Source organism: Larimichthys crocea, chromosome X (assembly GCF_000972845.2).
Source record: "Larimichthys crocea isolate SSNF chromosome X, L_crocea_2.0, whole genome shotgun sequence".
Taxonomy (NCBI): domain Eukaryota; kingdom Metazoa; phylum Chordata; class Actinopteri; family Sciaenidae; genus Larimichthys; species Larimichthys crocea.
The window spans coordinates 21974098-22118276 of record NC_040020.1 but is presented as its reverse complement, the minus strand read 5'-3'; the positions used below and the strand labels follow the sequence as shown (position 1 = coordinate 22118276).

The window sequence follows — 144179 nt, the reverse complement described above, 5'->3', positions numbered from 1 at the left end:
GGATGGATAATGACTACATGATTATAATGGCTTGGCTCTAAAAGGCAGACACTCTTTTTTAGTCACAATTGTTCCTGAATTTGTCAGGATAACTATCATTATGCAGCGCGTTTCCTGAAATGTCATATTTGCAGATGCAGGGCTGTGAGCTGTGAAGTGATGGTGAGTCACAGTATTTTAAGTATATTGTGCGTAAGTGTGTGAGCCACCAGAGTTTCTTGCGCCCTGGTAAAACAATGAAAACTATTTGTTTGAAGTGAAAGTTAAAACTTTATTACTTTCTGACATTCACTGCATTTTCCCACAGACTGCTCTAGACAATAACAAACCATAAAAATAACTATGTGCAAACACTCTCAAGCCCAGGTTCGTAGCCGACTCATTTGGTATCTTTCACATTCCTCCCACAAGGCCATAACTGCTTTCCTGAAAGCCCCCTTTTGATAGGAAACATCACAGGAAGCCACTGCCCATGAGTGCACAGGAGCGACTGGAAAGAGACCCCAGCCCACCAGGCCAGGCCCTGCTCTGTCATACATCCAGAGGAATGCAGCTCTTTGTGTCAGAGTCAACACAACTTCGATCTCTGCTGTAAATCCAATGCAGCCTGCCCGCCTGTCAGGATAAAGAGACAGAAAAAAAGAGAAAGTATGCAAAACAAAACCGTGTCTGGACTTGACTGTTTATTTGAAACTAAAATGAATTCAAGCACATCTCATTACTGTGAAATTCATTTCGGAAAATATTGCATTTTTATTGTAAACAGGACTATATTAAACAAAAAAAAACAACTTTTATTTTAACAGCGGTCAGCTTGCAGAAACTCTGGCTACACTGGATGTAACATGAATAAAGGTTGCTGAGCTTTGTCCAGGGGGACATTTGCTCTTTTAAAAAAATCCATGGATGGGGTCAACTGCCAATGAGCTGAGTGTGCTTGCAGTTACCATGGCAATGAGCAGTGAAACACACAGAGGCTGTGGGTGGGTTGTAAAAAGGGGTGTGTGTAATTTTCTGTTTGTGTGTTTGCTTTTTCATGTAACAGACACACAAACACGAGCAGTCTGTGTACAGTATGTATGTGCAGGTTTGTTGCGACAATAACAGGACCCCACTCAGGAAATTAGCCCCAAATCACATTAATCTCACAAACAGACTGGGGGTCTTCAAAGTGCCAACTCTGGAGGGGAAGTGCGTCTAGATTAGTGTTGTCATCTAGTCCCAACATGGCACAGGAAACAAGAGAGCCTCTTGCCCACCATCAAAGGCACTGCAGATCTAACACAGCGTATGTCGGCCTTCAGTAGTCTGCCACTTGAATCCTTCTGAGCTTTCTTTTTTTTTCCCAACGTCCCCTTTCAAAATCCTGAGAGAAACGTCTGTATACGCTCCAGACAAACAATGCTCGCAGTATTAGTATAGCCAAGTTACTCTTAAGATGAATCTTATTTGCTATTTGCTGCATCTTTTTCCCAGAATACGAAGAGTGTGTGAATACTCGTGTTGTTGTAGAAACATTGAAGAAACGCAGGACAAACATTTTATAATTCGCAACAGTGCTGAAATTTAAAGAAACATGATAAATCCATGACTGTTCTGAACAATGTCTCCAATTTGTCCTCCACAAAACTTCACATGTAGGATGGACATTTTCCAAACTAGTTTCAAGAATGTCTTTATCTTGCTTTGAGAAATGTGAACTTGTTCTATAGATCCCTTTTTTTATTTAAAGCAACATTATGTAAGAATTGGTATTTTTGTGGTACAGTGCCCACAGTTTCAGAGCACCACTGTGGTAAATATAGACAGTTATACATGTGTGTTTGTTATGATTACATTCTTTATGATCAAAAACTAGCAAGTCGACAACTTTGCTAAAGCAAGGTCTACAACACAAGTCACAGCAACCAGCCGATATTACTTGAGTCCAACAGCAGTCAGTCCAGCTCGGGGTCTGTCTTTCAGACTTTTATTTCACCACGCTCTCACCAACGACTAAAAGTCAGTCCCAGATTTACACTTCTTGCTCGGTCACTCTTCTTTTCTCTGTTATCCTCTTGTTGAATGTGACTTTTTTTAAAAAAAAATACATTGCACACTTCATATAAAATATATTTTGTAGACAGTCGACAGATTTTTTTTGGGCCCAAAATTTTTACTAAGGTTTGATGCTCACAAATGCGGACCAAAGGACACCCATGTATAATACGTAACCCCAACATCAGATCATTAAAACCAGTCAGTGATTCAGTTTGTAGTAAGAAGTCAAGAAATAAATGAAGCTCCAACTCCCTTTGTTAAAACTTTGGTAGTAAAAAATACATTAGCTAGATTAACCTGATTGCACACTCTTCAAATTCAAATTATGAAATGATGCTATAATATAAAAGCGACACTAATTAGATGGTACCTAGAGTAGACTTGTCACAGCAGCCTTTGTATGAGAAGAAGAAAAGGACATGCTGCTCTTGTAGAATTTACACGTAAGATAATAAAATTTAATTTCCAGAGTGCAGAATGTCATGGAGATGCATACAAGAAACAAACACACAACAGGTTTCATGTGTCATCTATATGCATGCAGCAGTTTTTCACTCTTACAGGTGGTAGATTGTGACCCCCCCGGTGAATTTATCCATTCACAGCTCACCAGCTGATTACACGCCTTGGAAAGCTGTAAACCACATGACAACAAACCTAATCAGGAATCTTACGCTGGAGAATGAAGGTGAGGATGGAGAGAACCACAAAGGAGATGTTGAGGAGTGTAGAGGTCATGCCGCAGGTTTGTGAAGAGGTGAAGCAACATAAACGAATTCCATGTTTACTTAAGTAGCTAATCAGAGCTTCAGTCAGGCAATCAGAGAGATGGGAGGCAACGGTCAGGTCCTCGTCCTCCCCAGGTACAGCACCGCTCAAATACCATCTTCATGTAGCCTGCTGTGTATGAAATGGACTTGAAGAAAGTACCCGTGTGCTTCATGGGAATGTAAAACAGGTCAGATAATGTGGACTGCTGTGAATCATTTCCTCCATGGTTTAGGAGTTATTTTCTTGGTATATCTGACAAGACTTTGCTTTCTAAATTCCTTCTTCTTCTTAGTGATACTACCTTTTGTGATGAATGTCATTTTTTTATGTGATGAGACATGCAATTAAGAGTACTGATCACTGAATAAAGCTGAAAGACTCACAAGAGACAGAGAGGAGACAATTCACATTTAGCCTCACGTGACTCCAATGACAGTCGTTCACACCAGGCCTCAGGTGACTCTAATGACCCGGATGACAATCGTCACAACAATGAAGAGCACTAACAGAACAATTGGCCAAAAAAAAAAAAGGCCCGGCTAACAATCCAAAAGAGGCTGATTACGTGGATCTCCCACCAGTCAGTCAGAACCATGGCCAGTTTAAATACTGTTGTGAAACTCATTTTGGAGTCGCTGTTAATAAAATACTTTTTCTTATACTTCCTTTTGCCATTGGAAAATGGCAAAAGGAAGTGGACAATTATGTGATGCATGAAGGCTCATGTTGATTTTTATAATACATGTGGGCTAAAGAATTTATATAACTGTATAATAGCAAGGGTGACCTTTTTTTAAAAGTCAAGGCCAAATGGTTAACCCATAAACTTGAAGAGGATGTTGCCATCAAACCTGATTATCTGCGACTTTGTTTTATGATACGTGAACTGATAACATGAATGTTTATATATGTGAGCACATGGAAATGGCTTGTGTCTGCTAATGTTTTGTTGGTCAGTGTGATTTAAAGTCCAGAAAACACAAGAACAATCATTTGTGCTGTCAGTCCAGCAGTCTCACAAGATCAGAACAACTGAGTGCCAAACATAACATGCACCTGATTGGTCAATATGAAAAAGAAACTCTTGTAAGTTTTACTTGAAAGTTTGAAATGAATTGAATTTCATTTTAGCAATTTTAAGAAATGATTTCTATATATAATTATTATAGACTCCTGCTGTTGATATCTTTCCATGCTTTGTTTCTGCCTCTCTGTCTGAGCAGGCTGAGATCATCTCCTGTCTGTCTCTCTGATGCTCCACACTCCACACTGTCTCACAACCTCTCATTATCAAGGTGGAGACGTGTTGCTGCTCAGACAGACAGACAGAGAACACCTGTAGAAAAGCAAACAGCCTCAGTCAGGAAAAGAAGCGTTAATAAAGAGGAAAATTAGCATCCATGCCAAAATCAAACGTGTTTACTGAAGCAGAGTGGGAGGTGACAGCTTTAAAGAGCAAGCATTTGAAGTGTGGGTGTGTGTGTTTGCGCAGAAAGCATTAATGCTAATACTGAATTTGATCTGAATTGGTGAACACATTATGTACAGTAAGGTTATAAAAAAAAAAAAACACGACTTGGATCACATTTCTAAAATTTCCCGTCTTTTAAACAGCAGCCAGCAGGTTTACCCAGCTACACCTACACACACCTATACACACACACTCTCTCACACCTTTCTGTGCTCTCTCTTGTTGCTGCCTGGCAGCAGGGACAGTTTATTGCTCCTTGGGCTCTTTTGATCAAGTGATTCATGCCTCTTGGAAGGGATGGCACTCCAAATGTGCTTTGATTGAGGCAATTAAGCCAGAGGCCCTTGAACTACTTTGACAAGTCCAAACTTGTACAGCATGAATGCAAATGTGACTACGATTGGTTGATGGGACCGCTGCATGGCCACTGCTTGTCATTTATTGTCATTTCTGTCCCATTTTGTCCAATTCTTGTCAATTGCTGCCAACAAATGTAGTGCTGCATTCTGAGTTTAGGACATAAAGAAGGATGAAAGTTCAGTGATGAATCGATGTAACAAGGAGCAGAAAGACTGGCTTTTGCTCTTGGCGTAATCATAATCACAAACTGTAGTGATGGGTGTGTTGCGGGAACACCTCACACAGACACGGAGCAGGATTCTGGCACATGCACAAGTTGGTGTTCAACTTCTTCAGAACCATCTGACTCCAACTCAGGGTACTAAATACAGTGACAGGTTGGAAATGGTATTTTTTCAATAATTAGTTACTCAGACTAAAGAAAATCAAGGCCACAAGACAACATGAGTTTTCTCGCAGTCATCCATAGACCTTAAACACTTCTATCAGACAGTGGTCAGTGGATTTTCAAATGTCACTCAGCTTCTATGTATTTCTAAATGTGTTTCATTTACAGTATTACCGTAGACTGACAAAACAGTCAGTACAGTTTGTACTGAGAGCGGTAAATGAAAAGTCGAGGGGCTTGCTGTTCTAGTTAACAGCAGATGGTGTAATCTCGGTCACATCACAACCAAAGAACAGCTCTGTAGCCCGGATGTTGAACTGCTTGCCGTTGGACTCCGTCCATACCATCTACTGAGAGAGATCCCGCATGTCTTCATCGTTGTCCTGTCCATCCCTCCCTCTGCAAACTAACATCTGCCTGCAGCACCATACACACCATCATCTTTGTTATGTGCTATTGTGTGTAACTTTGTATCTTGTATTATGTGTCCTGTGTGTTTTTTGCTTTGTACTGTTTATTATTGTGCTGTAATATGTTTTAATTGTCGAAGGGACTGTAGATAAAAAATAGCTGTAAGCTAACTCTGGTGCAGTACATCAAATGTAATTGTTTATGTTTATGTTTATGTTTAATACTGTACATGGTCCCATTAAATAAATTAAAATAATAATAATAGTTTGTATCAAATAATGAATCCTCTTTTCACTTATCAGAGCTTGCAAATTGCTTTCCAGCTCTTTCAAATGTGATTGGTTGGCCACATAATATTAAATTATTTTAGTTAAATGCTTGTTGGAAATTTAATATCAGGTGTTAAAGCCCCATTGTGTAAATTTTCCATCATAAAGTAACAGATTTTTCATCATTTTGATGATACACTGACTTGTAATCAGGTGCCTGTCACTCCCACTCTGTACCCTGTACATCTGTTCTTGCACTGTGTAACTCTGGGTACAATGGTAAATGGACTGTACTCATATAGTGCTTACTAGTCTAGCACTTTTACACTACGGATCACATTCACCCATTCATACATGCTACAATGCAAGGTGCCAGCTGCTCATCAGAGAGGGGATAATCATTTATATGCACAGTCTTCAGGAGCAATTTGGGGTTCAGTACATTGAAGAAGATGGCTAATAAGGGAAAATGAGAGTGAGCGAGCAAGAAGCCGCTTGGCAAGAGTAAATCTGGGACTGACTTTTAGTCATTAGTGAGAGCTTGGTGAAATAACAGGCTGAAAGACGAGCTGGACTTCTTGCTGTTAGACTGGTAAGTAATATTAGTTGTCTGCTATGTCTTGGTATGTTGTATTGTTGCACTTAGAGTCAACAGCTTGATCATAACTAATGTGATCTTAACGAATACACATGTACAGCTGTCCACATTTACAACAGTGGTATGGCACTGTGAAAGTGGGGGCGCTAAATCAAGAATATCACTTCACATTAAATATGATTTTATTTCCCCTGCATGGAGGAAATAAAAGCATATTTCATTTTTCCCTCCCAAGACCTTTTTGAGAAATATATTCATAAACAAGGACGTAACATGACATAGATTTGTAGCTTTTTGTAGCAATTATAGGCTGGTTAATGATCTTTAAACCAACTTGTGTGTTCTAAAACATTCACAGGACAAAATATTCTCTTTAATGCTGATAAGCTGATTAAAAAAATGTGTCTGGCAATTCTAAGTAGACCTAATCTGATAATAAGGTTGAAAAGAAGAAAGCTGGCCAGCCAGATAAAACACACTTACATAGTAGCCTTCCTGTCATGCCTTCCTGACTCTTATCACTTCCTACAAAGGTCTGTGTGAAAAGATAGAGGTACAGTAAAAGCTGAGAAAACAACATGGCTTGAGATAAATTTAACTTTCGGAATATGTTACAGATATCTGTCTGTAACATATTTTAAACATTTTTCTGGGTAAATACATATACTGCTTTTCATCTTCAGCATTGGATCCACAGCTGATGACAAATTATGGTTTACTGCCCTGGCCAGTCATCTTAACTGGGAGGGCTGAACAGGTTTGCAGTCAGCCTAATTGTCATTTTGGTCAGTGTAATTATTGTTGTCGGCAAACACACTTGCATGCTGGCAAGCCTTTGAATTGCTGATCTGCTGCCGCGAAAAGAGGTAAACATTACCTGAGCCTGCAGCCTTCTTGAAACTAGGAAGTGAAGTCACATTGAAGAGAGGAAGAACTAGTTTCTCTGTTTCTCTTTTTGTCCTAAGAGTATAGAAAACATAATGATTTTCCTGGCTTTGTAAATCGTATATAATAATTTGGGGACAAGGTTTTCATTTAAAGATCCAGAGTGTTCCAAGCAGTGCACGGTTGAGAATGGTATTGTGTTTTTCTGAGGCTTTTACAATCTGCCAAGGATTGTAAATATACACCCTGTGCTTTGTTCACCTTCTTTTGGTGCCTCAGCTGTCTTTAACAGCAGCTAATGTGAGAAAGCACAGAAAGGTCCTAAGTAAAAAACATAGCCAAAATCAGTTCATTTCATTATTTACTGCCACTTGAGAACGGCAGGTGCCTCAACACGTCTGCCAATAAAATAATGAGGTGAACTGTGTTTGTCTGGTTTATAAGGCCTCCCTGTGCTTCCCCCTCCCCTCCCTCCCCTATCTGTCAGAATAAATCTCTGAATCACTAATACTCTATTAACAATGTAGAGAATATTGTTGTTCTACAGCTTTTCTATGCAGTGTGGCGTGCAGTGAATCTAAGGGGGGTCACAAAAAATGGATGACATACAATAGAAATATTCAGGCACTATTAGACAAAGCTGATATTAAAAATCTTTATTTAATTGAAAATATGGGTTTAAAGCTCTGACAGTTTTTGACCCCTCGGAGTCTTCATCAGGGCATAAATAATAACAAACAGCTTGATGGCGCCTGCTTTCAAATATTGGTGAAATAATTATTTTTGCTGCACCAGATGTCCCCAGTTGGTCTGAACTTTAAATAGACTAAAGTGGAAATAGAAAACTTCTTCTAGCATTTGCAGGTAATACTATTATTTGTGCTGCTGTCACAAAGACTGGTAAACTTTCCTCAGAGTCTTCTCTGTGAAGAAATGCAATGTAAAACATGACAGTCTTGTAGCTACTATAAAGGAAATAAAAGAAAGAAACGTAATCACTGAAGAGGTAAATTAAAATTGCCACATTTTTTTATTGAATTTGGGAACCGGCAAAATAACCATAGGTATTACAGCAATAACATAGTTACATGTTATTGCTTCCAAAAACTACAGCAGGGGTTGGTGTCGGTTGTTAACATTAGGAGAAAAGACGTGATTTTGTTGTTCATGTTCATGAGAAAATGAGAAATATCATGTCCGATGGTAGACTGATCCACATAGTGACAGCGAGGCTTATATAGAACCAATCTAAAATTGGTCTGTGTTATTACACTGTACAATCATGTACAAACATTTACTTCATAAGGAAAGTTGTCCATTTCCACTTAAACTTTAAACAAAGCTCTGCATTCACCTGCCTTCTGGTTGAACACCATACTCAATTATTCAACATTCCTCCAATTTTCAACTTAAAACAGGTCTGATTTGCATTTCAATATAAATTCCGCCAAATGTCTTTTTATCCCAGCTTTGGTGTGTGCCCTTTGGTAAAACGGAACATGCTATAAGTACGCTAATAAAGCCCTGTTCCATCAACAAGTGTGAGGCACCGATGCAAGATTGTTCACAAGATCTCCGGCCTTTCATGCTTGGTGGAGTTCCTTAGAGGCTTGAAGCGGTGAAGGAGGAAAGGGGGGTTAAGCAATTAGTGTGTGAAATAGATATCCTCTGCTTTTCCAGCAGCCTGCCCCCACTCTGCCCAGAGTACAAAGTGTTAGTCTGTCAGCAGTACCTTGACAAGAGGAGAGTGCTCGCTGTTGTTTGTGCTTGCCTGGCGACCATCTTGTCTGATTATATACTGCAGTGACTGGAAGGGGGCTCTGTACTCTCTGTGTCATTTCTCTCTGGTGACTCAGAAGTTTGAGGAACCTATAAAAGTCAATTCTGTGTTGTTGCCACCTAGAAGTCGTTTCTTCTTTGTGGTTTTAACATTAACACCTTCTGTTGCTAAGCTGTATTTAACCACTTCGAAGACATAATTAAATCCTCAGTGCCTGGCACCAACAAACTCAACAGCAGAGTCATAATTCTTTGTGACATTAACAGTATTAGTGTTTATTATGAAAGCTGAAATGTACATTTTACTTTATCATAGCTTTTGTTTTAAGTATGGTTTACACAAATATAAATAGGTGTTTGATCAGATCAGCAGATGGGCCCCAGAGGGGAAACATCTCAACAACAATTATATGATAAATAAATCTTTTTTTTCCTCAAATTGTCTTTACAAATTGTGCTTGAGTCAGAAGAACAATCATTTACAGTGGTTACAGCAGTATATTTACAGTGTAGTCCAGAGGAGTGTTAAATTCATAACAAATCTTAAATTCTACATCCAAAACAGTGAGCTATTTGTTTTAATATAAAACATTGTTAATAGACTTATGTGTGTACAAAGAAGTGCAGCTTCATAAATAGCTTGAGAACTTTAAAATTGGAACTGGAAGACTGTACATTCAAAACTTGAAGTAACTAAGCCGGGTCGACATGGTTATGCTAAGATAAATCTTTGCTTCTTTGTGGGCAGAAATGTACACTTACAAGACAGGAAACCCAGCCGTCATAAACAGTGATGGACTGCAGTTGGTGCATACATGGCTCCAGTTTTGTGCCAAGCATATATAATCCTTATGTCACAGACCTAAGCATCTGTTTGTCTTTAGAAATGCAAAATGTTATTTAAAAACACTTGCAGCTACTTTTTAAGGTATTTTTAGAACCCTCAAAGATTCCTGTCCATGTGGATTAAAATAATCTTGTTCAGTGAGCAAAAAACATCAGGTTATAATTTTAGTTAACACAGTTTGAGACAGATATCAAGCTTCCATTTCTTTTTGTTGTTGAGAAAAAAACCTTTAAAAGCTGCAATTACAGTCATTATTGATCAATGTGTTGGACATTCTAAAGTTTTATAGGAAAAAAACATTACAGTATGAGTACAGTGTAACATCCTCACATCCTCCTTGTTTTTTTTTTTTTTGCTGACCAACAGTCTAACACACAACGATGTTCATACTGTCATATGACAATTGCAGAACCTTAATTTTGAGAAGATGAAACCAAATAATGCTGAGCAGATTGCCATGGATTGATCCTTCAGAAAAAAAAACTGATGCTTTGTGACTCAAATAACACACATGACAGACACAAACTGGGACTAGTGCATATAGAACATTAAATTGCAGGGTGAGCCGGGTTGTTCAAACGTCTGTGTCTAGTGGGGGAGGGAAGTCGAGACACGGTGACAGTGAGTCCTGACTGTGTGTGGAGCTAATCCCAGTGTCGGAGTCTGTGTCTGTAACGTCTAGAGGGGACAGGTTGTGTTTGAGTTTCACTGTCTGTGAGACACTGCACTGAGTCTCACTTTTCAAAGGGACTGGGCTGGCCTGCTCCTCTTCTCCTCCGTCCCCAATTCGCAGTGTGCTCAGGTGGGCAGCCAGCTGCCAGTACTCCTGATCCTTGGAGACCAGTGCAGCGTCACAGTGCTTCAGCTGCTTGTCTATTTCTGCAGCTTGGTTGTGAAGGGACACACCGGTGAAGAGGCTGTGCTTCAGTTCATCCTGTAGCCTCTCGAGTTCAGCTGTGTCAAACGATTCGTCTGTCTCCACGGGCATCCAGGAAGCAGCAGCAGCTCCTTCCTGTTCACTGATCTCATATTGGCTCAGAGAGAAGTCGGCCCTCCTCAACTCAGTGTCAATGTCCCGGGACAGCTGGAGGATGAGCTCCTGGTGTCTCTGAACCTGCATCTCAAGCTGTTTGACTCCATCGCTGGTGTAAAGGTACTCCTGCAGCTGCTCATCGATGTGCTCCTCCAAACTCTGACCACAAGCCTGAGCCAGTGGACTCTCAGATTCAGGTTCCTCCTGCTCTTTCAGATCAAACCGCTCAATCTCCAAATCCACCTCCCTCATGCGTTGGATTTGCTCTCGGATGGTGTGATCCTGGTTCAGAATAAGCTGCACCATCCGGTCTATCTCGTCAGCACCTGGGCAGCTCTTGCTTTCCTTGTGCAGCTTTTCCAGCTTTCGGAAAGCTTTCTTCACCATGCGCTTTTGCCTCTCAACCGGCAGAGACTGATTGTATTGGGCACGACTGTTCTCCCATCGCTTTGGCTTGGCCCCCTTGGCCCTCCCTGCCTTTTTGGCAGGCTGAGGCACAAAATCACTGGTTTTGACTAGAATAAACTGGATGAAGGGTCTCTGGTCACCCCAAGCATACCAGAGTCTGAGAATTCTGGTGAGAGGAGGCAAGGCCCTCTCAAAACCCTTCCACCGCTCAACAAGACAGAAGTCCTTGGCTTCCCCGTGCAGGACCTGCTTCTTCTCTGGGACTGATTTATGATCTTCCAGTAATGCCTGAATCAAATCTGTACATGTTGTGTGCTTCGTTACTCCACAGACGACTTTCTCTTCATTGCAGACAGTAACCTGAATCTCTTTTCCAACCACAGGCTCTGCATCTTTTGTCCTAGGAAAGAGAAGGGAAAAAAATAAGCTTATACAATAATTTTGACTTTGGACTAAAACATATGGAATGCTTAACCTCTTACCATGTCGGTTTTTGTTGTACATTTTAAATACTTTTTATGCCAAACTGTTTGAAAGAACCCAAGACTGGTTTTAATGCTTTCAACATTCCTTAAAATGTTAAAATAATTCAGATGTTTGTTGCATCATTTTACACACTATAACCAAAATGCATCACATGCTTCCATATTTTGTATTTTTGGAAACATTTAGATCTCAACAAGAATTTCAAAAAGTTCTATGGGTTTTAACATTTTTTCTGCACAGCAGTATTTACTGCTTGTTAAATGTTAGAAGAAAGGATACTCAGATATCAACAACACACAGAAATCATCAATCTTGAATGCAGACAAATTATCACAAATTTCTATATAGCTTTTTAAAAAATGATTTCTTTGGGCATTTTTAGGAAAGTTGCAATTCCTGGGAAAATTTGAACTGACATTTATGGTCCACAGAGGATTAGTGTACTGACTTTGGCAAAGCCCTGACTTTATCCAAGCACAAGCGGAACTGGTTCTTGTTGAGAACCGGTTTCTGCACGAACGTGCAGAAGCATTCGCACACACAACATGCAACATGCAATATTTTTAAATGAATGTCGTGTTTTTGACACGCTTCGGACTGGAGATTAATCTCAACCTAGCAGCAGCGGCAGCAGCCAGGCTATGACCACCTCTGCAGTTACTACGGAAGGTAACTCTGGTAAATAACACACTGCCTACCATGTTAGCGCGATGTGCTTCTTTGTAAAACATGCTATAACAGTTAACATTAAACGTGTGTATTTGCCACAGTTACACATCGTTACTAGGCTGTGGGTCTCTTTTGACTTTGCTGTTGGTTTTATAAGGTCGTGATACTTCTAACTAAACAAAGTTGATGCTGATCAAACTGTTTGCTCTCCTTTTTTTCCCAAATGAGAATCGATAAGCGAATAAAAAAAAAATCGAATCGTTAATCAGACTGGATAGTGGAATCGGAATTAGGGATGTAAATAGTTAATCGATTAATCGGTTAATCGTCAAAAAGAATGTAATCGATTAAATTAATTTAATCGGGTTAACTGAATCTAGGGCCATTTTCCACAGGAGTTTTTTTCAGTGAGATTTCATGGTGTCGTCCAGTTGAGGGTACCATTGCTTAATCTAGGCCACAGCGAATGTACCTGAACGTAACGCGGCGACAGACCCGGAGTGGAGTATGGAGCATTTCAAACTAAGTAATGATGACAAAGACGCTCAGTGTAAACTCTGCGGTGCTACGTTTAAGTTCAGCAGCTCTACGAGTTCACTAAGATACCACCTTCAAAACCTGCAGCCGTGCTGACGTGCTAGCAGTTAGCATTAGCCACTAAGAATTAAATACATGCTAATGCTAACATGCTAATTGCTAGCGCGTCCTCGCTGTCTGCTCCTGTGTGTAAATAAACACGCTCAGCTCACTCGTCACTCTCAACATTTCTGCGGGAAATTGTTTAATAGAGGCCCTCTAATTTTATTGTCACCTTCCTCAGGGATGATTGAAGCTGTGTTCAGTCCTACATGTTACTGTAAGTTTCCAGGGCTAGTAATCTTACTGTGACCTTTCTCAGAACAAGGGAGATTATAAGTGGTGCTGCTAATGTTTCAAGTTTTTAATCTAAGTACTTTACCAGATAATGATATGTAGGCTTAATATTATGTAGGCTAAGCCCATATTGTATAGCTTTAAAAAATATTTTATGTTGCTTAATGTTTCACATCAGCCAGTGCAAAATTATTTTTTTTATGTATTTCAATTTTCTGTGCAGAATTTATTTTGGTTAAATGCCATATCTGTACCGTATCCCCACTGGTACAATAAAACATTAGTTGAGGAATATAACATGCATTTTTTATTCAGTATATAAGCAATATTTTCCTTTCTGTTAAAGACACCATGAGAAATGTATGTTCTCAGGAAAAAAGCTGCTTATCAGTTAATCGTTAATCGATCGATAAGGTCAATCAACTAACGGTTAATGAATTCATCGATAATTTGCATCCCTAATCGGAATCGTAAAAATCTTATCAATTCCCATCCCTAGTGCTGATTAGCAAATGTTAGCACACCAATGAGCTAAACTAAGCTAACCTCACTATGGTGAACATGGTAGACCTCTGCATTCACGGTATTAGCATGCTGATGTTAGCATTTAGCTGCAAGCACAACTGTGCATTAGTAAAATCTCAGTGACCTAGGCCTGTTTGTTGCCTTATTGGGTCAGTATTTTTTATGTTTTCTTGTTTACAAAAAGTTAGATTCAAATCCTTTACAAGTTTCTTTACATCAACAGTTACAGAGCTGCAATTTGAAATGCACCAAACACACATTCTCCCACTCATGCTGTTGACGTCCTTCCACTATTCTCAGTACTATATTTTCTTAAATAGATCCTACTTTGATGGTTTTCCATTAGGTCAGTGAGCAGAAAACTACGTTCAGTCATTTTGTGCTCCCTGGCATGATTCTATTAGAGTGTTAGTCATCGACTTAGTCATCACAGATGATCACTTAATGGTTCAGTTCTGAGCTATTTAACCCCAAGGCCCTCATTACCTTTTTGTCTGGACCGTAAAACTTGCTCAAAAATTGACCTCTGATGGGCCAATGATATCCATTTTTTATGTGCTTAATGGACCACCGGTAATATCCAGGACCTAATATCCAGTCATTAAATGATAGGCACCGGCAATGCAGACATCCACAACATGAACAAGTAATCAAATAAGTAGATAACATTGCCAGACATTTCAATTTGATTTCAAGATAAAGAATGATGTATCGTCTGATCATTTATATGAAAGATAAAATGTTAGGAATTATCTACAATTCATTTGATTCATTAGATTAACTCTGCATCTGACTGCCAAGTTTCTGTCTCAGTAAATTACTCATATTTAAAGTTAAATCCTTCACTGAAAGCAAAAAATAAGCGACACATAATACTCTGTAATTACATTTCAGCCTGAAAGAAAACAGAGAAAGATTATCCATATATCACCAAGAGACCAAAACTGGAGCTCCTCCTCTAACACTCACACTGAAGACTGGTTTTTGGAGTTGAAGGAATGTTGGTCTGTGGTTTTGCAACCAAGCAGGCAATGCTTCATTAAACTGTTAACAGTAATAAATCAGAACAATGTGCTTGTAATCCTGGTTAATGTCAAGGTTCATCTGCAGTCCACGAAACATTTTATGGCAAACTCTAATGCATCACCTAGGGAGTTGGCAAAAGACTTGTTAACTCGGACAGAAACCACAAGGCCAAAATGATAATTACCTAATGTGTTTTTTTTCTCTAAGCTTTTTCAGTTTGTATTTCAGTTCAAAAGAGGGAGAGAAACCTGCATTCAAGGACGACTGCCCAACCACCTTATCTACAGTGTATTTACCAACAAGCTTTGTGATTAACATCAAATACTATGGGTGTTCAACCTGGCTAGGTGTTATTCATCACCTCAGTATGTAGTAATGGTTTCAGGTCTGAACATTGCGTCATGGTGTTTTTATCTGTAGAGATAACCTTGGTTGACTGTAGCTTGCATTATCATCACGAGGGAGGATAGACAAAGAAAAAACACGTCCTCTGAAGATGATACAGACACTACCCGTCTGTATGTCAATGCAAACAAGTGAGATGTATGAAGAACTATTCAAACAGGAGAACTTAAATGCTGCATTATCTCACAGTCTGTAGATTTTACACTCCGATACCACTGTGTTTTGGTTCCCACACTGCGTGAAAACACACAACTGGTGCATTGTGTATACTGATGGTGGTGAATAAGGTCTCAGGAATGCGATACGTATGCAACAATGCAAGAGGCTGGTTAATGGTTATGGAGACCCTTGGAGACGAGCGGGGCAAAACAAATACCTGAGCTGTGCACAGGCCAAACAAATCTCCAGCACGCCCTCGGCAATCGAAGACAACAACCATGGTGACTTTGACCTCAGCCTCCAAATTCCTCCTACTCCTACAGGAAATGCTCCTGTGCAACACTACTACTGTACAGGAGAGAAAGCAGTGGGTGGACATGGTGAAGGCCACACCTGTACAGTACAATGCAATCAAATACAACAGCTGTGCAACACAAAACATCTGTACAACTTATAATATTCAATATTTGTTGATATTCTTTAAATAAAATTAATTAAGTGAAGTGCATATTGATGCATCTGTAATAATGCATGCTTCATCATAATGTTTCATTGTTGGTGGTAAGGGAACTGTAATGCATTTTTATGCATTTAAAAGAATCTATTCAGGAGGGAAAGAACATTGTGATCAGTACAGTATAGCTGTACCAAATATCTTAATAACATTCAATAATATTGTGCAGCACAGATATTTCCTACAAACACTAATACCAAGCTTCATGGTCAAATCTGAACATACAGGTGAATAAACACGCTCTACAGACAATTGGGTGTTTCAGATAGAGTGACCCAAGCCCTCAGCTGTGCAGGAAGAGGGTACAGCGAGGCAGGGAAACACCTGTATTTGTCCCAGGCCACAATCACCAACGCTACGACAACATCCTGCCACCACAGTTCAATGGACAGAGGGAGGAAGGGGAAAATGGATTCCATAGCGGTCACTGTGGTCTGTTTTCAGCTCCACTCTAATGCGAAGAAAGTGTTGACAAATCTATGATTGTGGCAGCGATAGCCATATTTCAACCTCTTGGAATAAAACTTTTAATGTCTGACAATGTTAAAAATAAACTTTGTGTCCATGTTGGAATGTGTAAATGTTTCTCAGAGGCTGAGCTGCTTTGGAAACAGATAATTTAAATGACTGAATTAGTGACTTTTTACTATTAATAAACATTTGTGGCCTTCCCTTTAATGATATTAAATCCTCAGCAGGCTAACTTGCTTACCAATATAGTTAAGGCTAATTTGGGTAGTTTGAAATTAAAATAGCAGCTATGGTAACTACATTAATGCCAGTTTAGATGATTCTAAGAATGCTAGGCTTCATTACATCGTTCTTACTTTTTGACTTTTTTAATTGGCTACTATACCTTGGAAGACGTTTTATGACAAAGAGCAGAAAAACGTGGATGTACAGCGTAGTCCCCTCTGATCACCAACTTTTCCTAAAATCCACATTTAGGCCTAGCTGTACATGTAGGACACAGTGGCAACAATAACAGACTGCAATGGCCTGAGACTGACATCCATCAAGATAACACAACCTGCAGACTTTTCTCTAAACCTTAGCACCTTCTTAATGGAACAATGATTGTCACGTCTACCAAGAAGACAAATTAAATGTAGAACTCGTGGAAAAGACTACAAAACTGTATCAGTGTAGTCTCATGATGATGAAACTGGTTGAATTCACTTCTGGGAGAACCAAAATCCCTCACAGTCTCTTGTCGACTCTGCCAGGACAAACACACAGACTGCGCGCACCATTGAGCTGATTACATCGCAGCTAATATGTTCATAAGGGCTGTCACTTTGGGTGCCATTTGATATTCATAGCTTGGGATTAAGCCGAGGTTCCAGACGCAACAAATGAGGGTACCCTCATAGCTCACAGCTTTTGGGTGATAAATGTGATAAACTCAAACAATCTAATAGGAAGCGTGCCAGTAGAATCAAGCAGTGTGATGGTTAATAGAAAAAAATGAATAAAGTTCTTGCCACAGTGAGGAAGGATGCTGTGCAGTGAATAACACAGGACGGGTTAGACCTCAACATCCCATGCTTGAGTGAACCCAAGAAACCTGAGCAGACCTGCTTGACCGCAGTTTGAACTTAAAAGCTGAGATACCCACTGAGATGTCACATTAGTGTGGGAGGAAACCACATTCAAATTATATGAAATTTCAGCACAGGTTTCTGCGTGGGTTGATTACGTTACAGCTTCACTGTGGTGGCATGGCTCGCCTCCATTCTAATACTCGTAATGACAGTCATGTAGACATTAACAACTCCCTTCTGTGTCATAAATTTGCAAGCTACAAGTTACCACAGAGGACTGCATGCTGGCGGTTTGAACAAGTCACAACAAACTTTTACAATTACAGCTCTACAGTGTCTCGGCGTGTTTCCTCAGATCAATAGTGATATGATAAGGTGATACAGAGATTTTCAACTGAAACAAAGCTGTGATATAATATCAGCAATAGGCCCGTAGCCACTGTTGTCAACAGGTTCAGATTTTCCTGCTATAGAATGAAAATATAAATTACATACTGATTAGTCGGGTGGAGATGAAATTATAGCTTTGCTCCTATGACTGAAAAGTGGCGCTGAGAGTGCAGTAAAACCTGATATGTATACGCTGTAAATCATTCCTATTAGAGGGTTGGTTCACTAAATACATAAAACATACAACAAGTATGCAGACTATCTGGGATTTATTGCCAAGATTTCCATCACACACCAAAACAATGAAAGTTATTGAAAATTTGTTTGTGCTGCTCAAAGCTAGGAAAAATTATGTTTACACAATTACACTACACAGACCAAAAATATGTGATACTGTAGCCATATGGAAAATTGTTACAGTTCACCCTGCAAGGACACATCTCACATATGTATGTTTGTAGAAGATTTTATAAGTCCCAAGTAGCCACGCACAGCAAGTTTTATATTTTGAATGAAAAGAAAAGGATTTACTCTATCTGTTTCATTTAACCACAATTACAACCACACGGTAGAGCTACAAGAGGAAAAGTCAGAGGATCGCCAAAGTTGTTATATGGAATCCATCCACTTTTAGTCCGGACCAAAATGGTAGCCTGACTTGGAACCCGTCAGCCAATGTTTGGCTATGATTTAGCCTCTCAAGAGCCAAAGTTCCGGGCCTTCTAGAGTAGCCAGCGGATATCCAGAAAACTGATATCTAGGTCAAGACTTCCTCTGCAGTCTGAATAGCAACCTGATACATGACAATGACGAGGAAGACACATGTCTACTTATCTCTATTAACAGATATCTGCAGGTAAATCCAGATACATTTCATAAAAATTTTAATCTTCTTTAAAATATCATGTAATAGCTGCTGGGTCCTGAGACTGCATTTTAGCCAGTGTGTTCCACCTCTTTTGCTCAACACACTGTTTACCTGCATGCAACCAAAGCCCGCTGGTTAATACTACTCGGACTACAAACGGAAACAAGAACAATGCCTAAAACCTTGGCCTCTTCTACGGATTCTGCATTCATACGCATGTATAGGTTTAAAGAGATTATGGATGATTCACAAACCTCATTGTGAGTTTTGCATACCTCTAAAGCTGTGGGGGCATGGCACATCCCTTTGCAGACACATGACCTTTGCATTGTTCCCCTATAGTAAATGTTAAGGCCATGGAACTTGGTTTCTGGCAAATGCTAATGCATTGTTTTCATCTAATTAAAGCAGCTCTGTTTCCAGACTAACCACCATACAACTTTACCCATCATGATCATAAAAGGTTTCATCAGGCTCAGGATGCCATCGACTCAAGTTAAAACTAATAATAGAAACAGAAATTCACCTTCCTCATAAAAACACGAGATGTGAAACACAGTGCATGTGCTCTGCCTGGTTTCAGAACAGAAGAAAAGCTACACAGAGACTGTGTGAGAGATAGTGGATGCTGGACAGGAGACGCTTCCTCTCGCTCTTATCTGATCGAGGATGAGGGATTGGTGAGGAAATAACATCACTTTTCTATATGGATGTGTTGATCTCTGGGATGACTCCCACTCTGATAGGCATCTGTGAGCAAAGACACAACACACACCCTTTCCCCTCTCTTCCCTTCCTCTGTGAAACCACCCACCCTTCTTTTTTTTCTCTCCTCCCTCCAGCAGGTCTGTGAATCACCAAATGAGCTTTTCCTCAGTGAAAATAAATGACTTATTCTCTTTCAACACAATTGAATGATTTCATTGTTTGCTGCGGCCCGCTAATTTGTGTTAACCAAGCAATTTCAGAGAGCTAATTGGCCCTGTGCACAATGCTGTCATGCTGCAATTGTGGCTAAGTGCAAGATTAAGTGGAAGTGGTCACTACATTGCTTTGGTAACATATGTCACTGGCTGGCAACCATTAAATCTGAAACCCTTTTGAGGCCTGCGTGTGCTGTTTCACCAGTTTGACACACAGGACTTTCCAATGATGCACTTTGATGGTATAGAGCTTTAAAATAAATGTTGTCAGCTGTAATTATCCTCATATATTAAGTTTTATCTGGAAAGTTTTGATGTTTCAACAGGCCGCAGCTTCATCCTGTCAATCTTTAGCAAACATCCAGCTCCCTATGTCAGCTCTGGTAAAAGCGTGTCTATGAAATCAAGCGTTTGACATATCTACAGATCTAAACACTTCAGGTAATTATAGGTGTCGCAATGGTAATTACTACACAACATGAAGAAAAAAATAAGGCATCCAATGGAAACAGCCTCAGTCAGACTGTTTGAAGTATCAAAGATAATTCATCTCAGCTCTGTGTGTACATTCATTTTGCTGCTGGTGCCACTGTCAAAGACTTTTTTTTTGTTACAGTAATTTAGTATAAAAGCCTCTTTTATTTCTGAACTTAATCAAAACCCTTTCCATCAAGTTTGGTGGTAAGCAAGAGTCTTTACCCACAAATAAAACCTTCCCGATCCTTTGCAACATGAATCCTGTCTGTACCCTGCAAGGGATTGGATCATGACCTAGATACTCCAAAAGAGAAACTTTGTTTACCAACTGTACACAACAAAAGTCTGCAGTCAACTATACAAATAGAATTTGTGCGTCAGGAACGGAGGACAGCTTGTGGTTCAGTAAATCTAATTTTCCCACCTTTTCAAAGCTTGAGGCTGGATCTCAGCTGCAACACGGGGCACATCAAAAGGCCAAAGCTAGCCACTCAAGAAAATTGCTGGAGCAAATTATACGAGTGTTGATGACAGGATCTCTCTCAACCTGAAGTAAGGAGGACTCTGGTGTCCCAGATGAAACGTATTAAAAATAACATCTTTGCAGTAATTACAGAGCAGGAGAAGATAAAATCTGTTACAAGTCAATGTACAGTACAGTCTTTCCCATAACGGCGAATAATAACTTACACCTCAAGGTAAGAAGACTTATTTGAAAATATACAATTTAGTGAGATTAAAATTATGTGGCAAAATTGTCTTAAAATAGATAGACATACCTCTTTATCAATAACATTCCAGCATACTACCAGTATAATGACACCGAGAAAACTTTAGGATTTCTAAATGCAGCTTCATGTTTGTTTAAAACAATAATGTAAGCGTGTCTGACGTTACTAATAATCCTGAAAAACAAATAACCTTATATGGAAATTTTATATATTGTGCCCCCCTTGTTCTTAATGATATATATTAATATATTTGTCTTACTCTAAGATATATTTTATGTACCACCGAATCACCTGTTGTTTTACTTTACTTGTTTTAGACAGTAGTTTGCAGTATCCTTCCTAATATTAGTGGTCAAAACAAAAAACAGAAATGCATTCATAATTTCGCCCCTTGTGCAGATTACTCATAAATCCAGTGCGCGTCGCCTTGTGCGTAACTCTCCCTCCTCACCAGTTCACCACAGAGTGCTTGAAATCGGGGGTAACAAAAACACACTGAACAGGTTTTCCTGTCAAGAAACCTCACTCTTATCAAGTTACCTGTTTTTCAGCCGAGCTTTCAGGAAGTTTTTTCCAAACGGAGCCATGACTCTGGAGCGCAAGGAAATAAGACCAGCGATCCGAAATGCGTTACAGTCCCAGCATGGCAGGACGTCGGACACTTTGTGAAGTGTTTCCGAAAAGTTGAGAGGGGTGTCCCGACTGTAACTCTGTCCGCCCCATCCGAGGAGAGAAGGGAGGTGTTCCTCAGACTGTGCTGGGATTTATTGGTGAAACTCTGCCCCCTTCCACCTGCGGGAACAACCCGAGGAACTACCACGAGCGCAAAAATTAAATGTTTGTGTCCACTTAAAAACTTAAAACACTGATTAAATGAAAAGAAAATACTGTAAAGTAAAGTCACTATTAGACTAGTGAAAGTAGAAAGTTCATATGACAATATGAGTGCAGAAATCCTATAATTATACACATATTAAACATGAGAAATTTGAAAGTAAAAACATGCTCCTTTACTATTTGCACAAATATTTAAAAAACATATTACAGAATATACAGGAAATTACACCAAACATATAATACATAAAAGATACATTTATTACATTAATATACAGAACATTACTATTAAAAAAAAAGAAAGATAGTCAGTTAGCTATACAACTTATATAAAGGGAAACAGGAATATTAAGAAAAATAACAATAAAGCCTCTGCAGATTATTTTAAAGGATTATTTATAAGTGATTAGGTGGATGTTAAGAGGTTGTTCTAGTCTGTTAGTAGCTCTGTAAATGAGTTTTTTCAATTCACTGAGCTGGGTACCAATATGATCCTTCACAGCCAATCTGGGTTGAATTAAAATATTGGCATCTTTGAGTCGATAGTACATCTGAATAATCTGGCCATGATTGAGGAAATCCTTTACAATCTTGGTGAGCCAAGAGAGGCTGGAGTGCTGGTTCTAACAGAGCAGCAAAGTCTAGTGTTACTACTGTTTTGAGCAACTTAATAATGTAAGTAGTAATTCTGCAGGGTTTGTTTTAGATGCAGATGACTGTAATATTGAACAATAGTCCAGATGGCACAAAATCAATGATTTAGAAACTTGACTCAGTGTGTGCCGCTGTACGTAGAGGGAGGGAGAACACTTTCTTCTTTTCTACTGCAGTACCTCGGTGAAGATGAAATTCATACATGAGAGGAATGCATCCTGCTTGAACTCCAGTCGGAATCTTTTTATGCATGAAATATCTTTTGCAGAACACACACACAGAACATTTCTGAAACTGTTCCAATAATGATATTTACTCTGTATTGAAATGACTCTGTGGGGACCAATTAGTGTGACTATGGCATGAAACTGGCATTGTGTACTGACATTACTATACCTAAATACTGGATTTTATGTGACAGAGTGCAACATTATACACCCAGCCCTGTTTTTGTGTCATTACAGTTCAAAGCAGCACAGATTCATTTAGGTTTTGTAATGAACAACAATTAGAAATGTTTGTAATTAGAGCAATTACATCTGGCCAATTGATTAATTATGTTTGTGTCTACAAAGAAAACAAGCAGTCATTTATAGAAACAGTGAAATGAGGAAATGACTAAATTATGTTCAGGAAAAGTTCACTGCCAGCAGGAATGCTGATAATATTTTAATTCATTTATGAGAGTCAAGTCCAAACCAGAGCATGAGCTGTGTGTTGACATAATATTCATCCTTCATTTGTTTTATGTTTAACTGTGAACACACATCAGGCTGCATGTTAGAAATATATCAGAGGAAGATAATCAAAAGTAATAACTAAAACTTTCAGAGGAGATCATCCAAAACTGATGCTTATGGGACTCTGTGGTAAAGTAACATAGTTTATTAGAATATTTGTTATAACAAAGCCATGACACTATAGCTAAACTTGAACTACAAACACACTTTACTTTTTATTAAATTAATGGCTTGAAGCAGAGAGGATAATTCTCAGTTGTAAGCATAGGCAAAAAGGATGAGGTGAAGGTGTTGCAATCAGCATCTATGCCCCTAAATCCAACACCCTGGTCCTTTTAAAGGAAGCAACAACGTTTGCTTTTTTAAACTGCTGTTTCCAAACTCAAGAATGAACTTTGAACTTCATCTTAAACCAACATGATGACACAAAGAGGTGTCCTTAAAGGAAATGTAACCTTCTATAATTTTATGAAAACTGGACAAACTCCACCTGCTGATAAAGATTATACAACAGACACAAAAGTGTTTGTGATGGTGTGATAAAGTTTAACATAGAATTCTTCTTTCGACTTTTTAAAATAAAAATACATTTCTTCATAATAACAACTGTCTACTTCCTCTAATAACCTTCATCCGTCCAATCATCACTATGAGTCATGTCTTTAAAAGATTTGTCCAGACAATCACCTGTTGATTTGAAGAGATATTTATATAAAAAAAGAAGAAAGCACAGCGTCTCCAAATAATGACACAAAGACTTAATCTTTGTCATGCATCCTCCCACCCTCACCCATCACTCACCCCCTCATCCCCTTCCCTTGGAGACAAGTGCAAAACGAACCTCTGACTGTGTGCATTCATCAGGGGAAATAACAAAATCTTCCAAACCTTGACGCAAAACGCTTACGTCTTATGATGCCAAAGTGACGTCGGATGTGAAGCAATGACACGGTGACGGCAGGGAAGAGAAAACGTAGAGAGATAGGTGGATGGATAGATGGACGAAGGGGGGTGTGTTAGTGGGTGGGAAGGTGTGGGTGGAGATGAGAGGAGAGACGGGTGAGAGACTGATCCTTGTGACATCACATTGGCTCTTATAAAGTGAGGGAATGGAGCCCACTGCACTTCACAACCAACCAGAAAACTGCAAGGAAGGGAAATCGTTTGGAGCTGGAAGAGAAGAAGAAGGAGAAGAGACAGAAGGAGAAGAAGAAGAGGAAGCAGCAGCATCACTACAGATTTCTGTGTCTGACCCTTAACCTTATGGACTAGAGTCCTCCTCAGGTGCATCTTCAGTTTGGGATCCTTTTTTCTGGTTGTTTTTCTCATAAAGATGCAGGCACAGCTGGTGTGTATCCTTCTCCTCTGTTTCACATGTGTTGGACTTTGCACAGGTAAGCACTGGGGCTCTTTTAGCAGCTTTTGTGTTTATGTATCTTGTTATAATTTATGATTTATTGTTCAGAAAAGTAAGAAAATGGGGGGTGGTGGGGTCTGGAACAAGTCCTCTTACATAACTCACTGTAAGCAACAGGTGCATCATTTTGGTGAGCTTGTTGCTGATCATTCTGAATTATGGAATTTGTACTTCTAATAGTCTTCATAACATTATGGTTGGCTGAATTTGTGTTTCCAGATGAAAAACTAAAATATCCTCGCTGCCAAAATGATTTATTCTTATTCCATTTTTCTGTTCCCACAGTTTATTCAAATGTTGTAAGACTCTGAAACCTTGGTTAATAGTAAAATATATTTTTCCATACTAAGACATTTTTTTTCTTATTTCTAAACTGCGATTTATTGCTTTAGCTTTGCTCCTCTTTTAGCTTCAACAATACAATATAATAATGACCTGTTTAATTTTTTTTTTACAAAAAGGAGCCTCAAAATAAACCAGAGCAGACTGAACTATTTTTATTATTTTTTAAATGTTTAAAATAGATTTTTATTCATTTATTTTGGATGAAATAGAGGCTCAACTCCATCCATGGGGAATCAGTTAGACTACAAAGTTACTTTGAGCAGTCCTTGACGCCTGTACAATTGATTAAACATTTTTATTTTGCAGAAAAGAAGTTTATGTCCTTTAAAAAAACAAAACTTGGATTAACAAAGCTTTATTAGGTCATTTATGTTTATTTCATGCACAGGACACTGTGAGTTCTGTAAATAGTTGGGCAACCTGTTGCTCAAAGACGTGCAACAAATTAGATTGTGTGATGAGTTCTGTCAATGCTCGAAATATCTCACAAAGAGATGAAACTAGTCTAAATGTCAGGCATTAGACAAATTGATAAAGAGCATTGTCCAAATCAAATTGTCATTTCTTCTGCAGCAATCACTCAGGTTTCACTTAAGTCTTTATTAGATTTGTTTAAAGGTTATATTTCTGTTTCTCCAATAACTGACAGACGTCAACCAGGATCAGCGAGCGCTAGAAGAGGAGCTACTCAGCGGTCTCTTCACTTCTAAGGTATGGGGTCCCTCCTTTGCACCTGTGACATCAGAGAGTGGGTGTCCAAAAAGAACCCAAAAAAACCCTATAACCCACCCGGTCAGTTAGTGACCCTTCACATCTCTCAATCTGACTCAACACTCAGGCTGTCCAGGTGTTCTTTCATGCTGCTGTCACAGCTTCACCTTTTGGCTTGTGTTCATGTTGAGTGGAAGAGAAATAATTCATGGCTTTTATGTGTGTGTCAACTTATATTTGGACCGGCCTTGTTATGGCTGGAAATTTAATTCTTTTTATTTATATATTTTTTTTAATACAGTTGGAATTGGCAGAGCCAAATAAATATAATCTACTCGGTTCAATTGCTGCAGCCATGCAGCATTTCCCTTCGAGATGACAAGGAAATAAGAGCTGAGGCTGAGGGAAGTTGTACCTTTATGATGTTTTAACACATTTATCTGGGGCTGTGAGCTCAAGGCCAGGTTATGGGATGAAATTAGTGAAAGTGGAACTTGAGGCATGGAGAGACATATTGGCCTGGGCTAATAGGATTCAGATGGACATGACAGCATCATAACGACATGTCTTCCACCTCTCTTTCTCTCTCTGATGGATAACCGTGGCGCTCGTGCGGAGACGTGACGGTGACAAATCAGCCATGTGATTCATTGCTGCTGATGCTCAGAGGTTGCTCGGGGGTGATGATTGTAATAATAACTTGTCGGATGACTGATAGAGCACTCAAAAGCCTGAATAAGTGCAGTATGATCAAAGATCTCTTTATCTAAACAACACGTATGATCTTTTTTTAAAAACTAAATTGATTACTTGTCAACTCTCTCTTCTTATGTGATTAGATACAGGAGGTAGATTTCCTCTCTGGCTCTTATTTCACTATTGAGCATAATTACATTATACCACAGCCAGGGTTCATCTGTTAGTTGAAATGTAGATTGAGGTTATGCAGCATGTTGCTCATTGCAAAGATGCTGAGGAAAAGATGTCACCAAAACATGTCAAAGAAACTGAGTAACTCTGAATTTTAATTCAGCTGTAATAGCTGAATGTCGGTAGTTTAGTTACTCAGACAGTCACTGACAGATAATTCAGTTGCCACAGAGACACTGGTTTGTTAAAAGTAAAGGGTCGACTGGGAATTGTTAGAATATTGGTGCCTCCCCGTGACCTTTCAGCACAATTAAAACCAAACCTGGCCGTTCACTTACTTAATTGAGACTAAATGAAAACCACTGGAATCGTCTATTCATTAATTATTTCTAAATGTCAGTAGCTGCTTATATTTAGTCTCTGGTGTGTTGTTCTGTTGATGTCTCTACAGCTTTTATCACATGTCTCCCCTCTGGCAAACAACAGGAACCTATACTCGACATGGCTCCTATCTTTACAACATCAGAGGAGACTGTATTCCTCTGCTGCTCATAAACGAAGTGAGCAAAGTGACTCTTGGAGGGCTTGTGGCCATTTACAGTAACTTAGAAGAGACAATTTCCCTTTGCCCTTTGAATCCTTCCATCATCCTCAGTGACACCCAGCGGTCTTTGCAGCAATGTGTGCAAGATCACCGGCCCACGCACAAGGGGGCCCTGAGGATCTCCACCATCTTAAAGCACTCAAACTAGATTATAACACAAACAGGCTGCAGGCGGATCAGGTTAGATGTGACTGAAATATGACTTTAGGTGTCTGGTGCCTCAGAATGCTTAAGAAACAGTACATAGCTGTCTCAAGATGTGGCAGTCTGCATCAGTGTAAAGTGGATGTCTGAGATGCAGCATCCTCAGAGCATCTTAAGGAGGATTTTCTAAACCTTTAACTGTAAAAGCAGTGTGTAAATTTCACTCTAGTGCAACAAATGAAATACATGCAAAGCATGATCTATTGAATCTAGTCAGAAAACCTGAGACTATTAACTTCATTTTTTTGTCCTTGTACAACCTCATTGAAATATAAAAGCGATTCAGAACTCAGAATCTGAATCAGAATCAGAAGTACTTTATTAAGTACTGTGAAAAACTGTGACCCAATATAAAACAGAGAATCTAAATAAAATAAAAAATTTAAGGATATCACACAGACTTTATCCAAAGCACTTAACAGGGTTTTTGCAGCTCATTTACTCATTCACACTCACACACCAAGGTGCTGGCCTTAATACCGGGTCTAACTAACGCTGCGCCGTGCTCTCTACCTCTTGTTGTATAGCACACAATCCATGGATACACCATGAAAGAATTGATGATCTGTTTGAAATAAGAATTATCCCCCAAATCTATACATACAGAGGGTGGGGGTAAGAACTTACAATATCAAACATGAGCATAATAACAGCAGGGCTCCTGGGTTAGATTGTATTACATGAAGTGTTCTTCCATGCAAACTATATTGAATTGTGTGCATAAACGTTGAATAGAAAAATGCAATATTAAATAGCCTATAAGATTTACTTTTTTAAGTGTCACTCTCTCTAGCCTCAGCTCAATTTTTACCTTAACTCACAACGTTACTCGAAACTTCAGTTAGGTCATCTCTCCACGACGAGGATCTCAGTTATTATGATTTATTTAACTTTTGATCACGCCCTGCATTCAATTTGAAACCTAATCCTTTTCAAAACTCAACCGCCCTTCGCCCACTCTTCCACCCCCCCTCCCCCGTCTTGTTCCCCCCCTTTTGCAGATGAAACAGAATAAGCAGAGTGCCCCCTACTGGCGTGTGTCACTGGCCAACCTGTGCAGGATGGTGGGCAGCCTGAGGCAGGAGGGGTGGAGTGGCGAGGAGCAGGAGGACGGTGAGCTGAGGGAGGGGAGCCTCCAGCTGCTGGAGGAGCTGTACAACCTGCAGCACATCTGCAGAGTGCTGCAGAGCCGGGAGGAGAGGGTGAGACGTTTGCACACAACAACTACACACACAGACATACACACACTTATAAGATGTGTTCATGCAGCTGTTCTAAAGATTTAAGTTGAATGTCAGTTGTTTCTCAAACAAATACAAATAACTTCAACTTCAAAATCAGTTTTATTGTTTACACTATGTGCTGAGTTTGTCTGACGTATATTCATATTCATGTGTATTATTTTTCAAATAAAAAAGAAGCATTGTTTAAGCAAAAGTAAAAAAATTACAATAAAATGTTCTTGACTATAATAAGTTAAATGTATTGAACTATCATAAGTTAAAGTACAGGCTTAAACTGTTGGGGATTTCCACACTCCCATTAGATGGATGATTGCATAAGTTGAGGCAATGATCTAAAACGCATTAAATATCAAACATATATAGAAATCCAGTTTAAACAAAGCAACAGCAGCAACGTTTTATGGGTTTATCTCACACTGAATGTTTGCAAAGCAACTTCCAATTTTAGCTTGAAATAAGTTTCTGATTCAAATATAGTGGACAAAGAAAATATAAAGTGGCTAAATACAGAATACCCGTACCATTAAATTGTACTTTGACAAAAAAAACAACAAAAAAAACATCAACAACATGCAACACAAACACAGTCACATGCATACAGGCTTAAATCTCACTTATATCTCAGACACGTGGACACAAGAGCCCTTCCATTCTCTCTCAGAGTAAACACACCTCATTAAACCCCCCCTCCTCCCTGTCTCTTCCTCTCTTCATCATTTCCTTTCACTCTCAGCTCCTTCACAACAACCTTTCTCTCCTTTAAAAAAAAAAAAAATTGACACAGCGACTGTAGTTTAGCACCTGTTTTGCCATGCATGGAAGCACAGAGCTGAAGCACTCGTTCACAGCTACACAAGCATTACCCTGCCACTTAGCAACAAAACATGTGTTTGTCTGCCATTTTCTGGTCGTCACGTGACTCTCATTTGCTGCCTTGTCTCTCTCGCTCTGCCCCTTAACAGCTACTCAGTGACTCTCTAGAATATTTAGAGGAGAACAGTGACAATCCACTGAAACGAAAATCACCCTACATCCTGAAGAGGCAAGCAGCTCACACCACCAAGTCCCGAAGGCCGTACATCTTAAAACGAAATATAATTTACTGACGACCATCCCAGAGGCCGAGGTGATGTTCTACGGGACCAGACCATATACTTTCTGTGAAGATGTGATCGTGTTTTTTTTTCTCTCTTCTTGTAGCTGCAATGTTTTTTTCTTTTCCCGTTGTCGTTTTTATCCAGTCAGACCCTTCGACCCCTGTGTGTCCAGCATTCAGACCTGGCTGTATTCTGCTCCTCTCAAGTGTGGGTCCTGAAAATAAAATCCTGAGCATCAAGCAAAGTGTGTATCTTTGAGAAACTATATTTATTTACTCTATTTCTTCACTGCGCACTAAGTATATTTTGTTTCAGGATACGATTAAAGGATTCATGACACAAACTGGTGTGATGTGACTGTCTCTTCTTTCATGAAGCTGCTTCTGTAAACTGGTTTACAGCCTCTCTAGGTCTTCTTTACCAACTTACCACACCACAAACACCATCCTGCTACCAAAAATGCTCACTAAAGCACCACATGTGTATCAATCTGCTCTGAAAAATTGTCCCCAAGAAATGCACTATTTATTCCTGTTTGAGTAAAGTTTTCTAAAAACTGCAGTGACCAGCTGGTTAAGAGGGGGGCTAAGGTATTTTTAAAAATAAAAGTTTATGTTTGTGAGACATTTACAAACATTTATGTCTTCAGTAAAAACTTGGGCTTGTGGCTGACAATCATAGACAGAGTGGACACGTTGTTGTCTTTTAATGACATCTGTAATCATAAGAGTAACAGCAGCTTTATTCTTATTCAAGATATTGAAATAATCAATTCTGAATTATTGTAATTATTTGTTGCTTCCATGTCGGAATCAGTGTATTTAAAAAATTATTTTTAAATGTGTCGTAAGAGGCTATGGTTGAGATGAGTATCACAAACTTTAAACACATTTCGAGTAATCCAGTAATCAGTAGGAGTTGCATCATGAGATAAGCAGTAGCTGACACAAAGAACAGGACAAGATGACGTGATTAAAAGAACACCAGTCAAACCTCAAATGGTAAAATACAAAGCAAAGAAACACATGTGACATTTCTGCTTGTGAAGAAGGTTACATCAGATCTCTGCTGAGCTATCATGGATGGATTATAGTGAGCCATGGGGAGTCTGTTGGAGCAGAAACAACTGATCAGTCATTGAGTAAAATGTTTGCTACACCACAACTTCTTTGAAAAAAAAAGTTTCCAAAAGGCAAAACTCACCTCAAACAAGTGTGAAAGTTTCCTTCAACTTCAGTTTCCATCAAACTTTTCTAATTTGACACAAACTGCATCAAAATATGTTTAAGGGAACATGGCTAATAACACTATTGTATAAGGCACATGAACTGTGGTACGACTACCACTGGTGGTACATGACCTCCCTGTAGTACTTGGAGGAATACTTTTTTTTTTTAAATGAAATTATTCAAAAATGCAGTTTGAATGCATCTATACTAAGATATCACTGGAATGCAATTTCCTGCAATATTTTGTTAATATCAGCCTGATATAGCATCAATTAAAAAAATATTATAAAAGATATGATTATCCGTTCTACACTCATTTTCTCAAGAATCATTCAATTCCCAGACATAAGCACATTGTACCTTTAACATGAACACAGTACACACTGGGTGTTCCTATTAGTATGTGTAGTGTTGAACACTCCTTGAAATGGGGGGCACAGAGGCAGTTCGACTCCAGCAGATAAAACAGACTTGACTGCAGCGACTGAGAGTCTTGGCCTTAATAAATGGCAGTTTCATCTCCAAATCAAAGTGCTTTGGTGTCCTTCTTTGAAACTTGGCTCTTAAGCCTGACAGCCAGAGAGTCCGGATTAAGTGCAGCCTGCAGAGAAACATGCTTTGAAGAGCCTCATTCTGCTTCTGCTTTCCCAGCAGTGTTCTGCTACACATGTTGTTTTACTCAATATATTCAAAATGGCACCTGTCCTGTCTACAGTGTGAGCCAGTGAACAGGTGAGAGAGTGTTGTGGTATTTTAGTTTGGAAGGAAAGGAAACACAGACACTTGTTGAATTAAATCAATGCACCCTTGTAGATAGTATCTGTGTATGTTCATCTCTCCCTGAGGCCCTCTTGAGCAAGCTGACTCGTGCGATGATTATGGCAATAACCAATAGTCATCTATAAAGCTGGAGTTACACATATCAAGATGCACACACAAACCAGATATAAAAGTAATCAAGCTCACTCCATTATCAGCGTCCAATAAGCCTCTTACAAACGTTTATGACGTGCATGATTTGTCAAATTCTGTATCAAACATTCTATACAAAATCTCAAATATCCTAATGATCTTTTAATGCATTTTAGAGCAAAATGTCTCAGGTTTTCCTCACTTTGTGAAATGTATTATATTTTAAATGAAATATGAAACACCCTAATTATAATGCAGACAGAGCAACTACACTAAATTTATATTTTAAGCATCGCTTTGCTTTTGAAGGATCAAAGTCAGCTGTACTACCCACTAAAGTCAGTAACACAGTGGTGTTATGTCTCAGAAACAATGTTCCAGTTTCTGTGAATGATTCAGACACCTCAACAGGACTATATCTTTGGAAAAATTACAATGAAAACTTCAAATGTTATTTTTCAATTCTTTGTGCACCAGAAAAGAAAATGAATCTAACTGCATTGCTGGAAAGCATTGGATTTGAGTTGAATCAATCCTTTAATATGGAAAGCTTAATGGGCTTTCTAGTTACTGTATCAAATCAATCAATCTTGTGAAAATAAAGAATAAAGAACCTCAGAGACACAGCGGTAGAGGAGAAAGTAGTTTCTGGCACACAAAGAGCATTATTCAGGTCGGCGAGTGTTGACACACATAAATGTCTCATTTAATCCGTAGTCATTACTGTGCTAGCTTTTTATCCACTTCAGGTGGACATTTATCCATTCAAGAGTTGCAAAGCTGTTTAAACTTTCCCTCAACAATTACTGCTTAGGTGCCTTTGAGTTAGACACTTGTAGCTACAGTAAATGCTCCAGTAAGCTTCAGTTGGCTCCACTTGAACTTGAATGTGTCAAGTTGTTCATGTGTTGCAGGAAAAGGGCAAACCGTGCATAAATAAAGGATAAAAATAATTAAATAAATACTATAGGCGGCTTTCATTATAATTCCTCTCATGTCAGAGACTACCAGCAGTGTATGTGCCCGTCACAGGCAGCGGATGGCAGTGTTGTTTAACTAGTCCAGTGGTCTGATTTACAGTGTGAATGACTGCTAAGTGTCACAGAAATGTAAGTATGCCTTCAGGCAGAATGACAGCTTACTGAAAGAGCAACACATGGAAAATGGCAACTGAATCAAAACAAACTATATCATGAGATTCTCTGATGTTTCTCTGCTTCAGAGATGTTTCAGGTACTATATATGTAAAATGATGACATGTTTACAAAATGTAATCATGAAGCACACAGTAAAAACAAAAAAATTAAATATTGTTTTGGAAAGAGCTTCAGTATGTCTTAATCTAATAGTAATGACAGAGAAAAAGTCAATGCAGTCTATAGCTGTGTGATGTTCTAATTTGGCCTTTGATTGAGTTGACTGAATGAGATATTTTTAATTAAATTTCCTCTTGTACATCCAATTAGACACAAAGCAGTTTTGTTAATTAAACAAATTTAGTTGTGGGTAATGCAAAGCTATCGCCCCCTCAAAAAACACCAAGGCATGCTTTCTGCAGGTTTTCAGTTACCTGCATACACAAGGGTGCATTACACATCCACATAACCTCAGAACCTGCAGGAAATTTACAAAATGCAAAAAATGTTATTTCCCAGTAGAAGTGGAATATCTAAAGATGTAATAGCAATAGATTTTCTTTTTCGTTTTACAGCTCAGCTTTCAGTACCTAACAGTCTAAAAATCTCACCTTAACACAATGAAAATTGGCACAGGCAGACAGAGAGCGTGCTATTTCATTCTCTATCCAGGGAGTTTTCTTTCTTAAAGTAATTTGCCTTTTCTCACCTACAAATGAAAACCTATAATAATTCTCTGGAATAAAAGGACTGAAGCACAGCTGGGACAGCAGATTCCCACAGCAGAAAATGTTGGAGGTTGAATACTTGAATACTGAAATATTACTTTAATAAAAGTTCTGTTTCAGAGAAGAAAATCTTAATCCTTCCCTTTGGATTATGGCCCCTAACCCCAAGTCTAACCCTTCACTTTGTTAGGTGTACACGCACAGAGTACGTACCAGCAGGTGGTAGTACAGTACAACACTAATCCAGACTGTGGTTGACAGGAGCAAAGCAGGCAAGGAAACAACAGTATATCTTCTAAGAATAAACTTTCGGTTTTCCTCCACCAAAATAAACATGTTTATGCATTCTTCAGAAATAATATCCAGTCAAAAACATTGGTCCTGGCCTTATTCTAATAAACAATGGAGTATTTCTCCTCCAGTGTTCATTTTAATCATGTCCTGTATCCCAGTATATAGTCTGAGGCCTCAGGTTATATCAGATAAGTCACAATGTCAAGGAGAACTACAGTAACTTTGCTTTGGATTTTGGCCCAGAGCATCACACTGCTTTAACGATGCTCCAGACTCTTTAATGTAATGCTAGCAGGCTGGACAGGAGTAACAATCCTGAACCCCACAACACCCAGGCTGTGCACTTAAAGAGACATGTTTTTACAGCTTTGATTGTAAATCCAATTAAAGTCGATTATTGAGTGAATTAATCTTTAACAGTCACAATACTGAACCATGGTTGGACTACCTTTCATTCGAATCTACCACATAATGGAATGTCGGGTGAAATATTACAAACGTTTTTTGCTTTTAGTAATTAAGTGCCTTGTCGTCTATAGTGGTCTCACAATGTGCATGCGTAAATAACGGCCTCACCATCAACATACAAAAAGCTTGGAACCTAATTTTTCTCTCAAAATGATTGACAGATCTATAAACACCAGACCAGCCGTCCAATCTAGACTACTTTCAGACGCCTGACTCACTGCCCACATCTAATTTGTTTCAACAAGTCAGCAGTTTATAGTCCCTGTTTTAAAAAAAACAACCAAGCCAATCAGAGCTCTGTAGATGGGATTAACATCAGGTTCTTGTGCAAAAGCCAGCAAAATAAAGACTGATGAATTGCCTCTGAAATGTCTATAAACTGTAAATGAACTGATTCTAGTAACGTACTAATGTGTCCATGTAAAAATCACCTCTATTTGACAGATATGTCACTCACTGCAAAACGGAACTGCAAAAGTGATTATGAAGTTCAGTCTGATTATCAGGATAGAACAACACATGCAACCAAGTGAAGCTAATTTAATGTTGTTTGCTCCTGAACTGATTTATTTCAAAGAATTATACTTGTAGAAACTGCAGAAAAAAGACCTATATTTAAAAAAAACATGAAAAAGCCAGAGTATCACACCCATTATATTGAGAATATCTACAATGTATGTAAATGTAACAATAAATAAAGTTTGGGCCTTTGTATATCATTCATGTCTACGTGAAGCTCCACCCAATTTGGAAAACAAACTATGATTTTTTTTTTTTTATGCTCATGTAGTACCACTGTGGTAAATGATGACAGCTGTACACATATTTTTGTTAATTACAACACATATGATCAAAATATATGGCTTTTTGCTCAGTCACTCTCTCTTTTTTCCTCTTACATTTCTTCGCCGAAGTCCTCTTAACCTCTGCTATTATATCCATAAAAGCATTTAGCTGGTTACATCACCCGCTTTCCCAGCTCCAGTTCTTAGCTTCCCATCAGTATTCGGGCCTGAAAACCTTCTCTTCCTGGGAGTCCAAAACGCCTGTGGTACAAACACTATCACTCTGATACTCTGAGCTCACAGTCCAGGCAGCCCGGCTCTTGAAGAGAGTGTACATCAGCTATATTTTGCAGCCGTTTAGTTTACTGTCCATCAGGAAACTCTGTAAATCACAGAGAGGATATCAGAGGGAAAACCAGAAAACATACTTTTCCCATAAAATATGATTCAGATTCACAAAAATTGGTGAAATAGTTGCTGCTGGGTGACTTAAATCATTATGTACATGCTTCATACATACTTACAGGTGATCGTAACCTCAACCTAAATTGAGTGTAGCATCAAAATAATAATAAATACATAAATATAAATAGATAAATATGTTATTTTATGATAGAAAAGTTACACTTTAACAGTACAGTTATTTGCTTGTCAAGCACTTTAATACTTTCCCTTTGCAGCGCAATGTCCAAGCACATCTCTAGCTTCACATTGGATGACTGCAATTTATCATTATCTGGACATCAGAGCAGATCTGTCAGTTTTTGCAAATTTGCAGGCTGCCTCAGCAGATGTCTATCAATATAACGACTCTTGTGACCCTGAAAAAGTTCAGGCTTAGTACGCCTCCCACATCCACAGCACAAATTACACCCTGCGTGAATTAATTCAACTCCATTAAAAACCTTCATCGACATCTGCCGCTGCAGCGATGCTCGGGCCTGCTTGTCTTGGCCTTTCTCCAGCCGGACGCCTCTTCAATTTAACTCCAATTTGGAGTTGGTGGATGTTGGCTGACAGTTTGAAACTTCTCAGTGGGATGCTGATGAGCGTCTTCACTTCTGCTAAAGGAAAGTCATTCTCTCATCTGGACAGCGTTGCAAATTGCGTAAAAAGCCAATCCGATCAAGATAATGGCTTGTGAAGGAATGAGATTAGCTCCCTTTGTGAGAAATCTGATTGTGTGGATGGGACAGTGGCACATCAAGTGTGACCTTGTTGCAGGGGCCAGCAGAGAAAGTAATTAGGCCTCACATATGGGCAGAATTAGTGAAGAAGCCTTCACACACAGCAGTGAAGTTGTGAGTAGTGGCCCCTGCTTACTCAGAGTTAGACAGCAGATACAAACTGAAACAAAAAAGAGAGACTTAAGGCCCAACCCAAGGTGTTTTAATTCTAAGATTACGTGAACACTTCATGATGCCTGTTGATAGTGTCAGTGTACATCTGAATTAACAATTGTCTACATTACAGCTAAAGTGAGATCTGATATCAGGGTTTCATACCACTGAATCGTCACTCAAATCTCCAGGTTTGACATTGATTCCAAGAAGATTCAAAGAAAGCTTTACAATGCAACCACAACAACACATAACAAAATAAGAAGTGGAAAATAGATGAGACAAGCTCAAATGACTTATGGAAAGTATCCACCAATTCAGTAACATTAACCCAAACTTCATTATATTTGATTATCTTAGGATTACTTGGGTACATAACTAGGATTACTGTATTTTAAGTTGTTTACAACATTTATAATCTTAATCTACTTCAGTGTGTTATTAATTTTAAACTCTGTTTTGGGTTATCCAAAAGTAACCACGTGTTCAGAATCAAAAAGATAGTTGCTACATTTAGTTCATTAAAATACTCCAACAAGGTACAATCTGTAACCTTGTGGTTACCATAGTCATAATTATCAGCTAATGAATACTATATGTGTATAACTTTATATACAATATATAAAATAAATTATATAATATATTGTAACATAATAATAATGTTGTTACTATGCATAAAGTACCAATACAAGAGTCATTCATGAATCACAAAACATGGAAAACAACTTCTTACAACTTTTTCAAATTTATTGCAAATCAAAATACAGTTGAAACTACACTCCAGTATCCCACGACCACAAACTCAGATAGACTGCGGCACAGTCACAAGACACATCCAACGCATTTGAATTTTATTTGAAACTCAGCCAATTGAGAAGTTACAACATGGTTCCATGTGGTGCTACTGGCCTGTAAGCATCTGTTCAAAATCCCTAGTCTGCTTTATAAACATTTTTCTAAATTTCCTCTGGTGGGTTCCCAGTCAGAGAAACAACCAAGCCAATCAGAGTCTTTGAGGTTAGGCTTACAGTTAGTGGCATTATACCTAGTGGGTGTAAGATGGAGTTTATTTTAGCCAAGATAACAACATCTCTACATGGCATCTGTGCTAGTTTGCTAGAAGCAATTGATCATGTTATATTCATACAATAAATACAAATTTGAAATCCTTCTATGTTGTGTGTTGGGTCTGGTTGTTACCGCCCTGTTCCTGCTCCAACCAACTTAAATGGCTTTCTGTAATCACAGAAAACCTTTTCTTTCACACCTGTTCTCATAAAAAAACACCAGAAACATACAAAAATCACAGCCATCACAGATTGGGAGGAGCACATTCTTTCTATACTGGAATAATATTTCATCCCAGAGATGCTGTGTACACATAACGTCCTTAATTGACCAGATTTCAAAACATATTTTGAATCAAATTAATACAAAGCAGTTCACACATGTGAAACTTCCAGCTTCCCTGAAGTTCAGGTGCCGTGGGGCAGATACTTTGATCAGTTGGTAAAATTGGTCATTGGCTGTTTGGATAACACACTGCCTGGGTCAAGTCGGTACTATAAAGCTTCTTGATTGTCAGTAACAGCGGTAATGCCCTCTGAGGTGTCCTGATAAAGAAAAACAATGAACTTGGCCGAGGAAACTAATTGTGTATTGTAGAAATCATCGACTTCACCTCATCCCTCATTTTCCTGCGTCATCACACCATGTCATGCGTTGCAAATTGTATGTACCGTATTTGACTGCCTTTCTCTGAAGGCTGGCTGATGCTGCTTCATTGTTGACTGGAAATGATGTCAGAGCTGTCTGTCATGTCAGCTACCACTGAAAGAGAGAAAACCAGTCGTCCACCCACAGACAACTGCTAACAAGAAGATGAAACCACCGTTCACTCTAAATATCAGTGTAGAGATTTGCTTACACAGTAGCACGACATGCAATAATACATTTCGTCATTTTGGTACCTGAGATGTCATGTAAATAGAGCAACGATCAGATATCATTCCCCTCGGATTAGATAGACTGTGGTTTGTAGCCCTGTATCTGTAATCTTTTGGCCGGGACAGCTGGCTTGATTTTACAGGATGTGCTTGTTTTTCAGGCTTTCAGATCTGTTCTTTTGAGTATCCCACAGTGGAGGTGTACAGAGAGAGTTAAATAATAGGCTTTTCAGGCCATCAAAGTATCCTGCTTCACTCTGTCACTATGAGCCTCATCATATCGATTGTAAACATGGAAGCTGGCTGGGTCATCATCTTTGTGATGGGAGAAACTACAAACAGGTTTGCTCAAAGAAGGATCTGGCATTATGTGAAAGGAAACCAACAAGCTCCATTACAGTACTGCCAGCACTGCACTGTCTCATCTATATCTATTTAAAAAATGCTGACAAAATACATGTTTACATGGACACACATGCATACACATCATTTATTGTCCTTGACTGTATAGATACAGCATGCATGTACACCTCTGTTGTGTGGAGAGGCTGATTCCAACAGACAGATCCTCCACTCTGCACACCCTGACATTATAAACAGGCTTCATGAGGAAGACGAGCGTCAGTAATTGTTGCGAGGGGTGGAGGGACAAGCACTCGTTGCAGCATGCCTTCAACAGGCCGATTGTCTCTTTGCCTGCCTGTGATAATTAAAATGACTCAACCCCCACACGTTCCAGTCACAGTGGTGGCATTGCAAAGCGGGCAGCAGAGCTGTTATTGCTTGTCCTTCAGCTGAAAGGATCGTGTTGGCCAGAGAGCTGAAGGCTTTTGTTCTGAAAGCTGAAAAAAAATCTGGTGTCCAGCCTGGGCGATTTTTTTTTTTTTTTTTTTAGCAACGCGCCCTGGGAAATGAGTTATCTAAGCAACACATGCAAGAAACCCTGACATTAATCTTTAATTAAGGCCTTTACAATTTGGAATGACATGCCTGGAAGTCTGAGAGTTACTGTAGGGGATAGATATGAACAGCGGGCAGTGAGGACGGCCAGGCAACATATCTCGTTGTGAGCTCATTTTGTCTCATCAAAGTCAAGACCTGTTGATCTGCCAAGATGTTTGCTCGTGTAGCTGTTTAGATCATAGGAAACGTTGTAAGGTAAACCTGGGATTAAGCTGCTTTATTTCTCCTTTGCAAGTAAAACATGAGCAGTGTACAGTAGCTGTTGTTTTATACATGGTGCTAAATATTACAGCTCTTGATGAGAACGTCTTCTAATAAGTGTTTTTGTGAACATATCAAGGTGACTACATTTGGCTGGCACATTGTTTTTCTTCTCAATTTTTTTCCTTGTTTTTTTATGTAATTGGTTGTGGATCTCATGTTGAAAGAACCAAGTGATAAACCTAGTGGTAGAACCAGCACACCACTGAAGCTTTTCTTGTTTTGTGACAGCTGCTGCCTTTGTGATGTTCCACAAAAAGCCCCCAAGACACAACCTGTTTCATTCTGGCTGAAGATTCACATGAAAAAAGACAAGTCTCCTATGAAATAAAATGGGACTTAGGTAATTGTTTTGATTACTCCTTTCCCTGTTCCCAGTAGGATGAAGGCATTACAAAGCTGAAAGTCGACTGTTTAGGGAAGAAGGGACTGAGGAAAAGTGGCAGCACATCTCCCCGCGGCAACATTTGTTCACTGGCAACAATGAGAGACAGATGGGAGGATGGTGGTGGTGGTTGTGGTGGCGATGGGGTGGTGTGGGTCACACCTTTGTGAGGCAAAGCAAATGGGAGCGATTAAACCCTCATTTGCCGTAGGGACTATCCACTCTGAGCAAGGAGCTGGCTCCAACAGTGCCTGTAGCACTGTTCCTTTTATCTCCACTCCTCATGAAGACCCTGTAAATGCCATGGGAGTAGTTAAAGCGAAGCACAAAGTGTTCTGTTGTGCTGGTTCACCGTTAATGTTTAACATCATGACAGCAAATGAAAAGAATTTCTGCACCACCGCAATGCATCATCTATGCAATAAGAGTGTGGCTTAACCCGTGTAATTAAACTTGTGACCTACACAGTTATACCTTGTCCCTTTTTACCGCGTAGAACAGCTCAAACCTCCATTCTGCACATGTGCCGGTTCCACTTTACATAGATTTGATTTGGCACCACCTGGAAACAAATGATGATTGAAAGCTTGACACGCTTTCATCCTCACCCTCAGCCTTTTTCATCCCAGATTTGGCAGATAAAAATACATCCTTTTTTCCTTTTCCCATCATGAAACTGTCTGAATACCCAGCGGCGCAAGCTGGCTCAGGCCTCTTGGTATCCACCGTAACTGGCTGCTCATCAGCCCGAGAGCACCTGAACGCTGAGGGGCCCCTCCATCACCAGCAGACACGCAATCATGAAGTTCTTTGCCAGGTTATTATGAGTCATTCATCACCTGCGTCCGCTTCGTGTTTCCCTGCCTTCAAGCTTCGCCTCGACTTCAATACTTTTAAAATCCCTGTGTGTAACCATTCGTCTGCTCATTGCGCTTCTTTTCAGCTTTTCAACATGTCTTCTATCTCTCCACCTCCATTTCCCATGCTTAGCCCCACCCCAGCCTGTGTACCTAGCTTATATGGGTCTGTGCTGAATAAAAGGCACCATGAACACACGGCACAAAATGTACTAATCAAAAGCTATTGGCAATTCTTTAATGGTGCACTGGTGTGGAAGAAACAGCCCAAAAAAAAAAAATAAATGAAACGGGCCATGGTCATTGTTCTTTTGATTTGCTGCACATGTTGTGGCTGCGTCTTAAAAGATGGATAGTGAATGTAATGAGCGGAATTAAAATCCCATCACAGAGGTGGATTCCCAGAGGCACAAGAGCAGTAGAGATCAAAAGGCAAATGAGGAAATCCAAACAAACTACATCAGTCTGGTCTCATGAGGGGTTTGCACTCCTGCATAGGTACATGCTGGCAGCACCATGGCAACCACAGCAATTGTTTGGCCAGTGTCTCCCGCCGTGCGCAGTGCAGGTCTTGTTATGTGGGATATTGGTTTTTTACTTTCTACCCTGGCTCCTTCATAGTGTGCGTTAGCTGTGGTTCCCAAGGTACTGGGCCGTCATGTACACTTACCTTCCATTCGGTTCTGGATGACTTTGAAGGACAGGCGATGGAGAGAGGCGGGGATGACTATGACAAGGTCTCTGAAATTGTGTTGATACTATGAAAGCCTGGAGGCGTTAAATTGAGTATGAGACTTGTCTCTGTTATCAAAAGTAACTTTATCAACCTTCAACCTTTAATAACAGTGATTCTGTTTATAGATCCCAGACTATTTTTCTCCCAAACCCTTGAAGCATTTACAAATTAATTTGATTTTGTTCTATATTTTATATTTCTTTAATGTGTTAGCATTGTTGTAAATTGCAATATGCCATATGGTCTTTAATAAACATCCAATTGGCAGTGAAACAACATTTTGAATGCTCAATCTGTTCAATTAAAAGATTATATGCTCCTATCTAAATACCACTAGAAGTGATTTTTGTCAATGTGTTTACATCTAAATCTTCTAAAAAATGTTTTTGTTTTTTGCCTGTCTCTCTAAGGGTTAGCGTTTAAAGCTCCATAAACATACGGACTTATGTGCCTATATGCCATATATATTTTTCTACAGATGAAGGGTACTAGTCTCCAAGGGTGATCACGAGCCCTGCTTGATTTTAAGGCGTGTAGGAAAATAAATATATGTACAGTATGCTTGAATCTCAGTATTTCATTCATTTCTGTAAAGTAGATCTAATTAAAATTAATATTATTTCAAGTTTAGATTATTATTTAAGATATAAACTTAAAAGGACTTGGTGAAAACCTGAACACAAACTATATTCACTATATTCACAGAGCCTTCACTCTCTGCTAAATGACTTCTTCGCTAAAAGAACAATGGCCAAATGTCAGGGAGAAGAAAACACTGGATCTGTCAAAAAAAAAGAAAAGAATGGGAACCATTGTTGTAGAGCAGTATGCAATTTCATGAATAGATTGAGGTGAATGTCAGGGTTCTAGTGATATACCATGACTATGTTCAACATTAGACTCCCACGTACTGTGAAAAGACAGTGGCAAGTATGCTACTGTATGAGGTTGCTATAAAATCATTGAGTTAACCCTAGTCCCATTTCTGTATTCATTATTCTGTCTGAATTTGACTACATTTTCCTGAATGTGAAATGGAAACTCATAATGTCTACTCTGCAGTTCAATCGTAAATGTACAGACAACTCTGACTTTAGATACTTTTGAAAAATGTCATGTTTGTGAGGAGAGGTCTGGTGTTAAAAGGAACGATTTCTAAATGAATTTCTGTGGACGTTTATCCTCTGGTGACATCAGAAATGCTGCTATAAAATTGCCCTGAATGCAGAATATGTGTGAATGACATCTGTGCCTTCACTAATTTATGACGCTGAAGAAGTGGTGTGATATAAAATGCTCTGGGTTAAAATTAAGCAGGCAGCGTCTCATGAGTCCCCTTTTACAATAAAAACTATACAGTAATGTGTATTAAATAAACTGCCGTGTCATCTGCACTCCACAGAATATTTGTTTGTCTGTTGTCCTTTCAGTCATGTTCTCGAGTGTCTGATGGTGTGCTTTATGTAAGATATTGTGTGACCCCTTTTGACAAATACACAAAGAGCATGAAGCTTTTATCAGTACAGTATCGCCCCCAGCATCATCCCCACATCTTCATTAAGTATGCAGTTTTTAAAAAAAGCAGAAAGCATATGAATATTGATATGAATAATGTATAGTATTTTTTGCTTTTGGCTACAGCGAGATCTGACTCAAAGAGGGTTGCTCGCTGCAAGTCACAAGGAACTGCGAATGTCAGTTGCGTTTTTTCTTCTTTAAAATTTAAAATGTGCACCATAACTGTATGTTCTGCTTTTATTTATAAACATTTTTAACAATTAAACAAAACATATTCAGGCAAAGACAACAGGAATGACATTTTTGATTCAGGGTCATGTAAATAGTGTTTTTGTTTCCCGAAAGGAATTCAAACCGATATTCAAGCCCTGACACCGCAGACACATATTCAATAATTTGTGCCCTCTCGGGTTCTCTCGCACACAGTACTGTCTCAGCAGTCAATGCACCACAAATTCAGCATTCATCCGTTTAGTCTAATTTCATCTTAAATATATTATATACAATACAACATTTGAAATGATACGTGTAAAAAAATATATGTCATCTTACAATACAGTACCAGTTAGAGAACGATGGAAAGTAAAACAGACACGGAAACAACATCTTAACACACTCTCTCCACTTAACAATATACAGCACATGTGAACTCCGAACCTGTTGTAAGGTAGTATCGGTAGGCTTCTACGTACAAACCCAGTACAATTTCATTAGCAGAAGCTGAACAATAATTCATAGATCCCAACATACAAAAGGAGTCATTTTTATCCACTGAAAATGCTTTTGTTCATGCACTTTGTACATGCTCCACTGGAAGACAGCTCACTTTCAAATAACTCAGGATCCACACATCATATTCACATTCATTACTCGCCTGGAGCTTTGGGGATCGGACCCTCACAGCCAATATAACTAATGATTCACAAACCTCTGGCTTTTTTTCTCACAGAGGTCTGCCAGTGCAGTTAGTGTTTAATTCTTGACAAATGGACAGTGAAGGTGGCTTCAACAGGAGGACAGAACTGTTTTCCTTTAAGTATTAAGTGAAATGTACAGTGTAACTGATCCTGTGCATACTGCTCACTCAAGGCCCCAGTATGGATTGTGGTTTTCAAACATGCTGCCAATAGCAAAGAATGCTGAATGCAGCAGTTTGCTGACATCCATTTGAGGAATTTATGCAGCTTTTGTTGTTATCCCCAAGATGTAAATCTGTCCATAAATCTGCAGTGTGCAGCTACTTTTGGCTGGCATCTTATTTCAAATAAAGATCAGACAGCAATTTCTCCTCCAGAAATATCAGCCTCACAACACGGTTGCTCTGCTTGGGTATGAGGCGTATCAAAGCCATCCATTACACTTGTAAAACAGCTAACTGCCCTGCGGTGACATCATGAGTTTATAGCTCATAAGCAGGTAATACTAGGCTGAATTGGCACCATGGTGTGCATCATAAAGAATACCACACATGCAGCACAATGTAGATTGTGTTTCCAAGCATCAGCCATTCAAACAAGATCCCCTCCAAGGAGCTGATCCATGCAGGTCACGGAATCATTCACAAAAATGAATGGCGACATTTCAAGGGAAATGCTGAGGAAAAACAATACGCCATATTGTGAGGTGGTGGGCATTCTAATTTCATTTCAGATAACACATGGGGGATTTGCCAAGGAAGGATTTCGAGGTGGCTGTACAAGCCAATCTGCGAAAGGTCTTGATCTGTGACACTAAACAAGACCTTGAGGGAAAACACGGAACAGGTGGCTATTTGCAACAGCAGAACAAAGCTTTTCAGAACTGTTGCAGCATGCTTAATGACGATCTGCTTCCACCCCATGTTCCTAAAGAACGTCAGTGTTATGTAAACATTTACCTCTTTATTGCACTGAGGGATTTCTTGATGCCATTTCAGTGTTGAAGCAAATCTGTCACTGAACAGCGCTCACCGTCAGATCATAATTACATCAACACGGAAAACTACAAGGCTATTTTCAAAGCACGGCTCTGAATTGCTTTGAGCATCACGGTGATGGCGAGTTAACACGTGCAGCGTTAATTCCTGCAAATGTTGGCTGCTAAATGGAATGAAGCAACGTGGGGAATTCCAAATGCATCTTCAAAGGAAAGCTAAGCAAGTTTCCCCAAAGCAGCGGCAGACTGTATGAACCGAGAGCAAAGATCACAGAGAGGCAACCATGTAGAAGCAGAAACATTGGAGTTGTGAGTGCAACATTGGGGAAAGAACGAATTGAGATCCTATAGCTTCAGGGGAGATGTTGTTTTGCTGGTGTAGAAAGTGAGGCAAACACAGACCAATTTACTGGGGGAAAATTGTGCTGTGGTGGGAAAAAAAAGACCTAAAAGCAGACCTGGCCCATTCTTCACTGTGCAATCTAATCTCAGCTCTTGGAGAAGATGTGTGAAAACAAACATTGTTCTCCTGTCAGCAGGCCTGACGGAACATACAGTGCTTGTAAAAGAGCTCGGCCCACTCACACACCCGCTTAAACACAATAGAGAAGATGATTAAACTGAAAAAAAATAAAAAAAAACATATATAAAACCGAAAAAGTTAATCGTGACATGATGAATATTCAAGGCAACAATAACCTCTGATACTTTACATGTGTGGATTTTCAAAAAGGGAAAATAATTAAGGGCCAAATGGGGACATTCTCACTGCATTTGTACAGGCTCTATGTCAGTAATGAAGAATTGCAGCAACAATAGCTAATTTGATGGTATTTTTAAGAGGAACCTGTTTCTAAAATTATTTAGTTACACATCATGAAAACCACCCCTTCCCTTCTGTCGAAATGGTTCATAACATTTGAAAAAGAAACAACAATTAACTGATAAATGGAACACAACTGTAGTAAATCAGTGCTGTGCTGTTCCCTAAGTTAGATTTGCCTTTATTCTGCACTTGAAGCACCTTTCTGGAGAGCCTTCAAATATGTCGTCATGGTAGGGCTGGGCGATATGGCTGAAATCCATCCATCCATTATCTGTAAATTCTTATCCTCATCAGGGTCACGGTGGGCAGGAGCCTATCCCTGCTGACTTTGGGTAAGAGGTGGGGTACACCCTGGACAAGTCGCCAGCTCATCACAGTGTGGCAGATGGATATAAAATCAGATTTTAAATTATACTAGTGATGTTCGATGCAATGAGATGTTTCACTGTTGTTTTACAGACATTGCTCTTTCAATTCTTTTTCACAATCTCCAATTACATTTTGCTCAAAATCGTTAAAGGATAAGGTTAGGCTGATTTTATACATTACTGTAGTCCTCAAATCCAATGAAAACGCAAAAAATCTCTGTCTACTTTCTGACTGACACCCTGAATATATAGTTATATATGTAAAAAGGATTGGTAATTTCCTGAAGCAGTTGGCCACTGTAGCTTTTAGAGAATGTATACTCTACAGGAGGAAATGCATGTTTAGGGATTATTATCAGTGGTGCATTAATACACATTTGGTGCTTTAGTGAGTATTTACAGCAGCAGGACGATGTATGAGGGACTGACTGAACATCAACTACAGTGCCCAAGTTAATTGTAATGAAGTCACCCAATGAAACACCATGGCTCACTTATTTTAATAGTTTTTGGAGAGCAATGGAGCTCTGTGGCACAGAGGAATAAGATCAGACTTTGGCTACATGGAAATACTTGTTAGTAGGATTGCTTTGTTGTTGGTTTTGTTCTTTTCATAGGACTTGATGACATGAAGACAAATCCAGAATATTACGAGACTCATCCTGGATAAAACAACATTGTAAAACATTACCAGAAAATGATTATATTAATATAATACAATATCCCTTAAGGTTGGTAAAACGTAATATTGAATTATCGCCCAGCCCTATGTTAAAGTTAAGGATATCTATCAAAAGCTGAAATAAATAAAGGCTTGTGTAACATTTAGGAAAACATACGTTCATGAATACTCTGAGGTCAGTTGAACAGTCCATAAGAATGACTGGGAAAATGCTCCACAAACATCTTGCAGGTATAAAAAACTATAGACTGATTTGGCAATCAAAATGAGTATCAATAAATACATACAAAATGAATAAATAAACCCAGAAATACATACATTAGTAAATAATAATAATAAAAACCTTTGCCTCTATGACATACTAAGAGTCTTTATGTATAGTCCTCATTGGCTGGGGGGTTGTGTAGTCCATAAACTTATACTTCTAATAATGAGCCATTCTTTCTGACCGGCGGTCACCACAATGCGCACACACTCAATGTCAAAGGCAATTTTGTGGTCTACATCTTGAACCTCAATGTTGCCATTTTTAAACTCCCCTAATGTGATATATGATGAACACTGTTTCCCTTTTTTGGTCCCAACTAATTTCTCTCCTACTTCCAGAGCTCCATGGTGAAGAATGTCATTCTGGCGGTCATCAGAACCAGTAGCAATCTTAATTTTACTAATTTTGGTAGATTTATTAAAGACTATGACAAAGAAGTCTCCTGTAGAAGGAGGCTTTCCCCAAAAGTACTCATCCACAGTGCTATAAGCCTTGGTGGCGTCATAGTTTTCAAAAACATTGATGTTTGTGTAGAGGCTGGCAGGAGGGTTGTCAGGAATGTCTATGGAGTCTTCCTCAAAGTCGTCGTCCTTCAGCTTGTTCTCTGCTCCTTTGTAAGAAGAGTAGTAGCCCATGTGCTGGAACAGCGAGGGCTTGAAGCGGATCACGTCTTTCTGGGCCAACAGACCCCTGAAGTGGATGAGGAGCCAGTCGCAGGGCATTTCCTGGTAGAACATGAGGAGGAAATGAGCCAGACGAGGGAGGTCTTTGGAGTGGTACAGCTTCCCGATGTATCCCAGCTTGGAGAACTCCAGCATCACCCAGTAGGAACCTTCTCTGGAGGTGATCACCTTCTTCAGCGCCGTCAGGAAGTTCCTGGAACAGCGCACATCATCCTCTAACATCATGTAGAAGTGAGAGAGGTTTGTGCAGAAGTTGAGGAGGAAAGCGTAGTCCACGTTCTGCTTAGAGCGGAAACGGACCCGGTCCTCTGGGTCATTGTAGTTCCTTTTCAGTCCATCCAAAGATGGATAGTACTCCTCTGGTGCCTGGATCACCAGGAGGCGTCCAGCTATGATGTGGTGAGCAAACTTCCTGGTGATTTCCTGCACCAGGTTCTCACACCAAACCAGGTCAAAGTCTGCCAGGTGGACCACAACCACAATCTCTTTGAGCTCCTCGTAACTAGACTGATCAAAGATGGACTTGATCGTCTCAAGAAGGTAGTTTCCCCTTTTTCTTTTGACTGAAGACAGTCCAATGGTCAGATACTCTGTCAACAGAAATGAGCATTTTATATTATTTCATAATGATGTAAACAGAAATGTATACCAATGAGTAATTATATTGTATAGGCATGCAATGATGGATTTGAAAAGAACTGTTCCAGCAGTAATTTGAGCGTGACTGTTTATTCTTGCCTTTGGAAATTGTAGTTTGAGATAATAAAATTAACTCTCGTTAACTCTTACTAATCTTTTCTCTTTAGTTTCAACGGCATCACTCAATCTAAAGCAGTTGGTCTTCCATACATGATATGTATCTTCCTCCTGTTATCAAGTGACCCATACGTAATGTAGCTCACATGATCAGCACATCACAAATCATACCACAAAATGAATTATTAATACATTTTTATAGTTAGAAATATTTATGATGAAACATTTATTCCACTTTTATAAAGTTGTGTAAAACGTGTGTGTCTCAGACCTCGAATTAGAGTTTTGTGCTCATTGTGGGTAAAAAAAAGTCCAATGTTTGGTGACTGAAGCTTAGCAGTTTGTAGTGTTTTGATTTTGAGGTCTCTGTGGAGGAGTTACTTTTTATTGCTGTGCTTTCATTCCCCAAGTCAGATATTTTAAGTTTTAGTTTTTATTCTCAGCTCATGTTCATAGATATGATTTACTGTAACTCCCCCAAGCTCATGAAAATAGTCAATGTAATTTCCTCTTTAAACAAACACTAAACTTACTCTTGCGGTTCAGTGGGGTTCCAGCGAGATAACGATATGTGACATTAATGGTTCCAGAGAAATTACTAAGGTCTCTGAAGGTGTGAACGTATCGTTCTGAGCTCGGAGGGTGGGCTGATGTTTCCCTGAGCTGCCTTTTATCCCCTTCCTGAAACACAACATGAAAACCACAACATTACTTCACATTATGAACAAAAGAGAAAACAAAACACACATTCAAGCTGTCATAACTGCTGCACAAAATGGACAGGGAAATCATCTTTAGAATTTCAATTTCTACTGAATAATTCAAATGAGAGAAAACCTCACTTTTGTTTTCTTAAACTTGTCTCTAACATCCCGTGCCAACTTGAGACAATATGTGTTTTTGATGTTTGGCTGAGCTAACTCTCGACGTTTGAAGACAAAAGGAGTCTTGAAACCTCTCCAGGCAGTTTGCAAACCTGAGCAAATGGACTCGATCAGAACACTAGAGAGCTGAAAATGTGAGGCGCCTCTTAATAATTTAAATGACAAACACAGATAATGTACTGTGATCTCCAACTTTTGATGTAATCATAAATAAGAAATAAATCATCTGGATGATTTCAGCTTGGGTCCATGTTTCCTTTGAAAAAAACAAACAATTATAAAAAGGGACGACATGGGTGGATTCACTCTACAACAAAACATTAGATTTTTTAAAAAGCATATTTGGTCAAATGGGTTGTTCTCACATTACAAATACTAATGCTATTTACTAACCAGCACGTAGCCGTCTTCAATGTAGAGGTTCAGGAAGAGGAGGAAGGTGATGAGGAAGCCGAGGAAGGGAATAGTGGAGCGTTTCCTTAGACACCTCATCTTGTCCAGGGATTTCCACACCAGCCTCATGCTGCACACGCTCTCACTGGGATCTGCATGAGAAGAACATGAGAAATGACACGTTAGGCCAGCTTGCTTCGAATGTCGTCAGCTCTCGTTGATGATTACGAATAATTTGCCTTTCTATCAGGCATCAACAGACTGTGGGGGGAATTAATTTGAGGACCAAGCGGCCATGTATCACGTGATTATCTTCCACTTGCATCAGAATTATTATTCAGCAGGCTTCTAATGATGTGTGACAGAGTGGTGTTTTTTTCAGTTAAAGACGTGAGCCAAAGATCGACAAATCACATGAGAAAAAAAACTAAAGAAACTGCAAGACATAAAAGATATTGACATGCCGAACAATGGATTTTCAATGTATCAATGAAAACATACACTATTTGGTAGGTGAGCAATGGATCCACAGCCCCCCACCAAAATGGTATTTTTAGCTGTTCATTGATGGATGGGGGTACTATGGTCGGTGGCCAGCATTTCAATACATTCTGATGCTACGATGGTAAAAAAAAAATGCTTCTGTTTGTTCTTATAAGCCATCCTACTCCTCTTTGTGTTGGGAATAAATGACTTTTTCTAGATTTCATCGATTACAGCAACATCAATAAAGAAAAAGTCAATTCAATATTTTATTTTGTTCACTTTAATATATATTTGTGGTGCGTAGAAGTAAGAGATAAAAGAGACACACTAAAGCAGGGGTGTCCAAACTTTGGGCCAGATTTGACAATGTGAAGATGTCCTTCACATTGTCATTGTGACATTTTAAAAATGAAAAAAAAGAACAATAAAAGTTACATACAAATGCACTAATGTAGCAATTTTATTGTCATTGTCACTATTTTTCTTGTCAGTGTCACCAGATCTAAGCCAATCAGACGTGAGCAAATCTAAAAACCAAACATCTGAAGTCAAATAACAAAGTTTTGTGTCACATCTACAGATATATAACAGCAGCAGTTATGTCCTTAGAGGTTAACGTTTAGCGCATTTAAAAGCTTCATTAAATCAATAAAAAAAATTAAAATCTGGCAGCCATATAATATCTGACCATCCTAGCAGGCCATAAATGATATATGATAAAAATGAAGCTTTGGGCTGCATGAAATCTGACAGCGGGCTGTGAATGGCCCCTGGGCCGTACATGCCTGCAGTGAGGTATAAAATGAGTGATTACTGTATTTCATCTAAAAGCAACAAATTTGAGAAGCTGGAAACAGTTTGGGCATTTTCTTGGCAGAGAACCTAAATTATTGATCAGTCATGATAAAACTGTTCTAGCAGATGTACAAACTGAGACCTGAGAAGACGGGCATCTCACAAGATGTTTTATTGGAAGTTTCTTGTAAACTCTTGGACGTCTTGGTCAATTAAAAGCTACTATAAATAACTGGGGAACAGGTACAGTGTGCTGGTGAAGTCGAGCGATGAGTTATGTATGGAAACATTACATCTGCATCTGCCTAAACAGACAATCTATTTTAATATCTGTAAGAAATTAATGCAATATCACAGGAAAGAAGAAGTGCTGGTGTACTGAATATCAACACAGCTGCTGCCATGTATCAAAGATACCATGTCGATAAGAATCTTGATGTTCCATTAAATTTAATACTGGAAGGATTCTCTCTTCAGTACAAACAGGAAGCAGACAAACCTGGTAGTTACTTTGGTAACAGCCAAAAAACCACACGATAGAAAGCGATTTAACAGTGTTTTGAGTGTGTGTTTAATTTGGTATCGGGTTCCTGAGGTGGGAAAACCTAAAATGTAGTATATTAATGTAATGTAGAAAGTTTGTACAGATATACAGTACATCTTTATGGATAATATTAATCCCAAATTAACAAAAAGAGTTATGTGTTTTTACTGACACACAAGGAATTGCTAAATATTACATTTCTTGTTGAGTTTGTGAGTTTAGTGTCATATTTTCCCTGGACAGTGCAGGGAGCTTTAGTTTAATTCAAACACTACAGAAACATTAGGTAACTGTTAAGTATGATAAGGTTGTCTGATGGTGACTGCTGTTAGTTATTGATTAATAGTCATATGTAATCTGATGAGGAAAATTATCAGCCAATTGTATTCAGATTCTAAAGTTTGATGCAGTAAATGGTAGATCCATGGGTGTGTATTTTTACACAACTAGAAACATGTTTATCTTTGTGGTACAATGATTTTACAGTCACCGGTAAAGCAAAGTGATACATGTAGTTAAAAGTCTCCGTCCTCCAATCAAATTACTTCTGGTCTGAACTAAATGTTGTATAAATTACCTTTAAGAAACATATTTAGAGAGTCCGACATATATGATGTAAGAATGTATTGGTACATGTTCTGCGTTGCTGTTACTATATATAGTGTATGTGTATGTACCTAACCTTATATAATCCACTGACAACAACAAACTACAACATTATGACAACAGAACAGAGCAAAAAAAAAAAAAAAAAAAACAGAAAGGCACACAGTCACACAGTAAATTCAATTAAACACTTTAAACTTATTAATAAATGATGTGTACAGATAAAACAGACACCAAAAAAAAAAATCACAAGGTCTATCTAATGTTGACAGCTGAACACAAATCATAAATCAGCAGACTTACTAACAGCAATGAAAACTAAATCATACACAGCTTTCAGCTAGAACAGAATTATGCATAAGGCTCAGTCGCAAGAAGATTGGCAACACCTCCTAGCAACTGTACAGCTGAGACTAAGGGAGAAAAAGCCTGTGAACAGTGGCAGCAGAAGTTAAGTGACTACACATGTAACAATGGCATTGGTCTTTTCTTTGCCAGCAATTAGGCATCAGCTTGTGCTTTTGTTCAGCTCCTGCAAAACCCCAGAGATGTCTAATAGAATACAAACTACCTCTAAGCTCAGTTCAATGACCAAACACACATCGATCACTCGCACCAGGAGTCAGTCTCACTTGGGGTTTGGCTAGTCAATAACTCTTTGTGAGCACTTGAAAACTGAATTTAACACATCCATCGACCACGGACTGTTCTGTGCAATTTTCAACTCACTGAGGTTTAATGCGCCAATTATCAGTAATTACGATATTCAGAGGTGTTTTTCTGATTACACAATTTATAGTCCAACTAGCCACAGAAATGTAAAAAAAAAATCTGTTTTAGTTGTGAACTGGTTAATGGCTGTCAATTCTAAATTCATAGGAATAGTATTTAAGGTACAAAAGATGCACTTGTTTGCTTTACAAGATAAAATGATACTGCTTTTCTGTGTGCATCAAACCAATGTAAGAATAAACATCCTGGAGCACAATACTACAACACAGCTGTAGTGCATTCCATGTAATTGGACATACACCAACGCATATTGCTACTCTTAGAACAGTTTAACCCCTAAGTCTTACTTTCTGGTTATCTTCATGTTACACTTACAAGAAGTCATCTTCTGATTTAACTCTTATATAACGGTTTGACAGGTGGAGCAATTTGAAGACAGAGTTTGAAGTCAATCTGCAGTCATGCAAGGAGAAAACCAAGACTAGACTACAACATGAGAAGTGAACGTGTCCTGATCAAAACTCTAGACATCCTGTATTGTGCCCATTGTTTCTGCTTCAAAACATTCTTGCCTTGCCAGGTTTGAAGCACATCTGCTGCTGTATGAAGAGAAACTGACTAAATTTGTTTTGAAGCACAACAAACTGTAAAAGCTGGTAAGTAAATTATGTGGTCACGGTGGATGAATGGATGTTAAACAGGAATATCACCTTAAAGGCCCTAAAGGAGTTCCTGTCCTTCATAAAACCAAAAGTGGATGTTACATTTTTTTCTCTTTAGTTAGAAAGTTGAAGTTTGGTTAGCTTTGGGCAACCAAAATATAATTTAGGTTTAGACATCATGATTTGGGTTTAGGAAAACATGGTTGTCATTTTGGTTTTGGAGATGAACAGCAGCTTTCTAGCTTGAAGCCCTGAAAGCAAACTTATCCACACGCAGAAACAAAAGATACAAATCTCACAAGAGTTACTATGTAGACACGACCCTGACAAGTAATAATAACTAATTACTAATAATCCCCAAATCTGCAGTTTCAAAACACAGACCTTTCGTTTTACCAACAATGTGTCCATGCAGACAGAAAGTCAGGAATATCCTCTATACCATGTACATGTCATACATATTCAGTGATTTTATAGCACTATTTTTAAAGTTGCATCGTCCCTGTCATTAAATGTGTGGCGTGTCTTCGGTAAATTGCTGTGGAAAGCTGACTGCAGCACAATGATGATGAGAAGAATCATTAGGGCATCTTGAGAGGAATCTCAGCTGAGGACTACAAGTACACGAGTCCTGCTGACACGGCGGCTCAGGTAACTCTTCCTCCTCAGTGCCTGCCTCATCGTCTTTAGTGAGAACTCAGCAGCAGCTCTTTTCTTTTGCACAAACATGATCTGTGTTGAGACGCCTGTAAATAAATAAACGTCTCGTGATCCAGTGGGAGAGCTACAATTAAACAACGTTCTGCTTCTGTTGGAGGGGAGTTGATCTCTCAGACTGGAGTTCTGGGTGTCTATCTTGATGATACGAGACAAAGCGAAGCGCCTCTCTTATTTCAATAATTCAGTGTGGGCTCAGAGCAGGAAGAGGATGAGATGCTCATGCTGCCGAAGGCGCAGCTGGGAAGCATGCTCACTTCTACTACTCCAGATTTAACTGTGATTGAGATGCACAGCAAAATATCTTTCAGGAATAGTATTTTCAGACTACTGTATATTCGTGGAATATGCTGGGATATGGAAGAGGTATACGCGGATATATGGATGATGGTATGAATTCACTGCAAGCATCAGTGAACGAGAGAAATACGTGTGTGTGTGCGTGTGTGTGAGTGTGTGTGTGTGTGTTGTAATCATTCTTGTGGCATGAATCCAGTTTGGAACTACAGCGGTGAAATGGACTAAGTGTGTTTTAATGGGTGTGTCATCCTGGCAGTCACACACTCAGCTGTCCCCAGCACCATTTCAGGACACAGCACACTTCCAGCAGGCTGAGGCTGTTAAATATCCATTATGCACTGTGTGTGTGTGTGAACTGGACCAAATAAATCACAACACTGCCTCTCTGCTCGTTTATACCCGAGCCCGCTGTGTACTTACCACATATCAACTGTCTTTCCCCAACTCCTTTTGTAAAGTGTGCTCTCAGTAAGAGGTTAAATCCTGTTAGATTGACATAAAGGGAGCTCAGCGGCAACACAACTGTGACAAAAGCGTGTGTGCGAGCAGTAAGGACCTCACAAATTCAATTATACTTTCATTCTCGAAGCTAACTGTTCAATTTGATCATAAATGTTCAAACTTTGCAGCCTTTAATCTCATATTCTCTGCTATTTGTTTAGCATTTTTTGATCTTTTATGTCTTTTTGGCTGAAACAAACAGTCACACCCTGCTAGGGGTTGGAATCCCTTGTGACTACGGTTGCTCCTGGAAGAGATAAGATATAAAATACGCAAGAAAGCCTCCCAAAATTCCTCTGAGGGAACTATCACCTGGTTGTGTTGCACCATGACTAGTGCCTTGGGGTTTTGAAATGGCTCTCAGCTGGAAATCTTCTGCCCATAAATCCTTGACGTCAGAGCAAGCTGAGGGTTATTATGTTACTGTGCAGAAAGATGAGTGCACGAGGGAGTGAGAACGAGAAACAAAGGAATCGGAAAATTACATAAAGATCTCCCTGTAAACTAGGATCATGATAAATGTGAAAATTTTATGTTTCATTAACTATCTAGTACAGTTAGGAGCAGATCATTCAGGATTGTTACTTTATTTTTTTTCCAGGAGGTTGAATGAAGTCAGTGATCATTTCTTGTTCAATTATTTAGTGATTTACTGTAATAACAACAAAAAATGCCCATAATAAGTTCCCAGAGCAGACAATTATGTCTTCAAACTGCTTGTTTTGCCTGACCAACGGCCCCAAAATAAAATATATTTAATTCACCATTATACTAAACCGATATTCAGCAAAATCCCGCATTTGATGAATAAATAATCGGATAATTGTTTCAACAGATACAGCACAGTGAAAAAGTAGGACCTCGTTTGCATGCATGCTCTGCTAGCAATATTAAAAATTTCCAGTGTTCCAGGCAATCCTTGGCAAGCTATCTCTGGATACATCATCAATGTCCTCCATGCTTCTCTGGCAGCCCATATGAGATGACTGATCCAGGATCCATTGTCTTCCTTTCCCCTGCTACACCCTCTCCCTCTAATGGTGAATCTGACAGAGGCAGACTTCAAATGGAAAACAAGTAGCTCCCCAGTGAGGAGAAGGCAATTATGGTCTGGCCTGATGTGCAACCTAATGCCAAGAATTCTATATCACAGTGAAAAAACAAAACAAAACAAAACAAAAGGCCTTCCATTCCCCCTCCATTCGTAATGGCTTGATTGCTGCCGAGTAGAAGCAGTCCTGCATGCCAACGATACCACTTTTTGTTTTCGAGTGCTGTGAAAGGGGAGCGAAGAGCAGAGTAAATGAAAAAAAAAAGATATAGGATTGAGCAGAGCGGCACTGACATGCCACAAACATGGGTCGGGTTCCACAGTAATTTCACATCCCATCTTCTCAAGGTTGTTCCTTTAAAGTCATTTCCACAAAAGTGAAACCACAATGTCAGGATGCCTTGGAGAACATGTGGCAGGGCTGAGGAGTAACACCTGCAAACATGAATCTAAAAGAAAAATTCAAAAAAGTTTGTGTACAGTATCAGTATTGAATTCATTCTTTTGAATGCCGGCAGTGAACTGAGAAGGCATAATAATGAAGATGAGATTTGAAAAATAAAATTTTCTCCTCTGGGAGTCTCATGTACACACAACACTGAGTCCCCCCATGTGTTACTCAGGAATCAAAATAACCTCTTCACAAACACTTTTCTTGCCGACTTGAATCAACTCTTAACTTTCGATTTAGGCCACTCCGTTTTCAAAATGTGAAGCTGCATTTTTGTAATGGGAAAATCTAGATGAGAAACTCATTGTGAATAAGAAAAGGGAAAGAAGATTAATAAAATGGGTAGCGGAAAGCAATTCTCCCACATTTCATCTTGTTATCTGTTTTACATTATTTCCCCTGGGTATCCTGCACCTTGCAGATATACAGCTCTGCACAAATAATCAATTAAGCCTGCAGATTTGCAGGGATTCAGCAGTTGCTTTGTGTCAGGCCTTCAGCCACTTTCAATGGATTTTCCTTCCTGATAAAAAGCCGAGAGTAACAAAGGCTTTTGTTGATAACAAAATTGTGGCGCAGGGCGAAATAATAAATCCCTTTATTATGAAATGGCTGTTTTGTTAATATTTCAAATTGGTCAAACAGTTTACCAATTACTACATTCTTACAGCCTGCCAGACAAAGGAATCTGTCATCTACACAGACTTAGCGACCCTTGTCAGATATCCACGCCCCTTATAGAAACACTGGAATGATCTTAATTATCTGGATGCAACGGGGAATTATAAATGCTTGGTGTGGCAAATTAAACCCTGAAAGCTGTGTTACTGGTAGATACACCATGTGATTCCTGCAAACCGCGTCACAACCGCAAATCATATTCAAGTTTGATGACCTGTCATCTGCACAATGGCAATCTTCCAAAGGGAGTCATCACGTTATTTGGGGATGACAACACAAACTCTTTTTTTTTTTTTTTGGTTTCCTGGTCATTAAACGGTCTCAGACATGGTGTGCTTTACTAATCCTGGCTGCATCAAACTCCGGAGGCCAGGCGGTTGCACCAGGGACCCAAACAGATGTACCACCTCGCAACAGCAGCACCACCCTCCCCCATCGTCTCCCCGCGCTGAGCCTGTCACCACTGTCACCAGCTTGAGCTCACTCAGTCTAATGGGAGGAGGAGGTGTTGTGAAGGTGGCGGTAGAAAGGAGAGAGAGAGAGAGAGAGAGAGAGAGAGAGAGAGAGAGAGAGTGTGTGTGTGTGTGTGCTGAATGTGATGCTTTCCCCACAGACACACTGTCCAAGTGCGCCTGCCTCCCCCCTACCACCACCACCACCACCACTGCTAGCACTGGCCCTCGAGGGAGAAACGAGCAGTCCAGTGACAACGGCACTTCCAGCTGTTCTCCCATAAGGAACCAGTGTGGAGGACGAGCCTTGGAGCGTAAAAAAAAAACCCCAAATGGTTTCAGCCTGTCAAGCTCTCTGATACAAGAATATTTAAAGGCAGCCTAAAACAGCCTTTTTTATTGATGATGGTCTTAATGCATGTTCTTCTCAGAGCAGCACTGGCACAGGTGACACACAAACTGCTGGAGTAGATTCTCATGAAATACTGAATAAGTGGCACACATTGATGCTACCTTCAGAGCAATCAAGCATCAAAAACATCTAGAACAAATGGCCCCTTCTCTTCTGCAGTACAATCGTCCAGATCATGCAGCCGGTTCCGTAATTGAAATCTGATTGTAAAGAGCTTCTTCAGATTGGTCCATATTTCCCTCCCTATTTGATTTCTACTCACTTGGCTGCAGAGGAAAATGTCTTGTATCATTTATAGCTCTGAATGGACTTGTGCCATCTCTGGACAGACAGTCCTTAACAGCATCAGTGATATGGAAGGGGAACTGCATTCATCATGAAACATAAACTGAGTGCAATCAAAGAGCTTAATGTGCTGATGATGTGGCAACACATTCAGTGCTCCATCACCGCTGAGAGGCTCTCATATACTCAGTCTATCAGGCTGGACGTGAAAGAGATTGAGTGTGTGGTTGCTACTGAAGTGTTGTTTGGATGTTTATGTTTAAGGTCAGAGGGAAATATGAAAGCCTTTTGCTTTTCCAGCTGTGGAGAGCATAATGAGGACAGGAGGTGTGAGAAATGATTCATATGTGGCCGAGCCTCTCCAAGGCCCTTCTAAGCAGTTAGCACTTTGACCCAGATTAGCGCTCTGCCAGGGGTGCACTTGGGAGGGATGGCGATGGAGGACTGCGATACTGCCTGCTTATTTCCACCAGAAAACACACTTGACATGTGTGAACTCCCTCTACACATACAGACACATGCATATGGCTTTCATTTCTTCCCCCTACCCTTGTGTAAAGTTGTGAAGATGTGGTCGGTAATATAAATTATTACCTACATCTGAGACACAAGATGATTAGTATTTGAATATTGTGAAGTACTCTCCAGGGCAAAGCTATTCAATTAGTTCTTTGTTATATCACATTCTAATAGACTGTGCGTCTCCCCGACTTCAAACTCCCCGACTACAGTCTTTGCCTGACGTCATGTGTCATAAACATATGCTGTTGCTCCCCAGAGGCCATTTTCTACATTAAAAGCACAGACCCATGTGAATTAGCAGACAACAGCCTGCCATCATGTCTACTTCATAAAAAGAAATAAATAAAAAATGGACAGTGGCTACAGGGATGAGAGAGGATGAAAAAAAGGGGAAAAAAGGCCACTGAAGAAAAGGCTGGAAAGAAATCCCCTCTCCCTCTCCTCTCTCTCTCTGTCTCCATTTGTGACACAGGAAAAAGGAAGAAGGGACTTGGCTCTGCCTTAAAAGCACTTAAAAAGCCAAGGTCACCTCCTGGTCAAATCTGTGAAATGAGAAAATGGCTGAAGGGCCAAGAGGCCGGTGGCAGATAACATGAGAATGCACTATCTCGTCCCTACACATTTAGTGCAGTGGAGGACGGGACACTGGCAGGCTTTTCAAAAGGCTCCGTGTTGAAATGAGGACTGGAGACACAATAAGATGGCCCAGTTTCACCCAGTATGACAGCGCATACATTGAAGTGCTCTTAGGGAATGAGCTTTTTGGTCAAACAGAGAGTGGACAGCCAGAGAGCTGAATGTGATCTCACACAACTGGGTTTTATCACAGTGGCTGAAAGTACTCAGGTACTTTAAAAGGTGCAGCCTCTATTTTAGTCAAAAATCATTGGCTTCATTAGGAAAATGCATCCTAAAACTGATTTGACATTGTACTAATCCAATGATATACGTAAAAATCAATATCTGAAAAACAGTGCTATCAGGTGGCAAATCTCATGACGCTGTGGGCTCATACATTTTCTGTGGTTTATTATCACTGAAATTACTTCTATTTAAACTTTGGGCTTGCAGCTGTGACTGTCCTATGACTTAAAGTGCCCTTAACCTGTGAGCCCTGTTTGCACATAGGACTGGTATCACCTGCAGCACCACTGGGATTTATCATTATTGCAGATGAATGTCTATGTTTTTTATAATGTGTGACTCAGCTACGTCCATGACTATGTGGCACTGAAGTAAAGATTCAACCACAAGACCAAGTCGAAGTCACTTAATACTAGTCCCATCTAATGCTTCAGGGTCAGATATGCTTGGAACGTTTAAAGCGGAAATATTAATGTACATTTGTTGTATGGATATAAATTATTAGTTGAGAACCTGTTACAATAGTGTCCAATTAATTGAATGAATGAGTTAAGGTGAAAAGGAAGTGTGGCTTCATTTCTCAAACAAATATAAAGTAATGGTAAAAGACCAGAAATATGCTGATCTTTCTATGCAACATTGGCTGAAATTCCAGGAAAGCCATGTTTTTGACTCTCTATGCATGAGTGTCATTGCTCACTACAACATGTATGCATGTGTGCACCAAGGGTAAATATTCCATGTAAATATTCCATCCATAACATCAGTATATATAATTAACGTTAGAGTAAAATGGTTGTGCTGACTGTTAGAACCTGCATCCTACTTTTTTTTACACACTTTACAAAATTGATCAAGAATCAGTAAACAAATCAATACAGAACTGGACTGATAAAAATAATCAATAATGTCATTGGCATCAATAAAATCTTCAATCAATACCCATCCCTAATTGAGTGCAATTTTTTCTCTAGTTTCCTCGAGCTAAACCTCACTGTATGGTGCCTTCCCAGCACCAACACTAGCAACAAAATTAGTGGGTGAAATAAGTTTAGTCACGAGGTGCTGTTGACTAAAGCAAGCTAAAAAGAGAGTGGATATTAAAATCATATTCAACAGGTGGCTTCTGAAATTCAACTTTAAACTGAAAGGAAACATCCTTTAAGGTTTTAAGGTTGCAGAATCAGCACACAAATACTTCATTCAACTATAACATCATGCTTGAATGATAAGAAAATAACATTTCAACTAAATTGCACATCTTTATTAACATGTTGGTGATATATTAACATAATTATCATCGTGGTCAATAACTGTTAACTGCATCTGCATGGATTCTGGAGTTTAACGTTCAAAAGAAAGCGAAATAAATCAGGCTGTATTACTTAGTTTGTGTTTACAATTCACATCAAGAAATCCGTAATCATTTGTTTTTGTACTTCAAAAGCAATCTTTGTAATCCTAGAGATCACACAGTCCTTCCTACCAAATGCAGTAGACTGAGCAACAAGCAGAAATTGAGATGTATAGCACGGTACCTCAACGGAGAAGCTCATGTTTCCTGCCGGCCTCACCAGCCTTGAAAAGTGGAGTTCGTCTGGAGGCAGCTCTCTACTGAGACATTGACAACCTATCCCAGTGCTAGACTGATGGGAGAATATCCTATACCACTGCATCCTCGGAAGTCTCCCAAGTCTCCAGCATGAATATTTGATGAGACATGTGTGGGATGGCCAATCACTAAAAGACATTTATCTCCAATACCCCTGACTGGGCAGCACCCGCTGAGCCTCTCCTTTGGTAATCAAAAACAAACCTTTCATGGATGAAACGGCCCTTTCAAGAGAATCATTGATACCACTGTAATGTGTGTATGGAAGATTAGCTTGGCTACATGCTGAGAATGCATTAGGATTCAAAATCTGATGCAAACATGACACACATTTATATTTACCACTAAACTACCACCAAGAAAATTATAAAGTGTGGCCAATATATTATTATTTATTCTTGCCTGCACATGGTCTATATTAATTAGCTATTCTGGGACTTAAGTCTGTACTTATTCAACCTTAACGACCCTGTTTGTGCCACAGCAACATTACAGAGTGTTCAGCAAATTTCCGCGGTCATTGCTCAGACCTTGAGTTTTCCATCATCAGCCTATTATTTTATAACCTTGGTAATGCAAAACACTGTGGCATTTGTGATGACAGAAATGAGCTCCTAGGTCCTCATAAAATCCCTACTCTAATTCTGTACCCTTTTTAATGATGCTGCAATTGAGCAATTCCTTCACTGGAGTTCAACAATTATGCTTTCTTTCTTTCCTTCACTTCTATCTTTAAGAGTTACTGTTATTAATCAACAACTCTATCAACCCCCTAGGTGTATTACGGTCATTTGGTGCTATGGGGCAAAAAAAAAAGGTCCTTTTAATTGCACCTCTTACATTAATCTCCTCTTGTAAAGTTGTTCAATGGCCAGCAGTAAAGGACAGGAGTTTTACTGGGCCACAAGCAAGCGTCCTACGTGATGCAAAACGATGCTGATTCTCTGATTCGATTAGTGGTTTCATAACAACACAAAAGCTTTCAGTCAGTGTCTATACAGCTATTTTCTGTCACTTGTACTTTGAAACTGTGGTGGCGGTTTATTGCCATAATCAGATAGAACTAAATGAGGCACCAAACCAACTGTAACACAATTACACTTTAATTAATGAGTGTTTTACTGTTCAGTGACATTTATGCTCAGAGCTAAAGACTAACAATGTCTCCACAAAGATGACATCGGCTAATTTTGCAGGTTTCATTACTCCTTTTTGTCCTCCAGAAAATCAATTTGAATCAGGTTGTCTAACAGTAAAGAAGGGGTCTAACAGTCCACTATGCATATACATATTACATATATACATACATATACATATCTACTATGTATGCATGTATTTACTTTTTTTGAAAAAAACTCTACTACTGTTTTTTCTTTTTCTTAGGATAGATCGTTCATTAACCCCGCTGAGGTTAATGAATAATCTGTCTGTGCTGCAGCTCAGTCAAATTGTGTCTCTTGTTTTTGGATGTGTAGCCAAAGGGATTCTTTCTTTTGAATAGCTCTTGTCTGCAATTACTCTTTAGGTGGATCTGCTGCTGTCAGTTTGAGATGCTGACAAAGGATGCCCTTTGCCTTTGAAGTACTTTATCTTGCCTCAGGTAAAAGAGTCCATAACTTGGCAAAAAGGAAAACTTTTTGTTTGGTTCCCAGCCTCAGGCAGGCTTTTAACCAAGTGGTCTCCTCTGATGTTGAAATATACACATCACACATTCAAAGTAGTTTGTCAGAAAATAAAAAGTAGCGGAAGAAGAAGAAGAAGAAGAAAAAGAAGAAGAAGAGAGGGAATCGTGTCTACTCATTTCATGAAAGTGCAACTGGACCGCTCTATTAAGTGAAATGCTGCACATTTCCTCCTACCTTTTGAAATAGCAAATCAGAACCCAGTAAAAGCTTGTCCATGTGCATTATTAATGGCCACTAGAGTGAAAGAGGTAGACAAGAGTATATGTCTTGCATCCAAATCTTCACGACAACATGGGCAAGAAAAACACACACATAATGTTCATCATTTTGAATCGGAATATGTTTAAATACTTATACTTTGCATCTTTTAATAATAAATATTACTTAAAAGCCTGTTAGTAATAACACTAATTTACAGCGTTAAGGCTTTAACACATTAACTACAATATCTTCACTGAAGGTGAGAGTCGTATTTTCACATTCTCCAAATGTATTCAGCAGACGCAGTCGTTCTTTTTCACCTCTAGAGCAGAGGCTCATGTGTTTATTATTCAGCGTAAGTCGGCACACCAGCCCGGCTCCACCTTTGGCTCATTTCCGAACAATTTTCAAGCTTCCTGTAAAATGAATATGCATTGCCTTTGCAGTGAATCCATTTGCAAGACAGAATGATAATGAAGAGAAAGTGCTTTCAAAAAACCCAATTAATCTCATGTAAAACGGCTGCTCAATGCTTCTAATGAGATGCCATTTTAATAAGCGGGTATGTTGTACAACAAAGCCATTTGGTAAACATCATTGTTTATTTGTTTGATGACATGCAGGAAATGGAATGGATTGGATTTTGTGAGAAATACGAAAAAAGACTTCAGTGTTTCATGTAAAGAAAAAGTGCCTTCTGACTTACTGTAACACGTGAATGTGCATTTTGTTTTCAGGAGTTTATACCAAGCTTCATTAACACCAAACAGCTGCTTATTGGAAATAACCTTGAGCTGTGAGCGATCTAAAGTGTATGCAATGAACATTATGATAACCCAAGAAAATCAAGTTTGTCTCCATAGGAGGAAGCTGCGCTGAAATTGACACAAATTTAGATGGAAAATATTTATGGGAGCCTCATAAACAGAAGCTCCGTGCAGGCACAACCTAATTTCTTTTTTATTGCACCATGAAATCCACCTTTCAGAGGCTGCTGCTTGGACAAGTTGAAAGAAGAAATGCGGTCGGACTCCGATCCAGGCGGTGTCAAAGCTCAGTGAAAACTTGTGAGAGATGGATCAAATTCGAGAGGTAATCGTGGCTTGTAAACAATGCTGCTTTCAGAAGAAAACAAATCTACTTGTTATCGACTCAAAGCCTGCTGACTGCATCTCTGCCCGGTTGAATGTGTTTACTTATTCATCAAGGTGGAGGGCTGGCTACTTTCTGAAACTCCGGGTCTCTGCAGTTATCCTTTTTCCTGCTGTCGGACAAGAGGGGCAGACCCGATTAAAGATGCATGGTGACCAGTGAGTTGAGCTTAAAAATCTCCAAGCTTTGCGCAGCCCATGTCAAATATTCATGACTCCGACTCTGTGTGCGTGCATGTGTGTGTGTGTGTATGTGTGCAATCTTTGGCACATGGAGTTAATGTACAGAAGCCTTTTCCGCTCATGCACGATCTGTGTGTGCAATCTGTGTTTGGCAGTGTAGGTGCTGTATCTTCATCTGTCATGCAGAAAGAAAAGGGAGAATGAGTGGGTGGCGGGTTTCGAAGGCCATCGGATGTTTTCACGTTATCTTTAGCGTGAAGGTTCCTCCACAGAAAAGAAAAAGTGATATCTCATTCAGTGTTACTGGGTGGTTAGGTACCCCATGTTGGGTTGTCTGACCTGTACTCTCTGCAGATTGCTTGGTATTCAGGGTGACACCTGCAGAGTGAAAGGTAATGAGAGTGTACTGGGCAAACTGTGAATTGAAATAGAAATAGATGGAGACCAAAAGGGCCTCTGAGTATTCATGAGTACTCATGACCACTGATGTCTCTGGGTTGATCTAAAAGTAAGCAAAATGGGTTTGTGGTCAGATTGAATCTGGGATGAGCTGGTAACACAGCCCTGTTTCTGCTTTATAACAGCCAGTCCTGAGATCCTAACAGTACTTTTCTTATACTGACAGCACCCAGCTGTTCAAGTACAAAAGCTCCAGTGTGATAGTTATGACTACTTTAACCTTGATACCTTGTTTTCTACACATCGAATACACAGTGGAAACAGACAAGACAGCTTTTAAGTTTTTGGAGGGCAACTTTGATGGAGCTAGGCTAGCAGTTTCCCTTTGCTTCTAGTCTTTGTGTTCTGCTAGCTTTTCCAACTATTCTGCAAGACTGCTCTAAAAGTCCAAAAGTCGCAAGATAGCCTCGCATATTTTCAAGCGTCCTGTCAAGTTAGATTTCATTTAGTGAAAATATGTTCTAACTATGCTTAGCTGACTCTCTAACCAGCTTCATCATTAGCTATTTTTAATATTCAGGCGCCTACTTTATCATCAGTATGAATCTAATCTACCTGTAATTTCATCATTTTAAATGAAGGCTGTTCTATAGACTGTGAAAATTAAATATCTCAAATAGAGAACACTGACACAGCTTCTGACTCTGACAAGTTTCATAAGGTACATAATGCAACTTAGAATCTTTTCCTAAATGTACCTAGTTTTTTATGCCTGAACCTAAGGAAGTAGTTTCACCACACAAGCTTTAATCTGAAAGTCTAACTGGACATTGCATATTTATTCTTGCTAGCAATATGCAGGAAAGATGCTAAAGGGATATCCACAGCATCATATTTTGAAACATAGGGGCAATATCTAAGAGAAGGTATTTAGAAAGTGTTGAAAAATTCTTTGAGTTAATAATATTTCTATAACACAGTAAAGAAATGTAAGTGCCCTTGTCTCCATATTTTGGAAATCTGATATATATTTTTAATACTGAATCATTCATCTATTCTGTCATAGAAATGGTGATTCATTCTTGGCCCTTTGCCATCATTGTGATATATTTACATTTGGTTTTAATGGAGTCAAAGCTTTCCAGTCCAGCTAATAAGCCATCAAAGAGAATCTAAAAATACCCAGTAAGCTTCTTTTCTCTGCTCCATTCATGACTCAAAAGGAAATATGACAAATGGCAGTCAAATCTCACTGTAACAGCTTTAAGTAGCTTCTACACTGACACTATACTTCAACCCACTGTCAAATCACTGTACTCACTCCCTTGATCTCCCAACTTCACTCTTTTTGGCCACCAGAAGAAAAATGGGCAGTTATCTTTCATGGCCTAACACTGTGGTTCATACTATATATAAATATTATTTAAAAAACAACTAAAATAATATTTAAATAATAATCATTAAAACTTTATATATGTATCCTGTATAATATACAAGATTTGTTTTTAAATGTGCAGTGATGCTAAAAGAGTTAGGCGTGTCATTGAGCGTCCTTTCACATTTTCTCCCCCTACTGTGGTGCCATGGTGCTCATTTTCTCACCTTGTTTTATTCTCGGCTCAGAACGGAGATGCATGGGCGATTATTGCCTTGTGTTCAGGAAGAGTGACAATGGGCGCTGAGCCATAGCCTGCTTGGTCTCTCGTTTGTGTCTCACTGGCTGTGAAATACTCCCGAAATGAATGGTGTGAGAGACAGCGCGGTTCAGTCCATGATGGATGCTGTCATCGCTCACGGAAGGCTCCAGTACATTTTAGATAAGATTTATAACATCCCAGCCAAAAGATGCAAACAGCTTAAGCTTGCACACAATATCAAGAGCATAACAATATATGGCTAATGATCATAACAGTGTACTAAGCATTATCCTTTGCAGTTTCAACTGACCTGCCAGAGCTGAAATGAGGCTTTACCTTAGTTTTGAAAAAGCCATTTTCATTATTATGCCCCACTTATCAAACTGGGACAGAGTATCTCTCTCACACTGTACGGTCACCACTCCTGTGAAATCATAAAGCAGAAAATCACCATCCATCTGACATTTTTCGCTGGGGAAATAGTGGCGATAACTCCTGACTGAGTTGGCATTTGGAAGTTGGACGTTTGCGCCTCAGGGACAGGACAGGAGTTGTGGGTTGAGAGTTGAGAGGGAGCAGAGAAGAGACGTTTTTTTTTCCCTTGTGGAGAGGATCCGCTTTATCAGTCACAGCTGCTGTGTGGCTGGCCCTGGTGGGCACAGACGTTCGGTGAAACCCCAACATTTCACTCTACAGACTGCGCGGCAGGGAGTCTCTCAAAATAGAAGACAATAATATGCATGGTGAGCTCTTCAAGGAGGAAATGTAACACACCATATGGGAGCCGGAGCATGCAAAATATTGAAACATTGCTTTAGACACAGTTGTCTGATGCTGCTGATAGCTTTCATTCCAGACTCTGACAGCCATGAAAGCAAGGATTTCTTTGAATAAATAAATTCAGGGTGTATACATACAGCTCTGTGAAGGGTGGGACTAGATGACATAAAATGATGTGTCTCTCAGATCCTTCCATTATTTAAAATAGAGCTCAAATCCTTCCCAACAATACAGATAGAAAGCTCTGGATATTCACAGCCTCAAAATGAATACAGCAATATTTTTATAGCTGGTAATTTTAAGTGAAAAATAGCTTGAAATCAACAACACAAAGAGGCAGCAGCAGGACAATGTTGAGTAAATCAGTGAGCACATTCAATTGCAGACCTGACTGTTTGACATACTTATCTCAGCATGCTTGATTGTTTTACCTGTAATCAGTGGTAATTAAATGGAAATACAGTACATCACTGTTATCTTTACAATAATACAATGCAATGTAGTGACTGAGAATGTGATTCATTGGCCAATAAAATGTAACGTGAACAAGGGTTATAAATGTCCTGATTCAAGTAATCATTATATACTACTGCACCTCATCAATGATATCTTATTGTCAGTAACTGATGTTCTTTGTCCATTTCTTTGTCCCACTCCAAAGGGTTTTAAAGATATACCTGAAGGGTCTTAACGCTTTGGGGTCCGAGCAATCGCCACAGATTGCAAAAGCAATTAATAGGGCCAATGATAGGAACCTAGAGTGTTAACCTTTACCTTAGGAAAAGCAGGAAGAAACATTTATTACTGAATATTCTCGACTGAAAAGTTATGATGGGTCACAAGTCATGAAGGTTAGGAATCACAACTGACTTGAACCACAGAATGTTTCTGTGGATATGTGATACTAATTTACATAGGCATTTCGGTGGCCATTGTGTGGTTTATCCTTTCTATGTAAAAACATAGTGCTCAACATGGTGGATTATGTTTAAGTGGAGCCACACATGTTGCAGATACAAAGGACTCATTCTATAGGTGATTTGAAAACAAGCGTAAATATCATATTTGATGCTAACATATTCTCCTGAATGTTACACACTGGACCTCAAACTAGCTGTATACCATTTCTTTCAATCCAACCTTTGTGCTATTAATAGTCACAATCCGATAAATGTCATTCCACACTTAAGTAACTGAATTATTTAGTCATGTCCCCCTTGACATCTGATATAATTTATTCTCTCTCTATTTTGTGCACCCTCCCCCTTCATACGTTAAATTAGATTAACGTCTGAGCTTTGGGTAGGACATTGATCCACTTAACCCTGTCCCTTTATTACACAGCCCCCTTCCCCCTCAAATCTCTCCTTCCAGTAAATTATTATGGACCAAAGCTTGTCTTTGATGTGATTGAGGTTTGTCTCCACAGGAGAAATTAGCCAACATTCATCAGAACCTCACACAGGCAGAAAAACAAGATGAGTGTTTTCCTTGGTGATATGTAGAAATTATGGTCTTGTCAACAGAAAGGCAGACTGTTCAATTAGAGGCTGGGCTCCCTCCTGAAGTCAGGCAGCACAGCAATGATCCAATCAAGAGGAGAGCTGGCTGGTTAATATAGCTCGTCACGTTTGAGCTCCCTTATCTCTGGGTAATGTCGCTCAACGCCAAAGGGGCATCGCAGCCAACTCATTCCAATTGATTTAGAGCACCGGGAACCCGCCCCCCTTTAGGAACGGAAATACCAACCTCGATGAAGTACTCGATGGCAGAGAGGTGGCTTTTATCCAGCCCACATGCTTTGAACTGCCGGCATCGCTTTGAGACACTAACTGCTGACATTTAACAAAGACAACAATGTGACCTCCGGGGCTCCATTCGAAGCATAAAGGTCAAAAGCTGGACTTGGGCGCCCACAGGCTGGGAGAGAACCATATGAACTGTGAGAGGTATTTGTTAAATGTTGACGCTAGTTATGCAATTAAAGCATTTGTTCCTCCCACCACCACGGTGCTGTAGACACACAGGCAGCAGAGGGAAAGCCAGTGATAAAGAGGCACTCTTTAGATAAAAGGTGAAAATGTAAAAAGCTCATAAATCATGACGCATTTGCTGAGACGCCTTGTCAACCACCCATTCTGGAGTTCAAACTACAATTATCATGCTTTTACACAAACCTGGTGACATTTACATTCTATCTTTTTATAACATGTTTACAAAGAGGCCATTTCACTGCTGAAAAACAAAGCTCTGGGACCCCTGAAATGAAGCCGTGACTCTGTCAGCCATGAATAAACCATGCAGCGCTATCATGATGAAGGACCCGGCATCTCCCACTCATGGATACACAGGGTCTGATGCTCTGTCTGTTGAGCCAGTGTCCCAGCATTGACTGCTGGTTGTAATTCTCTCAAGAGATTGGAGCTGACAATCTTCAGCTTGCCAGACACAAAATCCTGTTTATCTGTCAAGGCGAGCGGCTGTAGCCCACCATTCTCTCTCAGCTCTGCCTGTAAGCTCTCCGGGCAGACAAAGTCTTAGACAACATGAAGACAGAAAGACAGGCCTGATAGCAAAACTGGCTGTGCCATCAACACTCCTGACACCGAGAGGTTTGGTCAGTTGTGGCTTATCCAGTACTGTAGAGGCTCTAGTCAGAAAACTAGATTTGACTTTCATGTTCAAGTGCTTGAGGTTAACTCAAATCTTCTTTGTCTGTAATAATTTGAGGTACTCCAAACTTGTCAAACTACATTCCAAGAAAGTTTTGGGTGTCTTCTCACTATTTTTCTAAATAAGTTTCAGCAGTTGACAGTTGATTTCACATTACCTTAACTGACCACTGGAAGGGTATGTGCAACATTTAAAGGCATTAAAGAATCAAGAATGTTGACAAGAAGTCTTGAGATTACTTCAGAGATCAGTGTTACTGGTGAAGTGGCTTACACACAGCTTGTCTGTGTAAGAGGGACTGAAGACAGAGGGATTACAGAGCATAAAACATGGCCGAAGAGAACAAATGTGTAACTTGAAGAGAGATGGCAGCTGTGGCGGACTTGTGAGCCAAGGTGCCAGTGGAGAGTGAGAGGGGAGTGTTGATGGGCTTGCTGGGTGGAAAGGAGTGATGTGAGGGTAAGGTCGGGCAGATGGTGGCCAATAATGAGGGTGTAGAGGTGTAGGGAGGAGGGGAGTCATGCTTTTTTCAGGCAAAGGCAGCAAAGGCTCAGTACTGACTTCAGGAGCAGAGAGACTGTGAGAAAAAAAAAGGTGTAGGAGGTAGAGGGAAAAACCAAAGAATAGGCGCTGGGTGAGCCCAGTACCTCTCTGCAACCTTTAACAGGAACACCTATCATCCCATGATGTCTGTGCTCGGTTGCACCGACCAGTCACCAAGTGTGAGAAATATTTCAGCATTAACTCTCTTAAAATTCTTCAGCTCCTTTGGGTAGACTCACTCCTGGAATTTTTCTCAAATGTCTTGACCTTGCCTTCATTAGTGGGTTGACATTAATGCATAATTAATAAGAAACAAATGAGTCTATGCTAATAAAGCGGCTGGGAAAGTCTGACAAGGAGAGTGCAGATTTTTGTGGTCTGGCTCGGGAGGGCAACAACAACAACATCTTCTTCCCTGCCCGCATACACATCAGATAATTCAGGGGAAATACAGCTGAATTGTGCTATCTGGAACAGCAGGGCTAGGAGTAAGAACAGCAGATAGAGATAACAATGAGAGGAACACTAACAGGGCAGAGGAAATGGATGGAGGTGGTTGTAACGTTCTTCTGTAAAAATAATAAAAATACAGTCCTCTGAAGCGCAGCTTGCTACACCACTATGGTCTAATCACTGCATATCTAAAGCCCCTTAGCAAGCCAGCCTAAAAATGTGAGCGCAAGGAAAAAGGAAGTCAGAAAATCAAATAAAGTAATGAAAGGATGTGTCCTAATCCGGCTTAGATGTCATAATTTGTGTTGACAGAAAAATGTGTGCCTTAGCAGTTTTACATTAACATTCTGATAGGATTTCTTATTGGTGTCGACGCTCTGTGCTAATTCTCCCCCACCTCCCTGCAAAAAAACATCATAAGTTCTTCCTTTTTTTTTCACACACATTGTGATTAGCCTCCATATTTGTGAAAAGAGAAATTTGTGCTTTATTAAGTCCCCTCCTCCCACCCTTTCTGCCTCATTTGGTCGCAATGACAGTTGACAAGCCCCGCTGATTTTTTCATTAACAGCTCATACCATCACCAAAGCGTTGGTGTTACACAGGAAATGAGCGCTCATATCAATATTCCGGATGACATCTCACACACAATGCATCTCAAGTAGACACTGACTCTGCCACGTGGTCCCTAGAGGTGAGCTATTGATCAGCCCACATTATCATTATCGATCTACAAGCCGAATCGGTAGTGTCGGGAATCAAAATCAACCACTACTTAGCTTTGTCTCTTTATATAGAAAATCCGAGTTCCCATACTTGCAAGAGATGGTGTGAGCTGCCGAAGTCCATCACGGTTCAACATTTTAATCATCTGGGGCGTTTCATCTCTCCTGTGATCTCACTCTATAATCATTGTATCACAACATAAAATGTAATTATGAGACTCATCAGTGCCACTCGCTTTTCCTTCAGGTTAGTGTAAAGGAAAGTTAACAGTATTGTTGATCTTCATTTATGACACAGCATCTGATATACAGGCAAGCTCCTGGGGTTTTCGAGTCAATACCAGTATCAGTTTAAAACCTTTCATTAAGGTAGGTATAACACTTCAGTGGCTACCTTATTTTCTCCTTTATCTTGGAGGCTGGAAGGAGGAAATAAAGCACAAGTGAAAGCCTAGGCTCCATACGGGATAAAATCTATTCTCTATTATTGCACTGCCGTTGCTTGAGGGCCGTCAAGCTAAAGGTAATGGCATTGCCTGTGATAAATTTATGGCTGTGCTGCTCCATGTTCCACGAGGGATATAACGGGCTGGGAATTGTCCAGATTGTTGAAGTCACAACTAAAATGACAAATGACCCACCAGTGACAAATCAACATCATTTACAATGTCATTCAAATGACTAAGCGTGCTCTAATGGCAGTCAACGCATTATATATTTACACAATGGTGCATGAATAGACGGGCTGTATTGTGAGCTGTCAAACCAGAATGATGGCAAGGAAGAGCAAACATGGTGGTGAAGAGTTGATTTGGGAGACTCGATGCAAGTTGCCTTGGATTGCAACAGGATGGCACTTGGCGGGCAGTGAAACAGCTGGGTCACAAACCTTGCTAGAGAGTCCATGCGGACCATCTGAGGACCTTGGTTTGCATCCTGTTTATTACACCAGCTTTCAACGGATTGGACACCCTGGCTTTTCCTTACTCGGCCGAATCTGTTTTCATCCATTTGTTCTCTCATTCTCACCAGCCCAGACTGATTCGTGAGACTGTTCCATGCCAATTAATCAATACTTGTGGGTGAAGCAAGTTGGCAGTGTTTCAGCGGAGCTAAGCTAATAGGGCACTAAAAAGGCTCCACATTTCCATCTTTTATAGGGCATAAGACCGTCTATTAAAACAGGACATGGCTCCTCCAGGACCTAACTTTTGTCATCACATACTAAATAATAATTGGTTTACCAAAGGTTAATTGCTCAATAGATACTAGGCCATTGGAATTTAATTGTGCTGTTAAATGCTTCAGTTGTAGCCCATGCTTTTGTAATAGCTCATTTGACTTGGAATGAATGGAAACTGTTTAGATCCCAGATGACTACTAAAAGTTGCTAACTGCTGTTCAGATTTGACATAGTGTGAATCAGCGGTTGATTCTCTAAATAATAATTTGAGTTTCTTAAGCTGAACAGTCTCAAAGCACTATCTTTCATTTATTAATTAAGCATTACCACGATTTTGTTTTTCTACCCCTCCAGCTTTCTCGTCTCGTCTTAGCATTGGTAGATATACACAAGTCAGCAAGATCAGCTGCACGTGGGAGCCGTCTCTCCCTCAGCAGATAATGGGAACATTAAAATGCCAATCTGGGATTTTGTGAGTACATCAGTTATGCATATTAATTCTTATATCCCTCAACACTATGGGTTGTATGGTAGATAGAAAATCTGCTCTGCAATCTTTCAATTTTCAATCCAAAGTCATTTAATACAAATTTAACAGAGCAATATTTCTCCAATGTTTGCGAACAAGATAAAAATAAGTCATCTAACCGTGAGCTTAATAAAAGATAAAAACTTCCTCCTTTCAGTGCCCTTGATTCATGCATCAACAGGTCACTAATTCACTTTGAAAATGAAAAATATTCTCTTTTCCGTTTGTGGTAGATTAAGTAGTAGGTGTTTAACATTGAACTGTGCATACCAAGAGATAAAACAGGTAAGAAAGATACAGATACACATTTAAGAGTATTTGCCATTTGAAAAATATGTTTTCAACTGCTGGTGTAGTGCCAAGGGAACAATTTCAAGGCACATCCTGTCAAGAACACAACCTAATGGAGGCTTTATAAATTATGAGGACAACATCCATTCCTGGTATCAGCTCATTTCAAAGTGAAGGCTGGCGCGGCAGAGCTGCATCAAATGAACCTGGAGCAGACGTCTCATTGCTGTTTATCAAACATCCCCTGGCAGGTCTGCTGGAATAGCAGACTTTCAAGTCAACTAAAACGTAATTACTTTGTTTATATACTTCCCCTGCCCTGCCTCCAAGGGCAGATGTGACCCAATTATGACAACTGAGTGATAACTGACTCGCTGTTAATACCTGCCGTGCAATATCAGCCTAAATACACGATGTAACTCATTTTAACTGATGAATTATGAATTTAAACATTGATTGTTTTGTGGTCAACTGTGGGGCAGAAGAACTCAAAAACAGATGAACAACAACAAGTTCAAGTTTTTAATGATTCCTTATATCCACAAATCACACTGGAGCCTTTTTCTGCCCACCTCATGAATATAAATCCAAATGAACCTGGAGCAGACTCACTACTTTTAGTTATGTTTACTACTTTTACCTACCCCTGAAAAACAATCTGTGAGTTCAGCTGCTAGCTAATATTTTTAATTGCTTATATTTCTGGCTGCTGTTTGGTGCTGAGCAAGTTGCATACAGCTGGTTTTACAAAGTTTTTTAGCGTCTTGCTGCTAAATTACTGGGTTCTTGAGAGCACTGAAGCTGGATAACACAGTAAATGTGTCGTACAACCAAAACAATGGGCTAAAAAAGGCTATAAAGCTCATAAGTGGGACAGAGAGGGTGGTTTTAGAGATTTAGAGATTTTAGTCATTTGATAAAATGTGAATGTCACTTAGCTCCTTGACAAGCCACAAAAAGTTAGCACACACTTCAGCAGTCACTTCTTACACATTAAGGCTGTGAATGATCAGACTGGAGTGGCACCTGGCATATCCTCTGAATGCAACTTGCCACCAGCACTGATACTAATGTTCTTTATGTTGCTGATGTATTCTGCTCTAAGTGAGATGTGTCATGCTTTTCCTTTGTTCTCTACACTGTACTGCTCATGATAACAGCAATACAGTCTGACATAAGACTGATAACATGGATTCTTCATTTTGCTACATACCTCTTTGCATTACTCTAAAGGTTTTCCCCTAGAGAAACCTCCACCAGGCTCACACTGAAGCCAAGTATTCTGTCTACATACCCTCTAACATGTTGTCGAGGCAAAACAGCCCCCCTGAGGCCACGCACATGATTGGAGCTGGTGAAATTAGATTAACCGTCAGCTTCCTGCTGTGTTTGTTGTGAGAGATCCTGCTGCCAAACGTTTGACAAGAATGTCACACAGAAAACCTCCGCCACTCTGACAAAGCTGCCAACCCTGGCATCTGACCCCTCAGCGCGTCCGAGCAGCTACAAGTGCTTTCCATCTCCTGTGACTGCTCAACCTGTCAATCTGCCTATTCAAAGGTTTCCCCTTTCCCCAGGAAAAGCTCATTTTCCCTTCCCCTTGGCCCAGTCAGTAAGTGTCACTTCAGTTTAGATTTCACTGCCTCCCTGCAGCCTTGCACTAAAGCTCCCGTGGAGGGATTTCTGTCTGCTGTTGTGGACCTGCTGTCCAATTAAAACTGTAGGGGACAGGGGATTAAAAAACAACTTTCCACAGAGTACCTGGGCCTATGCCTCTGTCCTACATCAACACACAGCAGTAAAACTGGCTTCACATTGAGCCTTTTTAAATGTGTACTTAAACCAAACAAGCTGGAAAACACTCAGAAAATAACAAACTAACATTAAGCAGCAAAGATATATCCCTGATCACTCGTGTTAACAGAATTTCATAGCGTGTTGATTGGATAGATTTTTTTTTCTTTATTTGAAATGCTCAATACCCACATGTCCTCTGGTGAGCTGCCTGTTTATGAGAATTCCGTTAGGCCTGTGGTCTGCCAACATCACGGAAGGGTTGAATCTTAATACACCCTGATGCTTGTCTAGCTTCCAATCTGCTACAGATTGCCAGCCTGTCTGTGAGAGTAATGAGAAACTGGTTCTGCCACAGAGATTTCCTCAAAGACCGCTGGATTAGGAATTCACAGGAGCCGCTGGCCCTACAAGACGGCAAGCCCCTTTTTTCTTCAAATCAATTCTAATTTTGCTCTCCATGTCGATATCCTGCTCATTGCTCTCTTTCAGTCAGGTTTACTCGCTGTTTCCCATCATGCAGTCTTTTAGCTCTTACTTTGGTTAACTTGAAGACAACCTCGGCGGTTATCAGGAGGTGACGTGTGAATATGTTAAGCAAGAGTGTCCTTTGTACAAACCTATTCAGCAAACATCCTCTCAAATAAGTGGTAATCTCATTAGCTTTAGCCAGAAGCATGTGGTTGTACATTCCTTGACAATTAAAAAGTTCTTGAACAATGTCCCTCAAGGCTTCTGTATACCTGCCACTCTGTCTTGCTGATTTTTTTCTTGGGCCTTCGCATCAGTTGTCAGGTTACCAATGTCAGTGAGTGAGTGAGAGCGCGTTATTGCAGTAGAGAAACTGCCTGAGGCAACATATTAAAACAGGGTCACAGGCTATCTTTCCCCGGGGCTCCCTGTCAATTTCTGGTTTTGATGTAACAAGTATGTTTAAGGTGAGAAGGTGAAATGTATGCCAAGAACCTGCTCACCAGAACTAGAAATTATTGTTACATTGTGAGTGTATCAAGAAATAAACTGCACATACTGGAACTGATGTTGGAAAAAATAGATGGACTGATGAAATGAAACCGTTCTCCAACAAGTTCTGCAAACGGGAACTTGAGTAATGAAGACAAGTATAGTTCAAAATCAGAACAAATCATTGTAAGTTGTACTTCTCAGTTTGTTTCACATTACAGTCCATCATTCATTGTAAATGAAAGTGAAGAGGAAGATAAACAGATGCAGAAATACTGTAGCTACCTGCATGTAAACACACATAATAACAACAAAAACCCTGCTTAGAACTTCAGGGTGTCAAAGGAAACTTGACTTTCAACCGCTCTTAATATTGTACCTTGTCCTCTGGCTAGCACTTACTTCCCCAGTTACAGAAATCATCACTTGGTGTACCATGGTTGCAGGATGAAAGGATGTGGGACACTTTTGCGAGTGACATTGGTGCAAAAAGAGCTGTCCATAGTAGCCCTGAAAAGTGCAGATGTGCCTGCTATCAAATGGCGGAATGTAGCTATCAGCCCCATAATCACAAAATTGTCCTCAACACAGGCAGCCAATGCTTTTTTGTCATTTCCTGTAGGTTATGAGTAGCCGAGTAGAAAATTACCTGGCACGGGATCATTGTTACGTACCGGCTTCTGTATCACCTCTGCCCGATTATTTTGTTTACCAAAGCCCATTTCTGGGTTTCATCAAATTTCCTGGATGGTAGCTTTTATCACAATAGCACTAATCACTCCTACTTCCTCATGCTACGGTAATGCAGAGACATGACACGACAGGTGGAAAATGTCAAAATGGATGTGACTTATAATTTGAGGCAAAACAGGTAGCAGAGGGACTGCTAATGAATGTAGTGTTGCAAATTATCCTGTATGGGAAAAAAACAGCATCATGAAGTTGTATTCACTTATTAGTAATATCACATCCTTGACCTTTTGTGGTTTGTCGAGCAGCTTCAAAGCAAAATAACCACACATAAAACATCCCACATAGAGCTGGAAAGATATTATCTAGAGGGCTTTCACAAATTTTCAAACAGACCCAGGCAAAGACAAGACTGTCTGCACCCAGCAGGTGAGAAAACCAGTAACCTTTGTCAAAGGACGAGATTTCCCTCGACAAGAGAAGCATGTCCACATGCTCAGTCCCAAATGCTTTGTCTCAGGAATACCTAATGCACTGCTTTGCTGGAGAGAGGCCAGATAATAAAGCTCAGTCAGGATCAGTGAAGACGGTCTCCACTGACTCTACCCTCATTGTTGGATGCCTCACTCCCTGGGAGTCGCTGTACGTTATCAGTGATCATCAAAGGCACTGTCAGGAAAGTGTGGAACTGGGGCTTCCACAGGCTGTCCAAGACACTAGACACATCCAAATGAGACAGGCTTATTAATTCTTCAAAAGCCACACGGCTTCCTTTTCCCCAAGACTCATTTTGGTACATTTAAGGAAGATAAAAGCTCAGCCAGGGAGCTCTCCCGCCTCTTTCCGCTGTCTCTCTTTTTCTTTCTCACACATACATCATACATAATACAGGCACATGCATTCAGTTGATCTCAAGAAGATATTACTTCTTGCTTAAAAAAAACTGTCATGTCTCAAAGTCTTTTGTAGGAATGGAAATAAGGACATTTCAGGGACAAAAATGCAGAGTTAAAAGTACACACAGTGAAACCTGTCGTAACTGCTTTCTGCACATAGGCACTATGCGTCTTTTTCACGGCTGAGTGTTCTATCTTTTTCCTGCTGTCAGTGTCCAAACAGGTGAGTCAGACAGCTTTCAGTAATGTGTTTATGATATAAACATATGTCATGAGGACCGGTGCTGGATAAGAAAGAAAAAGTTTAAAAGAAACTGTTGTTGAGGTTCCTCTGATATAGTCACTATTCAGCTACAAAACTGACATGAGAAGGAGACAGAGTCATTAATTCGGCAGAATGAAGCAACCAATTTCTCCCCGAATAATGTAGGAAGCGCTTCACTAAAAGAAAGTGGAATCTCAGACAATGAGGGCTGTTTTAATGGGAGCAAACAGAGGAGGACAAAGCCTTGAAATTCATTACAACTTTTTTTTTTTTTTTTGCATTTTCTCTCTATTGCTGCACATTGGATTATATGTGGGACATCAAAAGCTTTAATTATCTTAATTACTCCTACATTTGCAAGCAGGGACGGTCCTTGAAACCAAAAGAAAATGCAAGTGTTTCTGTGGCAAAACTAGTCGTTAAAATGCACATAATTTGAATGTTATATGAGAACCTTAATTGGTGAATTCATGGTTATCAAGGGGCCTCCTTCATTATAATTCAAGAGGCTCCTTAGTAGTGGCCATATTTTCACATAATGAATGTTTCCTCCCTCAATGCAAAAACCCTCAATGCAAAAATATGTTTTTTGTTTACATGTGACAAGATGAATATGAGAAAACTCTTTACTCTTCACTCTCTTCACTCGTGACATTGATAGAGTGGTGCACAATGCTTAACCTATCATGGATAAAGTGAAATCTACTCCAAATTCCACTATACTAACTGGGATTTCATATTTTCATATGTGTGGAAAAGGGCTCAGGAAAATGGCTCATACCATTTTCTGGTCATATAATTGAGAATTTTTCTTTGAAGGAAAAATGGTTCACACATACTGCTTTCACTTAATTCCCGCACATAGCAAGTGGGCATGAAAGTACTCATGGCTCCTGCCGTGCTGGTATTGTTTAAATAATATCTTAATACCAGAAAAGAAACCAGCGTCTCTAATTGATGTGACTGGGAGCTGTTTGTGCAACTGTGACCGAACCCAGTGGTGATGTCACGGTGTACTGACACACCCTCGAGTGCAGCAAGATAAGAATGAAAACCCAAAGAAAGCTGTCCATAATTTCATTTTTACTATGAGTACAGTTGTATATTATTTGCATGCATTTACATTGAAATTAATGCAAATGTAGCCAACGCTAAAAGGTTTATGAACAAGGGACAGCCTTAGTGAGTGGCATGCCCTCTTGTCTCTGGAGTGAATTGGATAATGTGGTGGGGCTCACCCTGAGGTGCAGGGCATCTCACTACAGGGCCAGATGACACTTGTGCAGGTCGACTCTTTTGGGCACAAAGCCCAGTTGACTTGTTCAGCAGAGCTAAGCCAGCAGTGACTGCCAGGGGGCTTAGAGGTTAGCGTAAGCCGCTCTGGGCCACTGCAGCCCACTGACTCCGAACAGCAGGGTTGGCTGTGGGCTGCAGGACCCCTCTGCTAGGTAAAGCGCTCAACAAAAACACATCCATGGCGCAAACATGGCAAGGACAGGAGAAAAAACAAACAAAATCCATGAGGATTATGGTTGCTTCAGCATCGAAAGCAGGGTGGTATTCATGAGCACCTAATGTAAATGTAAACAAATGTTACAGTTTGTCTATATTTATGAGATCTGTTTTCCAAGAAGGCACTATTATTATCATTATTACAGCAAGACTGTGTGAGCTGCTTAGTAGACGTATTTGTTATGCTCAGGCACTTAATTAACTGACATCCTATGACCACTGTAGCAGAGACGCAGCCAATATGCATTTTCATATCTACGCAGTGACTGGAAAAAATACATTATGAAATCTAGACCAAACACATGTTTGCCGACATATTAATGAAGCCCCAGTCGCCAAGAGAGACAGCGCAGCTGAACTGATACATCTCTTTAGCCCCGAGCATGCTAACAGCAGTGTCAATTTCTTGACTGTGTCCCTCAAGGCTGCTGGCACAGAAGATACTTCAGTTTGAGGAGCGGGGAGTGTGTGTATGTGTGTGTGTGTGTGCGTGTGTGGGGGGGGGGGGGGGGTAGGGGGGGTTAGAGGATGGAGGGCTCCTCCCTCAACGCCGCCTCTCCGCAAGAAAAGATAATTGTCTCCTCCTTACCCAGAGAGATGGGTGTATTTCCATGACCTATACTAGGTACTTGTCCCCTCTCTTGCACAGCCTGAGATGTCACAGTGGTTTGCCATAATTACTTTTGCTGATGGAGGTGAGAGAGGACATTTGCATCAGATGAGGCACCCAGTTGTTGGGTCTCCCCGCTCGCCATACGCAGCTTTTAATGTCACTGTAATCTCTAAAGGTTAGCATTGCCAGCACCACTGTATATCTCCGCAACTAGCTGAATCAGTGCTTTGGAAATAGGTTTGACATTGAGTTCGAGTAGACGCCAGAACACACATACGCGGTCACAAAAATATGCACACACACACACAAACATAAAGGAGACGTGTGCTGGAGGAGATATGCTGTGCATCTTCACACATCTTTTTGTTATACGCTAAAACTTGGGATGAGATTGGCAAGGTCAGGTTGTGATTTCTTAACACATTTCCTTTTTAACACTTAACCCATCTCTTTTCAAACTCTTTGGGCTGTAGAGATAAACATATAGAGTGACTACTCCTTCCACCTTTTTTTGTCTGGAGACGTTTTCACCTTCACCTTGTATCTGATGTATGCTGCTGTAATTTGCCTAAAGATTTTTGTGACTCTGCATGTCAACTAAACACAATTTTAATATTTATTTTTAAACATTTATGGATCCTAAATGAACAAAATATGTAAAATTAACTCAAAATCATTACAAAGTAGAATTTGACAACTAACTGGCACCAAAAAATCAGCTACCACGTCCACAAACACACCCACCACTACAATTAAAAGGTAACTCATCGGATTCAGTTGCTAGCAGTTGCAATTAGTGTTGCTGTCTGCAGTGAAATAGACAGGATGACAGCACCTTTGGATGGGGTGGCGGGTGCATCATCTCAATTATGTTTTCTATTAACATAATGAAATCAACGTCCGTCCACATATGTGTATGTGTCCCGGTGATTTAAGGACACCACTGGCAAATGGCATTCATTTTGGCCAGTCCATGACTCGGACTACCACTTCAGATCAAGCTGTCCTTCCCAATCAACCTCCTCCAGGTTTCTCTGTAATTATCCATAACACAGTGAGATGAGATGTGCTGGCTGATGGCTGACTGATCCATAACCAGGCTCAGCAGCATAGTCTAAGAGAGAGAGAGGCCCAGTAAGAAGCCACCACTGAACTGGGCTTCTTGCTGTTGAACTCCCAAGTAATATGTGTGTTGTTGCACTTACTTGATGTTTGACTGTTAGTAGTAAGTTGTTGCCTCGCTAGTTTTCAGAACCAACATAATCAGAACAAAGAGATGTGCACAGCTGTCCATATTTATGACAGTGGTTTTGCACTCTGGGCGCCGCTAAAGCCCAAAAATACGTATGGAGTACTAGTGAGACACGATCAAAGACCCTCACCAGTATTTTATTGTAGATTTGAGTGATAAATAATCTCCATACACAGCATATAAATGCAGAATCTGAAGGTGAGGGACCAAGATCTTGGCACTGGAAGTGTGTCTGTCTGCAGTCTGAGTAAAATTGACCAATCATGTTTGAGTGGCCGTTAGTTGAAAGCAGGTAAACAAGTAAAAGAAACGTAACACACTGGTCACAATACAATCTTGAAACCCATTAGCCCCGCAGATAGACACAAAACATAACTCTGCTGGTTTGGCTGATTCCAAAATGACACATTCACAAGTGCACAGTGAACCAATTTGTTCAACCATCATGCTAGTACCAAAGGTAAACAACAAAACAAAGAAACTACTTACAAAACTGTGAAGGCTGCAATTTAGTTACGTCCTTGGACCCTCTTAACAGTTGTACACTGATGCTGCCGCTGTGTTCAGTCAAGAAAACCTGCATCTCTCTGTCTTTGTACCATCCGATTTATTCCTCCCAATCTCCCACTCGGAGAAAAAGATTGTGCCTTCCCAGTCTCTAAATCCCATACCTCCCAGAGCATCCGCGTCTGTTCATCACACTTTCTCCATTCTCTTCTTGTTTTTTTGTTTCTGGGATTCTGGTGACATTTTCAAAGTGCCAGATCCTTGCCTTGAGACATTGTGCATGTGCCCACACCTCTCCGCCCCCCAAAAAAACACACACACACACACACGTACACATGGTGCATAGAGCAGATACACACACTCCTTGCCTAGAGCCAGGGCCCTCTGTGCTCGTCTACCTCAGAGAAGCTGGAGCTTGGCATAGAGAGGAGGCTCTGGTGGATTCTGTGCTCCGCCTGCCAATGCTGCTCTTTTGATCTGCAGCCAGCTGATGACAGATCTACATTAAGCTCATAGTCTTCTCTCTTTCGCTTCTGCTTCTCCTCTCCTCCTCCCTGACACCGGGGCAAAGTGTTACTGTAAGTCCACGAGCACTGGTGAGAATCGACATCCCGTGGGGTCGGCACTGAGTCTCCTCTCACACCAAAATGAGTGAAATATAGAATGCTGAGTGGGTTTCCAGCTTGCAGAAAAATACCATGTGGGTGTAAGCCAAAGATAGTGCCATATCAACAATCCAGGGGAAAGCTTTGCAAATCTTTGATGTGTAAGTTTCGAAGGAAAAATCCAGCCTTTAAGATGTTCACACTTGAGATATTGTTACATTTGCATGTAATGTAGTGAAGTAGAGGTGCAATTAGTTTTTTTTCTGCCCACTTGCCTTCAACTTTTTCTCTTCTAGCTGAGAAAAAGTGAGGTATGAAAGTGAAACTGTGGACAGTGTGAGATTTTCAAACATTCAACAAGCGACTGAGGCTACAATTGAAAGTGGTCTAGACAGAAGCCCCTACTTTCTGGTTCTGAGTGACAACAAAAAACAGATGCTTGGGATTAATGAGTCAGACTAGCAGACAGCAGACAATTTCATAAACTCTCTTAGCTTTTCCAAGCATAAGAAAACAGGCTATTACATGTTTTAGAGGGGATTTTCTTTTAAGTGAACTTGTTAAGATTTGGAGGCAATTTTGGTGTGTGTGATTTGGTCTATAGACAGAGCTGCCAAACCACAGAGCATATTGTAACTGAGCTAGGTATCCCCCGGTAGAGTTTAAAATGAATTAGAAAATGAAAAGCTTTACAAACACAAAGAGATTATGACGGCTTTCTTCTTGTTCTGTGACAGAATTTTGGAAATAAAATAAAATCCAAATGCCTCGCCAATTCAAGATGCATAAAAAGCTAAGAGGTAACACAATTTCAGATGATGAAAAAAATTGTGCACTATAGCAGAGAGTGAGAGCAATTACATAGGATGCATGGCTAACAGCTGCTGATGAACAAGGAGTGACGTGCAGTGATGGAGCCTCACCGGTAGAGAAAACACAGCCAGCTGTTATTTCTAAAGGGGATCATCTGCTTATTACTGCCATATCCAGAAGGAATAGCTCTCCTTTGCGTTACGTAGCATGGCAGGCGGCTTTAAGCGAGGTGTGACTTTGTGCTCATAGTTGTCTTTTCATTTTTATGTTGGAGAGGAGTGAAAAACCAGAGATAGTGTTTGTTTGGAGCTCACCATATTGTTTGTCATTACTGTTCTGAGCTGTCCTTTGATTTAGCGGGGCAATGCTTTTATATGGTTTGTAAATTGGTCGTCAGCCTGTCACATTACCATTCAAATGGTCACTATAAAGCTCCTGCGATGAGGTCATCGCCTGCCTCAGTAGAGGAGAAAACACTATTATTTTGCACTCTTAAAGATCATTTACTGAATTTTTGTGGGTTGCTAAGATCACAATAGCACGCACACACACACACACACACACACACACACATGCGCGCGCTTTGTGATTTTGTATCTTTATGTGTAACCCATTTAAATGGAGCACATTACCTCTCCAGGACCAAAGGTGGAAAGAGGATACATCAGGATACATGAGATTTGCTGAAAATGGGACAGAGCGAATAGAGTGCAAACACAAGAGTCAAAATGCACGTGGGCCGAAGAGGGAGTGCAGACGATGGCAGCTACACACCGACTGTGAATAGTACCTCATACCTCACACACATAACTCTGTCTTTAGTGGCTGTGCGGTTCTCACAATTTGGCATATATTATCACCGCGTCCGTCGTGAAATATCCTACAAATGTCAGCTCCAATGAATGCTTGCCTTTCTCTCAAGCCTTCTGTGACTGCGGTGCTTCACAATTCAACAGTCATGCTTATTTCGGAAAATGTCAGGGCAAAGTGTGTGTGTGGAAATGACTAATTTGGCTCCCATCAACTGCTTCCGCTGAAATGGTTTACTGTGGCTTTGTATCGGTCTCACTGTGGATTAAGAAGTGATTTGTTTCTTAATCTGTTTTGGCAAATTTGGGTCAGTTTTACCAAAACTCTCCATGTTCATTTAAAAGATGTAACTCAGTTGATCTTCAGTGTGTTCCCTTTCCTACAGGAATCATTTGCAGGATTTTTTTTTTTTTTTTTTGGACAAACACATTTCCTGCTCTCATACAGTAGCCCGCACTGCATGTAACGTTTTTTTTCAAACTCAGATCCTCTAAGCTTCCCTGATTTGAAATCTAAGCACAAAGCCGTGCTCTAAACCACGCGGTCCTGTAGAAGAAACAGCTGTTTGCATGAATCTTTAATGCACGCCCACATTGGCATGCCATTGAAGCAGATGAGGATGTGGTGGATCACCTCAATCCCTGATTTAAGCTGTTTTCAAGTCCCAGCCATTTCAGAATGTCAAACGTTTCATTCACTGGAGTGCACCACTTAAAGATGTTATAGGTTAGAAAAACAAAAACAGCTACAGCACTTTCGCCAAGTTGTGATACATGGGGGGATAAAAAAAAATAGTCCAGGAACTGCTTTGCAAAAAGGAGAAACAGTATTTGGCCACTTCTGCTCCCTTTAAATAAGAAAAATACTTTACAAAACTGAGCATTTTGTTATAGACACTAAGGAAGTTATGATATACTGATATTGATGAAAACAAATGAAATAAAAATGTTATTATTATTAAATAATAAATAATAAATTTATATTAATAATAAAAATATGTATAATATAAAATATAATAAATAATAATTGTGTTTCACACATTTTTTTTGTTCAGTCATGGTTATGGACCCTTTCTCTCCACATCCCTACACTGTGATTCTGAGTGTAATTACTTTGCCTAAAGGAAGAAATGAAAGAAATAAATGCAAAGAAATGTATGGAATAATCAAACTGGGTTTCAATGTTTTAATGTTCTTTACACCAAACCAAACATCTTACAGAAAAATTCCATTGGGCACAGATGCCGTATGTCTGCAGTGGCCACTGGAACTAATCGTGGAAGCGTCCCAGAAACGTCTCTCTGCTCAGCTCCGCGCCTGTTCTATTTTTGACGGATGCCGCTAGCAGTTGCGTCAATTTGCACAGACCAGCTGACACACAAACGGCGCAGAGAATCCGCTCGATTTTCAAAATAAAATCAAAAAACAGCCAAAAGAGAAACAACTTAGCTACGCGGCATATTTACAGATGACAGATGCACAGAAACAAATGAAAAATGACCAAATCTAAGCAACTTAACAAAGTCTGATCTACATTTCTGAAGCACTCGTGGTAGGGTTTAAAGATGTGGCCTGTGGGGAACTGCCGTTAAATGCGTAACAAAAATTCTCCTACAATGTTCTTTGAATCAAGAATTTGGATATGAGACTTTTGTAAAGCAATAACATGATATGTTCTTCACATGATTCTATTTAAATGTTATACAAGATAATATTGAAACGCTGCCATCATTTATTTAGCTTCCAGTGTTTGACCAAGGTGGCATTATCTTGCCCTTACCAACATATGAACATCAATGTGATATTGTTGAGTTTATAACTGCAGTAACAGAAGTAGCTGTAGATCTTCCAATAAGGTGATCAACTGACTTCATCTGTGCAACTAATAATCAGAGACGTTAAAAAAAAAGTTGGAGACACACAACCCACACACACATTCTGCTATTGTTTTGTCAGTGTGTTTTGTAGTCTTAATTTAGAAGGGTCCTCTGGGTTTTGCATCTCACCTAAAGTATTTTCTTTTCTTCTCACCTTCTTCCGGCACTTTTATATTTGTCTGCAAAAAGCACTTTGGTGAAATAAGCTAAAAAGTAAACACAATAAGCTGGATATTCTGCCCTGCACAGAAGAGCAATGTGCCTGTCAATATAGCTGCGGGTTTACAATTGTTGTGCTTGGCGACTGCTGTCCGTATCACACAAGTGTGAAAAGCAATAACACCACCAAAGTGCAACTGTTGGCGGTCAATATTTTCTCTCACTGATAAACCCTCTGGGCAGGAGCGTTCCTTCGTCTAGCCAACACAAACACAGCTTTGCAGTTTCAATCTGTCACAGTGTGTGAATATCGAGCCAGAAAGAAAAATAAATAAATAAAAATGTACACCCTTGTCTTGCCACTCGGCATTCTTGGTTTCACAGAGGAATCATCCAAATATGAAGTTTAAGGATTGCCTGAGATGAAGTCACACTCCTCGTCAATGTCAAGAGGCATTATAAAACAACTCCACTGCGCTCTTCATGGCTGTTGTGCTGCAACTTTGTTTCGGTTTACCTTTTTCTAATGTCACTTCTCTGCATGAGACCGTTTCAGAGAAAAAGCTATCTGAAGTAGCTACAGTGAACAAGACACGCTTGCATAACCCAACACAAAACAAAAAGAGAGAGAAGAAGGATTACCTTGTAAAAGTCAGATGTGTTTGTGGGAGAAAGTCTGCAGGTTGACCTGGATCGGATACATGAACACGTCTGCCTCAGCTGTATCTGGGAAACAAAGAGAGGTTATTTCACAGCTGTGAGGCTTTTCAGTCATGATCAAACGTTACCAGCATTCAGCCATGTGCGCACATCAATGTATCGAACTGTGAGTGATCCGCATAGCTCATATTGATGCGAGAGCGCGTGGGAAACACGAGAATTGCAAAGTTTGTACACATACTGTGCAAAGTTATAGCGCCCACCCTCATGCTCACCCACGGATATGCACAATCTCACAAACTCACAGTCAACAACAAGCCTCCAATTCCCAAAGCAGCTGTAGACTCAGCAGACTCTGCTACCCAGTGGCTTACTTTTGAAGATGAATCTCCAGAGCTCCCTAAGGAAAACAGGACTTTGCCAGGGATGTCCAGGAACGTTAACTGTCGCCGTCTCTCTCTCTGTGCTCAGACACTGACGCGGCGGTGATGGGAAGGCGCTGCGCTCCCTCACTGAGGCAGGGTAATTGGCTAGAGATGATGGGCCATAAACATACATCACAGGGGCGGCGAAGCGCCAAACAGACAGCTAACTAAGGCTCTCTTTCTACTACGTGGCTCTTGTTTGTCGTACGCACATGCATGCGACCGAGCACACACTCTGCTCATTGTCTCCTCTTCCCTGGATATTCACGCTCTTTGAACACATAGGCTGGCCCACCATTATTAGAATAGAGAGAGAGAAAACCCCAGCACTCCCTTCATTGTTCACTTCAATCTATCACCATAAAACCGCGACGGCACGCACTGTGTATTCTGCACAGACCCCCCTTCACTATTTTTTTTGGCATCATGACCGTAACCCAGAGGATGCTCTCCCCTGCCATTATCATCCACTGATATATAATAGGCACTAGCCATTTAAAATGCATCATCACCATAACAGATAGGATGCCCTCTCGCTCACCATTACGACCACCACACAGTGGTGGATAATAGGCTATCCGTTCCTGCAGCACTATCGCCGCGGTGCAGACTTTCCTTCCATTACCATAACACTTCTGCCATAATAAGCAGGGAGAGCCTTCCAGTCATGACCACAGCTCTCAGAGAGGAGGTCAGTCGTGTCAGACTGTTTGCTCACACGCTGGTAATTGGGAGAAATAAGGCTGGGCGAGGAAATAGCACTGGAGCTTCCCTTTCTTCTCAGTGGTTCGCTGTGCAAGGCAGCGTTTCGCTATGATCCAGTAGTGCTGTTAAGCTATTTGACGTGTTTTTTTTTTCAGAAAGGCAAGGAAGTAATAAGAGATGTGGGGAAGAGTGTCAGTTAATTTGGCTCATGTAGTCAGTTGCAGCTGTTTGCACCATCTCATGACACTCTGCGTTGATGGATATTTCCAATATTTCAAAGACAGCATGCTCTATTCTGTAGCATCTAATACCGTGACATGAGATGAGGATTTCATCAATAAAGCCCACTTCATTCTTCTAATCCTCTTTCTTTTTCTGTGTTTTCCAGATTTAGTTTGACAGGTCTTACATGACCGCTTTTTTCCCTAGAGACAAGGGCCAACCTGAAGAGCCATTCCCTCTCTCTCAGTAAACTAGAACTTCAAGGGGAAGAGTAAAAGTGATGGCAGGGAAAGGAAGGGACAAGGGGGGTCCAAGCAATGCGCTCATTATTCAGGAAGACACTCGAGGCCACAGGAAATAGCACACTTCATTTTTCTTGTCAAACTCCGGCTGGCTTAATGGCGTGTTCACAGCAAGTGGTGAGACAAAGGGATGGCGTGGCTGGGCCCGAGACGTGGAAGGAGTGCCGATCAAGATGGAGACCGTCATCACAGCGGCAGCTACCCTACATTCTTTTCAAAAGTAGACCACCTGAGTTGCTGAAGCTGCTGAATGTGTTACAGGGGCAAATAAATATGTCTCATCTTTCAGAGAGCAAGTGAAGTAGGGCTAGCTTTCAAAGAGGAAAATGAAATATGGTCTCAATTATACTCTAACTGTAGAGAGGCACAGATGTTCCTATTGTTCCTCCTATTCCACATCCTCCTAAACCTTCCCTCATTATTGCCTTCATTACCGGTGCCATCGATATGGCAGGCGGCCGCCAGAAAACCTGGATGTATCCACAACTCATCACCCAAACAGCAATTAATCATCACCCAGCAATTACACACCTTCCACCACACCTTCCATTGATTTTGAACACAGTGACGCTTGCTCTATTTTATTTGTACCAGAAGCTACTGTGACTGAGGCTACAGCGAGCAGCAGGCCATGCAAAGCAATCTCCTCCTGCTCTATATATCCGCTGGACTGGAACTGTGTTTTGATCAGAGAGATGATGGGGCAGGTGTTTTGGTACAGCTTCATGTCAGCGAGAAGACTCATTCCATTGCATTCCAATCTCCAGGCATGGCAGCAGGCTGTGGTGTCAGACAGCCTCTTTTGTTCGACTCCTAATTGGGGTAATTTATTGTCCTAACAGGCAGAGCAGCTGTGGCTTTACAGCGTAGCACCAATTAAATCCAGATGCTGGAATGAAAAGATGGGACTGAACGTGACTTGGGGACCAATCACTAATATTAACGCAGATCTCTGCAAGATGAATATGACAAGCTGTAATGGGAGATTCTTCTCGACGCAATGATATTGAAAATATGCAATTTTGATGAGGATTCATGAAAACAGTCACAAACAGATCTCAGGCAGACGTTATGCATAATCTCTAATAATGGATGTAATTATCTGCCAGATTTAACACTGAAACAAAAATCTGCGGGGACACCTGACAGCCTGGTGCTGGAACTGTGACTGCAATGCATTCCACAATTAAATGACTGGACTCTTGTTCTAGTTTCGCTGTTGTTAAAGAAGTTTTTCCCCCCATAAAATGGCTCTGACAGAGGATCAGGTGAATATGAGCGGAAGATCTGGGGAATATAGGGAGCAACTGAAAGAAATCAGGTCGCTGTGAAGATTTCTCCAGGGCAGGGCTAACCCCGCCATACTGTGCTTGGCCCGCCTGCCTCTTCAGTCCGGGCTCTTTAGACGAAGAGCCCGGGGGACAGACACAAATGTGAGTAACACAGAGGATGGAGGCAGCGTGAGGTCACCACCTCAGAGCTGCAGCTTACAGAGAAGCTGTAGATGTGCAGCGACTCCTTTGGCTTAAAATTCAAAAGGGAAAAGAGAAGGGAGTAACGAGACCATCGTAGTGAGGCCCTCTCTTTTTTTTTTATTCATTTGTCTCCTCCATGACGTTTTCATGAAGTCTTTGTCCACTCTGTCATTATTTATCCCAAAAGGAAGGTGTTTGTTGATGAAATGTACCCAAATGACATCTTATTGACTTATATTGTTCTCATTTTTTCCCCCATGCCACGACTTGCTGCTCTGAATCTACTGTAAGTGTCTATTTATTCATTTTAATTCAGTAAGTGTGGTTAATGTGTAGCAACTGAAAGGGTAGCAGGAATTTTAGGAGTTGCAGCAGCAACTGTGTCTGTACAGAGTTCACACAGATATTACTCACTTTTATGGATGTATAAAGACGAGCCGAAAACATTTAGCTTGCTAAAATATTGAGCACGGGCTACAAAGTAAACCAGCAATGTCATGACACATTTAAAAATGTGGTGTGTTTGAGAAAAATCACACATATTAAATATCAGAAACAGAAACAGGAATCAGATGTAAATAGGGATGTAACGATACACTCAACTCACGACTCGATACGGTTCATGATTTTTTGTTCACAATGCAATTTTCTCATGATTTTTTTTTTTTAATCAAAATGAGCTACAGACAAATTATGACCAAATAAAATTTTTATTTGTAGAAAAAAAACTCTCAAACAGCGTGTGTGTATAAGCCTGGAGAATCTCAACCACATGAGCTCTTACCTCCTGGTTGAGTTTTGGCACGACCACCTGGCTGAAGTGCTGTCGTGATGGAATGCGGTATCTTGGCAACAGCCGAAAGCCCTAATTTTCAACGACGGAAAATGGCCTCAAATCTTTTCCAATGAAATAACCACTTGCCCTGGTAATTTCTTGCACTCTTGCGCTGTTATGGGGGAGAAGAGATGCAAAGCCTTTCATCAGGGTGGTTTGCCCCCTCTGCAATTTTCCCTTACGAGGTGGTGTAACGTTACTTTGCTTCTCACTGTGGTGGCGGCTGATATGCTGCTGTATGTTGCTCGTGTTGCTGCTATATGTTGCAGTCTCTTGCAGTATTTACATACTGTTTTGGTTTTGTCTGTCCATTTCTCACGGTTGTATTTGTGTATATAGGGAATCCAAAATGCTCCACAGGTGATTTCAAACTGCTCGGTGCATCCTCTATTTCAAAACTATTTTCTACCGTCGCCATGTCTTCCCTTGTTCTGGGCTCCATACCTTCGTAGTGACGTAAGTCACGGGACTTGATGTCTGACGTTGAACAAATGAATCACCAACCAGTGACTTTTTTTTTAAGATAACGTAACCTTTTTCTAATTTAAAAAAGAAGAAAAAGAACATTTAAGAACATTTTCTGTTTACAAAATTTGCAGCTTCAGGAAAAATATAATATGAATATAGATCCTAGAGGTTTGCTGATACCGGATTAATTTGGTATAAAATAGACAGAGCCTCGCTATCTGAGGTTTTATTTATTTAATGTCATTCTTATAGGTTTGTGTTGACTTGTTACTAACAGTTTTCTTAATGCACACAGCAAAAATGCCCCTCTCCGTTTCAAATGCAGAATTTAAACGTTTTACTGTCACTGTGATCAGTGATTAGTGTAATCATTAAGACAAGCTAAGTGCTCCTTGAGGGCAAAGTTGCAAATGTGCACGAAAATAATGCTGCAGTAACAATTAATCTTTTACAGTTTTACAAGTCTAACATTTCTATAAGTCAACTATTTAAAAGAGTGCAATGCTGTATATTACAGACTATACTCAAAATATTTCTACATAAACCTTGATAGACTCATACATTACCTTCTGCTAGACCCAAGGAGGTGAAGAAAACTTTTTCAAAAGAGTTTGACACAACAGCAGTAAGATCATATTCACTTGGTGACACATTCGGCACCTCGTCTGAACGATCCCTCCTCTCCAGATGAAAGATGGAAGGAGTTCACGGACTTCACTATAGCACCTTCCTCTATTCCTTCCCCTCTCTTTTTACTCTCGGCACAGACAGAGTTCTTCTGAATCCCATTACTTTCCTCACTGTACAACCGACTTCAAACCCTGAAGACAATCTGAAATACCTGTTTGCTGTAGCCTTGACAACAGTGGCTCTGCTCCGTCTTCGCCCTAACCTCTCTTTCTCCTTTCTCTCTGTCTCTCTGAAGGAGTCGAACTTTGAGAGCAAAGAGCCGTGAGCAGTCCGAGCGGAAGGCAGGAAACCTTGGTGCTTTATGAGGATAAAGAGCTCTGACCCAATTAGCTGTCTTTGTTAAATAAAACTCCACTGGCCCTCATTTAAACTGCCACACACTCCCCTCCTCCCCTTCCTCCCTTGCTTGTGTTTTTACAGTGCAAAGTGATTACAGATTTAATTAGCTGAGGACCTTGCTTCAGGGAGACTCCTAAATCCATATTGATATTTCTGCATAGTTTGGAGATAGAGGCCTCAGCTCTGTGATGATGACTTACAAGGGAGGCTGCAGAAAAATTTAATGAAAACATGATTTGCAACTTTTACCCACTCCTGTTTATTTTTCCCCTGAGGCTAATCATTCTCTTGCAGGATGATGCTGAGGACTTACGCAGTAAGCGATCAATGCTGGCTCGCTAGAGCCTTGGATGTAAACAGGCCTGCTGTCAAGATAGCAGCTTTTCTGGATTTGACATGTGAGGATGTTCTACCACTAAGCTGCTAAAATGTATTAACTGTCTGTACACCTTAATTCCATATGTTTTTAAGAACTGGACTATGACAGGAATGGAGTTGAAGTTACATTTTCCCACAACACACATATTTTTAGGCACATATTGGGGTTAGGCTACTAAAAAACTTTAAAAAGTTACCGAAAGGTTACAGTTATGGTTAATAAAACTGCCAACTTCCCATTCACAGAAGGCAATAATCCAAAACTGCCTTAATAGACATTTCCCTTTTGTTCTGTGCTTCGGTAACAGTTGAGCAAGAGTTGGTCAACTTTCTTCTTTCCACAGATATATAATATATATATAATTCAGATATGCTAATTTCTAGCTCATCTATGTTGAAAATAGAACCACATTTTGATGGTTTAAAGATAAAAGTGTCAAGTGTTGTGTTAGCAAAATGTTAACTACTAATAAGTGGGAATTTTAATAACAGTGGCTATCACATGTGACTAACGAGACGGTAGTTCTGCTAAAATTATCAAATTAAAAATGTGGCTATTTACAGTATATTACTGTTACCTTTAAACATTGGCAGGCTTAGCATATAGCATATCAAAGTACAGGACAAAGTTGATTTTTGTCCTTCTCTTGTGTCCAGGTATACTAGTCCAAATTTAGATGTCAGAAAGTTCTGTGATGATATTTCCATTACCGTTAGAATAACTTTTGTTCCACAAACATGTCATGTTTTAATGTCAAAGAAGAGTCAAGGATTTCTTTCTGGAGCTACCATCGTGCACCAAAGGAGAAGTTCACAGTAAAAAAGGCTGAGATACAAATTGTAACACCGCATTACAATTCAGCAACGAGGAACAAGACGTTCTTAAGAAGTCTGACTTTTGCTTTTTTCACTAGAACACTCTCTCCCCTGTTGATTGCTATTATCATAACATTCTTTTCAACATGAAATCCAACTGGGTACATTAAGTCCGGCTGAGTTCTCTGAGGGATGTTGAGCAGCATAGCCTACTGGGAAATGTAGGAAGTCACGTATAGCACCCAAGGTTGAATTTTCCATTAACTTCAAACATAGAATGACAGTGTTCCCATTATAACAGGACGAGAAGGATTTTAGAGAGTGTACTATAGAGCGCTAGTTTTAGCATGAAAGCCTTCAACAGAACGGTAATGAAAGCTCAAATTAAAGCCTTTCAGCGAACATGTTCTACTGGGTGTGCAGTCTTTTTTTAAACACCCCGTTCTCATAGTTATGAAAATGTAAAAGCAATCTGCTGTGGGTTTCTTTTCATCACGACTGTACTGTGCATACAGTTTGGTGCTAAACGGCAGACCGGAGGAGCTGTGAGGTAATGTGCAGGAGAGGAAATGAAAACGAGGGTGGAGTATGGAGGTGTCAAATCGTCTCGTCAAACTCCCTGCACGTACTATGAATATTTCACTACTGACACACAGCAGCTTCTCGGTTGCACCCCTGGAGACCGACAAAGACAAAGAAACAGAGACAAATAGATAGATAGATAGATAGATAGATAGATAGATAGATAGATAGATAGATAGATAGATAGATAGATAGATAGATAGATAGATAGATAGATAGATAGATATCACCCCCTCGAGCCCCCAGCCCCCCCTTCACCCCTCATGGATACCTGTCTCAGGCTTCATCTTGCAGCCCTAAATTTCACGAGGCAGGGCTGACAGGAAGAGCTCTCCACAGCTGACAGCACTGCCTTCCAGCTCCAACAGGGGCTGTCTGAGAGCTCACCCTCATCACACCGGCAGCTATCGCCCAGGACAGACTGACAGACTCACAACAGACTTCTTCCAAACACACACACACAACACACCCACCAATTCAAATTGCATGCATCCTATACGTGCATGCATGCAGACAACATAGTGCAAAGAGTGTGCACCAGATAAAGAAGGTGTTGGTGTAGGGGTTAAAAAACAAAGAAAATGCTTAGAGTTGAATGTTATTGTCAAAATGTCTTACAATGACAATGCGCTGAAGATAAGCAGGTATGTTTTCATTCAGCACCTTAACTTAGAGTGTTATTGTTTATCCAATTAGCATGTAGTTAGTTTTGCAGGTAAAAAGAAAAGAGAATTAAAATACATCCTGAGGTGGTGAACATGAGTGTCTGTACCAACTTTCACAGTTGTGAAATTTTGTTAAAAGTTATTTTCTGGGAACCAGAAATGTACAAAAGTTTGTGCCAGTCCATCAGGTGCAGTAGGTGCTGAGATGTTTCCATGGATAAGTCAAGTGTTAACCTTGTAGGTGGCAGTGGATGAGAAGCTGGGATAATGTTTGTCCTCTGGGCGTCATTGATGTCATTGTGGTTTGATCCCTTGTCAGGGCCCTAAACATCTGTACAAATGTCATGGCAGTCCATTCATTGGTTTGTTGAGCTATTTCAGTCGGCCCAATGTGGTGGACAGAGCAACAAACTGACATTGCTTTTCCTTGAGACACACAACTATTCATCACCTACTCTTTGTAAATGCTTGTCAAATAATGTTTGGTTACCTGCCAATGCTGCTAGAAAGGACAAAGTTATCCATTACAGAGAAAACTAAATCATTCAACTGGGATTTAGTGTTGATTTCATGTTCAGCTAAGACAAACACATAATGTAGACTGGTCCAGGCCACAACTTGCCTCTGCTCCGTGAAACCACCAAAAAGCAAAAGTCACGGTTCGGTACGTACCTCGGTTCAGACCTTACGGTTTGGTACATTTTCGGTACAGTGCAAGAAAAAAAAACATAACCAAAAAGGCTATCCTCAAAGGCTGTTTTTATTGTGCAAATCTCAAGTTGAGGTAACTGCAAATTCCTGAAGTAAAACAACCAGAACACAAAGTTTCCATATGCTGGTATCAGTGTTAATTTTGTCACCCATTTTTCAATTTAGTCTTAGTCTTAGTCTTGTTTCAAAGTTCATTCAAATCAAATCAAATCAAATCAATTTTATTTGTATAGCCCAAAGTCACAAAGTACATTTGCCTCAGAGGGCTTTACAATCTGTACAGGGAGTGACACCCTCTGTCCTTAGACCCTCGGTTCATTCGTAGTCTTAGTCACTTTTAGTCTTTACAAATCATTTTTGTTAGTCATATTTTAGTCTAGTTTTAGTCAAACGTGAACACAGGGTGTTTTAATCCAGTTTTAGTCAAAACATTTTAGTCTTTTTCTATTTATTTCAGGAATTCTTTTTTGATTATTAATTCCAGTTCACTTGTCTTCCACATCTAACACATTGATTAAATGTCTTGATTGAATTGAATGAATTCACCTTCAATGCAACTTTGCTAAGTGTCTTGCCTGACTTCTAGAGCCCGTTTCATGCTCTAGATTGCGCTGTCCGTACTCCGTGTTTCTCCTGCATGCTGCTTGTTTTCAAGCCACAGGTGCGAGAGCAGCAAGAGGATCTCAAACGTGTGGCCGTGACGTGCTGATGCTGGCACAAACACATGACAGCAGGACTGGACTTTCTAGACGAAAACAAGGAGGACGTTTTTTGTTTATTTTTATTTCTTGCATGACATTTTCGTCTCGTTTTTATTCGTCAACAAAAACGCACATTGGCACATTTTTCCTCAGTGTTTTTAGAACATTGTATTGTCTCGTCATCATCTCGTCTCCGTCAAGGGAAAAAGGCTCGTTGACAAACATATTTCGTCTCGTCTAGTCTGACGTGTATTCTCCGTGAAAATGCGCATACCGAACCGTGACCCCCGTACCGTGACGGTCCAATACGAATACATGTACCGTGCCACCCCTACTGATTACACTCCAGTAATTGGATAGCTCAAACTCTCAGGCGTGAAGCAATCACAAAGCAATATTTTGGAGCAGCAAAAAATGACTTTAGACTCATCTTTTTACTTCTTTGAACAAAATGTCTTGATTACTTATTACAAAAAACACTGAAGCAAAGTCAACAAACACTGAGCCATGAAAGTACTTCTGTCTTTTGCGACTGTGATCCTGAACGATCGCCACAGTGCAATGGTTAGTTTCATCCTCAGACAGAGCTCCTGGAATTCAATTTTCCCCTTGGAGAACTTTATTAATTTCATATTTAAGATACATAATGGGGTTCTGTATGTTCTCTTCCCACTCTAACAGCAATGTACAGCTATAAAAATGCAAACTAACACCATGCAGCCAACATGGGTTATAATAAATAGAGATGGTTACATTTCAGCAGCTTCATGTTAAGTGCTACGTTATGATTTAAAGATTGCCATGTTGTACTGATCAATACGCCCGCATCAGATGAGCTAAGGTTTACAGGGGCAGCAGAGGGAGGAGGTCTACTAAAGCAGTAAATCTGACGAGAAGCACTTACTTCCACAGTGTATCCTGTGGGCCATTATTGGTGGGTGAGCTCACACATCAAAGTGGCAGGGGTCTTTGAGGCTAAAAAGGAATAAGAAACAAAGTTCCATTAAATCACAGTGAGAGACCCTGCCTCAAGCAACACATACGTGGACACACTTAAACATTGCAATATAAGGACCGTGAAGGGAGTTTGGGAACCAAAGAGAAAGACAGAGAAAAGAAGAGAGGGAGAGAAAGGGAGCGCGACATTGATTTTCCCCCTCTGAAGTGCCAGTTCATCATTCTGTGAGACACACTCTATCGATCCCTCGCCTTTAGTTTGTTTGTAATTTTGGGGGCTCAAAACCGTTCACAAAGATAGATCCTCTTATATGCCACTTGCCTCCGAGATGAAGAATGGAGGGATCAAAGGATGTGCAGAGATGACCTCATTTTGCTAGGTGCTCTTCACTCAGTTGGTTTTGTGGCCCTGTTTTAAAATAAGATACTTTGACGTGGGCACATGTGGAGGGAAACCAGTCGACTGAGTGTTTATTTCTAATAATACAATCCTCCAGTCTTGCCATAAGTTACCCTTTCTGCTTTAAGTGCACATTAGTACTTAAAATATTTTATGAATGTTGTGTATTAAGTGCAATTGCATTCGTAGATTTTAAGGCTAAAAAAAGGTAAGAATTGTATGTAAAACCCCAAGCTTTATAACTGCGTGCACTTTACCGGCATAACATTATGTAACTTCTGAACATAGCCGTACATCATTCTAGCAATTACCTCCTGCTGCCATTTGGAGCTGAAAGCAATGTGCTTAGTTGCACCTTTTCACTGGTTCATTTCTTTCCATGTCTGGGAAATGGTAAAATTTGACTTTTTCATGCAGATCATCTTCTGCATGGTGCTCCAATATCACAACAGGCAAAAACAAGTAGATCTTTTATAAAGGATGCAAAAGCTTCCTCAATGAAACAACCTGGACCATCATCAGAAACATTTTATTTGTTAGTTTTTACAACCTGGATCTTATTTTTGTAGCTTTGGCCATTACTTATGAAAAACTGTAAATTTTATTGGACCAAAAAGAAAGAACCTTAAGAATAAGACCCAAATTATAAAAGGGTATTGTGTTTAATTTAGTTATAGTTCAGTTGTGGGTTGTAGATTCTACATATCTCAGTGAGATAAATTGTTCTTTCCTGGAGCGAGCACTGCCAACATTGCGTTGATAGGAGCATATTCATCGTAGCCTGTTTTCTGCGGCACACACACTGACCTGCATAGCTTGCAGGAAAATTCTCAACCTGAGAGACAGCCACCCACATATGGCCTCACCTCAACATCTCATCTGCATTTTATCATAGCCCCGCTCCCCCTCATATTCAGAGCAACAGAAAAGCTATGACCTCCGAATACCTTCAGAGTTCCCAGGACAACACAAGAAGGTCATCATACAATAGCATTCAACCCAGCAACTCAAGGAAGATATCTTTTAACCAGGGTTAGACAAGACATACAAACAAACAGAAACACCCACTCACATTTACAAAAAAAAAGATAAAATGTCTGAGGTGTTTTAAAGAAACCATTATTTTCACATCATAATGTTCTCACTATTCTATTCTGAGTTTTTGGAGAATTTTTGTAATCAGTTTCTAATTATCATGCCAACACGTTTCCCACTCATACCCACATTCATCATGCTGCAATTATTCATGAATAAAATAAAATACATCGAGTAGGCCACCTTAAAAATTGAAGAAGTATAAAAGAGCAAATCTGAAGTTGTAGAAGCGATATGGGCACATTTTTTAAATCATGATTGCAACTTTTCTGTTCTACAATCAAAGAACTGGTTTATCTTTTATTTCCATTTCACAACACAATCGATCAATTCAATAATTCAGAACTTTATGAGTTTTTGAAGCAGCCACAATGCAAAAAGAAAAAAATATATATCAGCATGAGAATCAGTAGCTTTGAGCCCTTCATGGTTATTGACTACAGCATATTTTTTTCACAACCTCTAAACACAACAGCAGCTGATTTCATCCTATTCTGCACACATTCAAGATGGGTGACTAATCAATCATGGTGCGTCGTGATTGGTTGCAATATAAGCCTACAGATTCTTGGGATTTAGTAGCACATGTTTGAGAGCTACTGTTTAAGCAGAAGAAAACAAATCCATCTGCTGCTTTCTATTGTACTGTAGTTCCCTTCACTGTTTGTTATCTAAATGTAACATGTAGGTTAGGAGTAAACATATCCCCACAAACTATAATCTGCAATGTCAAAGCTGTTGTCTCTTTAGTTGCCTCAGTCTCTCTCTCTCTCTCTCTTTCTCTCTCTACAAAAGTGACAAAAATCCTTGCAAATGGGCTCATTAGAAAATTAAAATAATACACCCATAAAAAGGATTATCTGTCAAACACAGAGGACAAGTGCCAATTGTACGGAGTCCTGAGATGGCATGTGGATACTGAAGTGAACGGTTCTGACAGTTTCACTGTAATGAACCTCCATTCTCACAGTTAGCAACAGTGAAATGACTGACAGCCCCAACACTCTGGGAGGAGGTCATTTATGTGACCTCAGTGCCGCATCCTCCAGATGCTCTTGCCATATTTGCTGCCTACAGGCAGTCTATCTGGGGTACTTCTTCATTTCCTTACTCCCCAGGTTTTTAAAATGTCATTTATGTCTAATGGCCATGCTCATTAGCTGCATCTGAAAAACACACTCTGGTCATTACCAGCTACATTTGCAGTCAGGCTTCATGCCGAATTCTCTTGTTTGAGTCATCTGTCACAGCCCCGTTCCTTGGCAGTTGGCACCACAAATGACGCAAAACGCAAATCTTCTAATTATCTGCAACTATCTTTATCTGCTTACATTGCTGCTGAATGTGTTTTGACAAGGCTGCTTTATCAGTGTAGCGAGAAACCCAATCTGAAACAACATCCATCATTTTGAGGCTGCCAAGGCCACTTGGGGGACTACACAGGCAGTAGCGCGCTAAGAATTGCACTTTACCTTGGTGTGATCCTCCTGTGTATGGACACAGTGGGAGAAGGGAAGGTTGTGCATGACTGAGGATGCGATGGATACAATAGCACTCAATTCTCTTTCATTATTTACTTGTACTATAACACTGTCAGATATGGACAAATGTTACTGGAAGACTCTTGGTATGCTGGGGAAAAATGTCTAAAGAAACCCCTTCAGTGTCAAGAGGATCAAAAGTTCATCTGAGAACCAAGAGATCCGCTTGTGTCACTGTCAGGTCTACTTGGAACAGAAGCACAGCGGGCTATTTCTACCAGAATACTGTAAAATAAATAACAGCCCTGGAATCACAGCCGCGCATATCTGCATATTTCTTGAGAGGAGCATTGTGTGGGTGTGCAACAGCCTGTCTAAGTAAGAAATAGAGGGGTAGAGGCGGTGGGGGGGTTGGCTATCCTTTGTCAACTGCTCAGTGCCATTTAATGGCCTGTAAACCCCTTTGCTGGAGAAAGAACAGGCAATTAGCATACTGAGTGGATTACAAGATTGCTCTGACTCCTGGATTAATGTGTGCACTTAATCTTCTCTTTGCTAAGCGATTCTTGGATATACAGCCATTCAACGGGAACAAATTTCCCCACCTTCCAAAATACGACATGAATAGGGGTTTCTCCCATGATGGCATCAGAATTGAACTACTTACTTTTTGCGTTGCTGAATCGTCCAAAGTCAACACATGCTTTTAAGAAGTTTTTGGTCATTGTTGATGACGCTTTTTTTAAACTTACAAGCCCATAGCATAACAAGCACGTCAGCAGTTTTTACCAACATTGTTGTGCAAAGAGGAAGATTCTGTTAACCACCACTGGACATGTTTGGACCCTAATAAGCTCAAGTTTTGTCCTGAGTCACATCAGTGGGGCACCTAGACTGAAAACAGCCCTGCATTAGGACAACAGAGACGGTGGTGTTAGTGGAGGTGTGACGTTAAAAAATACGATGCAGGAGGTCTAGTTAGAGAAACAGATTAATACATTTAAAGTCTTATCAGATGCTAAATGGTTTGTATTACAGTGGTAACTTTCTTTTATTGTGACAATGCCACAGTAAGCAGTGGGAATACTACATAAATAATAATAATAATAACGACAATAACAATAATTGAAACAGGAAGTAAAATTACTAAGAAGTATTCTTATGGAACAGTCTTCTCAGAGTTCTCATGTACGATCCTAGTGGCCTGAGGGTAGAAGCTCCTCCTGAGCTTCCTCAGGAATGTGTGCTTGCATGTTTTTGATTGGCCAGTGCAATGCCTAGCCAGATAATGTCGCATTGCAGCAAAAGTTGCACCTGCTTCAACCTTTTTGCAGGATGACACTGTTTTGTTTTTAACCGAGCCCTTCGTTGGCACAACAGCTGGCTCCATTTAAATAAATGAGCAGACTGTGTTTTTTGTTGTTGTTGTTGTTGTTGTTTTTTATGCAGCGCTAAAGTTAGTTTAAACATGATCTAAGTGGCCAAAGTGCCCCCCAAGTGCCTCTCTGTTCTTACTGAGTGCCCCCCCAAGTGCTCTTTGTTTTGGCCCACGTGCCCCTTTCAGTCTTTTATAGAGTAGGTAGGCCTGAAATTAAACAACACTTCAACCAACATCATTAAAAATAAAATAAATAAAATAGTAATCATCAGGGAAAATGAGCATACTTTGTATTTTTCATTGCAAATGTCATTTCCTGACCTGCATTTGGTTGCTAAACTGCCCCTCTGGTCCCTCAGGTGTTCTGGTAGGACCTTAAAGCAAAATGAAATTCTAACCTTGCAACCGAAGATGTGCCCAATGTTAATTTTGGCCCCTGCCCTTTAGAGAAGCTACGCACATCACTGTGTCCCGATGGACGCTTTGGCTGGCCATCAACTTACTTAAAATCTTCAATTTTGTGTCCTTGGACATAAAAGTCAAACATTTGCCAAGTTTCTGACGCACAACTATGCCACACCATATCCTTGATTGCTATCCTCTGACTATCTGTAGTCTATATGATAAACTTGGGGCTGCACTCTATATCTCCACAAACTTGGGCTTCATTTGCTATCTCTGCCATCTTTCCTGAATCACTATACCTATTCGCTGGCTTTGATATGATCTTTAATCCACAGCTCCCCACCTCACCCCTGAATCTTTCACCCAGAGTGTCAGCTCAGAAATGAAAAGAGCTGATAACTTTGCACAACTATCGCTCAGTGCCAAGGTATGGTGTCTTACAACGACAGCCTCAGCCTCATATAGCCCATATTCAGGAACACATATGAACACAAAGAGTGTGCACATTCTGGGAGACGAAATAGTGTCAAAACCAGAAATTCATTCATTCAGATCAGATATTTACTGGAAAAACTTCCAAGTACTGATGCCTGTTTCTAACATTGCAGGTGATACCCATATATATATATATATATATATATATATATATATATATATATATATATATATATATATATATATATATATATATATATATATATATATATATATATATATAGTATAGGACATCTTGTTTGCATCACCAAATTGGTGTGAAAATGGGCTCAGGAGCAATAACAGAATGCATCGTTCCCTTCCTCTAAATATCAACACAGATTACCATCTCCGCAGCAATTCTTTGCTTCCATCCTCGCAGATAAAAGGCTTTCAGGATGCACTGCTTCAAAAAAAAAAAAAAAAAAAACGAACTAAAGTGCTGATTCACTGCATTGTGTCAAAAGGGAACAGATGGTTGAGGCATACCGTCGCTGTCCATTGAGATGAGTGCTCACTGTTCAAAAAGCTAGAATGGCACCTATGGATGGCTTTTGCTGTATATCAGGCAACACTCCTGCATCATTTTTGGTGTCTAAAAGCTGTAAGGAACAGAGTTAGTATAACAGGGAGAAATAGAAAGAAAGCCTGGATCCCTGGACACATTAAGAATACGTTTTATCCTTAGAAATCAATAATGTCTCATTGCCTTGAAGATCGCCAGCAATGCCATCGCTTTCAATTTATCCATTCATTCTTCTCAATGAACACGCTGCGGTGATCTAGTGTTTTCCATCCCATCAGCCTTCCTTCTCCCTCCTGGTCTTTCTCCTGGGAGGTTCTTTTAACTTGTTAAGACCTCTTCTCTGCCCCTTTTAACAACAGTATTTGGCTGTGCATAGAGAGAGGCCTCCAGTCGGAGACCCCGGAGTTCTGTCTGCACTTTATTGCATCAGAAGCAATGAGCTTAGACATGTTATTTTTTCCTCATCAGGCCATGATTTGATATGCTGCACTGCATGATTATTTTCTTCCGTGCACATCCTGAGTCTTGCTTTATGAAAGCACCCAGTTGAGATGAGGAATCATTTCAGCCCACCCGCCGCCCTCCGACTTCCCCCGAAAGCTGCTTGTGTTTACCTCCAAGGTGCCCTGTGACTCAGCAGGGTTCAAAGCAGCATCCATTACAGAGCAGACTTAAGATGTCTATTCAATCCCCTTAATTATTAACATTAGCCATAGAATGTGGGAGAATAGAGGCTCTCAGACAGCTGCCACCAGTCCCTGCTCTCTCTTCAAACAGTGAATGGAGTATGTGAAACATACTCAGACATCACAAGCAGCAACAAACCCCCAGCTGTGGGGTAAGCAGTCAAAAAGAAGTTTACAGATTGCAAAAGCAACCTTAGGGAATAAATGGTTGCTGCCAGATGTAGTTTTTAAGAATTGGCTGAGATAATATTTCCATTTTGGCATGCCTGTCAAATACAGCTGACTGGTTCTTGAGTCATCTCACTAAATTAGTGGGCTTCGTCTCTTAACAGAGAACTGTGAACTGGTCTTCCAGTGCATGTATGGGAGGACAGTCAGTAAGTCTCAAGAAGCATGTTAAGAGAGTGTGTGCACACTCGAATCACTTCTGCTGAGAGTAACAATAAAACATAGCTCAATGTGAAACCCTCACTCAGCAACTTTAATGCTGGCGCCGCGAACAAAGGGGTCAGAGCTTACAGTAATTTTTGTTCTCTCCACATCAATATATGATGCTTCACTGGGGGCAATGAGAACCTGTCCGGAGTTATAAAAGGCATCTGTTTGCACGAGGCGTGCGAACACACTCTCTGTGCACATCAGACACCTTTTGACCCCAACAATGTAGGCCGTGAAACGGCGAGGGCTTCCCAGCTCAATTCTGTATTCCCTCACTAAACCACTGAAGTCAGCTCTGGTTTATTACAGCTAATGTACCATCTGCTTCCCAGGGCGACTCCTCATTAAATATGGAGGAGATAAATAACATATCTCACGTCTGCAGCACTGAACCTAAATGTGACCAGTGCTGGTAGAGGCCTGACAGCTCCTTCTTTATATGAGACAGCCTGTGCAACACGGTGAAAAATGCAAGTAAAAGTTCTTTAAAAGACTTCTGCTCCAGGCAGTCTTGACAGATATTTTGCATCTAAAGGCATCCCAGGGAGCTTGTCACATTTATGTTCCAGACTAAGATTCAATCAATCAGGAAAGAAGTTTCACTTGTACAACTACAAATCAATCTTTGCTCCCAAAGTCTATCCAGCTTTACTTTCACATGCTGTACGATGAATAAAAATGTATGAAATCCAAGGTCTAAAAATCACGTTTGTCTCCTTTAACAGGAAGCGTATCTGCATTAAAGGATGCTTGTTTAGAAACAGCAGGGAAATGAGGAGGTGGAGACTTCATTTATATAGTGTTTCATCATAAAATGCTTCGTGTAGTTCTTAAGAACTGTTGAGGATCACTAGTTCTGGGCACCTAAGATAACACACTCGCCACCTTTATGAACTCTGCAGTAATGCAACGTAATCTCTTTTGTTTATCTATTTCCCAGGACAATTACATTCTCCATTACTGTCACGGTGTATTACAAGGACATATGTGCGTGGGAGTGTAGATGTGTGAGTACGAAAGCAAAATAAATAGCTACTCCCTTGATGCTCCTTAATTTTAGCAAGCCACTCAGGATGGGGCGCTTTATATAAGCACCTATTTACCATCCAGAAGTACGTTTGCTGTTCATTGGAAGATAAGCGGTGAGAATTCTTCTTATTTTGTTGTTGTCATCATTTAATTTTTCAAATATTATAGGAAAAACAGCTGCAGTTAATCACACTTCTCAACAATCGTTTGTTTCAAAATGAATGTATAAATAATTGAACAAGAACTGCCAGAGAAAAAAAAACACTTTAGTTTTAAATATACACTGGACTGCTCTGCTCTGGTTCTTCCGAAAGATGATACATTTTTTTTAACGTTCAGTCCCTCGGCACAACACAGTGGAACTGAGGAACGGGTTTTCATCTCGTCTTGAGTGGTGTGCAGGTGCTACTGGTTGTGTTTGTAGCTGCAACTTTGTTTAAAGAGTTTAATCATTCATTTTTTATTACTGGATACATTTAAAATAGGACTATGTTTACATAAATCATACACAGTTTCTCCAATTTTTAATCTATCATCATTCTTTGGTGTATTTTCTGTTTAACATGTCCACTGTTTTTGACTCAGAGAGTGATTTCCTGTTTATCTGAGGATCTTTGGGGCTGACCAAACCAAGATGCTATCAATCTAGCTGATTGTGAGCCCTACATAAGATCCTGCTTGTGCCAGAGACTGCGAGAACCTGGCTGGAATGCAGTTATCCCCCTAGTTTCTCCTTGTGATTGGTTTAGCTAGAGATTGAGGTTCTGCACATTTGTTTTCCCTTTGTTACCGTTGGTTATTGTCACTTGGTACTTGTGCCTCACGTGTACATACTCACTGTTGCAAACCAGTGTTCATTTCGTCAGACGAGACGAAATATGTTGGTCAACGAGTCTTTTTCCGAGCCTTTGACTAAGACGAGACGATACAATGTTCTAAAAACACTGACGAAAAATGTGCCAGTGTGCGTTTTTGGTGACGAATAAAAACAAGACGAAAATGTCATGCAAGAAATAAAAATAAACAAAAAACGTCCTCCTTGTTTTCGTCTAGAAAGTCCAGTCCTGCTGTCATGTGTTTGTGCCAGCATCAGCACGTCACGGCCACACGTTTGAGATCCTCTTGCTGCTCTCGCACCTGTGGCTTGAAAACAAACAGCATGCAGGAGAAACACGGAGTACGGACAGCGCAATCTAGAGCATGAAACGGGCCTTGATTTTCGCATGAAACGAAAATGTCATGCAAGAAATATAAAAAAAAAAAAAAAAACCTCCTCCTTGTTTTCGTCTACTATATAAGAAAAAAAGCAACATCCAGTCTTGCTGTCATGTGTTTGTGCCAGCACTTCTTTTACTGTAGCAACGTCACGGCCACACGTTTGAGATCCTCTGGCTGCTCTCGCACCTGTGGCTTGAAAACAAACAGCATGCAGGAGAAACACGATGTACGGACAGCGAAATCATGCTTGGAAGGAAAAAGCCTGGACGTGTGGTCCCATTTCCATTATTTAGAAGCAGAGGAAAAGTCACAATGCCTTGTTTTATAGCTATAAAATTAGCTGTAAGTGTCGTATTGTTTTTGTGTTTGTGTGTTGGTATTTCTAATAAATATAAAAAATGAAATCAAGTGCATATAAAGTGTGTATTGAAACAACAGGCAAGACACTTACAGTAGCAAAGTTGCTTTGAAGGTGAATTCATTCAATTCAATCAAGACATTTAATCAATGTGTTAGATGTGGAACAGAAGTGAACTAGAATTAATAAACAAAACAAATATTCCTGAAATAAATAGAAAAAGACAAAAATGTTTTGACTAAAACACCCTGTGTTCACGTCTGACTAAAACTAGACTAAAATTTTGAGACTTTTAGTCGACTAAAATATGACTAACAAACATGATTTGTGAAAGACTAAGACTAAACTTTGACACAAGACTAAGACTAAGACTAAATTGAAAAATGGGTGACAAAATTAACACTGTTGCAAACGGACGCAGTAGGAGTGAACTGCCTTTTCTTTTGATGCATTTTTCTCCTGTTTTTGGTTAGTTTAGGAGTTAGGATTAGTAATTGTCTTTTGTTTGTTTTTGGTGTAGGGCTTAGGTAGCTCCCCCTAAAAGCCAATTTGTTCAAGTTCACTCTGAAGAGAACCGCCATTTTTAGTTTGTTAGTAGTTGTTATTGTATTTTAAAGTGGCAATAAAATACTGGTTTATGATTATTTACAGGCGTTGGTTTACTCCTTACGTTACTTTCCCCACATCTTAGGCAGAGACGTAACATTTGGTCTTTGGTTTTTCTCAAACAGAGAACAAAAATTACAACATAACTGAGGCGCTCTGCTTTGTTCAGACACATAAAAGCAATGGGAAACAGGTTATATCTCCAAGCTGAACTGTGTTCATATCTAGATCACGCAATCCGATCACGCATAGATCCAAAAAGGTTGCTTTAGTGCTTTAGTGTATGATGTTAGAAATTATGCTGCAATACTACAACGTCAATACAACACATGATTAAAAGGTAAGCAGATGAGTAAGATGAGATTAAATTAGTGTTTGTTTATATTTATAGAAGGAACAGAAGTTATTTTTTTTGTTTGTTTTTGTTGAATTCTCAAAAGACTGAAATTCTCAAATGCAGATTATTATAAATGTTCAAATGCGTCCTTTTGAAACTGCTGGTACCTTCAAGTGGTGTTTACAAAGTTTAAAGGACCCACTCATGTAGTATAATAAAGTTCAGCTTGACAGTTTCAGCTAACCTTTGTTTATTTTGCATACATAAATCATATTCCTTCAACTTAGTTTCTCTCCATATTTTGACCCTGGTCATGCATGCCTCCTGCAGTAGCCCCAGGGGGACCTGCTCCACGGTTTGGAAACACAGGCCTGACACATTTTATTCAAAGTCATGTGCATGTGTTTAAGTAAAAGTCTTTTCTTCCATGTGCCACAAATACTCTTCCCAGTGAAATATTTCCACATTAAACCACATCAATCATGTTGTCAACATGAATCTTTGACTTTCCATTTGCATCCAAAGACACTGTACTCATCCCATAAGATTTGGTGAGACCAGAATCTGAAGGAAATAATTACAGTCGAAGTGCTTTTGAACAAAGCACTTAAACAAACACAGGTACTTCAGTGTAGCAGTGAGTGCTCCTGTATGCCTCGCTCTGCCCTGAAGCCTGAAAAGGAAATTATTTCTTGGCCAACCTTCCCACTTAAATACAGACTAAAAAGGGGAGTTATATTACCTACTATAATGCACAGGAAAATTGTCATGCCTCAGCATAAAATGGATAGGGAGTCAGTCCTTATTACACTGACTTGAAAGACTTGTCAGCCTATGACAGTACACTGTGCTGAGTTTCAAATTCAGTACAGTATGTGCTCCACAGTACAGTGTGAAATCTAATTAATCAGTAATGAAACCACTTGTAGCTTTGGACATTTCTACCAGAGTTTCAGCTTATTAAAAAAAACCAAGAGGCAAAAATTAAAACATAAAAATAGCTCATGCACGATAGAGCTCTAAAGGCAAGTTTCAGTTGAAATCTAACGTTGACGCATGCTCGAAGTATGCCTAGAAAGACTTTCAGTATCTCTTAGCCCTCATGATCAAGCTTTTATATTTCTCACACCAAAAAAAATCACATTACAATGCAGCCATGACATTAGTAAATTCTGCTGAGCAGCCGTCCAAATGTTTCTTTTCTGCACTTTTCTCCTAAGCGTTTACTCTCCGGGATGCCAAAGAGAGTACTGCGAGCTGAAAAGAGCTCCCTTGAGTGTTTTCTTTTTATTTATTTATTTTTTCCTCCACCACTGGACACATTGGGGATCTCTTCGCAGATAGACACATGCTGTGCAGTCTCCTCATGAAAACACAACAGGCTACATTTGGAGAGGCACACTGTAAAAGCAAGAGGCTTTACTAAGAGCTCAAACAAAAAAGGCTGCTGAAGTCAGCTTCTGGCATGATGAGACAAAGCTGACAACTCGTTATACATTGGGCTTTCACTGCCCATGCTTTGCCGCTATCTCTCCTCATCTCCCCTTTTCTTTGCACTTTCATTTCTCCAAGTTATAGCATGCTGTTTGCCTAAGTTATTCCCTGGAGCAACATAATGAATTTCACAATTTTTCTAAATAAATACACTTTTTTGAGGGCTGGTCTCTTAAGAAGAAGACCCAATTTTTATTTGATGCACGACCTCAGTGTTCTGTTGATTTATGATCTAAGAAGTCATATGTTACTATCCTCCAGCTTTATTGTGACTTTCAAACGCACTATGCAACTGTGACGACTCTTTGGCCCACCAACAGCTCCAGAGCTGGGTGACCCTAATTACGGTGTTGGCTTTGCTGCCAAACCATCTCATTGGAAACCAGCCACAGCTTTGGCGACCCCGACATACGAGCTGTTCCCAATGGAAAGCAATTTAATGCTTGGCTGCTCAAAGAACAAAATATATGCAGCACAAGAAATCCCTTAGATAAATTAAAGCGGGCAAGCGGACTCTGTATAAGCCTTATCTGAAGCCCGATGAGCCACCTGTCACCTTATAGATGACATGAAACCTCAGCGTTATGGGAAGCAGCTGAATTCTGTCACCAAGCACCAGGTACAGAGTTTCCTGTGGAGTGAGACTACAGGGAGAAGAGTGGTGCACCTGCAGTGCATAGGTGTGTTTAAATAGCTATTGACAAAGAGAGCACCCAAGTGGAGAACTGTACGCTACAGTGAAGTTCAAACATACTCAACCTCACAGATTTAGAAGTGTTCATATTTTCACTGTTGGTCCTTCTGAACAAATAATCCCAGGAACTACAGCACCTCAGGAAGTTCAGGACATCCTGCTTGCAAAGAGGCAACACTCTCCTGAGTCCTCATTCCCATTCAGTTTTTAGTGTTTTACTGATATACATAACCAAACATACTGCATATGATCATAGTTTTTAGAAGGCTGTGTTAGCTGTTTTAGCTCCTGCTTCAGAGTAGGTGTAGTGTTAGGCCCAGATGTTAGTGTACACTAATTGGTCAAACACATTAGCCAATGCGGCAGTGACCCCTACCATTTTTAAATATGTTAGCCGGGTAAAGTAGTAGTGCAAATGAAAAAAGAAAAAAAGACCTTCAGGGTATGTTGTTCTCAGGGGAGTTGCTCAATAGGAAGTCCACATAACTCTTTGGCATTATTATTAGTATTATTATTATTATTATTATTATTATTATTATTATTATTATATTGTTTTGTGTTGTTTCCCCTTTCTTGATTTGTTAATTCGACTGATTACAGAGTTGTGTCCAAATGTGATTGGTCATGGATGATAGCTCTGGAATATGTAACGACCAGCTGGACCTCACCAAACCAGTGCCCAAGTAGGCACATGGGCACTGGTAGTAGTTAACTTTCATTTTTCATTGTATAATAGCTTAGGTCTTTTTTTGTTTGTGAATTATTTTTGGACTGATCACTTATACACAAATGCTACACAGCATGTAATGTTCAGTCGAATTCATACCTGTAACCTGAGTTCCAGAGAAAAAGACAGCATTACAGGAAAGTCCCTACAGCATGAAAAGGCAAAACGTCTGTATCACTTTCTGCCGCCTTTTAAATTATGCTGACTGCGTGCTGAAATGGGCAAAGTTAATGCACGCTCTTGCCCAGTAATTAGTGTGGAAGTGCTAACAGAAAAATGTCCTTTGAAGTACACTATGCAAGGGTGGTTGAGGAGCAAATCAGCCTGGGTTGAGAGGTCCTTGGCTTGAGCTAAGACCATGATGACCTTTAGATTGAAACAATGTCCTAGGGAGTCAAACCCATTAAGCACAGTAACTGTACTGGAGTGAGCCCTGCACTGAGAATCCATCTCCCAAGATTAGCTGACAGCAAACAGGCCACCGACTGGAGCCTGCCTCCTTGAAGTGACGCTGGAGATGCCTTGAAGCAGCTTCGACAATGTAATCCCATTTGCCCTCCAAAGACTGGAGCTGCGCCTCCTTGGACTCCTTTTTAAACTCAAACATAAAGAACACACACACCTTTCCATCAACTAGGGTGGTGCAGCGATGTCAGGCAGGAAATTGGAAAAGACAAGATTGAACCAACAATTACACAGTGTAAGCCTTCTTTTATGCTGTAAACCAAAGTCTGACACATTCTTTTCATATCTGATTTGCAGTTGCAGGGCTGTATGAACAAGAATCACGAAGACTTGTATGAACAAGAATCATTTTTTCATCGTGACTAAAATCAGAAACATTTGTCAGCTTTAGAATTACTTTTTTTTTCTCCAAATGATTATATTGTCAATTATGCATTTTGTTTGTATATCTGTTACTTCATTTCTGGTAAGCATCAAAAGACTTTCAGAGCCATGTATTCTATTATTATATGGAGAATGGGACAAAAGACATTCTAGCTAGTGCTAATGAGATATGTAAAGACTGTTCAGTCTTTACAGAATTTAATAGAAGAAAAGTCTTTATTGATCAAATGTGGAGGGAACAACAAGTTAGTGGAAGAGTATCATGGATAAGTAAACCCATGTTGAATGATAAGACGTGACATTAATTAGGGTCTACAGTGTGTAATACAGTGTTGAAATAATAACCCTAATCCTAGCTTGTTTTAAGCTTATTTAGCAGTTTTTAAATATTATTTTCTGGGAATAATTGACTTGTGTTTTCATTGATAATAATTAAAGGCATTAATTGTGTTGGTACAAAATCAGTCTGTATAGTCCAGCCTTGGTAATTAGAAAGGTTGCCTTTTGTCTTTGTTTTGCTGTTTTGAACATTTAAACCATATTCATTTAAACTGTGGCATGCATTTGGAAGTAAAAAAATGACAAAAAAACCCACATGCATTCACTGAAACACAGACAAAGACCTTCTCCCTGCCCCAAAGTTATCAAACAGACAACAGCTCCAGTACTTTACTTTAATGGTAGCACTGTGTCTGTAAATGATACCAAGCAATACACCGCGCCTCTGTTTGTTGTTGGCCCGGGTTTGTCTCTAAGTGCTGAGTATATTTACCCTCTATCCAGTGCTATGCTTTGTTGCACTCTGTGAAACAAGGTAGAATTCAATTACTTGGTGGCCGAGGCCCTGACAAGAGCTCACTCTTGTTTCAATCACCCCACAGGTGGATATGGGGATGAGGAGAAGTGGCGCACCAGTCACCACACTGTGGACCACCAGAGGGCAATGAGGCATGAGGAGGCACTCAGAAGGTGGTGTCACTGGCACAGGTAGACATGCCAGAGCAGAGGTGCTACTCATCAAATAAGAGCTCCAACCTAGACAGTTAAGAGAATTTTATTTTGAAATCCTGAAGTCATAAAAGGCAAAAAGGTAGGAGAGGAAGTAGTTGGTAAACAAAATGAGCTGATGGAATCTGCATGTTCTGCATGTTTATATGAAGTTTGAATGGTCCGCTGCACAGAATGGAGGCAGAACAACATCAGTTTCAGGGCCTCCATTTGAGGGTTTAATGTTTTTTATTGTGATTTTTTTTTTTTTATTATATTGTTTTTCCACCCCAAAAAATCCTATAGTCCATGAGCACTTTGGGGAACTGTTAGTCATGAGATGTGTACACTGCAGCCATCACACTGATGGCCCTCTCCAAGGACCCTGCCCCTGTGCAGTGCAGATGAACAGACTCCAATAAAACAAACACCATCGATCATCATGATTGTCACACTTTTCATTGAGTTCATAATTTCCCTGTGAAAATGGCTGTGGGTCCATGGCTGCAGAGACAATTTAAGGCAGTAATCAACCATGTTATGAGTCCACATTGATAATTAATGGGTGACAAAGGCGGTAGGAGGGTATCACGGGAGCTGTCTAAACCTTGTTTGTGAAGCCTCATGTATTTCACCTTCCTCTCAATAACGTGATATGTTTGTCTGTAGTCCTCGGGGCTGGACTGTCTTCAGTGATTGAATGCCACCTTGTCCTGAAGGAGGCCAGATCATTTAGCTGCTATTCTCTTCAGTTCCCTATGGGATCTATTTTTTGTGCAGGTTCTGTCTGCCTCATTGTGTATACAGCCCGTAAATGATATTTATGGTTAAAGCCTACAGAGGGATGTCGTGATGATAACACAAACATACCACAAGCTGTAGAGTGACAGTTAGAAATATGGCAGGGAATTAAGTAAAGATTGCAGTGTTAAGAGGGTCATGTCTACTGTATATAGGAGGTGACTTTCTTCAAAGCTGATGAGAAATTGTGCAGATATAAGTACGCTACTGACAACATGACCAACACATGATACTAAACTTGAGGAATGTGGGCTAAATCTTGCTGGGTGGTGTGCCAACCATTTCTAAATCACTATAAAAATAAAGCCTGTAAATGTTTTTTGTTGTTTTAGATTCATGTTCAATCATGTACTTTGGCTTTTGGAAAGTTGCATGTTTGCCTCTCAGTGATCTTAGTAGTGGAATAAGACTTCTGACCTGTGAGGGGCTGCTGTGACTCGCCTCATGGCAAAGATGAGTGACATCAGCAAATGGGGGAAAATTTGACAATGACAAGACAATGACAATTTAATGAAAATTGGATGATTTTGCCACCTGATACCAATCACTGTGTTTAATTTGCCAAATGACAGTTTCTGTATGCAAGGTTGCTAGCTTAAGTGCAGCATCCTCGTCTGATAGTGACTTTAAAATAGTCTTGTTCTGCAACATTGATAATCTAAATATTAATTTCATCTGATAAATATTATTATTGTGTATTTATTAACCAGCCCCTGATCTCCTGTCATTTTGTAAAAGTGACTTCCGGACAAAGCAAATCGAGTATCCCAGCCTAAATTTATCAAACCTACTTACAGTACACTTATTAGTACAAGTACATGTGCATGGACTATAGACCACAATTTGAGACTATAAAAAATGATTACATATTTAGTTTAAATGATATTTAACAAACATATTATTTGTTGTATAATAGCAACATTAACATTCTTTTTTGTTTTAAATTCATTTCAGCCCAGTGTTCCAGTTTAAGTGGAATTTTAAGCTGCACAGTTTTATTGGTGCTGCACAAGGTTACAAAAGAGGTCCTATTGCAGTGATATATGAAATGTTTTTTATCATCCAGTTTTGAATTTAGATTTTCAGCAGTAACAGAGAAATCTTAAATTAATGCATTTTTATCTTACTGTTTTCTCTGAAAGCATTTTATCAGCCGACCTTACCCTGTAGTTACCTGAGCAGATGGTATGCTTCGGTTAGGTGAGGATGAGCAGGTAAAATGATGTGTAAGAGGCAGGAGGGCAGGTTTGTAGCTTGCTGTGAAGCTGTCGGCTCTTTTGTTTTTGATTTTTTTTGCTTTATTTTTGCTTTTCAATATTATGCATTTTTGTCACATGTCCTGGGTTTATATTTTCCTAATTCATAAACATTTTTCTTCCTCTTGGCCCGGACTCCTGCCTGCAGTACATGACATTTAAGTTTTCCAATGCCAACCAACATCTGCTGCCTTTAGTTTAGAGTTGTGACACTACACAGATCGAAATGACTGACTGAAGTGACAACTGGTGGAATAAACATACAGGCTAATACGGCTAATCAAATGTTGTGATTTACTATTTTGTCTTAGCCTTTCGCCCAGTCAGTATCTCATTTTCTCTTCTTAGCTTCCTCTTCGTTCTCCTCACAGCTGCTATTATGTCCATAGGGACTGCAAAGCTCAGTTCATTCCTCACTTGCCCATCTTCGGTTCCAGCACAACACCAGCATTCCCTATTGCCTCCTCTTCCCAGTGGTACAAACACTAAAACTACCTCAGTGTTCACAGTTCACAGTCCAGGCAGTCTGACTAACAAACTCAGCTAGTATTAGCTAACAGCAGCTTCATAAATTATGATCCAGTTTCACCAGAATGAGTGAAACAGTTGGTGGTGTGAGACTTTGTGCCATAAATCATTAGGTACTTCTTGCAGGTGATTATATCCGTAAGTTACATTGTGCAAGAACAGGCATATGATGTGCAGAGTAGGAATGGCACCATTCACTTCATTACAAGTCAGTGTAGCATCAAAATTATTTAAAAGCTCTTATTTTATGGTAGAAAAGTTACATAATTTGGTTTTAATAGACAGAAATTAAAAAAAGAATTCTGAAATCACTCACCTTTTCAGAATTGACAAATCTGTCCTGATGTGTTAGGAAAGGTTACATATCCACTATCTGTGATGTCATTCAATGCTACGCACAATATTCAAGGTCAAGGTCTAACACAGCATACATGAAACACACACAATGCAGGATTGCTATATTTCATGTTAAACTGTGGCACTGACAGACCGTTACAATATTGTGCCTTCAGGACAGCACTGACTTATGTAGCCTTTGCAGTGAGCAGGCAGCCAAATACACACATTTCCCTCTCCTCTAAAAACTTGAAAAAGAATTTCAAGTTCATCCAACCTGAGCAGTAGTGAATTTCTGACTCATATGTTCTACCTTTGGGCTAGTTACAACTAATATTTGCGAACTCTCCCTATGCCCAGTAACAAAATTACCAAGCCTGTATTGTGTGACGTCATCAAAAGGCATAACCCACAGCTCTGACTAAAGTTTGGAGCCTGAACATGTGTTTGAGCTTTTAACCCCAAACAGGATTGTTTTTTTTTTTGTGGTTTGTTTTGTTTGTTTTTTGTTAAAGGATTTAAACTTGGATGCTATCAAGAGGCAATCAGAATGCAGGGAGCACAATCCAAAAGTAGTGGCTCGCAGGCTAAGTATCAATTTGTGCTATGTTACCATAGAAAACCCATCCAAAATGTTCCACACTGAAGCGAGGTTGAATTGAAATCACCAGTGGTATAGTCAGTAATGCTGCAAGCGCCTTGTGCGTCACCGCTGCCATTTTGTTTTTTCAGAGTGATTGCCACATTCAGAGTCTTTTTCATTCACATGGAGCTCTCACAGAGATTGCCATGAATTTTCACAAGAAACCATGTTGGTATAGGTCATTGGAAAAACATTTGCAATACAATGAAATGCATTTTGTTTTAGCACATAAACACCCTAAACTAAAACACTGTTTCCTGCATAATATGACACACTTCTCTGTATTCTGCCTATCCTTTTCCCTTCCACCTCTTCTTTCTATTAATCTATCAGTTCTTGGCTCTGGTTACTGCATATCAGGTCTGGGCACAGGCTAATCGTCCGTCCCACAGGCTCAGTAGGACTCCAGCAATTTGAGAGCAGCACATTACCCCAGCCATACTTTAGTGTGGCACAGCAGCCTGAATGCCATGTCCGTAGAGAGAGAGAGGGAGAGGGAGAGGGAGAGAGAGAGAGAGAGAGAGAGAGAGAGAGAGAGAACCCACTGGCATTTGGCCCATCGTCTGCTTTCAGCAGGTTTTTGGCTCTGCGAAATCATTTTGCACCACTAATGATGTCCTTTCACAAGCCTCAATCCATCCATGAACTTTTGGATAGCCATAGGGAGCATGTGTGCGTTAGAGGTCATGAAAAACCTGGTTGCTAAAGAATATGTCTATAATTTCTATTTGAAGCTGTGGTAAAGATTCCAGCAGGAGACTTTTAGGTAAGGCTTTCAATCCAGACATGACTTTGCACTAAAAACACAAATGTGTAGTAGCAGGACTGCATTAAAGTTTGAACTAGGGCATGAGATATGAAAGTGCTGATAAAGTGGATGTTAATAGTTTGCTTATGGCTGTACCAAGCCTGTAAGTGAGGTGAACCTCCTTCTGCAGAAACCATTTATTAAAAACACATGTGTGTACGTGTGTGTCTGGATATGGTTTTGTCACCTCTCGAGGACCTTCTTCTGGTATAAAAAACAATCTTGTCAGGACCAGTCGTCCTTGTGGGGTCGAGTCCTAATTAGGCAAAAAGTAATTTCTGAGGTCAGTGTTAGGTTAGAGTTTGGGTTAGGCTGTCCACAGTGAATGGAGGTCAATGGAATATCCTGGCTGTGCAAACCTGTGTGTGTGTGTGTGTGTGTGTGTGTGTGTTAGGGCTGCCACAAACGATTATTTTGATAGTCGACTAATCACTGATTATTTTTTCGATTAGTCGACTAATCGGATCATGCGTAAATTGACAAACATACAGCTTATCGCACCAGCATGCAGCTGATCAGATCATTAGTTTTCAGCTTGAAGTATGAGCTAACTGCAAATAAAAACAATTAACATGATAGCTCATTAACCCTTTAATGACAGTCCCCAGGAAGCAGCGAGGTCCGGGCGGGCGCTGTCCGGCCGCAAGCCACCTTCGCCCTCGAGCCTTTCGGAGTTGCGGAAAAATCGCGGTGATTGGTTAAAATTACAACACCACCCTGAATTCACGGGGATTCACTGAAGTTGCGTTGAAGTTGCAAATCGCAACATTCCTGAATGTTGGAGGGTCTGTGTTATGGTATCATTTATGGTACAGTCAGGCCTGACGCCGATTACCACTACTGCGACTACTAAATTAGTTGTCGCCAATTTTGTTTGTCGACATAGACTAACCGACTAAACGTGGCAGCCCTAGTGTGTGTGTGTGTGTGTGTGTGTGTGTGATGCTGAAGCTGCTCACAGTGAATTAAAACATTTTTTATACAGTTTTCACAGAATGTAGTAAAATGGGTAGTCATTAAGTTCTTTTCTTTTTGATTAAAGAGTTTTATATTCAGTAAAGTGCTCTGAAATCACACTGCACTGCTGAACAAAGATGCAAAAGTCACAGATGCAAACATACATAAAATACATTTAAAAAATAATTGTATATTCAGTCGTAAAATTCCATCAATAACGTTTACTAAAGACTACAATTATGGAATCCCAGAAGTAGGTCACTTTGTGCATCGACAATGAAGTACACTTGTACACATTGTGTAGGACCTGTCCATGGTGCTTACCTTGAACTTTCAGCTGTTTTTCACTCTGAATCTTCTATTTGTGTCAGGGACATAAGGGACGAACATTTATTATCATAGCAAGACTAAAGAAAATGCTCGCAAATCTGTGTGAGGCTGAGTCAGAGCTGACATTAAGATGACTTTAGTCTGCATGTGGAATCTATACAATATGTTTCATTAAAAGAAGAGTTGACAGACATTAAATTTGATTATCTAGTCGTCATTCAGGTAAATTATCAATTATAAATGTCAGACATGAAATAAACATACTGGTTTAGTGATTCCAGTGCCTTTCTCCCATTTACCTCTTTCGCATCATTATTAATGAAATATCTTTTTTCAACAGTGTACTTCTAAAGAAATCATGTTGGGCTCCAGGAACTTGTGTTAGACACTGATCACCTATACAAACTAGAAAATGACTTAATGAATCAATAATTAAAATAATCGTTAGGCTAACTGAAGCCCTAGTCCCTGCTGCTTCCCTCTAAATAATTCATCCATCCGTCCATCCATCCATCTTCTATGCCTCTTGTGCAGGGACACAGAGGCCTGTAGCCTATCCTAAAAATCACTGTAGCAGGACACCCCCTGGACAGGTTGGCAGCCAATCACGACTACCTGACAGACAGACGCTTTAGGTATTGCACTCAGAGGACTCCCATATGGACAAAGGGAGATCATACAAACTCCAAAAAGAAATACTCAGCTGGTGGCCAGCTGGTTTCAAACATGAAGTTTCAAAGTTTAAGAAGCGAGCTGGTGTGCTACCCTATAATTATTTATTTTTTGAGGGGGCATATATTTGTAATTCTGTTAAGAGCACATGTTCCCATTATTTTAAGAAATCAATTCTGTTATCAATTCTGTCTATTCTGTTTTACAACACTGATCCAAGCAATACTCTAACTGGGTACTGGAACAGAATAAAATGTAATAGTATTAGTTGGGCTGGCTACAAAATAAAGGCATTATTCAATGTAATATTGAAACTCACTCTGAGCGTGGAGAATGTGAGAGATAAATAACATGTTTCTGTTGCTCTTTTGAGAGTGACAAGAGAAAGGCGGAACTTGAAAAGAGGCTGGGAGTGCTAATGAGCCTTATTTTAAGAACACAACACGTCCATGAATATTTAACAGCTTGTCTCCTTGATGAAGCACCAAAATAAAAAGTCGTATTCACCATTCTGAGTGGAAAAATGGTCTGTATTAAGCTGCTGCCGCCAAGATGCCTTTGTACAATATTATTGTATAATAGTTACGCTTGCTATAAAACAAAACCTATCTTTTCCTAATATAGCGAGAGGCGATTTTAAGTTGATATGCACACATGCTCTGAGGTCCTGATTGTCCATGTAGCTCATACACTGGTAACAGTTATCATTGTGACACAAATCCAATAAAAACATCATGCCCTTAAACCTGCTGTCTGCTTTAAATAAGTCAGCCAGAAGCCATCATATCTTCATTTCATTTCATCATTGCAAATGACACTTCATCATAATTTATGATCAACGATGGATACGCAAATAAACTTTCTCCACACGCCTGAAGAGGACAAGTTTCAAGGTAGTCTGGAAAAGATCCTGCAAGGTGCTAAGTCCCATGGACTCACTATGTTGCTAAGCAACAGCAAGGGCACCTGTCCTTTTTTTCAGGAAAACAACTTCACTGTCCAAAATAAATAAAGATAGAAGGAACACGCCATGAACCTCTTGAGTGGGGTTAAGTCGCTGGGAATAACACTCAGCAAACATCAAGTAGTGTGGCTGCAAAGGCCAAGGGGTTGTTTATGTTCGGTAATTAGATTCTTTACTCTCAGGATGCAAAGAAACATACAGCATATATGATTTTCAAAAGGTTTAAAGAGAGGGAATAGGCTGTTTTGAGTCTTAACAATACATAAACAACATATGGTGAATTGCTTAATTAATTTATGCATGGTTTAGAGAAAACTATGAATTCTATTTTTCTAAAAAGGTCATTCTTAGGCTCTGTGGATCCTGCAAAAAATGGAAAATGTGGCTTTGTCTTTTGTTTTCATCAAGAAAATGTGAGCAAACACCTTCAGAACAGATCAAAAGGCTACAAGGCTACTAACAACAATAACTAGGACTCCTTATCAAAGGAGCCTGGCTCATTATCTCATTAAAGCAGGCGAGAAAAAGGGGGGGGGGCTCTCGTTCCAAAGGGAAATGAAACAGTTTTGCCTGTATTTGCTTTGTTATTTAGCTAGAACAGCTCAAATTAATTACTCTCATCTTCCTCACTCTATTCATTATTCTAGCTGTAAACACATTAGTCAAATGAAATGTCTGTGAGCACACCTGGCTTTCTTATCTTCGTGCAGTAGACGACAGGGTGGTTCAGCTTTCCAATGTGCTGCAAGCAGAGTATTAAAGAAACCCAGTGCCATTTATGGGATATGGTACCTGCCGCCTCTTCTACCGATAGCTGCCTCCCAGGAAGCCTTAATGTATGAGATTTGTCAGTGTCAATTTCCCAGCTAATCTCTCTGGTCCACCTCGCTGCTGCTTCTGCCGCCCATTCATTCTGCTGCTCTGTCTCTACCTGCTCACACCAGCCTGTGTAGGATACAAAGCCAACGGGAAGCCGGGGGATAGAAAATACATCTGTGGCTGATGCTGCAGTGTGACCCTGCATGAGCAACCAGCAGAGCTGATACACATCCAAGAAACACTGTGCTGGCTTCATCTAAACGTAATAATGTCACGGTCAACCATGGCACATAGTCTGAGTTTACACTCATGACACACCCTGAAATAGAACATAAGAACATAACAATGTAACAGTACATCGAAATACTATGATGGATTATATTTTCTAAAAAATAAATTGATTGTTTACAATATGACACACTGTGAAGCCACACTTAAAACAAACTAATTTTTTAACTGACAAAATGTCTTTGAGTTTTCTTTTACAGATTATAAAGAATTTAGTTGTTTCACAGTGAATACACTTCCTGTTCAAATCTGAGTACAGCTCAGAAAAAGCTTCTACTATTAGAGTACAAAGACAACATGTGGAGAAAATACAGATGAGTAGTTGATTATCCATTTCCCCTCATTTTTTATTGTTAAATCCTGCTGTGTTCATTTGTGGGAAGCCGGTGAGGGATCATGTCATTGCACTGAAGCCTTTCTCTCCATGTTTTACTTAAACTGCTTTTGTATCTTGCATCTTTTATGAACGGCCTTTATACTTGTTTTTAATTCACTGTTTACTTTTGTTATTTTGTACCATTCATGTCATTTTATACTGACATTGTGAGTTCTCAATGATTGTTCAAGTTTAAATTAAGGTGTGTGTATATCTGCAACCAGATATAAACCACATACACATATATCTGATAAAAAGGATGGGATACTGATCAATGTAACTACATAGGCCTGTATTTGTGTTACTTTTACAACATTTAGTTGTATCATTTTTCAATACGATGCTGTAAATTGAGTCAGGACAACAGAAGTTGCTCAATTATGACTCTTTTTCATTAAGAAATGTATCCTTAGAATTAAAAGAGTTGTTGTTTTGCTGTTTGAATCCATGCTATTTCAAAAGTATTGCACGCCTGTTTTATGGGGGACAAAACATTCATACTTGATAATAATGTGACGTATAATGCGGTGAAACATAACAAATGCATACATAGAAGACATACACGAGTTGACACAAGGTAAAAGAGAGTGCTTTTTCCAAACAGCAACTCACCAAAACACTCAGAGAGAGCTCAGAGTGCAGTTAACCAGGTTCAGCCACAGTGACATTCAACACTCAAACACAAAGGAGGGATAAACTGCGAATCAATACAGAGAGAAAAGCTTTTTGTTACAAATGTATTACTCTGGCTCCTGAATAGCTAATGTGTTATTTTAACAGTGTCAAAAACCAGCATTACTCAAGAAAAGTGGAAGTATATGTTTCAGCACCAGGCTAGAATTTGGCAGGCTGAGGATGTAATTTGCCTGAAGTTCTGCAGTGGGCAAAATGCAAATTTAGGCTACATTAAGAAAGCCCATGTTCTCTGCTCATTATCGTTGGATGCTGGCAAACTGCAAAGCCTCTTGGCCAATAACATTACAGCATCACTTAATTGAAATAATTGGGCAAAAAACTAAATGAAGACGGTGACTTACATTAGCTTCAGACTTCAGAGGATGACATTCAGACTTTACCAATGACATAGAAAAGTTGGAGCATCCTCAGCGCTGCAGGTGTTCAGAGTGTGGTTCTAGTTATTTTCAGACTGGAAAGTCTTATTTCTATCTTTTAAATTTAGTGTTGATCATACACTTTCTTGTTTGGTTTGTTTCGTGCTGTGTTCTGGCCTATCAAAGGAGGCCATGAACTTGCTTTTGCTGCTTCAGCTTGTCAGGAAGTGTTTTTGGGGGAACTTCTTCAGTGGAAGAGTTTCAGTGTGTTGATATGTTTGCACCAAAACAAGCTTCCAGAAACAAATTTTTTTCAGCTGGCATTTTAATGGTGTGTTCCTGACTTATTTTTTTCTGCAAATATACTGTGTTAATGCTTTCCTTATGTTAGATGTAACGATATTTCTTATTATGCAACAGTTTTCGGTTCCCCGTTTCAAACAATCTGATATGATCACATCATTTTTGTTAGTGTTGTATTTTTAAGGCCAAGATATTTATTTGTGTACTATATTTAATCGTCGTCTGACCAATCATTGCTCTTAATCTTGTCATAATGCCAGGTTTTAGTGATGTCAAATTATATACACTAAGTTTTGTTGAGTTTCTTTAAAGTTAACTCTCATGTAACCCTAATGTATGTTTAAGGGGATCATACATGAGTTGCATCTCTCAAAAGTTTCCAAAAGGTTGCAAAAAGTTATTTGACATCCATGACAAAGGTACATAAAGGCAGCATCCTCAAGCTTAATGAAGTCCTGATCTATATGTCAACACTTTCTTGAACTTTGCTTTCTTGTTGAGAGTTAGATGAGATGGTTGACACTAGCTAAATCCAGCCAGTTGGATAGCTTAGACTGGAAATGTGGAAAAACAGCTACCCTGCCCTTTTCCAGATTTCTTGAATCTTGTTGTCACAGTGAGGTTGCCTGGCAAGTAGCGGAGACTCCAGGAAGTTACTGCACCCAACCACGAATAGTTCGGTACATAACCCCTCGTAAAAACACACATTGTTTTGTGAATTAATTAAACAAATGAGATGTAACAAGCTTTACATGTGGTGGTAGGTGTATTTTGATTGACTTAACCGGGCTAGCTGTTCCCTCCTGAAGATAATATTTAGGGTGCATAAGTAAGAGTGATATCAATCTTCTCATTCAACTTGTGGTATAAAAGTGAAAAAAAAAGTTTTTCCATAAAGTGTTGAACCAGTCCTTTTAACACAAAACGGCCCCTGTTTGGCTGCCAACAGCAAAATGCTGAATTTGTACAAAGCAGCATTGAGTGTGTGTGCATGTGTATGTAGGTGTGTGTGTGTGTTGCATTCTTTTATTCTCACCTTGACATTAATAATTCATCTGGCTGCATTCCATTAAGATCTGGAGGAACTTGTGCTTCATATGTGCAGGCTCACTGCAGTGTGTCAGCTAGAAAAACACAAAAAGGACACAGAGTCACCACAACAGACTGAAATCTAAAAAATGACTTCAGTCATTTAAAACATGTTCAAATGTTATAGTATGTTGAATGTTGAAACGAGTTTTTGATAAGCTGGGTGATATAGAAAACAAAATTTGTCTTTGTCAAATACAAACTCTGACAAGAATTATGGGATCACGTTGTGATAAAATGATCACACTGTGATTTTAATACGATTCCAAGCAAACTGTAATTAAACAAAATGAGCAGCCGCAGTTTTTGTGAGAGGGTTTTGTCTGATTAAGGGAAACAGTGAAACATTTGTTCTATTATTTTATTTTATGATTTCACAAACATTTGTCACATTTTTAAATAAAAGAACAGTGGAAAAAAACGTGAATATCTTTAATAGTACTGATCAAACACTGAGCATCTGCTCTCTGCTGGTTTCCATTTTAATATGAAGTGACGAAAATCACCCACCAGATCCGACATATGCAGGATCCTAAAGGTTAAAGATTGTGGAGTAAATTCATATTTCTCTCTGGTCCATTCCTTTCGCTTCATCTTTGAATGTCAGAGTTACATGCTATACAATAAAATCCATCACCATGTCTGAGCTTAATTGTCAATGGTTGCACTAAAATGAAGCTTTGATGGCCACTTATCTTTTTATTCCTTTATGAGTTACTGAAGCCCCAGCGCTGCACATAATATCTGACCTGTCAATCTGATTCCTTCAGCTAAGGACAAATTGTTAATTAAATTCATCAGCTTCCTCATCAAGAAAGTACAGTTTGGTGACATGCCTTCAGAAATACGCGGCTGTAATGTGTCCAAAAAATATCTAAAGTCCTGTAAGAATAGTGACTTCCCGCAGCCATGCTTTATGCCATAATTTTCAAATCTTACTCTGTATGGCACATTGATTTATTCCACACTAAGCATGAGGCCATCAATTCGCCACATATGACATTATTGCTCGTTCAAGGCTGTCTGGGGAGAAATTATCATGCTCGATGATGTCGATGAGTTAAACCCATAGAACAGATGCACGCCTGATGTTGAATTCAAAGCACAATGAAACATTCACTTCAAAGCGCAGCAGACTCTCCGGAGACAAACTGCGAAGGGCTAGGAAGGTAGACAGCAGCATTGTGGTGAAACCTGAAAATCCACTATATATAATTGAAGAGGAATCAATTAAAAAGGGATTTTAATAACATACTGTCCAAGCTGTGCTGATGAACGTTACGCATGACAGGAAATTCTGTAGGTTATATTGTGATCGTTGTTCTCTGAGGGAAGAGGCTATCTCTGCACCACATGTACGGGGAACATCCCCACCTCATACATATGGAATACATACTGTGGCTGGGTGGAGAGATAGTCTCACTATGATAAATAACTCATGCATTAAAATGCAATGCAATCTATAACATCGTGTATTAGTTGTCCTGTGGAAAATGAAACATTATGCATTATTTTATGTCTGACATGTTTGACATTTTCATTTAGTCTGAAGGATTTAACTGAAATCTGTCACTTTAGAAAAACTTCTATATGTATCGAACGGCGCTGAATAAACTCAGAGATGTGAAAAAGTTTTCACGCAACAATAAAATGTAAAATAGCTGAGGAAGTCATTCTGTCTGCCTGTCAAAGCCAAAATTAAAGCCTGAAAGTGTTGGACTGGGACGAGCCAAATGTGCTGTTGTGTATATAATAATAAATAATAAATTTCCGAGTGCATATGTTACGCCATTATGTTTTTCCTTGTTTACTCCTCATTGTTGAGATGGCCATAAAAACCCTGCAGCTTTCAGCTGTACATTATCATATAATAATGCCACTAAACTGCTGTGGGAATCATTTTAATGGGCAAAACAACAGTTTTCCACTAAAGTCCTGAACCACATCCAAACTAATGTATCAATACTGCAGAAATAAACCAAATGCAGACCTAATAGCTGACCCTGGAGACTTGATTATGCCGTTTGTGTAACCTATTATAGCAACAGTGACAGTAAAAGCCATCATAGAGACAAAAACTTCAGCATAATGACTCCGGATGATTGTGAAGAACAACTTAGTCAAATGTGTGAAAAGCCACAAACAGCAGACAAAAACACTTTGGAATCATTTCAGTTGCTGGTCAAGCCATTTTTTACACAGTGTATATATTAACATTTATCCCAGCAAAGGTTACCTGTGGTGTTTTTCACTTTCCATAATAAAAACAGCAAATATTTATAAAAGTGTTAAAATATTTGACTAATAATGTTTTGTTGTATCTTCTCACAATACCTATACATGTATATGACAATTCCATACACACTAACACACTGTAAACCTGGCAGGTATTAGCATAATAAAAGGAGAAACATAAACGCAGCATGCTTCACGCTCATGCTTAATTCCTGTTCACCCTAAAATGTGAGAAAATATTATCAGTGTTGTCATAAACACAAATACAAATCCCCGCTGTTATGGCAGTCATACTGAGAGACTTCTGATGTTTCGCAGTCATTTCCATTCCACTGGCAGCATTTGCATTTGTTTGATTTCCAGCAGCAGTGCGCTCTGCCTCTTTGTGCAACAATACAGACACAAATAAATTAAGATCCATCCTTTCTTGCAGAGATTATTTATCTCCCTACTCAAGCTGTCTGAACTTCGAAAACACAGCTTCAAGTTATTCATTGCTATTCCCATACCCGTCGCCCACTGCTTTGATAGCAAAGACTACAGTCTGCTGTACGCCTATGCATGTTTTTTTGTAAAATATCAGCCTTATACAACAGCTAATAAAGGATTTGTTTAGCCTACTTTGGTGTGTAGATGCGGAGTGAATCATTGTAATGTAATGCATGCCTATAGCTATAACCCCACTGCTAATCCTTCTGCAGAAAATCAATTTTTCACATTGGCTCCAGCTGCCCTTAGGAAGACAAATCACAAAACTAGTCAAAGCAGCGATCAGAATCAAACAGACTGAAATCAGACGGAGCAGAGCGTAATGCCTCGTTTACAATCAGTAACAAGTCGCTGCCAGAATGAGAACATGCCATTTCACTCTCATCAGCCTCTTAAAAAGACAAACATGATATAATTAGGATGATTAAGATGAGCATGAGACTAAAGGCCAACAGTGTTAACATAGCAAGCGATAATAAAAGGATTAGGGGTGATTCACTTACAAAAGCTAATGGCATTTTAAAATAGAAAACAGAAATTCATTAGCAAATGTGATTGACAGTAAAATATCGCTGAGTTTAACGGCACAGAAAAGAAACCAGTGATGGATATGCTCAACAACAGCTCTGATTGTCTCGGAGAAAAGACAGAAAGTCGCTTAAAGTGTCACATAGACAGGTGAATAAAAAACAAAAAAAACAATGGAACACCTTTAAAAAAAAAAAAAAGAAAAAAAAAGAGAGCAGATCTGCAGTGAGCAGATGAGCACTGACCCAATCTGACCCACTTCTCCCTGATTTATGGTTTATGGTCCCACGGCAGACACAGCTTTGTTCTGGGGGGTCATAAATCTCTTGCACCTCAGAGCCGATCAGCTGACCCTCCAATCCTGGCAGCCGCCCCCTTTGCACAGTCCCATCCGCCCGGCTGCAGCCGAAGCTCTCAGCACATCGCAGAAATCACCCGAGCCACAAGCGCCGGGCAGTTAATCACCATGAGCAGACAATAGTATGAAATAGAGCCAAGCTGGCCGGGCAGACGATTCATCGCAACCTCTAAAGCACTCAAACGGGACAGCTGAGGTTTACCTGTTCGGTAACCTCTGCTCCGCGCTCGGGGAGCGTTTTCCTAAAAAGTGGAATGAAGTTCTCACTGTTTGAAATAAACAGGTAGAAGGACTGAGTAACGGTGTGAAGACACATCACTGAAATGAAAATGCAGAGATGACACAATGATAGCTTTGCATTCATTGTAATTATTCAAGCCTCGTTCAAGGGGCTAAATGCCAGACTAATTATGACACGCATTAATTGGTGTGATGAACGGAAGGCAGACTGCTGAAAAGTTGGCTCATCAAACAGGCAAACATTGCACACTGCAGCCCGGCTCAGCAGGTGAACCGCTGCAGCAATACAAAGCACTGTGTCTAAAAATGAGTTGTTTTCATCAGGATCAGAGCGAGTGACACGTCTCAGTGGCAAGAGAACACAATAAGGAGAGAAAGATCAAAGAGGAAAAGCAGAGGACAGCATGCAAAGCGGACAAGGGGGGTATTTTAATTTGAAAGGGGAGGAGAGAGGCAGCGCAAGAGATAGATGCAGCGGGAGAGGAGTCAGATATTCCCTCACTAAGTCACCAGCCTTGAAATAAACGCATACAGAGTGGCATACGGAGAGTACAAATTAAAGTCGAGGAAAGCGTTGCCTCTCCTAGGACTGCTATGGAAAAAAAATCAGCACACTCACCTGCCTAAAGCATGCGAACGCATCTCTGCGCTCTGTCCTTTTACCGTGTGTGAAACGTTTGTGAATCGAGAGAGAGCTCTGCCTATACTCTGCGCACGCCACCAGTCTAAATGATCTCCATGACTCATGTGGGAGCAGATAATTGGCTCTCTGAAAAGTGGGATAAACACTCATTGTAAAGGCAGTGAGTAGCCTGGCGATGAGGATTTTTTTTTTGGTTTCCCACTCCTGCGCATGGATGGTTCTCTCTCTCTCTCTCTCTCTCTCTCTCTCTCTCTCTCTCTCTCCCCCCCCTCCTCTTCACTCTCTCATTCGTTCTCCAACCCATTCTCAAGAGCCACCCCTCTCACGATCCCACCACCCCTCCCATCTTATCCCCCAAAGCACAACTCCTCACCAAGGTGCCACTAACAGTTTCTGCAAACCTGCTTTCTCATTGGTTCTTTCCACCCTGCTCTCCTCCACTTCCCAGTTATCCTGTCTTAAAGGAACAATGTATTCACACCCCCCAAGCCCTCAACCGTGCCACCCTCCAGCAGCTCCCAGAGTGCATCATGATGAGAAGTGTTGGGCAAAACTAATTACAGTTTAGGGTCGGAGCAGCGGGACAGACTTCAGTAATTCATGAGCTCAATTTAAGGGAGTGACAGCAGATGTTTACCTGAAGAAACGAAGTTCGCAGAGGCAGCGGAATTAGATTTATCTTAGAGACGCCCTGCTGACAATGTGTATGTGTGTTTATTGTGGGGATACAGTTGGCCAGAATAACAGGTTATTAAGTAATCTGTGACTTTTATTGATCTCTCTCAGTGGCCGAGACAGCATCGACAGCATCAACAGGTCTGTGATAGAGCTGGATGTACTGGCACAAACAGGGAAATCATATTTTTACAGACTACTAAGTTAGTTAAACAGAGCAGAGATCTGGCCAAAAGCTCTGGAGTCAAGGTAATGTATCACCATAAAAACACTTTTAATAATAGTAGTGCTTTTGTTTTGGCTTGAGTCTGAGTTCCTAAAGCTTGAAACTTCAGAGTCACTGGATCTTTAAAACAACCTTCCAAACGTTAGATACAGCATGTACTTTCATGCTACAGACAGTCCAAATCCTAAAAGCAGTTTTGATGCTCGGAATCTGTGAAAACTTATTCAATCAAAACTGTCTTTGTAATATCACAGAAGAGCGATGTTTTTTGGTCGACAGACAGCAGCGAGTTGATGCTGTTCTGCAGGCTGCAGTCACAGTAGGTGGTAGATCTCTTGCCATATGGCACTCGAGCAAACACCGCTGTCATTTTCTGCACATCAAACTCAGTGTTTCAGACTTTGACTGAGCCTCCCCACAGGCACGCAGTGATTACATATCACTGGGTGCCTGTGGGGTATATTATGTATGTCTATATATTACAATATATATATATATATATATATATATAGATAGATAATTATATGATATATAGCTATATACTCTATATATATATAGACATACATAATATATAATAAATGAGACAAAACATAAGTTATAAAACAAATACAATCTGCTGTGACTGTAGGGTTCAGATTTAACGTCTTCTCATAGACACACACGCATTGGTAAATGTGTATGTGAGAAATATTTACATTTCTTTGCAGCTCACATATTATTACTGTTTCACCAGAACAACATTGCGCACATTCCAAACTTATATATAGTATTAATGAATAAATAGGACGTTCTTCTTTATCTAAATGAAAGGTTGTATCTATAGGTACTAATTAACTAATTAGAATTTAGCAAAGACAATCTCAGTGGTTATATGCAAAAATCTTATGCTTCCCTGTGGATAATTGCGATGCAAACAATAGCTACAGTTCAAACTGTGCTTTATGCATGTGTCAAATTATTATAAATTCAGGCAACCTTCTGAAAATAGTTCCTAACTTGAACTATTTAAAGTGTTCTGTGACTGAGCTCCAGGTATCCAGTGAATCAGCTTCTGCAGCAATAATCTTCAGAACCGTACTGTCTGAGCACCTGTGTTGCCTGAAATTCCAGTGATAAATTAGTGACGACAATGAGCAACTTCAGTCGCAGGTGCATCAACTGTGCTATTTGAATTTTTCTTCCCAGGGCTCCTTGTACAAATGCTGAGTTTCAGAGTTTGCACTTTTGTCAATCTGAGTTGTAAGTGAGCAGAATTTAACGGCTCACTGAGAGCTGTTAACTGCGGGACTGCAGCGGGAGTAAATATCAGCACAGACAGCCTCATATTCAGCCGTTTATTGGTAATACTGGTGACTCCATCAGGGGGGAACAATTGGAAGCAATTATTCATGAAGGTTTCATTGTTTACTGGAGTCTGTTAGAGTTTGATGTACTGCTTTGTGGGGCACTCTGCTGTTCTACAGTCTACACCTGAATATATGGGTGAGGTTTGTATACAAATCATGAGATCAGATTATTAAAAGAATGAGTCAGCCTGTAATAATTAAAACCTTTTTTGGACAATCAAAAGTGTCTAATCTGGTGAGGGCACATTCTGAAGACAAACCTCTGGTTTAACTTTCAAACAGGAGCATCAGAAAAAAAAAAAATCCTTCATAAAAAATAAAATCCAGCAAGCAGGCAGCCTCAGTCACCTTTAGGTCCACATCTGTAACATCAACCTTAGCACACCTCCTCTCTCTGATCAAAGCTGCCTCGCACCTTCATCAACAGCTGGTGTGAGTGTAAAAAAAAAGAAAAAAAAAGAAATGGCAATATGGCATGCTTATGCAGCCTATTTCAGCCAGCCCTCCACCCTATTCTCCAAACAAACAGCTTGCCTTTGGTCTTTATTTCACTGTCATTGATGCATATTTCATGAGAGAATTCACTCCTTTGATTCTTTGGCACTTTGGTGCTGCTGTCTAGCAATCCATTAGCTCCCATTATCATCTCTACAGACCAAATTACTGACAAGGAGACTCGTACAACTCTAATGTACTGTATATAAAAGCTCAGACTTCCATATGGTATGATACAGGTATGATAAAAATAAATATATAAACATACAGGTTCAGCAGAGTATTGTTTTTAAGATCCAGTGTGTAAAATTTAGCTGACCGTTTTTACAGAATATGGCAGAAATCGAATACAGTATGCTTGTATATGTTTTCCATGCTGTACATTCACCTGAAAATAAGAAAAGATACGTGTTTGGTGCCTTTTCATATCTGTGGGTCCTTTTCCAGAGAGTCCATCATCGTGTTTCTATAGTAGCCCATACAGGACAAACACTGGCTCCAGATAAAGGGGAGTTTGCAATCAGTAATTACACTGCTAGATGTTCCAAAATTCTGCTCAATGATCCTTCAGAGCACAGAGCAAAACACCTTTCAGAACCACACACTCGCATTGCCTCATATAAAAATGATCCCAATAAATTCCACAGTGTGGTAAAAAGATTTTGAAATCGGGTTTTGGATCAGCAAAACCTATTGGCAGATACATTGAGCTGTGATATCAGCTAGAGAGAGACCTCTAATGTTTCACTTACAGGCCAAATTACTTTTATCTGCCAGGATTTTGAGGTATTCTCTGAAATGTCTCCACAACACAATGGAGAAGAAAGGACTTTCTGTTTGTGCTCCTCAAAGCTTAAAACTCATTGGTTAACAGCTTTCAGGGACTATTTCTGTGGTGGAAAGTATCTCAAATGAAAACTGTCACTGTCGTCACCATTGTATTTGGCTGAAAGCAGAGATGTCAGAGACGGATATCTCAAAACCTCGGCACATTAAACCAAAACTGTCTACATGGGTAAACAACACTGACTCACAGAAAAATATGTCTTTTTTTTTTGTTCTTTGGGGGGAAAACGGACTCTGACAGTGTTGGTGCAATGCTTCATCCAATGAGCTATGCTGGGTCACAAGACTGCACAGCAACAAGCAACAAGTTATTTATTAATGAGTGTATTCCGCACAAAAAAAAAAAACACAACACTTGAGAACAGAAGTCTTTGTGGGGCTGACCTCAGCAGTAGACCGTGTGAGAACAAACCTTCTTGTCTACTAATGGGTAGAAAGTCACATTATGCTAAATGAGCAGCCGAGGGAGAAGGCTGAGGGAAAATGGCCAAGATGAAGCAGGCACTTCAGTAAGTGTAAGATCGTTCCACTTCAAAACACAAGTAGACCTAATGTTGCTATATAGGCAACTTTTCCCGTTATGGAGTGTTCTTATTTGAACCCTTTTACTGCTCTGGGCAGCTCTCTCTCTCTTTCTGTCTTGAATACGAGTTTGAGGTTTAGTGTGGAGGAAAAAAATGACTTTCATCAGACTACTGCAGTGTGATCTATATGATATTACCTGTAAAAAACGATAATAAACTACAGGTGGACAATATTTGGGCTGCCTGAAAACTTTACCAAAGTCAAAACACTGTTATGAGATCTGTTGAGTTTGGGTTTTGTGAGCCACGTTTTTTCAGAACATCCTTCACCTTTACTAGCCCAGCTAAGCTTATGTAAGACTATACTGTAAGTGTTGGTGAAAGCAACACAACGTTTGTTTGTTTGCTCTCCATGCTCTGACATAGAGATTGAATAATTGACGTTAAAGGCAGCGGTGTCATGGTGCCTGGAGAAGTGGGTATATTTGCATTTTTGGGGAATTTTTTAAGGATAAGTGGTGACATAAAGACTACTCTTGCTCACCCAAAAATGGGCCAGTACTATTTGCACATTGTCACTAAACTTATAAATACTGACCCACAGATGGTGAGACAACTTCTTGAGTATTCCTTATTCCTTCCTCCATCCACATGTGAAAATTGGACATCTATGTCATGCCTTTGCCATCCCAGGGAAGTAGAACACTACTGAAAGATAAGTGAAAGATAAGTAGGTATACTCTGTATACCTGCGCCACACCACTGCATAAAAGTAAGAGAAAAAGGCAACTACTCTTAATAATACATTCAGTTCTATAATGTGAATGAACTATTCAGTGTGGAATAAATCACTCTATGAATGGCCTACAATCTGCTCTCTGTCAGCTGGAAACTAAAGCCTTCACAACACACAAGGTTCACACATACAGTATGCGAAGCATTGGAAGAACGCTAAAACTCGTCCCTTTGAGTTTTTGGTATAAAGAATATTCCCTAAAAAAGTGTTGTGAATACAGTTTTGAAACTCTCTCAGAGGAAGTCAAATGTAGAGTCAATCAAACACTGTGGGTAAAAAGGGAATTGTTAAACCGTAGATCATGAGGGGAGGTGCGGTGGACTGAAATACCACCAACAATCTGCTGCCATACGTTTTTCTTTTGTTAAATTGTGTTGTGGTACAGGAATGTGAAATCAAAATACCACATTATTTTATATCAGCTTGTGTTTTTTTTAAATTCATTTTGTTCATGATCCTGCTTCAGGCTCATACATTTTCTGTATCTGCTTTTCTCTCCATGTTTAAGGGTCAAGACACCATTTAAGGCACCATTTAAGGCAGCATCTGAGACTATATATATATATATATATATATATATATATTAGTGCTGTCAAAATTAACGCGTTAATTTTGTCGATTAATTTTAAAGAATTAACGCGTTAAAAAAAATTAACGCAATTAACGCGGTTTTGTTTACTTCCGGTGGCGGCCGCCATTTTGGATGTGGCAAAGTAGAGCTTTGTTTCCCAGATATATTAGTGTGTGTGTGAATGGGTGTATAAGAGGCATTAACTTAAAGCCCTCACGGAGACTGCGCCCTGGGCGGTCGCCCACATTGCCCATAGCTAAAACCGGCCCTGCTTGTATTAGTTTATGGGCAAATCCTAACTAAAGGAGGGTCTATGTATATATGTCTATGATCTATCCTAACTAAAGGAGAGTCTATGTATATGTCTATGATCTATCCTAACTAAAGGAGAGTCTATGTATATGTCTATGATCTATCCTAACTAAAGGAGAGTCTATGGCGGAAAGATGGATAAGGACGGACTTTTAGGGGGAACATTTCATTTTAAAAAGTTGCCCAACGACTCCTTGTACAAAAACAAGGTAATTTGCACAGTTTGCAAAGCTGAATTTAAATTCCACAGAAGTAACACGACTTTAACATATCACCTCAAAGCAAAACACCCAGTCTACACTACAGGAGTGTGGCACTCGTCAGTATATTTCCTCATTCCGGCTTTTTTCTGTTTGCACTGTGCATATGTGCACCGTAAGCCAATAAAATGAATGAATTTAAATATACTTTCTCTGTGTTTATTCTACATTAATTTGATCATTTTACATAAATAAATATTCATTATAAGCTTCAGTCTCAGAAAAATGCATTTAATTTATTGATACATTTATTGATAGATTAATCGCGATTAATCGCAATTAATTACAGACATTTTTGCGATTAATTAGTTAATTTTTTTTAATTGATTGACAGCCCTAATATATATATATATATATATATATATATAGACTAGACTTCAAGATCAATAGGCTGTCAAAGGTCAACTGTTCAACAATTGTACTGAGGGTGAATTTTCATGGAACTCACCTGTTCAAAGTATATTAAAGGATAAGTTTATGCATAATTAACAGCGTGGCTGCTTTGACTGATTGGTAGGTCACGTTACAGGTGACTTGTAGCTACCACCACTCTCTGGGCTATAGTAAATATAGTATTGTATAAATCTGTATAGTGTTTCAGATTTTTTAAATTGTTGACTTATTTGATTATTTATTAGACATTTGATTACAGATTTCAGTACTTGAAAGCTTTAAAGTCAGTGCTGCAGACCAGTGTTTGAATTATTTTTCTGTATCACGGTTTATGGGCTGCTTTTATGTGCGCTTGTGTTCTTGTTCCCCCTCTGCATACTTGTCATTAAAACACATTTTACACTTATTTAGTTCAGTAATTGCGGCCAGAATTGGTATAATACAATACAGTACAATATACGCAGTTTTCTCCCATCAAAGTAAAGACCTCTAAATCCAGTACTGCTTGAACGCACATATGAAGTTTGATCATACATGTTTTAGTTCTGTTTGTTTTAATTATTTTGTCACTTTCATCTTCTCACACCTGCCAGGCCGTCACTGTAAATAAGAAATTGTACTAATGTCTTTCCTGGTAAAGACAATAATTAAAAAAAATAAAATGATAATGCTTATTTATTTTAATACAATAAACAGATGAGAATTTTAACTTTTATTACACCCTGTCTCAGTAACTCAATAACTAAGTACATAATGTGTAGAAAGTTTGACAATTGAATACATAACAAAAGAAGACAAACAAAGACTTTTGCTGTCTGTAAGGACAAAGTGAAAATATCTCCAGGGTTTGATTGGAGTTGTTGGCTGCTCTCAGTAGCTGATTACATTTATAGGTTAGTAATGCACCTTAGATTGTAAATGACTCACTTAAGTGAAAATGGAGATAAAATTGGAAGAAAATGAATCCACTGCAGTCTGCAAATTGCAAATACATTATTGTCCTACAGACTGAATTAACTAGTGATGAGTTTCTGTTCTCAGGATCACTTCAGTTCCTGTTATAAAAGTAACTGCACAAACTTTTAGAACAGATGCTGGCATTCAAGGTGAACTTGATGAAAACATACTGGGTGCCTGACTACAACTGGTTGTCTTCTTGAAGTAGAAGCAAACATTATGTCGAGCATATGGGAGTGAATATTATACCCAAAGCCTGAGACCCCTTCTCTCTGTTCTCTTAATAAACATGATATTCAAGCTTAGCATCACGATGCTCACTGAACCAGCTAAGCACTTGACAGCAACATCAATGCATCTCCGAGTGTATGAATATACAGTCTGGATTTATGCCTGGAGTGTTTCAACTCCTTCCCCGGATAAACTTGGCAACGGTGCCAAGCACGCTGTAAGTACGGTCCACTCTCTCAGTCATTCAGCCGGGCAGAAAGTCAGTCAGTAACTCAGTCATTCAGTCAGTGCTGGCATTAAGATTTCTCCTCACAGCGGCTGAACATACACCGGAGGTCAGATCACTGAAGCGGCCTTCGTTCTCCAACGCTTACGCCTCACATCCTGCATGTCACAGCAAAGCTCGGTGGCTGCCCAATAGATTCCAGCTGCACAGACATTCATGACCTGCACCACCTTAGACAATCAACATGGTAAGACACTGGGGGGAAGAGTACGGTCAAGAGGCAGACCGACAATTATTTCTGGCATTTGTCTAACCTTTCACGGAAAAAATCAAGTGAGTGGATGTCTGGACTACCTGAGTGGATGCTGTTGCAATCATCAGTGTTTCTAAGCAGCTAAAAGTTCAACTCAGAGAAGTGTGAAAGGAAATTCAATTGGAGTCTTAATTTCACATTTTTCCTGAAAAGAGCTGACAAGAAAGTGCTGATAAGGAAATATTGTTTCATTCACATTTTAAAGTGTACTTTCCATGACTAAATATATACCTGTGAAACTGATCCCAGAAAACTCTTTTTGGATTAAGTTATAAGTAAAGTTATAAAACTCTGCTGACAAAGTTTGAAAGATAAATAAGATTTTGGAACAAATGCCTTCCGAGGATAGATATTTCCATCTTGTCTGCATAAAACGTCTGTGTTAACTGTAAGGCAACAGAAAAAAGCCTGAATGTAATTTCATTCAGAAAGTTTGAAGGATTAGAGCTTTTTAGGTTTACGTTCTGCCTGAGCACACCAGGTCAATGGAAGCCTCTCTTTTCTTTGGAGAAAAATGACTTTCTTTAAATGACTTGTACAGTATAGATGAATACAAAAAGTAGGGCTCATTTTATTTAAAAGTCTAGTCATTTTTAGCTGGGAAAGATTAAGTACACAGGCCCTTTTTCGGCACCAGCATAGCTCCATTCACAACTAACATTCACAGCTGGGATCTGTTCAGTATTACCACCGCTATACAGCACAGCGTAACCTCTTATGTCCAAAGAGTGCAAATACTGCAATTGGATTCAAGTCAGTGTGTCAAAGTCCACCAGAGTCATGCCTCAGGTGCAGCCCTTTTCTCCACTCCACTGTCTTTTATGCACCTGGTCTGTTTTTTTGTAGGACTGGCTGTCTTTTCTGAAACATGGAATTTATATCTGAGTGTTTGTAAACCACCTATAATATTCAATCATACATTTCACATGTTAAAGATGTATTCATGGTTTTAACATACACATAGCCAACATTCTGTTGTTATATTTTGTTGTGTTTAGAACAAGGGAATAACTCCACAACAATGTATACACATGTGATAGCAATCTTTTCTATTTTGGCTCAATATAAAAATAAACCGGTGGGTAAACATATAGTCCAGTTACTGCTGACAACTGGTGTTGAATGACCAGTAACCTTCAGGACCTTCATCTTGTGTTTCAATGAACTTAGTTGGCCGTGTCACGGATGGGAAGCCAGTGAGGGATTGCATCTTTATCAAAGCTCGGAGAGACCTCAACCTCTTTAAAGCTTAAAGATGAAAGGTTCCATACTTCAACGTTTTATGGCGTTACATTTAAAGTTTAACAGATATTGGTCTTGGTCGTCTGATATTAACTTTTTTAGAGAATATATTGTAGGCAAACATGTTTGGGGTAGGCTGATTCAGACCTATTAATTATGTTCTGCTTGTGTGTGTGTGTTTCTTTTTCAATTATAGTTATTTAAAATTATTAAATCCCCAGTGAAGTTTAGAGCGCCAATGTCTTTGTGGAAAGTTTATTGTCAAATATCCAGCCCACATTACATATATTCGTCACAAGTTCTTGAAAACCACATTTGAGGGATCATTGCAAATAAACGTGTATTTACAAATAATATACAACGGCATCACCAAAAATCCAGTATTGCACTCTCAAAATGTGAGAACATATATTTGTGGTATTAAATACCAAAAACCATCTCAATATAGTTTTACATTTCTTTTTTCACGCTTGAAGCTCAAGCACTAACCGGTACTACTCAGACAATGGGTCCATGTGGGCTTAGGTCAGAGGTCTGTAATATGACATAACAACCTTACATAAGTCCTGATGGTATAGAAGTACTGTTTCTGAATACGGGCTCTGTGCATTTCTTTGTGGAATGTTCTGATACTTTTAAAGCACCTTTACCTGCTTGATAATAAAAAATATAATTCTGGGCTTCTACAATAAGATACCTTTTAATGTCAGTTTGGTGTGATAGCAAAACATATAATTATTTAATTATTATTGACAATATTTCTACTATTGAATCTCTATCAATGAAAATCTATCATTTGTCTTTTCATCAAGTTCAAAACTGACTCCTGTCATTAATTTTAATTAAACAAATAAATCCAAATATGGATGACAATCTAGCAGGAGAAGGTTTATTTTCTTTCCACAGAACCCTGGTGCCTATTTTTGTGATGGATGACAATATTATGCATTGTTTAAGAATGATTTTCTTTCCTCGTAATTCTTTAAGGAAAACACTGAGATCATTGGCAGACAGATAATACAACTGTAAGCATAAATGTGTTTCTTAAAGACAGTTCGATGTTGTGGGGTTTCAACATGCCGTTGTGGAGGAGCGGTCTGTCTAATTAGAGATTAGAGATAGATGTTCATACAACCATCAGCAGTTTTCCACAATCCAAACACGATTTATTTTTTATTTTACTGACTTGTGTACCTCTTTTCAATTTGTCAGTGAAAATGAATTCATTCCAATTAATAGTGGTTTCACAGAGCGCTCTGGTAACAAGCCGAAGCTCATAGTGGGAGACTCGCCCATCGGTGACCCCTAATGAGCCAGCAGCCTCCTGCCAGAGGAAGCCCGAGCCGCTGCACTTGTAATGAGCTGCTGTTTTGCTACAGGCCTTTCAGATGAGCCATGGAGCTGTCATTGGCACCGCAGTACACGAGCGGCTGTGGCAGATGATGCAATTCTTTGGCGACTTTAAGGACAATGCCTGCCTTTAGTGATGTGTTGCAGTTTAAATTTCAAATCAACGTTCAGAAAGTAAAAACATTTCAGGTGTTCTTTTCATATTTTTTCATACTGCGGATATCACAGTTTGAAAAGAAGCTGTTTACAGTTTAAAGGATCAGCCCCAGAGGCAAATTCTGATATTTTTGGAGGGGCCAACTTTTCATTACTGGTTAACCCATGAATGTATCTTCAATTAGAAATGTGCTGATCGGTCTTTTAAAACACAAGAGTGATCAATGAACAATCCAAAATCTAAAGTATCCATTTTATAATGACATTAAACAGAGAAAGGCAGCAAATTGTTACATTTGTACAGTGAATGAATTCACACACTTTTCATTTTCTGTCCTGTTTTCTAGTCAAATCATCAGTTTCAGCACTTGTTCACTGCATATAAACATGTATGGTGTTGGTTCTACGAGGCTATGATATACTAATAAAGTCATATCACTTAGTTTGAAAGCGTGGCCTCATGCAGTGTGTCACATGTATTAATCTGGCTGTGATGGATTAGGCAAAGGTCTGGTTTAGATAAGCACAGCCCCCTGCTGTCTCAGTCCCTTCAATGGAGCAATAACCTTCCTAAAGACTTAGTTAAAGATCTAGACTCTTCCCTATGATTTTGCTTATGGTTGCAGGATTGGATGGAAATTGGATGTGTGACTTATTACACTTCTGATGTTATCACACACACAGCCCCCCCACATGCCCTGACGCCTGTGCAGTTTGCACATTACAGCCTCCCTCAAAGTTGTGACTTGGGCTCCATCTGACACACACACACACACACACATACAGACACACGTTCAAACACTGTGCAGAGCTCGGTAAGAACAAGAGAGATAGTGCTGCTATAGTTATCAGTCCAACCACGTGGCCTTACCTGCGCGTCCCTCAACAAACCATCAGCTCAACATCACAGAAACATCACCTCTGCACTCACCTCCGCGTCAGCGCACACTGCGGGGGTCCAAACGCAGCTTTCAACTGGGGGGGAGGGTTATCTGAACAAGTGGAGCAGCTTTCTGTCTCTCCTCCTGTCTCTCTCTCTCTCTTGTCTCCTGATGGTTAGATCAGCTCGGACATCAGCTCCGACGCGCTTCGCGATCCCGAGTGACAGAGCCCGTGCAGGCGGGCTGGAAATGTCTGCAGCAGGCTGATGCTCCTCCGCGCGGCTTTTGTTTCTCCCTGCCTCCTCTCTCTCTCTCTCTCTCTCTCTCTCTCTCTCTCTCTCTCTCTCGCGTTCTGATTTATTCTTTTTGCTCTCAGCTCTCATAAAAGACAAACTTTGAGAATTTCACGGGGCATCTTGAGCTGTCGAAATTGCTGCCACATCCCTAAGGTACCGTGACTCTTGATGTTGCGCTACGGTCTGTTCTCTCCTCCGCTCCTCCCGGCAGCAGGCGTACAGGAGGGCGGTGCGACTGGATTCGTGCGCTCCAGCGGTGCATGCGTGGCACGGATGGTCAGATCCCAGGATTCACCTGTCATCACAAGACAAAGTGTACCCTATTTAAAATACAACCGAAGATGAGCTTGGCTCAAAAGGCTGCAACCCTCAAATCCAGGGGTGCTGAGACGATTTTAGGGAAGCCCATTTCTGCTCTAAGAGGGGTGCACGTTTGTCCAAGGCCACCATCCTCTGAGCAGGAAAATAAACAATTAGTGTAGAAAGCCTGTAGATGTTTTAGGGTGCTTTGGGGTTAGAGGGAGTCACTGATAAATTTTGAAAAGTTAAAGCACAGCTGCCCAAACTTTTATGACAAAAAAAAAAAAAAAATCAATCCGGACCTAATAGAGGTCTGGAGGACTTAATAGAGGTTTCATCTCATGGAGCCTTTCAAAGGGTTTTGTTGCCTTTCCTGTACTGTCGAAGGAAAGATAACAGGGAGGGTGAAATTGAACCAACCTCTATTTTTACAGAGACCTTTTAGAAACCTCACCAAGACCCTGGACCTCAGATTAAGACGCCATGTCCTTTCCTCTTTTAGTTCTTATTTTTTTTGTGAGAAAGTGATTTTCTTCTATTTCAATGAGCCTAAAATGAAAGATGGTGATAAAGGTGATACCAAACTAGCTGTAAAAGATAATGAATGTTTGTTTGTAGCATAGTTGCCAGGTATAGCCTGCTTTGCAGATAGATTTCTCACACAAACTGTAATGTGGTGCATTGTTAGAAATTCAATTAGCCAACGTGATATTAAAGTAGATAAAATCACTCCACCTGCTGCACAGCATCAAAGGGCTGTAGACACATTAATGCATTCTTAATAATGATCCATTAATGTCTCATAATTCACATGCTGAAAAAAGGCCATTTCTTATAAGTGCTTTGCTGCTCTCATCTATTTTTGCTTAAACCTGCATGAGAGCTGTGAAACAAAACAGTAAATCTGTGGGCCGTGAACAACAAAACAATGAGTTGAATGAGGCTAAAGCGCACTGCAGAGCTGAGGCAAACTGCAAAGTCAGATAATGATCATCTGTGTAATGTGAAAACGTTCGCTCATGGTGACAAAGCCATATTTGAACCATTATTCATATGTAACTGACAGGCTTCAGCAGTTTGGAGTGTGATAGAGATAGAGAAGACACTGGGATCTTTTTATGACTGACCTTTGTTTATTCTGATAAACAAATGAGGAAACAGAGCCTCTATGTCAGTTCTATAGCCTGCTCCAGCTCCTCCCCCCCAGGGGAAACAAAGGAGCCATTATCCATGGAAAACCAGGCTAAGATATATCAATATACAGTATATATACTGTAACTGCCCACTCTAACTCCTACCCAGATAATATAGAAATGAGCAAAGAGATAAATTGTAGGTGGAGCTGAGGTTGGCTGAATGAAGCCTGTTGGGTCAAACAAGTCACCTGTAACAGTTCCCACCTGTCAATCAAAGAAGCCACACTGTTAATTAGGCATAATGTAAAGCCTTAATGTAATTTAAACAGGCGAGTTCTATATAAATTCATCCTCAGTACAGTTGTCATGAACAGGGAAATTAGCTATAGAGACCAAAACTGTGCTTTGTACCAGGCTGTAAACATGTTTATTTTTGCTTATGGAAATTAACTCGTTCTGTAGCCAGCCTCAAGTGGCCGTTTGAAGAACTGCAGTTTTTGTCATTGGCTTCAATCCACAGCCGCAAAGACTGTCGCTTGGGAGGGGTTCTGAATGTTCATGTTCACATTCACATAGTCTGGAGTTTGAAAGTCTTTCCAGTCAAAAGTGAACTATATCCAGATAAACTTTGTTTATTTCAACAAGCTCAAAAGCTCTCCTTTAAGTGGACTATCACTTTGAATTGAGTTTTTTTGCATTGTGGCATTTTTACTTTTGCTTAACTATGGGCCCTGATTCACTCTTCCACGACTATACACAGATTGTCATTCCATGCAAGGATTTCACCTTGTAAACTTCAACTTCTGCAGATTTAGAAGTTTTAAAATAAATGAAGAAAAGTACTAAATGTCTAATGCGTGTTACCACAGAATTAAGCCGGCATGAACTGTACTTTGATATTGTGAGCATGAAAACCAAGACACTAATCACTTTTTCACACTAATAAGAAAGATGCAGTGTGAAAAATGTCAGTGTCTGTGTCTAATCACAAGTATTCATGGTGGGCCTATTAAGTCAAGCTTATTAGAAAATTTCAGTGAAAATGACATCGCACTACGGAGCGCAGAGAGAATAGTGTGGATAGCAGCTCATGCTCCAGTTGAGGTCATATTTGGGCTAAGCTGTTTATATGCATATTCATGTTCTAATCACAAATACCCCAGCATATATAATTAAGCTGAATACTTTGGATATTATTATGGAAGGAGAACTCGGTGTGACCACAAAAAAATAAAAAAATAAAATAACATTAAGTCGGATACCCTGGGTAATATGAGCCTATCCAAGAACGTAATCGTGATGGGAGCTTATACCAGATGGGAAATGGTGTTTTCATGCCCCAAATGGAAATGTTGAGCCTCCTGAATAATATTGGGATGTAAATGTGCATAAAAATGCCTTCATTATAACATGCAGTGTGTCATTGTTGAAGCAAACATGTATTTTAGATATTGGCAAAACACAAAGCGAGCCAGGCATTGCTGCATAATATTGTCCATCAGATTTAGTTTCATAAATTGTATCAGGGCTGCCAGTAGTAGAGAAGTTGTTGGAGAAGTTGTGGACAGCTTAGTTTGATGGCAGTAAAAGGCTGAATATTTGAGCCCTGTAAATTCATGTATTCATAATCTGATCCCAGCAGACATCTGGTGGAGGATGGGGTGCACTTACTCTGCACTTCTGTACAGTTCAGATGTTCTCTGAGTATACCTATTTTCGTTTTATGAGACTATTTTCTTACTCCACCAACAAGGTGTACTTTTGTGCATCAGATGAGGCTACAGTAAGAAGAACTTGAAGGTGTCACAGCAGCAAAGATGAAGCACGAAACTGATTCTTATTGGGGATTCACACAGGGGATGTAAGTGCCGCGGAACGGTTTTGCTCCATCCTCTGCCCAGCGTCAATTCACACCGGGCACGTGATGGCAGCGCGACGGCAGCGTAGCGAACCGGCCACATTCACGAGATCACGCGAGAATCCTGAATGTACGCAAGACCCTGCGATAAACTGTGTATAAAGAAAACAACAACAACAAACAACTGACTTTCCTTCT

At 39.8% G+C, this 144179-nt stretch overlaps 3 protein-coding genes across 7 annotated transcripts; 1 reads left to right on the top strand and 2 right to left on the bottom strand.

Moving 5' to 3' along the window:
* Positions 1-9220: 9220 nt before the first annotated feature.
* rassf9 (Ras association domain family member 9) lies at positions 9221-21593 on the bottom strand. The gene is made up of 2 exons (XM_010735471.3): positions 21391-21593; positions 9221-11660 (listed from the first exon to the last, which is right to left on the bottom strand). Exons 1-2 carry the CDS (start codon positions 21435-21437, stop codon positions 10394-10396), a joined length of 1314 nt encoding a protein of 437 aa, XP_010733773.1. The 5' UTR covers positions 21438-21593; the 3' UTR covers positions 9221-10393.
* Positions 21594-24192: 2599 nt separating this feature from the next.
* Positions 24193-29859, top strand: nts (neurotensin). The gene is made up of 4 exons (XM_010735470.3): positions 24193-24472; positions 25490-25551; positions 28231-28431; positions 29436-29859. Exons 1-4 carry the CDS (start codon positions 24412-24414, stop codon positions 29577-29579), a joined length of 468 nt encoding a protein of 155 aa, XP_010733772.1. The 5' UTR covers positions 24193-24411; the 3' UTR covers positions 29580-29859.
* Positions 29860-43440: 13581 nt separating this feature from the next.
* mgat4c (mgat4 family member C) lies at positions 43441-141177 on the bottom strand. Of its 5 annotated transcripts, none has more exons than XM_019262374.2 (7): positions 140442-141177; positions 124046-124133; positions 97642-97712; positions 87406-87489; positions 49903-50054; positions 49159-49306; positions 43441-48459 (listed from the first exon to the last, which is right to left on the bottom strand). In XM_019262374.2, the coding sequence occupies exons 5-7, from the start codon at positions 50029-50031 to the stop codon at positions 47303-47305; spliced, it is 1434 nt and encodes a 477-aa protein (XP_019117919.1). In that variant the 5' UTR covers positions 50032-50054; positions 87406-87489; positions 97642-97712; positions 124046-124133; positions 140442-141177; the 3' UTR covers positions 43441-47302. The 5 variants fall into 5 exon arrangements, with proteins under 5 accessions (XP_019117919.1, XP_019117918.1, XP_019117920.1 ...); XM_019262373.2 differs by lacking the exon at positions 140442-141177 and adding an exon at positions 128568-128793; XM_019262375.2 differs by lacking the exons at positions 97642-97712; positions 140442-141177 and adding an exon at positions 128568-128793.
* Positions 141178-144179: the final 3002 nt, after the last annotated feature.

Bases quoted from the DNA above. Each gene is read 5' to 3' on its own strand.
- rassf9 (XM_010735471.3), bottom strand. From the start codon at position 21,437: ATGGCTCCGTTTGGAAAAAACTTCCTGAAAGCTCGGCTGAAAAACAG. The intron at 11,661-21,390 runs GTAACTTGATAA...TCTCTTTCCTAG, and splicing joins AAAGCTCGGCTGAAAAACAG to GACAAAAGATGCAGAGCCTG.
- nts (XM_010735470.3), top strand. From the start codon at position 24,412: ATGCAGGCACAGCTGGTGTGTATCCTTCTCCTCTGTTTCACATGTGTT. The intron at 24,473-25,489 runs GTAAGCACTGGG...AATAACTGACAG, and splicing joins ATGTGTTGGACTTTGCACAG to ACGTCAACCAGGATCAGCGA. The intron at 28,432-29,435 runs GTGAGACGTTTG...GCCCCTTAACAG, and splicing joins TGCAGAGCCGGGAGGAGAGG to CTACTCAGTGACTCTCTAGA.
- mgat4c (XM_019262372.2), bottom strand. From the start codon at position 82,576: ATGCAGGTTTTCTTGACTGAACACAGCGGCAGCATCAGTGTACAACTG. The intron at 50,055-82,482 runs GTAAGTAGTTTC...CTTCTCATGCAG, and splicing joins ATTGCAGCCTTCACAGTTTT to ATCCCAGTGAGAGCGTGTGC. The intron at 49,307-49,902 runs GTTAGTAAATAG...GTTGTGTTTCAG, and splicing joins TTGAAGACGGCTACGTGCTG to GAAGGGGATAAAAGGCAGCT.